At 42.6% G+C, this 121,896-nt stretch overlaps 1 protein-coding gene across 1 annotated transcript; it reads left to right on the plus strand.

Moving 5' to 3' along the window:
• Nucleotides 1-8,053: 8,053 nt before the first annotated feature.
• On the plus strand, nucleotides 8,054-121,457 carry GRHL2 (grainyhead like transcription factor 2; the record flags this gene model as incomplete). The annotated part of the gene is made up of 15 exons (XM_082858802.1): nucleotides 8,054-8,221; nucleotides 15,606-15,673; nucleotides 20,282-20,675; nucleotides 30,402-30,457; nucleotides 33,527-33,683; nucleotides 37,228-37,339; nucleotides 62,078-62,172; nucleotides 81,294-81,452; nucleotides 92,663-92,750; nucleotides 93,243-93,382; nucleotides 98,006-98,037; nucleotides 108,111-108,205; nucleotides 110,397-110,482; nucleotides 119,187-119,251; nucleotides 121,343-121,457. 15 exons carry the CDS (start codon nucleotides 8,054-8,056, stop codon nucleotides 121,455-121,457), a joined length of 1,830 nt encoding a protein of 609 aa, XP_082714928.1.
• Between the last annotated feature and the right edge of the window lie 439 nt (nucleotides 121,458-121,896).

The raw sequence follows: 121,896 nt of genomic DNA on the forward strand, positions 1-121,896 counted from the left end.
AAGCTTCAGTTCCTCGCCACAATATGGTAGTTTGCTTTCCCCAGAGAGAGAAATGAGAGAGAGAGAGGGAGGGAGGGAGGGAGGGAGAGAGAGAGAGAGAGAGAGAGGCGGGGGGGGGGGGGGGAGAGAGAGAGAGAGAGAGAGAGAGAGACTGACTTACCAAGATGGAACATTTTTATTATCTAATTCTGGGAGTGCCATACTATCATTTTTGCTATATGCTGTTGGTCATATAAACCAAGTCTGATACAATGCGGGAGGGAACTCTACAAGGGTGTGAGTTCTAGGAGGTAAGGATCAATGGGGGCCCATAGTGGAGGCTGCCAACCTCAGAGACAATTGCAATAATCCAAGTAGTAGATGATGGTGGCTTGCACCAGCATGCTTCCAGTGGAATGGTGAGAAGTGGTCAAGTTCTGGATATATTTTGAAGGCAGGATCAATAGGTAGGACTTTTTAATGAAGTGGATGTAAGAAAATGAAGACTTAATGGATGACTCTGTTATCTGCCTTTTAAAAGATAAGTGCCTAGGGTGTCTCGGTGTGTTAATTGACTCAGGGAGATGTGTGTGTGTGTGTATGTGTGTGTGTGTGTGTGATGGTGTGGGGACTGGTGCTTTTAGAAGAAAGCCAATGTAACGCTGGAGAAGAGGGGTTTGCAGATCTTTGAGTGAAGCCAGGAAGGTTGGGAATCCAAGGCAGGTAAGGGACGTGGTGCAGGACAGACTGTGGACTGTGTTTGGGGACTGCTGGGCTTTTTGATTAATGAATGCTACTTTCTTGGTGTAGTTGGTGGATCTGACAGCTGAATAACAGTTTTCTTTCCATAGTCAGTATTCTTTATGTAGTAAAAATTAAATAGTAGAATATATGTAGTAAATAATATACATACTGTAGGAGTCCTTAGTACAGGGAGGCCCTTAAGAGCCCAAATAGAAACAATCAGGGAGTATTTTCTGGAAGATGGGATCTTGCAGCTGGACTTTGATGAGAGTAGAATTTAGATGGAGAGAAGCAGGAAGGGAATTTCAGGCAGGGGAACAGTCTGCGCAAAGGCATGGACGTAGGAATGGGCTTCTTTAGGGTACTGCAAATAAATGGTTTAACTCCTTATGTTAAGTAAGTAGAAAGAAAGAAATTTTGAGAAGTATGTAGGGGCCTGATAATGGAGAATGTTAAATATCAGATGGAGGATTTTGGACTTGATATTACAGGTGGTAAAGAATCATAGTACACTCTTGAAAATGATTATCTCTGAAGATGATTCCTTAGGGCTTCAATAGGGATTGAAGAGGGGAAAGTTGAAGGATCAAGAGACCAGTTGGAGGCATGAAGAGATAAGACCAAAGCTGTGATCGTGGCTATGGTGACTGACTCCATATAAGGGACGAAGAGAACGTATAATAGCCAACACACATGAGGCTTTTATACCGTGTCAGTTTCATTTGGGGGCACATCTCAGTTTTACAGGTGAGGAAGCTGATGCCCAGAAAGGCTTACACAGCTAGTACATGGTGCAGCCAGGATTTACACCCAGGCAGACTGGCTCCAGAGTCTATATTTTAAACCAGTACATAAGATTTGGCTCTAGATGACTGGAGACAGACGATGAGGAGGTGTGCCCAATTGAGAAATGATGATTACCTTAGTTTTGGATTGAGTTAAAGGTGACGACAGGACATCTAAGGAGAAGGCAGAACTGGCTCTTAGGTGATACCCATCTATTAGTCATTAAGATAGAGGATCAGGGACTTCCCTAGTGGCGCAGTGCTTTAGAATCCACCTGCCAATGCAGGGGACACGGGTTCGATCCCTGGTCCGGGAAGATCCCACATGCCGCAGAGCAACTGAGCCCGTGTGCCACAACTACGGAGCCTTCACTCTAGAGCCCGCTAGCCACAACTACTGAGCCCGTGTGCCTAGAACCCGTGCTCTGCAACAAGAGAAGCCACAGCAATGAGAAGCCCGCGCCCTGCAACAGAGTAGCCCCCGCTCGACGCAACTAGAGAAAGCCTGTGCGCAGCAACGAAGACCCAGCACAGCCAAAAATAAAAATAAAATAAATTAAAAAAAAAAAGAGGATCAGTGAAAGCCATACGAATCAACAATGGAGAGAAAAGAGCAAAGGGCCCAGGAACGATGAGAGTTAGAGGACTAGGATGAGGTAGAGTAGAGATTAGAAAAGAGTGTTTGGCTACAGAGGAGAACCACCCGTGTACAGTATCTTAGAAGCCAAGCAAGGAAAGATTTTACAGAAGTGAGAAATGGCCAGGAAAATCCAAGGAGATTAAGAACTGAGAGCAGTCTATTGGGATTCTTTTTTTTTTTTTTTTTTTTTTGCGGTACGCGGGCCTCTCACTGTTGCGGCCTCTCCCGTTGCGGAGCACAGGCTCCGGACGCGCAGGCTCAGCGGCCATGGCTCACGGGCCCAGCCGCTCCGCGGCATGTGGGATCTTCCCGGACCGGGGCACGAAACTGCGTCCCCTGCATCGGCAGGCGGACTCAACCACTGCGCCACCAGGGAAGCCCAGTCTATTGGATTTTGATCAGAGGTCATTGATAGAATCAGTTCTAAAGAGAAGTAATACTTATAACTATTATTTATTGAAGATCTGTAATGTACCAGGCTCTTCATATGTAAATATCTGAGTTATTCCTTTAGAACAGTACCGTAAGGCTGGTATCATGATACAGAGGAAGAAACAAGCTCAAAGAAGTAAAGTACCTCATCTAAATTCAGTAATTGACAGAGCTGAGATTAAAACTGAGGTTTATTCAACTCCAAAACCATTCTCCCCCTAGATTAAGACCAAAAAAACCCCCCAAACAACCCTCCCCTCAAAGACTAATGCCCTTCTAGGAATTATTAAAAAAAAAAAAGAATGATGAGAAATGGATTGAAAGTGATAATTTGACGTGAAAACTTCACTGTCCTGGTTTTTTGTGGTCCCAAGGGAAATGGATTTATGTCTGGATTTGTTGACTATTACTACACATATTTTTAGGAGGTGAAGGCGTTATGTACTAAGTTTCACATGCTTCTCCCCAGCAAAGCATTCCCTCTGTTAGACTTCTTTTTTTTTTTTTTTTTTTTTTTTACAGTACGCGGCCTCTCCCTGTTGTGGCCTCTCCGGTTGCGGAGCAACAGGCTCCGGACGCGCAGGCTCAGCAGCCATGGCTCACGGGCCGCTCTGCGGCATGTGGGATCTTCCCGGACCGGGGCACAAACCCGCGTCCCCTACATTGGTAGGCGGACTCTCAACCACTGCGCCACCAGGGAAGCCCCTGTTAGACTCTTCTTAATGCCCCGGGGCATGTGGTAGAGCGATCTGGAGCTTTTCTTGACTTGTTGGTTATGATCTCAGCTGCATGACTGCTCCACCTCTTTCATTACTTCAGCTGATGACTCATCTCTTAATTTTTCTCCCAACATCAACAAAATGAAGTAGCGGATTAAAGAAACGAATGAAAGAAAAAAAAATATTTGTGATCTAACCCAGCCTTAGCCTTGCTGTGAAGACTCAGGTGCTAATTTAAACTTTCCACCAAGGAAGAACAGAGATCAAGTTTATAGTTGACGTGCTCTGTGTTCAAGGCAACCCAGAAAATTACATACGTAAAGCTACTGAAAGGATATTTAAAAAGCTGACCAGAGCAGGATTAGAATTGCCACTCCAAAAGAACAGTGATGAAACTCACCTTCAGAAAGTGTTCCAAACTTTGGTAAAAGCTGTTCTGTGAAACTGTCCTTCTTTACAAGTCTACATTTTTGCTCAGTGTACCAGAGAGATTGTTCTGTTTTTACTAAACCAAGCTTTATTCAACAGTGCTCTGTACCAGAGACTATAACCTATGAAAAAACAAAAAGTCCAAAGTCATTATGCAGTTAAAGGGGAGAGCATCAAAAATGTGAACAGAAACAGCTAGTAAGTATTTGCTTTCCCGGGGTATTTTTCTCCATTGATCATGTAAGGATTCATCAACCGTTTCATCATAGGGGAAAAGCTGATGAATCTAGATTTATGAGTGAACATTCGTGCTGGGAACAGATAAAATCAGCAATCCAGGAGACTCAGCAGGAGGGAGTAGGGACTTGAAGGAAGACTCAAAGAAAAATCTCTCAAGTGAATCAGGGCACTACTTAGTGTAAATCAAGAGTTGGCTTTTATCCTTCCCCCTGGCGCTTCCTGCTAAACTTTTGGAAATTAGCCAGTGTTGTAATTAACCCTCCCCCCGCCTCCCAGCTTTTCTTAAGTAAGAAAGAGAGTAAAATCTCCATCTTTTTCAGTGGTGAGGTCACTGCAGATAACTTAAAGCCCTTCTTCCCTGTAAGACTGAACGTTTTGGGAAGTATGCATGATGCCTGGGTGCTCATGCAACAATTAGGGTTCAGATTCCTCTACTTCTCCCTCTAAGTGAAGGCTGCAGACCGGGCACCCAGGGTGGCTCCTACTAAATGACTGAGAGGGGTGGTGGTGGCACTGCCGCACATGGGCCTATCACCTCTGCCTTCGTGGTCCTCCCAGAGACTTCATTTCTTCCACTTGTAGATTCTTAGGAGTCCACCAAAATTCTCTCTCTAAATCAAGCCCTATCCTCTGTGATTAGTAATTTCCACAACATGGAAATACTATTTTACTGTTAAATCAAAGTACATAAATTTCTTTTTTTACACTGAATTATAGTTGATTTACAATGTTGTGTTAATTTCTACTGAACAACAAAGTGATTTAGTTATACATATATATATATATATTCTCTTTTATATTCTTTTCCATTATGGTTTATCACAGGATATTGAATATAGTTCCCTGTGCTATACAGTAGGACCTTGTTATTTATCCATTCTGTATGTACTAGTTTGCATCTGCTAACCCCAAACTCCCAATCCAACCCTCCCCCACCTCCCCTGCCCTTGGCAACCACAAGTCTGTTCTCTGTGTCTGTTTCTGTTTTGTAGATAAGTTCATTTGTGTCATATTTTAGATTCCACATATAAGTGGTATCACATGGCATTTGTCTTTTTCTTTCTGACTTACTTCACTTAGTATGATAATCTCTAGGTCCATCCATGTTGCTGCAAATGGTATTATTTCATTCTTTTTTATGGTTGAGTAATATTCCACTGTATATAAAATACATAAATTTCTTTAGTTGACTCTCCAAAATGAATACAAATGTGCTCCTTTTGTCAGAAAATTCCATTATTGTGCATTACCAATATAGTCTTCACTTTAAAAATGTCCCCCCCCCCCCAAAAAAAAGATGTTTCCCACATCTGCCCATTTCAGCGTTGACCGGCACACTCCTGCCTTTCCTTCAGGTCTTTGTCGAAACTTTGCTTCCTCCTTGATCTTCTGGTTAGGTTAGTCCCCTCTATCATATAACCTCACTCATGACACTGTTCATTTCTCACACTCATTGCTCTTGTAACAGCGGTGCTTTCTTTTTTTCTTTCTCTTTTTTGGCTGCGTTGGATCTTCACTGCTACGTGTGGGCTTTCTCTAGTTGCAGCAAGCAGGGGCTACTCTTTGTTGCAATGCGTGGACTTCTTATTGCGGTGGCTTCTCTTGTTGCAGAGCTCGGGCTCTTGGCACATGTGCTTCAGTAGTTGCAGCATGAGGGCTCAGTAGTTGCGGCATATGGGCCCTAGAGTGCAAGCAGTAGTTGTGGCACAGGGGCTTAGCTGTTCTGCGGCATGTGGGATCTTCCTGGACCAGTGACCAACCCGTGTCCCCTGCATTGGTAGGCAGATTCTTAACCACTGCACCACCAGGGAAATCCCAACAGTGGTGTTTTCTTTCCCCCACTGGACTGCAAGCTACTTGGGCTACAGGGCAGTGCCTGTGTCATTTGCCATTGCATCCTCCACAAATAGCATGGTGTCTGGCATCTATTGGGCTCTCAATCAAAATAGCTAAATGAACAACTTCAGTCTCCCTTTAATTAATGATTATCTTTAGCACTTCTGCATTATAACCAAAAATTGCTATACCCACAAACTATGGGAATATAGAACTGTGCTGCGATAGTAATACCTGTTATTGTATAACATTGTGCAGTTTACAGACCTCTATTTTATTCATTATTTTATTCCATTCTTACAATTGCATTGTGAGGTAAGTAGGGTGGGCATTGCTGTCTTTTTTAAAAAAACTTTTTATTTCATATTGGAGTATAGCTGATTAACAATGTTGTGTTAGTTTCAGTTGTACAACAAAGTGATTCAGCTATACATATACATGTATCTATTCTTTTTCAAATTCTTTCCCCAATTAGGTCGTTACATAATACTGAGCAGAGTTCCCTGTGTTGTACAGTAGGTCCTTGTTGGTTATCCATTCACACCAGTTAGAATGGCCATCATCAAAAAATCCACAAACAATAAATGCTGGAGAGGGTGTGGAGAGAAGGGAACCCTCTTGCACTGTTGGTGGGAATGTAAATTGGTACAGCCACTATGGAGAACAGTATGGAGGTTCCTTAAGAGACTAAAAATAGTGTTGTCCTTATTTAAGGCGCGAAGACACCGAACCTCAGGCAATTTTCCTCCACTGTAAGTGGTGAACAAAGACTCACTTCCAGGGCCTGTGCTGTTCCATGTCACCAGGCTACCTAATGGTTAGGAAGGCCTTCTACCAGGGTTTTCCTGTTTACTTCCAGAAACTTGATTTTACCTTTTAATCCAATTAATTTACAGTTGGGTCATTTTCTCTTTCTTCCCAATCAGTTCCACCAAGCCCCTGGCACAAAGTTCAAACCAGGGGCCTGGAGATAGTCTGAAACTCCACTCTGCTCAGTGTGGATTTCCCACCCGACCCCCAAACATATGTTACCAATGTCAGTGTCATTTTCTGACCCTACACCGATGTGTGGCACCATGCCTCCACATAAAGGACCCTCAGCACAGCCTTTGTTGGGAGTTCATACCAGTTTTCTATCACAAAGTGAACGGGGAGACCATCTACTATCAGAAAGCCCTGTAGAAATAGCAGCAAAAAGGGACGTCTGTAACTGAATGCCCATCAGAAGGTTCTTGGTGACTGAATTTCCACTGATCGATACACATGTTGCCTTTGCAATCCTGTTACTTGTCTGTGTCATGTTACTATGCGTGGACATAGGTGTTACTGAAATACAGTGTCTCATGGTTACTTTTTGGTTTCACTTCAATGAACAAGGCTGGGGAGCTGCTGAGGACTGTCATGGTTTGTGAGTATTTAAGTTACTATCGCATCCTCCTTAAGAAATCGCTTTGATAGTCAATTGCTGCTTTACCTGAGCCTGGCTTGGGTAGGACGGACAGATGACTCCAGCCTCCTCTTTTGCCTCTACTGAAGGTTCTCCAGGTGCCCTCCTCACTCCCCATGATGATTTTTTACAACCTGTAGCTTCTCTGTCCTTTAAGTATAGTAGGATCCCATGGCAACACAGGATTCATATACAGAGTTCGTCTCGTTTCCTGTTCCTTTGTATCCCTGTTATGCAGCATATCTGCAATACGTCTTGTTTGCAAAATAGCTTCTATTGCCTTTTTAAATTAAGGGACTTGGATTGGTCTATAATTTGCTAGCAATTATGTACAAATTAAACTGGATAAAATAGTTTTTAATAACCGTTAACATGTTGATTACATTTAATGTATCGCACATATTTATACATTAGAACTCAGAGAGTTAAATGAAACCTGTTCCCTCTCAGTTTTTCATTTTATTATTCACTAATGAAGAATAATCAAAGAAAATGATTTGGCTTCTGAAGTGATTGGATGTGAAAAGCCAAGTGTGAAGGAAACCAACTTACACTACTTCTGTACTACCTTTGAAAGACCATTATTACTTCTCATGGGCAGTAGAGAAATAAAGCAGTGGCTTTATCAATGCAGTGGGGCAGTCACTTTAGTCTTAATCTGCCCTCTCTTCCATTCTGGGGAAGTACAAATTAACCAAATAATGTGTATTTTTTAGCGGATATCAAAGGAATACTTCTTTGATAATGCACCTCGTGTTTTTCTTGCTTTCACAGTAATAAACGACTGGTGGCCTTAGTGCCCATGCCCAGTGACCCTCCATTTAATACCCGAAGAGCCTACACCAGTGAGGATGAAGCCTGGAAGTCGTATTTGGAGAACCCCCTGACGGCGGCCACCAAGGCGATGATGAGCATCAATGGTGATGAGGACAGTGCTGCCGCCCTTGGCCTGCTGTATGACTATTACAAGGTAGGACCTGAAGCCCCGCCTCCCTCCACTTTCTGCCTCCAGGGCCTCCCCTCTCTAGTGGGCAGAGGGGCCAGATTCTTCATCCCAGGCCAGAGAATGAATGGCATTGCCACACTCGCTCTGGAATTCAGCCTCTTCCTGTTCTCATTGCGTCTCTGCTTTCCCATCTATAAAGCACAACTTTACCCCCCACCCCGAGGGAGTTTCCATTTTAGGATGATTATTTCTGTGCCCTCTGTTTACAAGCATACATATTACCTACGTTTAATTTCTACTTCATATCATATTGCAAATCCTTCTTTGTTGCCATTTTTACTTTATGATTTTTGGTGAATAAAGAATATTGCATTGTGTGGCTGTACCATAATTTAGTCATTGCTCCGTTTTGGGGCATTTAGGTTGCTTTTATCTTATTTTATTTTTTAATTAAGTAATGAGAACCTTTAAAAAAATTTTTTTTTCATTTAATTTTTTGGCTGTGCCACAAGCTTGCAGGATCTTAGTTCCCCGACCAGGGATTGAACCCTGGCCCTCGGCAGTGAAAACAGAAGCGAAAACACCGAGTCCTAACCACTGGACCACCAGGGAACTCTCTAGGTTGGTTTTAGATTTTCCATTTTATAAGAAACATCAGGGTTTCTAGATTTTTCGGTTTTGTAAGGAATACACCAATGAATACTTTAGTGGTAGGCTTTTGCAGCAATTCCAAAATCTGTCTCCATTTGTTTCAATATTTATTTTGAATATTTATTTTGAAAATATTTATTTTGAGAAACTCAATAATTATTTTGAAAAACCCTTAAAACAAAGTGAATGTAATTCGCTTGCATTACAAAAATACCTGCCATAGTTACTTTCAAAGCAGGAGTATTTCAGGAAATCGAACAACAAACAATGGTCTGCCTCAACTATAAAGGACTGTATCTGGTATGACCTGCTCCCTTAGAACCAATGAAGTGTAAAAAATCAACAGGTATTTACTGAAGGAGGATATTTATTGCCTGACTTGATTGTAAACACTGTGGGCTTACATGCTATTGGCACGAAGGTGAGAATGGCCGTGTTTAGTGAACTCTTTATTTTAGAATAAGAACTAAACCCCCCTCTTCCCCTCTCCCTCCATCATGAGAAAATCACCCAAGAGGAATCATTTTTCTTTCAGTAAGCACCAGTCTCAGCTTCCTGTTTCCTCCCTGCTTCCCAGTCCCTGATTCCTCCCAGTGGTCTCACTTCTGCAAGTTGTGTGGTCCCCTGGGTCTCTCCTAAACCAGGGTTTTTGTGCTTTACAACGATCTGCCACCACCATTGACTCTGGCACTGCCCCCGGGCCTATTTCTTTCACCAAAATTCTCTAAAATTACTCGTTCCTTTTCCAGCTTCTTTCCATTTTCTCTATTAAATCACTCAGGAGGGCTCCCTCCATGGGGAGAAGAATGAAAGCCAAGCCAAGTTGTGCTTATTTAAGATGAAACACGAGGTATGAGTAACTGATAGGTTGGCCCATCCAGGCTACTTTAAATGAGGATATTATTAACTCAAATAAATGCATTTTTTATGGTTGGAAAGTGCTGGAGAAATATGGGAAAGGCATTCCACTGGTCATGCCAGTCTAGGGTGATTTTTTTCCCCTTTACCAACGGAGCTGGAGTTGGCCGATTTCGACAGCTCTCTTGTGAAGCTGTACAACTCCCAACACCTCTCCTGACATAGCAAGAAAGGGCTTTAACTTTGGGAATTGGGGTCCAGATGAAAGGATATTTTAGGGTCTGACCTCCATTCCATGTAAGCAGGGCAGTTTCCTACAATGAACAGGAATCGCCTGAAAAAAAAACAGGCCTAAAAACAAAGATGGTTTCTTGGCAGGCTTTCCTTTCTTGTTTTCTTTGTTTGTGGTTGTTTTATATATTTTAATCCTTTTTGACTAAGGAGCTTATTTGAAAAACACAAGGATGAATTCTAAACGTTTTGGAGTCAGAATTTTCAGAATGTATTGAGGATGGTATAGAAACACAGAACTTAACCATGTTAGACCGCTTCATGTTATAGGCTACTTCTTGAGGGTTCAGCTCTATTGGACTTTTGTGTTAATATGTAATGTTCAGGAATGGTCTCATCCCTAGAAAGGAATCACAAAGCAATTTTCCTTTATTATAAAAAATAGTTAAAACTTGACACCTTTAAAAAAAATATCTTTATTGGAGTATAGTTGCTTTACAGTGTTGTGTTAGTTTCTGCTCTACAACAAAGTGAATCAGCTATATGTATACATCTATCCCCATATCCCCTCCCTCTTGAGCCTCCCTCCCACCCTGCCTATCCCACCCCTCAAGGTCGTCACAAAGCATCGAGCTGATCTCCCTGTGCTATGCAGCAGCTTCCCACTAGCCATCCATTTTACATTTGGTAGTGTGTATATGTCAATGCTACTCTCTCACTTCGTCCCCTCTTCTCCTTCCCCTGCTGTGAAAAATTGATACCTTTATCAATCTTTAAAATCTAGTAACATATTAAAGTGACCCTGATTTAATCACTTGGGTCATTACTACATTTTTTGGTAACTTTTATAACTGTGTTAAACAAATACGTTAGTTAATGCTTTTATAAGACTTTGAAGAAATACATTAAGATACACTTTGAAAAAATATATTTTTCTTATTTTTTAAAAGTAGATTTTACTACTGTGAAATGGGTATAATTTCAGGCATCTGTATTAGATGGCAATTCTTTTATAGTAATGAAAAAGAGAAACACACCTTGAAACAAAAATCATTAGTAATTTAGGAAAGCAATGTATTTTATTTCCCACAGGTTCAGAGGATAAAGTATTAGTAAGTATGGTACCTGGATTACCTCTCCTCTTGCACGTTTTTAAGATGTAGAGGAAAGTTGACATACTGCTTTCTGTAAATATTTTGTAATGCAGAGCAGAGAGTTTACATAAAACTCAATTTGAGGATGCAGAGAAAAAGGAACCCTTTATACTGTTGACGGGAATGTAAACTGGTGTATCCACTATGGAAGACAGCATGGCAGTTTCTCAAAAAACTAAAAATAGAACCACCATAGGACCCAGAGGTTCCACTCCCGGATATATATCTGAAAAAAAGGAAAACACTAATTTGAAAAGATACATCCACCCCAGTGTTCATAGCAGCACTATTTACAATAGCCAAGATATGGAAGCAACCCAAGTGTCCATCAGCTGACAAATGGATAAAGATGAGGTATATAAATACAATAGAGTAGTACTCAGCCATAAAAAAGAGTGAAATTTTGTCACCTGCAACATCATGGATGGACTTGGAGGGTATTATGCTAAGTGAAATGTCAGAGAAAGACAAACACTGTATGATATTACTTATATGTGGAATCTAAAAAATGAAAACAAACTAGTCAATATAACAAAACAGAAACAGACTTAAATATGTAGAGAACAAACTAGTGGCTACCAATGGAGAGAGGGGAGGGGGGGAGGGGCAAGATAGGGGGAGGGGATTAAGAGGTACAAGCTACTACGTATGAAATAAATAAGTTACAAGGATATATTGTACAATGCAGGGAATATAGCCAATATTTTATAATAACTATAAATGGAATGTAACCTATAAAAATTGGGAAACTCTATGTTGGACACCTGAATTTTTTTTTTTTTTTTTTTTTTTTTGCGGTACACGGGCCTCTCACTGTTGCGGACTCTCCCGTTGTGGAGCACAGGCTCCGGACGCGCAGGCCCAGCAGCTATGGCTCACGGGCCTAGCCGCTCCACGGCACGCGTCCCCTGCATCGGCAGGCAAAGACTTTCTCTAGTTGCGGCGAGCGGGGGCTACTCTTTGTTGCGGTGCACGGGCTTCTCATTGCTGTGGCTTCTCTTGTTGTGGAGCACGGGCTTCAGTAGTTGTGGCACGCGGGCTCAGCAGTTATGGTTCACGGGCTCTAGAGCACAGGATCAGTAGTTGTGATGCACAGGCTTAGCTGCTCTGAGGCATGCGGGATCTTCCTGGACCAGGGCTTGAACTCATGTCCCCTGCATTGGCAGATGGATTCGTAACCACTGTGCCACCAGGGAAGTCCTGTTTTTTATGTATTTTAATGATTTAAATTCACAATATCTAGATGAATGAGTGAATAAGTGATTTAATAAATATTCATAAGCTGTTGAAATATTCATAAGCTGCTGAAATCAGCTTTTTATTTTTGGCTTATACATATACATTATAGAAAATTCAGGGAAGCTTAAAGAAGAAAGTGAAATTGCCTGTAGTTTTTCTGTCATATTATTTGGCATCATTTTCTCCATCGCTGAACGATTTTGAACATAAGCCTGGTAGATTGGAGAAATGATTTATACATATTACAGCAGCAGCAGCAGGGAGGTGGGTTATGAGCAGAGAATCCAGTGAACAGTTCGTTGCAATAGTCCAGATAAAAAATGATGAAGCCCTAAAGTAAGACATGATGGTAGCTGTTCCTGGGTCAGCATTTGTGAGGTTCTCTCTGAATCAGCCGCTCTGTTTAGTCAGCCATACTGCATAGAGACAAAGCAGTATGTTCAAGAAATCACTGAGTATTTGTTTGAATAAAAGCTGGCAACTGGGGCTTCCCTGGTGGCGCAGTGGTTGAGAGTCTGCCTGCCGATGCAGGGGACGCGGGTTTGTGCCCCTGTCCGGGAAGATCCCACATGCCGCGGAGCGGCTGGGCCCGTGAGCCATGGCCGCTGAGCCTGTGCGTCCGGAGCCTGTGCTCCACAACGGGAGAGGCCACAGCAGTGAGAGGCCCGTGTACCGCAAAAAAAAAAAAAAGCTGGCAACTGATTGTGTGTGTGTGTGTGTGTGTGTGTGTGTGAGATTTGGTGGGAGAACCCTATAATTAGGGTCATAATATCTAAGCTGACTCTCAGATTAATGAAGGCGGAGTACAGAAGAAGGGCTTTGGGGAAAAGGATAATTGTATGTTGAGTTTGATGCGCTTGTAGGATGTCTAGGTAGGGATGTCTGATAGACAGTATTGTGGGTCTAGACTTGAGAACGGGGCCTGAGTTCAGAGGTCTCAGTTTCTCTAAGGACAGTCTTTGGGAAGCCAAAGGTAAACATGGTTCAGCCTGGCCCAGATGGGAGCAAACCCAAAGGTTTCCCTTTGTCACATTGTGCCCAGTACTGTAGACTGAGCAGGCTGCCCAGAGCTGGCATCAGTGCATCTTAGCAACACTAATGTTCACTTCCAGGAGTCTTTGGGAGTTACTAAAACGTTTTAGTGTTTGGAATCCCTATTTCTCCTATTTCTTTGATTCTACTTTTTGCAGGCCATTTTGATTGATTCAGTCATCCTTTCATCTTTCAACAAGAATTTAGTGAGGGCCTGCTACATTCCAGGCGCTTGGGACATAACCATGCACAAGGTGGACACTCGTGGAGATTGTAGTCTAATCTTGGATATGAACATTTAGATGGTTCTCGAAGTAAGCTCACAAGTTAGCTTAGAGAAGGCATGGGTAGGGTGGGGCAGGGGACTGTGTGATGGCTCTGCTGCAAGAAGGAGCATTGCATGGTCAGAGATGCTGTGTGGCTGTACACACAGCAGTGATGGGGGTGGCCCAAGTTGAGGCAGAAGAGTTTTTGGAGGCCATGTTCCTGAGAATAACGGGAAGCATTAAAGAGTTTTAAGTAAGAGCATAGTGGGGTCAGACTGAAAGATCACTCTGGATCTTCTTAATGGATCCCAAATGGATTTGCAGGGGTTAAGTGAAGGAGAGGAGAGACCAGTTAGGCTGGTGCCGTAGCTCAGGTAAGAGATGTCGGGGGCTGAACCAGGAGGCAGGCATCCACAGGGAAGTTGATGGATTTGAGTCACACGGGATTTAGTGTAATGTCTTCAAGCGTCATCCATATTATAGCATGTATCAGAATTTCATCTTTAAGGCTGAATAATATCCCATTGTATGTATATGTCACATTTTGTTTATCCATTCATCTGTAGATGGATGGACATTTGGGTCATTTCCACTTTTTGGCTATTGTGAATAATGCTGCTATGAACATGGGTGTGCTGGCTATTAAAATTTTATGTTTATCTGTCGTTTTCAGTAGATGATAGGAGCTATGTTTTATTTCATTTCTGTCTAGCACTTAGTAATGCCTCCTACATTGTAGACCCTCATCATTGACATGTGAGTGAAGGACAATTGATTTACTTTATTTTTATTTAACCAGTGCTTATAAATTCCCAGACACTCTAAGTGCTTTAAAAAAATTAACTCATTTAATTTTACTAAACACCCTGTGAGGTATAGGACTACCATTATGCCTGTTTGACAGCTGAGGAAACTGAGGCAGAATTAGTAAGTGGTAGAGCTGAGATTTGAACCCAAACAATCAGGTCTAGGCCTGGACTCTTAGCCACCCTGCTATGTTGCCTCCCTTGCCCAGCTAGCTGGGCTTGCATACATATTCAGGTGAGTGGGAACCATCCATGAGGATTGCTAGTCCGGAATCCAGAAGAGAGATGCTTCTCATAAACGCTCTCTTATGTCAAAATAGTGAAGGCTGTGTTTTGAGTGCAAAGGTGTTTGGCTAGAAGGAAGATCTGGAGATTTAGGAAAAAACAAAATCAAAAACGAAAACAAAAAATCCAAAACATCCAACCAGCCAAACCAATCTAAACCCACCATTCATGTGTTCGAGAACTATGGTAGAGATAGGTAAGCGATCCTTCATGCGGTAGGGCGGTCAGATGATGTTCAGGAACACAGCTGGTAGGGGGATCCCTTCTCTCAAGTAGCACTTTCTCAGTAATCTTTCAGGTAATATGTTGGCATTGTGGTTGTGAAGTCAATAATAAAAGTGCATTAGAAGAAGCAGGGTGGGAGCCCGTTCGAGAGCTAGGGAGGGTAGGTGAAGGCTGGCTCAGGTATTAGATGGTGCTCCCTCACTGGACAGTGCAGCCCCCTACCCAGTTTGCCCCCCTGCATGTCAGCACCTGGAGTCCCTCATCAGAGTGGAGGGTCAGTCCCTGTTCTTTAACGGGATACCTGTTGTAGCTCCAAGATGTTTTCTGTCTGCTCCAGAGCACAGATCCTCTTACCCTTTCCCCTCATCCACTCCCAGCCGAGGTGGGGAGGGCTCAGAAGGTGCTCAGGTCCAGCGAGAGAGAGTTGCCAGTGTCAGCAGGGCACAGCAGAATCAGGATTGCGGTGGCCCTACGTTGATCATCACCCTTTTGTATCCGGTCTACTGGCATTGCCAGTCAGGCTGGTTACCTTTAACCATCTCCTGGCCATTGCAAATTTGCCACCGTTCTCTGGAGAATGTTCCATTTCCTTTTCTTTGCTTATGCTGGTGTCAAGCTCTGCATCTACATAAGTCTGACTGATGGTTGGTGATGTTTTCAGGTTCCTCGAGACAAGAGGCTGCTGTCTGTAAGCAAAGCAAGTGACAGCCAAGAAGACCAGGATAAAAGGTATGATAATATATACAGGAATATGCCTGACTCCCCAGATAACTGTTTTTCTATGTTTTTTGAAAACAATAGTATTAAACTATAACTTTTGTTCTTGAGAGGATATGGGAGTCAAGAAGCTTCATGTCTGCTACCTGTTTTTGGAGTCTGGAACAAAACTGGATCTCTCAGGCGGGAGGGAAAATTGTATTTTTTGGTTTTGCAATTCTGCAAAGGGCATTCAGTATCTTCCAAGGAGGCTGCAGATCCCAAGAGTTAGAGGTGATATACAGGCAAGATAGCCTACTGCTGGCGTGAACTTTTCTGTCCGTCCGATGGCTGTATGACTGCGATGAGGCCCTTGAGGGAGTGAGACATTTGAAGATCATCTTTGATAAGGGGGAGAGGAAGGAGGCCAGGCTGATCTCAGTTCAGGGAGGAGCTGGTAGGGAGCCGTGGGTAGCAGAGGACACTGTTGGGGTGCAGGGGCAGGAAAGATGTTAGGAGACCATAGGTCATACTCCTTTCCTTCAATCCTGAATTAAGAACCAGTTGAAAAACAAGAAACAGATTGAAATTAAAAAGGAAAAAACCTCAATTTTACTTCTGATGAAGCTAATTAGAGAATGTGATTTTGAACCAGCAATTTGTAACATTTCAGTCCTGACTTAGATATGTCTATTCATCCAGTCCCAAGCAGGACTTCAGGCCTCCCTGAAGGGACAGGCCACTGATGGCATGGCCGCGGTGACTGGAGTGTCCCCTTTCTTTGGCCAAGATGATCCAGACATAAAGAGGGAACCACGAGGGTCTGAACCACCTTGCTCAGCTGCTTCTCCCAAACTCACCAATCAAATACATCTCTTCCCTTGCGGAGGGACGGAGAAGCCACAGTGCTTTTCTGCTGGGGGGTTTTCCACTTGGAAACATGAAGCCAGGAGAAATGAAGTCTCCTGCTAAAACACATGTCAGAATCTTTCCTGGCCTTGATAGGAACTGCTTGTGACATTGTGATCTTGTCATACGACTAGCAGTGGGGGCCACCCCGCCAATCAGTGGCCCTGTGCTGTGTATCACCTCTAAGGCACATCCCCAGCAGAAGATCAAGGCTGTCTGCATCTGATGTGTGGTTCCACAGGGATCTTCTGATGCTCTATGCTGCTTTGGGGCCCTGGGCACTAGTGAGTAGCAGTGATGACAGGGAGAAAGAGGCTGATGCTCTTCAGGTCCTATAACTTTTCCTCCATCCAGCCAGCATTTATTAGGCTAAGCAAGTGCTGTCTCCTAAGACCTATACCAGTAATCACAGAAAAGTTGGGGGAGGCGCGGGGGGTGGAGGTGGGGAGGGGAACGAATCTAAGATGTGTGCTCTGTATGTATCATAGTAGACAAAAGAGCCCATGTTTTGGTAAAGTATCTTCTAGAAGAACATTAAAGACTGATAGCCACTCATTGTATTTTAAAGGCCATTTTTGTGATATCAATGGAGTGCCTTAAAAAAAAACTGGCAGTGAGGTATAGACAAACCACCTTGTATGGACTGATTATGACTTAGTAGACTTCCGGTTGAATGTAATTTGGAAGGATATCATTTGGTCTGCAATGTACTCATGAATTAAGGTGCCATGTGCTGACATGATATCATTATAAATGTTTGCATACAGAAGTCGCCACTTTGAAAAGTAATCTCAATGTCATGACCCCCAATTTTTTAAAAGTGTATTTCAATTAACCATTCTTAGCCTTGCATTTTTTTCTCACATTATAATGTTTGGTTCAATTTTGAATTCTATTGCAGGTGAGTCAGTATAGCTCACAATAATTCTTACTTTGTTCTGATCACCCATTTTTTGGATGACTTCCAGAGTTCTCTGGCATCAGCTTTTAAAGTGGGTGCTATTCTATAGAGGCACAGTTACACATTATAGGATGGTGTTGTTCCCGTGTCTCATGGTAGTGCCGATTCAACTAGATTTGCACAACTCTATTAGTTTGCTTATTTATTTGTTGATAAGCACACCAAAAATATTTTGACGTGTGTTTCTTGTTTAGAATCCAAGTGTTTTGCATGAATTAAAGACTTAAGAAATTTGGACTGAAGTAGACTCTAACTGTAGAGGAGTTGATTAATTTTGAATATTTTGGCAAAGCCAATAAGACCGTGCTTGTGCAAAGCCCAGAAGTGCTGAAAGTGGATAATTGCTTTGGTAGCTAATGAACGTAGACCAACCGTCCTACACCCAACTTGCAGGACATTACCCACAAGTATTAGTAGTTACTCCTCCACAGAAGGGTCCCGGATAAAATGAGTTTGAGAAATTCTGGGTTACAATTAAACAAGTGGAGGAACCCTTGGGGGCCTTTACTGTGTTCACGACTGTGACCCACCAGGGTGGTCTTGTTTAGGCAATTTTTTTTTTTTAGTACTGATTTTATCATGGTCTCCTTTCTTTGAGGAACATATATTAACATTCTATGCAATGTTCTCAACAATAAGGTTTAGGGAATACTGATATAAATGGGTGGCCTGGGTTTTGGCATCATCAGCTTACTGGATTCAGATTGAACATAATTTCTAAATTTTCACTGTGTCTTAGATGCAGATTCATTGTATTGATATAGCCATGAAAGCAGGTTATTACTTAAAGCCAGAATGTTTATAGACTCACGATTTCATTCTTTAAAGCGTTTGTTTCTAGAATGATTTCTGCAGGTCTGTGACCGACTCAGAGAGGTCCAGGTATTTTTCTGTTGGCTTTGTTCATGTGGAGCCATTCTTTCCTCAAGCTTCACTTTGAAGTTTTATTTGAAAAATCAAAGCTAAAAATACCGAGTCCTGTTTGAGAGGCAAACTCAGAGGCGAGTGGATTTCCTTTACAGAGAGGAGCCGCGAGAGCCCAATTCTTGGAAGAACCAATTTTATTCAAATATTTCTCTCGATGAGAGATGGCTGTAAGCCCCAGAAAGCACATGCTAGTTTTAAAAAAACAGACATTGGGGACGGGGCTCCATGCAAAATGTACATTTTCTCTCTGTGTCATTCAGAATAATCTATAAATAAGTAAGAGGTGGCCTCAAATCTTACCGACCACAAGGACTTTGCTAGTAAAATCATTTTGCTATCAATAACGCTCTTTTCGTAAGAAGTTTCTCTTTGCTTCTGCTCTCTCCCAGAACTCTATAGTATAGATGAAAGTATTTCATCTTATACTGGCAAGAATTAATCTTCTGAATCCTTTCCTTTCTCTTTGTAGCACGGGAGGTCTGAGATCTGAGAGATCTTGTCTTACGTAAGCCCAGTTACACCACTTCCTTAAGCCCTGAAAGTAATTCAGTGCTAAGGACATCAACGAGCTGATGGTACTTCTCAATTTAGTGAAAATATTCTAATGATAAATTCTCATTATATTATTATTATTATTTTTCTTTTTGCGGTACGCGGGCCTCTCACTGTTGTGGCCTCTCCTGTTGTGGAGCACAGGCTTCGGACGCGCAGGCTCAGCGGCCATGGCTCACGGGCCCAGCCGCTCTGCGGCATGTGGGATCCTCCCGGACCGGGGCACGAACCCGTGTCCCCTGCATCGGCAGGCGGACTCCCAACCACTGCGCCAACAGGGAAGCCCTCTCATATTGTTTTTCCTGCAAGGAGTTTAGCCTGCAGAAGAGTGAAAAATATTCTTTCCACTCTCTTCCTTTAACTTATTGTCCTGCTCCCACCTTTTTTCAAAAAAGCTACTTAAAATGTTTTCTTCTGAAACTTTCAAACATACCCATAAATAAAGACGATGGTATAATGAACCCCCAGATACCCGTCCCATCCTCCGGGTTCAGCACTGATAACTTTGTGTTACACCTACTTAAACTTGACCTTTTCTTTCTTTCTTTCTTTCTTTTTAAATTTTTATTGCAATAGTATTCAAAATAAGTTCCTGGCTTACTTTATGTCATTTCACCTCTAACAACTTATGATTTGTATCTCTAAATAAAGACATTTTATTACCTAATCTCAAAATCATTATCACCTCTAGGTGAGTTAACAGTACTTCCTTCACATCAGCTACCTCTCAGTTCATATTCAGTTGTCTCAAAAATCCCACTGCCTCCTAAGTGCCTTTTTGGTTTTTTAGATCAGGATCCAGACAAGATCTGCTAATCCTATTTGATTATGTCTTTTAAGTTTCTTAACCTAGAACAAGTCTCCCACTTTTCTTTCTTTTTTCATGCCTCTGACTTATTGAAGAAACCAGGTCAGTAAGATGTGTGACATTCTGGTTTGTATGATTGTTTCTTTTCCATGTTGTTTAAATTATCCTTCCAGCTCCCATATATCCTAAGAACTGGAAGCTGGATGTAAAGGCTTGCTTGATTTAGAGTCAGCTGTTTCGGGGGGGGGGCGGGCAATAGCACTTTCTAGGTGGGGCTCATTGCATGATACCAGGAGGCACATATGTCTAGTTGTCCTCCTTCTAGTGATACAAAGATTCCTTGCATTCCATTGTAAAGTTTGCCATCAGCTTTCCCCCTAATGCATTAGCCTCCGCTGATTCTTGCTTACATCAGTTATTAGGAGTTTCAGAAGGGTGATGTTTCTAATTCTGTTCTGTTGCGGGTGTGGGTTTAAACACACAGAAACTGTCTTGGCACCAGTGGAGCCCAGAGTAGTTTGAGTGGAGGAGAAAACCGAGTGCAGGTCCTAAAGACTGTTCCAGTGAACCTTTCCCTAAATCAAGACCACCTGGAGAATTCAAAACGGGAACAGTATAGCACGAACGTCTCTGAGAGCCCAGCCGTCATCCCCATGGCGGGAATCACAGTGGTGAAGGCCGAAGATTTCACACCGGTTTTCACGGCCCCACCTGTGCACTATCCCCGGGGAGATGGTGAAGAGCAACGCGTGGTTATCTTTGAACAGACTCAGTATGGTGTGCCGTCCGTGGCCAGCCACAGCACCTACCTCAAGGATGATCAGCGCAGCACCCCGGACAGTACTTACAGCGAGAGCTTCAAAGACGGAAACACAGAGGTGAGTCCCTGGCTCTTACATCAGCAGCTGGAACTGAAACCCAAAACCACCTAACTTGTTTTCTCTGTTGGCTTTTTAAGTGGGATGAGTGAATTCAACTGTGAGTTTAAGATTTTGTTTGTTGTTTTTTTTAAACATGCCTGCATCTTTCTTCATAAACGGGTTTTATTAGACCATTGGCCTAGGTGTGTGGAGGAATATTTCCGTTTTCCTGCCTCTTAGATGACAGATTCCTTGACTGGTTTTAGTTTTAGTCTTAAAATTAACTATTTTTGAAGAACAAAGGGCTGTTTGCGTGGAAATTTCCTACTTTGTAAAGTTTTCACTTTGACCTCTTCTAGTTTGTAACTTTCCAAATGGCAGCCAAAGATGTTGCCTGCCCATCACTTTTTAAAACAATATAACTCTTTAAAGACCTTGTCCGATTGAATACTCAAGAAAGAATTGGTATTATCAATAACCAAGTGTGTACGTGTATGTGTACTTTGTACCTTACAAATAGATTCTATGTATTCTTCTCGTGTGCCCAGAGAACTTACAGAAGCAATGATCTTTGCTTGCTTGTTTGTTTTAAATTCACACGTTTGAAAATTTTGCTACTTGTTTACAATGATGTAACCAACATCAGAATCGGTGGAAAGTTTCCTCATCCTAAAAGTTTGAATTTGAAGCCCTCCCCTCTCCTCTTGCTCATGGCAGACACTAATCTGCCTTCTGTCACTATACTTCTGCTTTTTCTAAAATTTCATATAAATGGAACGGTAGAGTATAGAGTCTTGTATGTTGTCTTCTGTCATTTAGCAGAATCTTTTTGAGATTCATCTATGTTATCGCTTGTGTTAATAATTTGTTTCTAAAATTGCTGAGTAGTATTCCATGGTAAGCATGTATCACAATTTATTCACCAGTTGGTGGACTTTTGGTTGTTTCTAGGTTTTGGCTTCTAGGGTTTGGCTATTATGAATAATGCTGCTGTGGACAGATGCTTTCATTTGTCTTGTGTAAATACCTAGGACTGTACTTGCTGGGTCATGTGGTAAATGTATGTGAAACACTGCTGACAGTGTTTCAAGGTGGCTGGAACATTTTCATTCTCACCAGCAATACATGAGGGTTCCCCTTTTCCGTATCCTTGCCCAAACTTGATATTGTCCGTCTTTTTAACTGTAGTCGTTTTGGTGCATATGTGATTGTGTCTCATTGTGGTTTAAAATTGCATTTCTCTGGTGTCTAGTGATGTTGAATATTATTTCATGTGTTTATCTGACCATTCCTATAACTTCTTTTGTGAAATGTCTGTTCAAATAATTTGCCCAATTTTTAAATTGGGTTATTTGTCTTCCTTTTATTAAGTTGTAAGAGATCCTTAAATAGTGTAGCCCTTTATCAGTTATACGTTTTGCAGCTTGATAGCCACTTTATTTTCTTAACTATGTTTTTCAAACAGCAACAATATATAATCTTGATGAAGTCCAGTTAATCAATATTTTCCTCTTAGAGTTTATGCTTTTGATGTGCAGTTTAAGAAGTCTTGGCCTAACCTAATGTCACAAAGATTTCTCTTGTTTTTTTCTAGACATTTAATAGTTTTGCATCTTACGTGTAGGTTTATGATCCACTTTGAGATAATTTTTATATCTGGTGTTAGAGAAGGGTTGAGTCCCATTCCTTTCCCACACTGATATCCAGTGTTCCAGCATCATTTGTTGAAAAGACAATATTCTTTCCATTTAATTGCCTTGGGATCTTTGTAGAACAACAATTGCTGATATAATTGTGGATCACCTCTCCAGTTTTTGACCCAGAATATGTAATGCTTTTCTTCTTGTCTTTAGTTCAGGTCAGCTGCTTCAACATTTAGGAGCAGTGCCTTTACATTTGAGTCGATGGTCACTGACATCTCATTTTGCACTCCACCTGTGTCAATAAAAGACAATGGCAGAAGGAGAAAACTTGTGGTTTCTTATTTCTTAAAGAGGAGTGACTGTGGTGGCAGTATACCAAATACTTGCAGCCTGATACCCATTTAGTTGCCAATGGGACAAAATTCAGCCACCTGAGGCTGAAATTGTAACCCTAAATAATCATATTTTAAAATAATAAGTATTTGATGAGCACTTACTTTGTGCTGGGCATCATTCTAAGTGATATATACTCATCTAATCCTCACAAAAGCCCTATGAGGTACTATTATTGTCATCTGTGTTTTCCAAATGCAGATACTAAGGCACAGAAAGCATAAGAACACCCATGGTCGCACCGTAGTAAGTGGCAGAGATGGGACTTGCCACAAGCTGTCGGGCTCCAGGGCCAGTGTCCTTAGCCGTTACCTCTACACTCAGAGACACTGTGGGACCTTCCAGTTCTTAGGAGCTCCATAACTGAACATAGTGCCTTGCTTAAATGTGTTTGTTCTCTTAAATGAGAATTCTTTGTCTACGTCATTAGTTATTTCTCATCTTTCATATGAGAATAAGAGGAACAAAAGGAACCAGCTCTCTGCAGCGTTGGGAGGGCCTCACAGTAGACAAGTCACACTAGCAGCCCTTCTTTTCCTGGCCTGTCATTCCTGAGTGCCTACTGCATTCTGTGAAATTGGGGAATGAGCAGAGTGAGACACAATAAATTCCCTGCCCTTACCAGGCTTCCGTATTTCTCGGGCTCTGGTAGCTTTATATCAAACCTTCAGTGTCCTTGTAATAAAAATATTATCTTAAAGTTTGCTCCTTTAGCGTCCTGTGTGGTGTGGCTTCAAAGAGTCAACAACCTGCTGCTGCTGCTGCTGCTGCTGCTGCTTTTGTTTTCCAAACTGAGCAAGGGATCTCATAGGGTTTTTGGTATTGTTGAATATTTGATTTGCCCTCAAGCAGTCAGGGGTGCTTCTGTAGAGAAAAGCAAGTCATTCCACGTAGGAATGTGAGGTGCATACTTTTTCACTAAAGGGTTGCTACTAATGTTTTTCTCACACAGTGCAGAAATATTACATTAGTCACAGAAGAGTCCGTGGATGTGGTCCAATGTCAGCGGAACCATCATGCTACTTGGAGGATGTGTTATGAGTTGTGTTTGTGTTGTAGGTAAAGAGGCTTATGAAAGGACGCAATTGTATTTGGGGTTTTATTTTGAAGTGGATGAGAAAGCAACTTACCAGAAACTAAATGTGAAAATTATTTCCACCGAGTTTGGTTTAGCTGCTCTCCTAGTCTTGGAAATCAGTGTTTACATTGCATATTATAATTCAATCTGATGTAAATTAAATGGAATGATTTATCATGATCGTTAGCCATGGCACTGTCAACTGGTTATAAGATCAGGTGAGCTCAGAGTGATTTCACCAAGTAAATTTCACTAAGGAAAATTTGTCTAAAACCTAGCACTTCCTTTAGGCAAACTACTAAAATGTCTACTACTTGTTGAATTAGCAAGTTTCATTTGCTATTAGAGATGGCTGCTTCTCTCTCTCTCTCTCTCTCTCTCTCTCTCTCTCTCTGTGTGTGTGTGTGTGTGTGTGTGTGTGTGTGTGTGTATAGTGATACCAGGGAAGGGAGCAGTTTGGTTCAACTGAGGCTAGTAGCATTAAAAAGTTCTTTAATGAATTTATTTTAGCTAATTGGATTTATATTTTATTTTGTGTCCTCTTCATAGTAACATTTGGTAAATATTTGTTTATACTGGGTGTTAGGCACTGTGCTAGACGTGGGAGTAGAGGGCAGGAGGTGTGCCTTGGTTTCTGCGCTCTAGAAGGTTACTATCTATATAGCTGCTATTTATTGAGTACTACTGTGTGCCAGGCACTGTGGCTTACACACTTTATTTCTAATATCTACTATACCACAATTCTGCAAGGAAGGTATTACTCTTCCCACTTTACAGATGAAAAAACAGCTTCAGAGAGGTTATGAACGTGCCAAAGGTCACACAGCTAATAAGCAGAGTATAGTTGATAAATATAAAACAGGGTAGTATTAACACCTAGAATGCTTTTAGGAAACATGTAAACCTTGAGAGATGCAAGAAAGAGTTTTTATAGAAAAATCATATGTATTGTCAACATAAGAATCAAAGTAGAAGAAACAATTTGTTATTCTGTACTACAATTTTGTATGTCAGCTAACATAAGTCTAACTGTATGAATGAAGGAACACCAGATCTCAGTGATTTGATACACTAAATGTTTATTTCTTGCTAATAATAATCTTGATAGATGTCTGCAGACCCGTCTTTTGATCAGGAATCCAGGTTCCCTCCATCTTGCGACATTACCATCTCTATATGTGGCTTCAGGGTCATCCCAGCTGGGGAAGAGAGACCATGGAGATGGCACACTGAGTTGTAAATACTTTGACCTGGAAGTATTGCTATTACCCCTGTTCACACTTCATTGGCTAGAACCAGTCACATGGTCTTAACTAACTGCAAGAGGTTAAGAGAAGTCTAGTTTTCCCATGTGCTCAGGAATGAGAATGATTTATGTGTGAGCACCAGATATCTCTACCATGTATTTCATTATTTAGTCCCTGGTATGTTATTTGTCAAATTAACATAGTTTGCAGAGAATCCTGAAATAAAATCAAAGAATTGTTATTTGTTATACCCAACAGACATATGATGGTTATGTCCCTTGATGTTATATTCATCTGTAGACTGATACTGGAAGTTACCCTGGATCTAAACCCTGTCCAACATGACTAATTTTTAACTGATAGTTCATTTCCCACCACAAACTTAAAGAATAAAATCTTAAAGATGTTGATTCAAGTACTGAAATGGAACATGGCTTCACTTTTTGATCAGTGCAACCAATTTTGTTGTTTTTATTTTAAATACATGATATAGTGCATATGGTACCACTAAAACTTCTATTATTTTATTAGTTTGTTTTTGCACCAAGCAAAATTTTGGAAAATCCTTAGCATACACATTTTATACTTGGGAAGGATTTAGGTTTCTCTATACATAGTCAAATTTTGCGAGATTGGATGGCCTATTATTAGGTTCCTAGGGGCCATCTACCCAGCTCTTGAATAGAACGGCTCTGGAAATCCCCGTTCTGTTAAAGCTGTTACTTTGCAGCACCATTTGATGCTTTGATCACTGTTGTCTCTTGAAAATGCTCTTAGCTTTATGTCCACAGCTTCAGTTATCATCTATGTCCTGAATACTTTTCACATTATTTTTCTCCAGCCCAGCTCTCTCTGAGCTCCAGACCTTTATGTTCAACTGCCTGTTTGACTCTCCACCAGCTCAAAATCTGACTTACATCTTCCCTCATGTTCTCTGCTCTAGTGGAGTGGCACCACCGTCCTTCTGGTTTCTCAAGCAACGAGGATTTTTTTTCTTGATGCTTTGCTCTACGGTAATCCCCATCTAAGTCATTATCAGTTCTATCAACTTCACTTTCTTAAATCTCTCTGAAATCATTTATCTCCATTCTACTTCCACCATACTGACCCAAGCTGTCATTATCTCTGGCCTATAATACTGTCCACTTTTGTGCACTGTACCTGGGATGGTCTTTTCAGAATGCTAATCTGATCATGACACCCTCTCACTGAAATCCCATTGTTTTCAGGATTAAGATCTAAATCTTTAACGGGTTTACAAGGCCTTGCACGTTCTGTTTCTCCTCCGCCTTTCCCACCTCATCTTGCACATCTTTCCCCCTGGTGCCCTCTGCTCTGAGCATCATTCAGTTCTGTGAACCTGATATGCTCCCTCCTGCCTCAGGACCCATGTGCCTGCTACTCCCATGCTTTAGGACTGTGCTGTGCAATACTGCAGTCACTAGCCACCTGTGGCTATTAAAATTGAATAAAATTAAAAATTCAATTCCTCAGTCCCACTATCTCCATTTTAAGTGCTCAGAAGGTGCATGTGGCTAGTGACTACCATATTAGTGAAGATATAGAACACTTACATCTTTGCATAAGGTTCTATTGGACAATGCTATTCTAGAATATTCTTTACTACCTTCCACACCCTTCCTCCTGTGTGACTACCTCAAGGAAGCCTTCCCTGTCCTCCCCTTTCAGTTCCTAGTAAAGTCAGTTTTCTTTGTATCTAAGTCCACCAGCCAAAGACTACCGTGAACACATCTGTAGTCAAAGTTACATTTATTTAGCTTGCTTCTGCAAGGGGCCCTTAGGGACAACTCAGCAAGAGAGAGTTGGGAGGAGCTCTTGGTAGTGTTTGGGCTTGTTCTGGATGAGTCTAAGAAGGGATCATGGAAGTGACAACCAGCTCTGGATTTCATATGTCAAGACGTTGGGGCAGTCTAGAAACTGGGTACCTCAGTCGTCATTGTTCAGGAGATGGGATGAACAAAGCAGGGCTGAGGCTATCTTTGCCAAGAAGGCATCAGTCCCGCAGAAGGGGGGGATGTTACTCACTTTTGTACCTGTGTTATTGTCTTCTGGGTTCTGTTGGGAGCATTGCTTATCTTCTGTTGGCCTTGTCCGTGTGCTGTTGGAAGCAGTACATTCTGTTAGAAGCATCAAGGCTGATTGTCAGTGGGACTGATTTTTACTTTCTCGGTGGTGATGTGCTCTCCTAGAACTCTGTTGTTCTTCTTAGAGTGCTTGCACACAGTTTGTAAATTTTTAAATTAATGATTATTTGACTAATATTTTTCATCTACTAGGTCGGAAGCTTCATGACAGCAGGGACTGCTTCTCTTTTTGTTCACTGCGGTATCCATAGCACCTAGCATGGTGTCTGATGCAAAGTAGATGCTCAGCAAATATTTATTGAAAGAGTGGATGAATGAATAAATGAATCATAAGACCTAAAAAATTGGTGGCTGATCAAAGACGTGGAATTATTTTGCTATATCTGATTTTACCACTGTTAAGAATCATTGTCTTTTCGTAGTAGATTCTTAGTAGATGTCTCTTTCCTCCCACCCAAGGAGAAAACTAGAATTCTAATATTCAAAATTTAAATATAACATTCTAATATTCCTTGATGTCTAAAGTCCTTTAAGGATAATCTAGAAAATATATGTACCATACTTCCTTTACTACCATTTTTCTCAGGCCAAATGATTAAGAAATGTATAGATGCACTGCATCAAATCACAGCAAGGTATGGTGATGTTGGCTGTCTGCCTGCCTTTTGGCATCCTACAAATTATATTAAAATGTTTCCAAACAGTTGTGGAAACTTGGTAATTGTAGTCAGAATGGCCTGAGTGTTTTGGTTCTAATTCTTTCTTTTTTTGACCAAAATTTTTTATTTGACTAAATTCTATTTCATGCATAAGCATGACAGTCTCTCCTGTTTATTAGACTTTGGCAACAAAAAGAAAACCAAGCAGCCTTGTACAGCAACAGTGAAAATGCCAAGGGTGAGGGTAGCCTACAGTTTTACTGTAGGATAAATATATATATATATATATATATTTTAAAGGCCTCTCTCCCTTTGGCCATATCAACAATCATTTAGGGCCATCATAAAGGATTGTGATGTTTTCCAGGTAGAGTATACATTTAATATTTTTTAATTATAAAGATAATGTAACCGAATTAAGGATAAATGTTTAAACTCGGAAAAAGTAATATCCACGTCAGTAATATGTCAACTATTTTAATTTTTTCATAGTTCTTGTTTACATGCTCATATTATTGGATTAAGAGTTTTTATTTGTTAGCCCATAGTTGACAGTCTCTTTGAGTCTGAATAGTTGTAGTATATCACATCTTCTTACATCCCCTGGGACATTAGAACCCTAGAATGTATCAGTCCAATATGTTTTAGTAAGCAAGTCTATCCTCAGGCTGCGTGGTGCCATGGCATGGGCAATGAACTCATTCAGAGCCTTGCTTATTAATACTGGTTCACCATGTGTTGTTACGGGTTACCACATATTCCTTCAAAGAGGACCTTTGAAATGCATCTTCTCTGTCTTGGAGTCATTTCCTTAAATGCTCTTTTCATCATGCTACCTTCCTACTCCAAAATTTCCTAATTCTTAAATATATTAAAGGTCAAAGCAAAGTTCACAACAGCCATAAAATCTTTCCAGAATTTTGCTGATTTTCCTTTCCTGGTGATGTTCATTCTGTACTTTTCCAGTCAGGACACCTGAATAAATGAATGGATGAATGCTTTAACATAGACCTTCATATCTAGTCATTTGCTGTATTTCAGTTTCTTTTGTTGTCATTTGTCGTATGAATTTACTCACCTCCTCAACCAATTTTTATATATTTGAGGCAAAGAAAGTGCCTTATATATTTTCTCTATGTCTCTTGGCACCAGTCAGATGCTGAAGCCCCAGAATATTTCCATTTAATGCCTTGTTGATGGGTTGACTGATTGCAAAAGAAACACAAATCTGTATCTTTGAGTCTCTGTCATGATTAATAAACTAGTTAACAAATACTTGTCAGATGCTCCTGGGCTGCGTTTGGGTAAACTTTGAAGGGCAAACTGTCTTCTCGGATCCACGGAGTTTATAAGACTGTATATAAAGAAAGATCCTATGTATGTACATATAAAGTGTGAGGTGAGGGCACACTGCATTCAAGTGATGGTGGTTAGAGATTGTGAAGGAAATTTGGAAAATAGCTGTGAGTAAACCTTTCCTGAGAAGGAAATCTTTGAATTACTTGTCAAAGAATGGAAGTTTATGGCAGAGAAATGAAAGGCAAGACGGTTGTTTCTTAGAAAGAGACACTAGAAAAAAGGCCACAGTGGAAGGTCCAGATCTGTGTGGTCCACCAAGTGCTTTTTCATCAATATTCTATTCTATTTACTTTAGGATCAAGAGTTAGGGCTTTTGGTGCATCTACTTTTAAGAAGGTTCTAAAATGTAGCAAAGTGCATCCTACTTGCACTAAATATACAACAGCTGAATGTCTGTGGACCCAAGCCTTTTCACATGTAATACTAAGACTTAGAATTTCCCTCCGCAAAATTACTTTTAACACTCTTGTGATAATGAAGATCTTAGAGAAGGGCATCGAGTACGATCAAGTGATTACTATAGAACAGAATTTTTGTTGTTGTTGTTGTTGTTGGAAGAAGAAAATGTCAGTGTGAACTTCAGTTTCACAATTTTGCCTGAGTATGGAACAGAACTTAATACACATAGATAGAGCTCACCACGTTCCAGGAACTGTTTGTAGTACTTTATCTCTGCTAATGCATTTAATTCTTCTCATCACTATAAGTAGGCATTTTACAGCTGAAGAGAATACGGCACTTGCCTCAGTCTACATAGGCAGCAGGTAAAAGAGCTAGAACTTGACCCTAGAACTTGACTCTAGAAAGTCTTGCTCCAAAAACTATGCCCCAGAGCTCTAAATACTGCTTTATGGTACGCTATGTGGCTTCTCTGTAATGAGTATTCCGTTAACTCAGAATTTGTGGCTTTTGGAATAAGTGTTGGAGATAAGAAAATGGAAGAGATGTTTACATGTTTGAGGAAACAGTTTCCAGTACCTGGAGACAATTTAGGAACACCTGTGGGCATGTCAATGTGGACATGTGAATAAAAGCACAAATGCATTTTCTGTTGAATGTAATTCTCAGTGTGCAGGTGGTATGCAGGTTCTATACACAAATGGTAACTATTTTCACTGTAGTTGAAAACATAATACCAAAAAAATGTGTAATTTTCTTTTCTAAAATGAGGATAAAACAGTTTGGATACATTTGTCATTTTTTTTTTCTGCATAATGACTCACTATTTGTTTTAATTTTGATGACTTTTAAATTTTGCAGAAATTCCGGAGTGCTTCAGTTGGGGCTGAGGAGTACATGTACGACCAGACATCAAGGTAGGTTACAGGAGCTGCCCCTAGAAACTGATGAACTGATAACTGTTTAAATGTATCGTCAAGTTATACTTTTACACCTTTAAAAGAAAATTCTTTTCTCTACACAATGACTTCTAAATTACTGTTTCCAGTCTTGATCAATTTTCTGAGACCTACCTGTACCCTTCCTTTGTCCTTTTGCTGCTAGACATCCCTTCTTAGGTGTTCCTCTAAACCTCAGGCACTTGGGCCTCCAGCACAGCATGTACGTGTCTTTTCCTCTTCTTTCCTTCCTTCTTCACTTCCTTCACATCTGTTCTTCCACTTTTATTTCTTGTTGTGCCTAATGATGCCATCCTCCCAGCCACACACTCCAGAGGTGCAAGGTGCTTGCCTTCCTGCTACACATTCATGGCATTTGCCAAGTGCTGGATGTCCTATCCCCCCTGTCCTGTCTCTTCCAACTTACTCTTGTGTGTATGCTTCTGAGCTGTTGCAACATAACAGATTGCCCTGCCAGCACTTTCTTTTCCCTTCCATTCCACTTTGGACATTTCTTCCTACTAGCTGTCACAGACTTTGGTGCCTTCCATCTTCTAGCAATGAGATAGGGATTGAGGATAAGTTATAACCTGTCCTTAAAAGAGGCCCATAGACTTTTGCAGGAGACCTGTGTGATGTCATACAAATTGCAATACATTTGCAAAATGATGAGTCCTGCTCATCTGCAGAGATACATGAATAGACAGCTGAGATGACCTGCAGGCCTGGTGTGTGTGGGGTGTGAGTGGGATGGGACCAGAGGAAAGTTTTACAAGAAGCAGCATTTGAACTGGATCTTGATGGATTATCAGGAGTTTTCCAGGGAGAGAAGGAGGATTAAGAACATTCTAGGTAGAGGGGCCACATGTTCAAAGTCCCTGTTCGTGATCATGCCTGTAGACAGGAGAGAATGGCAAGGATGAATTAATCCATCCCATTTACAAAACTTATCAGTGATTTCACCATTTCAGACAGAATAAGACACCAATTCCTTATGAAGGTAGTTGGGGCCCTCTATGTGCTGCTCCCTTTTTACTGTAAACCTTGTCCCCCACTGTATTTCTTGGCCCTTTACTTTTACATGTATGGCCCTCTTCTCCTCTCTCTGTTTCCGCTTGAAGCCCTCCTGCCCCTTCAGGGTCTTGCTCCAGCCTCAGGCTCCCGAGTCACCCTCTCCAGATTCTCCCAGCCAGAATTTGGGTGTGCAGTGGTGGTGAAGGGTAGGGGAGAGGCAGAGAAGATAAAGTTCCAAATCACCTTCTAAAACGTGGAAATACATGTATAATTTGCATGCTGTCAATCCAGATAACCATGCAGCCAGCTATCAGGCCAGTGAAAAGAGCAACGACCTACCAGTCATGTGACCTGGTGTCTCTTTCTGCTGCTGTCATTGTCTCCAGGGGTGAGCAGGTTTCTCAGTCTCTCCTCAGCTGTGAAATGAGGAAAGTGGTTCTCATCTTGTGTTGTGGATGAGCTTGGGGGACGTGAATCCCTTGAAATTATATTAAAAATCATTAGTGTTCATATGTGCTTTTATCCGGGAAGAGGGTTCACGGCTTTCTCCATGTTTTTCAAGCAGTCTGTGCCCTAGACAAGTTGCACGCTCCTGGTCTAGGTGATTCCTAATATCCTGTCCAGGTCTCAAACTTTATGATTCAGTGGGTTATCTTGAAATTGCTTTTTCTAGGCAAAACGACAGTGGAATTGGTTCTGTCTTGAATGATTTATTTCCCACCTTATTCTAAGACACATATTCTGGAATTTGCTTTGTTTATCAGCTTAAGCCTAAGATTTTTATCGTGGAAGAGGAATATTATTTTGCCCTTCAAATTTCTTTCTCATTATAAAAGTTAAAAAAAAAATCAAACATTGCAGAAATAGTCAACATAGAAAGCAAGAGTCCCCCATAATCTTGTAAGTAGATCGTTTGAAGAGGCAAACTTCAGTCATTTTTGCACACAGCCTTTCACAGACTGAAATTAAAGAGCTAAAAAAATAGATGGACCCAGTGAAGAGCCTCTGATGATTCTCAGGAAACACACAAAGCACTTGTAATTGGATCATCACTGTGTGCCATCCTGCAGTGTGACAGAAATAAATATTCTGAATGAGCATCTTAAATAAAAAGATTTGACTCATATCCGTTGCTCGTTTTAAACAATGGGCATATTCTTCAAAGTTGGGAAAATCAGTGCTTTTATTTTATAAGTTAACTTATATTTGTAAAATATTAGGGAAATTATTAAGAGCAGGGATCTGCAAACTTGTTTTCTGTAATGGGCTAGATAACTAAGTATTTTAGGTTTGGCATACTACACAGTCTCTGTCACAGCTACTCAGCCCTGCTGTGGCAACACAAACAAGTGTAGCTGTGTTCTAGTAAAACTTTATTGACAAAAAACAGGCAGCTACCTGGCTTTGGCCGCCAGACCGTTGTTTGCAAGCTCCTGATTTAGAGCAGTAACCCTGTCATGAGTTCTTTTGCAGGCTTAAAAAACAAAACCCCCAAATCAAAACATACTCCCTGTTATGGAGCTAGATTCCATATAGATTTCAATAATGAATGAGTTCTAGATTTTTACATTTTGAACTATTTTAAAGTGGGATGTAGCTATTTGCAACACCTTGACTAGACAAAAGAGAGTTGGTATACGGATGAATTGAACAAAAGCATTCACATATTTGGCTTGTTGCTAGGATGAAAGTGGCAAATTTTAGCGATTCTTAAGTTCAGGCATTACCAAGGACCAACTAAAACCTAACAGAGGCTCCCCCAGCTCCGCCTGGCACAAGTAGGCGGGCACATTGTGGACTTTCTCCCCTTCTAAACCATCTGGTTTATGGGCCACTATTAGAAATGTTGTGTGCAGTGTACTAACAGTGACCTTTGGTATGGTCTCATCTCTTTTGCCATGTGCTGTGTTTTGTCTCTGAAATGGAGTAAACGTTGGTTAATATTCATACAAAACGCTATTGATGTGAAATTGATCCAGAAGCCAGAAATGTCCAGGTGAATGAATCTGAGCGCTATTTGTCTTCTGTTCACAGTGGCACATTTCAGTACACCCTGGAAGCCACCAAATCTCTCCGTCAGAAGCAGGGGGAGGGCCCCATGACCTACCTCAACAAGGGACAGTTCTATGCCATCACGCTCAGCGAGACGGGGGACAACAAGTGCTTCCGACACCCCATCAGCAAAGTCAGGGTAAGGGCCTCCTTTCTCCAGTAAAGCGCAGAGGGATCAGGTGAAAGCAGTGACTACCTGCCAGCCTTGTGGAAGGGCGTGGAAAAAATCCCAAAATAAATAATTCTGGAACACATGTCAGAGAGTTGGGGCAAGAGAACTTCCCGGCTTGCAGTTTATCATTTTAATCAGTAACTAAGAAACCCCAGGGAAGGGACGTGGTTGGAACATGCTTTCTGACTGTATCCAAGGAATTTCCCCAGCTTCGTTCATTGCCTACGTGCTACCTAGTTGTCGTCGTCGTTGTTTTCAATCAAATGATGTGCAGTTTTCAAGTAAGCAGCTGTAAGTCAGAGCGTATGTGTGGGCAGGAAAGAGCTGGGCTTTCTTCTGAAAAGGAGGGTGCAATTCATTCTGCGTCCCTGGGCCCTCCGCAGCTTTGCTAAAAGACTTCTGCAGCCTGGCACTTACTCAGGAGTCAAGAGGTGGGCATGATATGATCCCTACCAGGAGTGACTTGGAGGAATTTTCACATTCACGAGTTATTAGTTCTATTTGTGGGACATGAAACTGCCTTGGAAGCCTGCCAGCTTCTGGCATTCTCGCTACTGCCAAGAAGGGAGGGAACTGGTAATCCCTGTCGACTGAAAAGGAAAATTATAGCAGAGCTCTCAAAAGAGGCTGAAGGAGTTGCCTGCCCTGTTGTAAAATGATTTATGCTGCTGTGTGCGTGGTGTGCACTCCTAAGCTCTTTCTTCTGCGTACTGAGAAAGGAGCGCCGTGCTGTGCCGAGCCCAGCGAGTTTACCCCAACCCAGATTCCCAGGCAAAGGTAACCCCTGAGGTAGAACAGAAGAGAGTGTCCAGGCGCCTGCTGGCCCGTTTGCCTGTTACTAGCTTTTAGGTAAAATCGTTGCAGTGCTGCTTTCTTGAATCAACCCGGTTTTACGGCTTTGTTTCCATGAGAAAGACAAGGAAGAACTGCTGCTCATTTGTCCAGCAGGCCTTTCTCCCTCCGAGGCCATCCCGGTTCCAGATCAGAGTGACAGGAGGCAGGAGGCAGGGCAGTTGAGAGTGAGGGGAAAGACAGGGAGGACGTGGGGCTAGCGACCCACCTGAGGCTGAACCCGTGGCAGGTAGAAAAGTGCTGAGTGTGCCCTCCAGAGGAGCTAGTATGTTCCAACCCTGAGGTCAAGGCTACGATGGAGGTATGCCGTCAGCCGCAGCAGCATCATCGTCACCATCAATCATCATCATCCCCATCATCACAACAACCAGGGCCACAATGTAACAGCTAGTTTTTATTGAGTGTATCTTCTATGTGCTGGGCACCGTGTTAAGCACTGTACGTCTAGTAACTCGTTGAAACTAACAACAGCCCTGTGAAATAGGCATTCCTTTTATAATGTTACAGATGAAGAAACTTGGCCTTTTAGAAGCTAGCAACTGACCAAGTTTACATAGCTCAAACGTGAGGGAACTGAGTTATATCCCCAAGCAGTCAGACCCCTGAACCTACTGTCTTAACCACTAAGTGTACTATGTTGAGTGTCATGGAGGCCTGAAAGGCAGACGGATTTGAGCATGGAATCCACCTCTGGAAATATATCCTAGAATTTGTATCCTAAACCCTCACATGTGGATGTGCCTGGTAAGAAGACACTGGATACATATTCTTAAAAAAAAAAAATCTTGTAAATTACAAGTGTATAACTCATGTATACACCTTGGTAACAACACTGTTATCATCACCCTGAAAAGATAATGCATGGTTAGTAAGCTGAGGCCATGACAACAGTTTGTAGTGCAGGGACTTTTCCAAGAATTTTCTTTCATTGAAATCATGGAAATAATTACATATAGAAATTTTATTTCCTTCTGTTGCATTTTGCCTAAGACCAAGAGCCTTCCTTCTCTTAAGGACTTCAGTCTAACAGCCTTGGAGAGTAGGATGGCCCTTCTCAGAATGGATCTTTCTTACTCCTAGGCTCTGTTAGAGCCAGCAGTGTGGAGAAATGAGGGATGCACTCGGAACCTCCTAGCGCTGATTTCTGAGAACAGTGTTGCATCCCACGTCGAAGCGTAGCTGTGGTAATAGCAGTTTCAAACGGTCTTTCTCCTTACCACTGGAAAAATACATTTCCATCCCAAGAATACGCCATTTTAGTCATGTGCTAGAAAAAATTACCTGAAATGTTCTTTTTATTTTGGAACAGACAGAAAAAAACACCAGGAGGCTGGCAGTAAACTCTTACATATAAATGGAAAAGCCTGCGGAAGGGGGAGGGAGGATGGAGAGAGGCTGAGCCCAGAGTTCCACCAGCCCAGCCAGTGGATCCCTTTCTTGCCAGCTCTCCTCCATGCCTTTGAGGGTCACGCCGCTTGTGAATGCAAAGAGTAGGGATGCATATTTCTAAACTAGCTTTTCTAACAAACACCTGCTTTCTTGTGTAACAGATGTTTACATACCACTGGGAATAAGCCAGATTTTGACCTGACAGTTCAGTCGCAAACATGTATTTGGTATCTCTTATTTGTCGGGCACCAGGGTCCCCATGGTGAGTGACTCTGTCCCAGCCCTCATTGGGATAGGCATCAGTGGGAAGACATCGCCATGGACTGAATAATTGTAAATAATTAGGTAGATGACTACAAGTATGTGAAATGCTACAAAGGAGAAGTTATTAAAGAATGGGAGTCATTGAAACACTCTTCTGGAATAGCAGAAAAATGCCTAAGAAGTATTTTGCATATGGAATGACGGGGAGAGTATATTCCTGGATATGGTATTCCTCATGCTGTAATTACAGGGGTTTTGCTTTTTGTTTTTTCGGTTTGTTTATTTGTTTGTTTTGGGTACCTCCTCCATCTCATAAATGACAATGAATTAACATATATTTAGTTGAACAAGGCTGTAACTTAGAAGTGAAAGCAGTTTGGGATACTTATTTCTACAAGACATGATTAGTTTCTCATGCTCATTTTAAAAGTACATCCACATATTTTTATAAATAACATAGTTGACCTTGTAGCTTTTGGTCTATGAAATATCTGTAGCTTAGATCTTCGTTCATCAATATGAGCTCATCTTTTAGTATTTCTCTCATTATTCCCACTAATCCAGCCAGAGGCACTTAATTAGGCCAGAAACAGATGTTTGCTCCTTTACAAAAGCACCAAATTCTATGTTTAAGGATATGAAATTTCAAAAATGTTCTTGTTTCCAATACAAGAAAAAAATCTTTTTTGGTATGCCCACTCAGCTCACACAATAATAAATTTGCTGGTAAATTGGATAATCTGTTTGTTTACGATTCATGGTGAAAATGATGTAGCGTTCTTTTTCACTGTGTGCTGTTCTCGTTTCCCATTCATTTTTTTAAACTAGTCCCATTTTCAAACAAGACAAACCATACGCCTGGGCTTATTGGGTTTTTCTAAAGCAAGGAAAACAAATTTACAGAAATTACAGCAACCCACCTCTGATAGAACTTCTAGAACTGGAGAGTGTGTGAAGCAGGAGGTGCTGAACAGAAAGTAAGCTCCGTGGTTCTCCCCCTCTGCAGAGCGTGGTAATGGTGGTCTTCAGTGAAGACAAAAACCGGGACGAGCAGCTGAAATACTGGAAGTACTGGCACTCTCGACAGCACACGGCCAAGCAGAGGGTCCTCGACATCGGTAAGTTGACCTTGACCTCCCGGCACGATCTTTGGTAAACTGCCATGTTGTCATGATGCAAAGGAGAGCCCAGCCCAGAAATCACAGCTGGGACCCACGTCACTCTCATGACGTGCCAGGCACTAGTCTGTGCACCTTTCCTATGTTTTAGTACATTTAGTACAAATCAGGCTGAGAAGTCAAAATCAGGCTAAGCTGAGAGCAAAACACTTTTCGTTCCATAAAAGTCAACTGTGTCTCCTATAATAATAGATCTGGCTTTGCAACGGCCGTGCCAGTTTCTAAAATATATTTCCATGCCCTCTTGTGTTTGAGCCTAATGATTGGCAGGCAGGCCAGAGGAACTGTTATCCCCCTGTGGCGTGAATAACCTCAGCTCATTTGGTTCTAGGGTACTTGCGAAGGTCACGTGACTAGATACAGCATTCTCGTTGTCTAATTCTCCATTCCATGTTCCTTCCATCCAAACACATGTCTAGTGCAAATGATCCTAGGTGATCAGACAAATGCAATGTTTGAGAGAGCTTTCCCGGCAGCAGAGAAGGAATGGATCTGCCAAGTGCGTTTTCTGGAATCTGTACATTCCTACACATGATGTCTGTTCTTCAGAGACCTAGAGCCCTCTGGACAAGACTCAGAGTCCCGTCAGGAAAGCAGAGCCCACACCAGGTGGTTCCGTGGAGATAATTCATTGCCAGAGTTGGGAGGGCTGAAGGCACCGTGAGACAGTGCAGACAGGAGCAACAGCACGAGTCTGCTGCTCTTAGCTGGAGGGCCAGAGGATCGAAGGGAGAGGTGCTGGGTGTTGTGAGAGCTGCCCAGCAGGAACAGGCACCAGCTGGAGCTGGGACCAGCTTTCCAAGAGCAGGCAGAACCTCAGAGGAGTCGCTGCCAGAGACACCCCTCAGTGCCAAGAGGGCGGGGGGAGAGGGGCTGCCCTGGCTTCGCCCTGCCTCCCAGTCTCTCCCGGTGCTTCCCAGTGGCCACATTACCCTGAAGCAGAGGGCACGTGACCCTGGCACATGCACTTTGCAGGAATCAACCTCTGAGACACAGAGCAAAGCAGGGGAAGTCAGGGATTGCATCTCAAAGTACCTAGAAATTACTTAAAAACGCAGTAATACAGTAAGTCCCCTACCAACGAACGAAGTCCCTTCCAAGAGCGCGTTTGCAAGTCCAATTTGTTCGTAAGTCCACCAAAGTTAGCCTAGGTACCCAACTAACACAATCGGCTATATAGTGCTATAATAGGTTTATAATATCAATACTTTTTACACAAATAATACATAGAAAACAAACAGGAAAAACGAAGAAAACATTTCTAATCTTACAGTACAGTACCTTGAGAAGTACAGTAGTACAGTACAATAGCTGGCATCGAGTGAACAGGCAAGAAGAGTTACTGACTGGAGGAGGGAGAGGAGGTGGGAGATGGTAGAGCTGAAGGATCCTCAGCAATAGGAGACGGAGGGCAAGCTGCAATCTCACTCACGCCTGACGCTGATGGCACAGGTTCTGCTTCCTTGCTGGATTCAATTCTATCTACCCTCTTGAAAAAACGATCCAGTGATACTGTACTACTGTACTCTGTACTGTACTGTACAGTAAAGTACACAAAAGCACCACCACTTGCAGAGGACGCACGCAGGTGACAATGTACACCAGACACATGAGCTAACTTACGTGACTGGACACGTGAACACAGGTTCGAATCTTTGAAAGTTCACAACTTGAAGGCAGGGGACTTAATGTATATGTGTTTCTAAGTAATTTTAACACTTTATCTACTTGCTGCTTCCATGAGAAATAAATCATTTCTCATTTATAGGCTTTATTTTCACATTTTGCAGACCAACAGCGTACAGCCCCAGTGAGGATAGGCCAAGCGAAGGTTTCCACTGTGTTGGATACCAGAGGTGCTAATGAGCCATTAAAAGCATGTTCACTTTGATTTCTCTCGCGTTGTAACGAAGGATTTTTCAGACCTTCCATCTCACACTTGCTGGAGCCCCTTGACCAATGGCAGAGAAGTTAGTAACTAGGTGAGGGTTAGAGACTCACTGTAGAACATATTGAAACTAACTTGCTGTTTTTTCTTGCAAAATGGCTACACCACTCCTCCCCCTTCCCCCCTGCCACACATACACATCTGTAAACTCATCAAGCTTATTTATCTAATGAACTAGGAAGCCGAGGTCTAGAGAGGCTCACTGACCTACCTTTCCAAGTGACTTGTCCTCAGATAATTAGGGCAGGAATTAGTGCAAGAACTGGGATAAAAACAGTCTTCCTCACCCAGGTCATACCCTGAACCCCCAAAACTGACTGATTAGGGTGAAGGATTTGGGGATACTTGCCATAACCTGCTTTGCAGCCAATCTGCACAGAGCAGAGGAACAATTTTATTTTATTTGAAAAGTTTAGCCTTATAATTATTGCCCAAGAAAATGAGAGGAGCAGTTAAATAGAAATATGGACCAGGTCCAAATAAGGCAAATAATAAAAGCATTTTCCTGGCATACCTATTGGTTTAAATTTCATGTCGTTACAGGGTTTACTTTTCTTAGACTAGAATGATCTCTCAGGTCTCATACGATTTCAGATCTTACCTCTTTGCTTTATCACCTCTTGCCTGCCTTTTCTCCCTCATGTAACCCTTTACACATGCGTGTGTGCACACATGTACACACACGATTCATCATTGAGATGCGTGGCTCTTACCAAGTAGCTTCATGGCTACTTGCTCTGAATCTGAGGTGAAGACACTGAATCAACCCCTTAGCTTCAAATGGAAAATCAATTTTCAGACCACAGTCTCTACCCCTAATCTCAACCTGACAGGGTTAGGAAATATGCAAAAAATCTCATCTAATTCATTCTTGTACTAGATTAAAAAAAAAAAATCAAGCCCTTTGTTCCTCTGCCAGTGGGTGGTTAACACCATTTCCAGTAGAATGGGGAAGTTGATGCTGCCACAGCACATATGTCTGTGTGTGGTAGCCGTCACCGGTAGTCACTGTGCAGGGCCGTGTAGCGAATGTTCGTGTGGCTGTACGTTGGCTGCTGAGGGGGTAGGGAGGCCCAAGAGTGTGTATGCTATACCGTTGTCATTTGGGGTTGAGAACCTTCTAGTAGCCTGCAGAAGAAAAGGAAGAATCCCAAATTATGTAATGTGTTATCTTTCTTCACCTCCATGAACTGGAGGTTAAAGTCAGGGCTCCAAAGTTGCAGTTCCCACGCCTCCACCAGCCACTGTGGTCAGCAGGTTCAGCTGAGCCCTGCAGGTAGTGAACTTGAAGCTCATGTTAGAGACTGAGATGAGGCCCCTTTTGCTAAAACAAACATTCATAACCTTGGTCCTTGGGGTCTGTGGGTGTGGGCTACAGGGGAACCTCAAACTCCTCAAATTACGCGTAACACAATTTTGTGTGTGTGGGTGTGCGCATCCTTTCCTCTCCTTTCCGGGGGTGCCTGGGACAACCAGCCTGTCTCCAGCACGCGGCCTCCCTCCCTCCATTCCAGGAGAAGCCCGATGGAGCTCTTACCTCTCTTTGTGTCTTTCCTTCTTCAACATCCCCTCAGCACTCACACTCAAGGATTCTCCTGGCATCTCTTGCACCCTGAAATAATCATGCCTGGAGAACATTCTGCATCTTCCCTGACATAAGTCTGTCTCCCTTGGATAAGACTGTTGGCTGTTCTTTGTGGCTACTCTTCATCTCCCACATACTCTTGATGCTCTGAGTAGCCCCTGTGTGCTGGCTGCCTGGTGGGAGAGGACCCTCTGCGTCCCCGATGGAGCACGGTCTGTGGATCCGTGGAAAGGAGAGTGAGAGCCTGAGGGCCAGGGAAGGAGGCTGCCCCTCAGAGCACGTGGCGCCTCAGCTCCCAGCTTCCTGTGTGCTGAGTGGAGTTCCTGGTGAGGCCATCCCTGCCTCACACCAGTGACATCCCTCCTTGAGTGGATACTCCCATGATGCCCAGCTTGTTCCCTCACTTCTTGGAGCCTTTGCCTGTTGTCACCTTATCAGGGAGACCTTCCCTATCTCCTTACCCAAAGTCACCCCCTCATCACTCTCGAGCTCCCTTGATTTTAGTTTACTGCAGACTGCTTGTTATCACCTAACAGGTTATTATGAATATATGTTTCTATTTCTTATTGTGTGCCCCCTCCTACTAGAATAAGCCCGTAAGAGCAGGCACTTGTCTGATTTGTTCTCTGCTCCGGCCCCAATGCTTAGCACAGAGCCCAAGTCATCGTGAGTGTTCAATAAATATCTCCTGAAGGAATAAATGAGTGAATGAATGAATGAATGAACAAATGTATGTATGAAACTCTTACTACAGTGACGGGAGGCAGGCTTTTGAAGGAGTGAACTGTGTCTTAATAAAAGCTCCCATGTGTCTGTTGCCTTCTTTGTACTGGGCTCTTTCTGTGCATCAGACATAAACATTTTGTCCTTCCTCCTGAGAACAACTTACTTTGTTGTTTAAAAACTGAGATGGTGAGGGACTAAGAATTTTACCCAGGGTCAAATCCCTGGTAAGTGAAGATGGAAACCCAGGAATGCTGGAGTTTGCACCCCTTGTTTTATTTTTTATTATTCTATGTCTTTACTCCACTGTCTATTGTCTTTGTATCCTGACCTGTAGATAGTTCTTGGCCCCCATCAGGCCATGCAGAGTGACTGCACACATTCATGAATTGACCTTGCATTGAGGTCCTTCTTCTCTCCTCTACGCCTTTCTCTCCAGACATTGAGAACATCTTGCACTCTGGGTGGTAGGACTCTTGGCCGCTACTAGTTCTGATATTTCTGAAAGCCAGTTCGGAGACATGGTTCTTGTACATTAGGCCATAAACTCTGTTGGTGGGGAAGGAAGCATTAGCAATTAGCTCTTACTGGATATAAGTACAACAAACCAACCCCAGCCCAAGTGCCTTCTGCTGCTTGGCAAAGCACACAAGCAGAGTTCTCCAAGTTTCACAAGTTCTTTCTTGTGAGCTCATCGGATAACAGAATTATCCCTGGTCATAAATACGTTTACATTCTGCAGCCCAGAGATTGTCCCTGTGCCAGTTGTACCTACTGTACGGAATCACCGCTTTGACGATATCTGTCGTTTGCTCCTCTCTGAGGGTGAAAGCCCCTAAGGGGGCATGGAGTTAGTGCCGGTCCCATCTTAGTTACCACCAGCTTGCAGAAAGGCAGAGTGATTCCACATTCGCTCAGCAAATGGACCCTTTGTTAGGAACAGGCAATTCAGAGATACGTAAGTAAGGTGGAGCCCCCTCCTCGGACTGCTCAAGTCTAGAGGCATGAAGATGACCAGCTAAGATACCACGCGTGAGGGGCACTTGGGAAGAGCACTTCCCTGAGATGTTTCTAAGACCCCTCGGAAGAGGTAACAAGAGTGGCTGAGCTCGAAAAGGTGGCGGAGAGTGCTGTGAGCCAGGGAAGCAGCCCACGCGGAGGTGCAGGAATCCAGACAGAAAAACCAGAGTGAGATTGGCGCATAATTTTATAAAATCTGGTAAAACTGTTGGCAAAGATGGGAGGGGTGGAAACTCTCGTGCATGCCGGTGGGAGTGTCATCGATTCAACTTACACAGGGAGTGGGGAGAAGGAGGGAAGTCCCGCGTAAACTGGGTTGAGAAAATGAGATTGAAGGCTGTGGTGGCTGTGGAGGCGCTTGCTTTTTTAAGGGGAATCTTAGAGCACCAGGGATATGAAGTACAGATGGAATTTGCCGGTCTCAAGCTCTAAGAGGAGCCCCATTTAAAGCTGTTTCCATGACGTACGGGCTGAAGCTCCAGGTCTACCGTGGAGGCTGAACGAGCCCAGCTGGGTGTTTAAGGGTCCAAGGCCCAGAAGGTTCCAGGTATTAGAGGGCTATTGACAAATACCACATGTGTCCTGGTGGTAACGCCCAGAGCTGCAGGTGGAATGTTGGGGAAATGCTACCTCTCAGACCGTGGGGTGGGTCTTTGCAGAGGAACATCACCACACCAGATGCTGAGGGGAATTAAGCTCAGGGTTTCTCGTCCTCTGCTGCTTTGACATTAGCTTGGCTCCAGAGTCTTGGTTTGCGGTTTTGTTGGGGAGCTATTGAAAAGTGTGTGTTTATACTCTTTTATATTGAGGTGTAACATGCATACTTTGTATTTTGCTAATTCAGTTTTTCTACTGTTGAACAGAATGGGCTTTAGAGATCCAGGAATACGTAAGTGAGGGTTCATAAAAGTTGTCACTCACCCAGGTGGACGTGTTGCATTCACTTTTCAGTCCTCGCAGAACTCTGACGAGGAGGAGACTGGGAATAAATAAAGGCAAAAGGAATATGGTGACGAGGCGGTATTTCTCTTCAGTGAGTTGTAGTATTTGATTTTGGAGGCTTTGGATAACCACTGAGGATTTTTAGCAGGACTGTCATGCAGTGATATCTGTATTTCAGAGAGGTAGTTCTGGGCCAGCATGGGGGTGGGATTGAAGTGAGGGAGAGACGGTTATGGCTGGGAAAGGAGAGATGCAAAGTTAACCCAGGAATGAGAGATGAATTCTAGAACTGGTGGACTCTCCGGGACTGACTGGCTCTGGGAATAAAGGAGAAGATAAAAATCACAGAAGAAAAGCTCAGCTTTGTTAGCCGGGCGAGGCGGTGTCCCGCCCTGAGGCAGGGGGTCGGGCGGGGCAGTGTGGCCAGCTGCGGGGGAGTGGAGGCCGGCCAGTGCTGAGTCCAGCCAGGGACATGATGACACACATGGAGCAGGCTGGGAGTTACCCGGGACTCATTTGCATGGTGGAGGGATCCAGTTTTGCACGATGTAAGCCATTTTAAAAACATTTGAAATGAACCACAAATCACAAAATGAACCAGACTGCATACCAAGTCTACTCAAACCGTGAATAATTCCAAAACCACTTTCCTGGGAAGGGATATTTTTCTCTTTGTTTCCTTTCAAACAGGGAAGGAAAATTATAAGACGTTCAACAACTAATATTGATTTATAAAATGAAAAATCCGAAGCAACAGCAGATACATTGAAACTCATTCAAATATAATTTCTCTACTGAACAGAATTACTTTCTTGCTTTACAATGCACATGTTTCAAAATAATGGACATCACAGTTTTTGCGCTTTCAGAACGGGTGGTGTAGATTGTCATGTAATGAGACTTATTCCACAAGCATGTCCGAATAAGGATCATTACGTTATAGTCACGTCCAATGTGACCAGTATTGACATAATTTTGTAGTTAATTGTGAAACTAACCATTTGCTCTTTATTCAGTCTGTCTTTAATTTTGGTTCCCAGTAAGTAATCTTTCCCTGTACCAGGTTGTATTAGTTATATTGTTAATATTAATCCCATACTTTTCCATGGTAATTAGTAGGCAATTGTAGTACATCTTGGGTTATTAGCGTGTGATTATAGGATTTTCGTCTGTGCCCTAATGCAAATCTATCTCTTTATTTTTAAATCGTGTTGTTAATAGCAATCTTATATTAAGATAAAGCTTTCAGGAACACTTACGTTCCAATGAAATCAAAATATTTCTTCACGTTTAGTTCTAAATTGTTCTCTTTGAGAGTCAAAGAGAAGCCTTTCAGAAGACTTTCGAATACAGAACTTCATTGACCACTGGGACTTATTCACCTTGGCTGTCTGTCCAGGCCTGGGAGCTCTCTTCTGTCTGAAATCCTACTCCACTTTCAAATAGGAATTGCGAATAAAGTTGTCACACCTTTCCTTCCTTCGTTCCTTCATTTCTTCCTCCCTCCCTCCTTCTCTCTCTCTCTCTCTCCCCCCTTTCTTTCTTTCTTTCCTCCCTCCCTCCTTCCTCCCTTCCTTCCTTCCTTTTTGCTTTGAGCTTTCTAGAGGAGGCTGGCTTTGGATGTGCCCTACAAGTGTGCTTTCTTGCAGTTTTTATACTCAAACCTGGGTTGGGCTACTCAGAGCTGTGCAGAAAAGAGACTGGTGGGTTGGGCGAGGCAGCTGCTGCCTTTCAAGAGGTCGGGTAGCCAAGTAGTCAGAGTGAATCTGTGGCTCACATAGGCCTGGGAGACAAGTGTGCCCTGCCACTCTCTCCTTTTCCTCTGGGTCTCCCACTCCGCCCCTGAGCTGTGCTCTGTGGAGAGCCCTCCTCCCCCAGAACTGTACAAACTTGCTCTCTCCTGCAGTCGGGAAAGTGTGGGACTTCCCTCCTTTCAAAATAACTCAAGTAAATGGAATTTTGATTTTTGATGTTTCCTAGATTCTTTCCACACTTCTGAATAGATATGAAAAGGAAATTTGATTCAAAATAGAACACCACCTCTTGAGAGCCCTCAACTTAAAGAAAAAAAAGCAAAGAAACAACAAAAACCAACCAGGGCTGCCTGGAGAGTCAAGGCAGTGAGTCAGAGCTAAACTAGAGGAGCAGCCTTGAGCCTGCCCCCTGCACAGGCGGGAACAGGCTGGGGTATGGGCCAGGCTCCGCCCGACCCGCTGCTCACGTGGCGTCGTGGTTTGGCTGTTGCCACAGGTACAGGCAGTGTAGGGCGCCTCTGTTTTATAGAGAAGTACCGTAGCCACAGCTCCTGGAAAACTTTTTTCATCTTCTACTTTGGTTATACAATATTTACGTGATAAAAATGGTAGGCTATTAATGTTATATATTTAAAAGATTACAAACGGCAGATTTTTTTTAAGTTTAATCTTAGTTCAGGCGGAACAAATTAGTTTTCAATGAAAATTGAGCCACTGTGGGTTTTTATTTATTGCATGCATGTCTGTGTATGAGTCCTAGAAGCTCCTTCTGTTGGGGACGAACACCTCTGGGGAGAATCATTTCCTCCTTGGCATGTGTGCCTAGGGTGATCCGGGGCTCCCTCAGCCTTCCCCCAGGGAATGGACCAGGACAGGGGCAGAGTTGAGACCGCCCACACTTACAGGCCCTGATCCTGGCAGACTCCCTTGCAAAACACTATTGCTGGGTCTTCCTCTTTCCTTCCAATCCATGTTTCTTAAAAGAGGAGTCAATGCCTACCCCCCATCCTAAACTACTACTCATGTCTGAATCCAGCATCACCTGCCTTTTATTAAAATTTCTTCATGCCAAATCTACAGGTGTATTTTCACCCCTCACTAGTTTTCCTAGTTACTTCCAACCTCTCCTTCATTCCTTCTCTAGGGCTCTTCTCCTTTACCTGGCTGACATCTCGCCCCTAAGACCTTTCCCCCCGACCCCACTTAGGTGAGATCTTCCTCATCTTTCAGGCATAGTCAGCTGCTTCCTCCACGCGTTTTAGTTTATGTCTAGACAATAACACGTCTGCTGTGTTTCTCTTGGTTTATCAGTTTACATTCTGTCCATTCCACTAGATGCCAGGCTTCTTGAGGGGAGAGAAGATTTTTTTTTTTAACTTTTGTATAACCGGCACCTGGTATAGAGCCTGGCACAGAAAAGATGCTCAACCAGTGCTGACTAGTTGATGAACAAACTTCCATGTATGCTTCTGTGTATGTGGGTAATACCGTGGTAAGCGGGCATGTGTCTTGTTAACAGGGAGATCAGGGTGCGGTCGGGCTGTGTCCTCTTCCATGATGAAAGGATCAATTTTGGTGGTATTTTTCTGGATGCCAGCTAAATGTGCATTTGGTACTTTAATTTCTCATATTTTATATATTATTGTGTTATGCTGTAGGCTTTTTGATGCAACTTGGTTAACAACTCCAAGACTTCATTGCTAACATAGAAATATAATACCTACACTAATAAACCGAGGGGAAATTTCTCCTTTTTAACTTAACTAGAAATTATTGTTTTTCCCTGAAGCAAACAAATAGAAAGTTGTTTTAAAGCACACTTTCCCAAGAAAAGATAGCTAGATTTGGAAATTAAAAATGATACTTAATGTGGTCTTTCATTTGAGTTAATTTTTCTTCACCGCTTCCAGGAATGGTGTTTGTCTGGCTCTAGGCATTATTGTTTAATAAACCTTTTCTGGAAAAGTTCTTCCCCAGTGCTGGCAATTTGAAGCCCTGAGTGGTTAACCAGAAGGAATGTTACGCAGAGGATCAAAGCAGGGAATGGGTGCTTGAAGAGCACCCACCGAATAGATGCTCTGAGAATCTGTTTTAACAAAAGGTTAAAGCTGTCCCATAAAGAGATACTGGTTTAGGTTATGAGGTCTCAGAATTAACGTGTGCACACGTGTGCGTGCGCATGCACGCGCGCGCGCGCGCACACACACACACACACACATACACAGAGATAACTAAAACCTCTTAATAAGCACCATGCTTAATAACATAAAATGCTTTAATTTCCTGGGTTGCATCTTTTTCTTTTTCACGTTTACCGGGTACCACCACGTTGTCTACCCCTACTTGGTGGGCCGTTTTCTATATCTTTACTGATGTAATAAGACCATGTGTTCATCTCAAACATGTAATCGATGCTTTTTATTTGAGTTTATGTTTTTTGCTTGGGGCCTAATTATTTTCTTTCTTTAGAGATGCATTTAATGACACCTCAGATAACCTGATAGTCTCACATTTTTTCATATTATTTGGTTGGCTTAAAAATTAAAAAAACAAACAAAAAACCCCTGGCAATACAGTCTGATAGTTTCACGAGACTCATCTATTTACTGAACAAAACTATAGAGCTGGTCTTTTCAGCTGTCCTCCAGTGATGGCTGGAAGCCTCTCTCTCGCTCTGCCTTTCAGCAGGAACAAATGTATGTCTTCGTTGCCTCTGCAGTACCCGCAAGTGTGGAATTAGGCAAATCTAAAGGTTTTTTTTCCCCCTGTTTACAAAATCTAAAACTTGCCAAGAGAAAGTTTTTCCCCAAATTTAATTAAGCTCTTTGAGGCTGGAGAAGCCAAAATAAGGATCCAATCTTAAGAAAACTCTTTGAACTGGCTCCAGGAACGCAGAGCTGCCACTAAGTGTTTCTTCTCTTGAAAAGGCAAGTATTGAAAAAACCGAGAGCCGAATAAATGAGCATCTCATCATTGTTGAGAGATGCTGTGAGGCCAGCCCTGTATTATCTCCATTTCACAGATTGGGAAGCCAGCTTTTCTAAGGTGGCTGCTGATTCTGCTGTGCTCACACCTACAATCCCCAGATGCTGTGGTTCAGCATCACCAAAGAAAATAGTAAGAGCGGGAATTGCTTCCCTCCTTTGAGGGACACATTTACCTTCTTGAAAAAATATGTTTAAGAGAATTGGAATTTCAATTTTGAAATAACATCTAAATCCTCTAATAATTGTTGGAAAATAAGTAAACAGGAATAGCAACATGAGTAATTCAAATAGCAGTTAATGCAAAAATCCCTCATAGAACAAACACCTCCCAACCCTATCGTCTACATAACAAACTTCCCTTCCTTTATCTGTGGACCAATTTGGTAAGTGACTGGGCAGCCACGGGCTATCGGGGAGGTTGAAAATGGAGGTTAATTTTAATGGATCTTGAGCCACTGAAGGAATTGGGTTTATAATTCCCAGTTTATCAAAAGGTAATCCATCTGAGGATTTATACTTCTTGTAGTGTGTCTGTGTCCTGCACCACCGATTACCAAAAAGTTATTTCTTTTGTTTGAATCTATTCAGTCTGCAACTCAAAAGGACAATTATAGGAGCTGGAAAATTATTTCTCATCTTAAGGGCTACTAGACACTAGAATGAGTCTTTGAGAGAGACCGTGGACTGTCTTATGACACAACAGCAATTCTCAAGACTCTTGCTAATCATAAAGTATCATCATTTGAGAAAGAGTTCAGTTTTCTTTTATAAATTAGAGTTGGTTTAACTGGGAAGTGTTACAGTTTCTGGAAATAACTGGGGTGGGGAAAGTTTGGGGACTTGTGCTGGAGGGAGGGAGCCCTGAGATGATTTGGGCTGATTAACTTCTAATCCTATGTGCCTATAACATCTTGTCCCCTTCCTCACCCTAAGACTGTTAGCATATTAAGTAATGAAATGAAGAATGGAAAACTGGCATAAAACACGAGTAGTTCATGCAGTGTACAAGAATAAATTACTCACTGAAGCACCACCCATGTCTCCATTCAGTAAATTGTCAGAATATGTCAGGCACTTTTGTGTTGTTCACAAATTTAAGAGACAAATAGTTTGAAAAGACAAAATAGGTAAATTGAAGTTAAATCTCACTAAATAACAGACTGATGAGAGGAGTTAAATTTTAAGCTCATCCAAGTTGAATTAAATTCAGAGCTAGAGGCCATGGTGTGTGTATAGGCACATATGCATGTGTGTACATGTGTCTACACACAGACTATGACCTACTTTCCATTTGAAATCAACTTTATGGGTCAAGATCAGCATTCTTCTTTCCCCCCTTTTCCATTATGATGTATTACAGGATACTGAATATAGTTTCCTGTGCTATACAGTAGGACATTGTTGTTTATCCATTCTATGTATATTAGTTTGCATCTGCTAGTCCCAAACTCCCAATCCATCTCTCCCCCAATCCCCTGCCCCCCTTGACAACCACAAGTCTGTTCTCTATGTCTGTGAGTCTGTTTCTATTTTGTAGATAAGTTCATTTGTGTCAAATTTTAGATTCCACATATGTGATATCATATGGTATTTGTCCTTCTCTTTCTGACTTACTTCACTTAGTAGGATAATCTCTAGATCCATCCATGTAGCTGCAAATGGCATTATTTCATTCTTTCTTATAGCTGAGTAGTATTCCATTGTGTGTGTGTGTGTGTGTGTGTGTGTGTGTGTGTGTGTGTGTATCTCACATCTTCCTTATCCATTCATCTGTTTATGGACATTTAGGTTGTTTCCATGTCTTGGCTATTGTAAATAGTGATGCAATGAACATAAGGGTGCATGTGTCTTTTCGAGTTATAGTTTTGTCCGGATACATGCCCAGGAGTGGGATTGGTGGATCATATGGCCCTTTTCTCCACACCCTCTCCAACATTTGTTATTTGTAGACTTTTTAATGATGACCATTCAGGCTGGTGCGAGGTGGTACCTCATTGTAGTTTTGATTTGCATTTCTCTAATAATTAGCGATGTCGAGCAGCTTTTCAGGTACCTATTGGCCATCTTTGTATCTTCTTTGGAGAAACATCTGTTTAGGTCTTCAGGACCAGCATTTAAACAATGAAGTCAAATAGAGTAAAAGTACTAGCATGTCTGAATGCAGTAATGGGTTACAATGTAAAATGCTTTTTCTTCCTCTAAGTTTATGGTCAGTGCAATTGAAAGCTATCTCATGGGCCTATGTAATTCCTTCTCAAGAAATAGAAGGGTGAGTCAAACACAAAGAAAATATTAGGTTTAGCCTACTGGGAAAATTCCAAGAAAGAGTTCATCTTAAATGATGTGTGGAGAGTAAATATCAATAATATTATTAATAGCTCCAGCTTTAATAGTGCCAAAGAGTCGTTCTATGCCAATCACATTCTGTGAGTCACAACTTATGTTTTCATAATGTCAGCCCCCTTTGTCCTGGATTATGTATGGAAAGGTGCTCGTTGGAAACGTTATATATCACAGAAAGCGAAAGGCTCTGCTTTGTACGTAGACAGAACTTCTTAGGCTTCAATCCCAGCTTGGCCCTTTCAAAACTAAGTGACGGCCGGGGAGGAGAGGTACTTGACACGTTTGCCTGTTATACCAAGTAGGAATCATAAAAAAAGCTACTGATCAGAATTGCCTGAGGTTGTGTTTGTGAAGTATGTGTATTTAGCACACACTAAGCTCTCAGAAACTGGTGGCTGTTCCTACTATTTGCTCAGGGCCCAGGACCCAGTGATGGAAATACATTTAGTGCCTCTAAAAATCAGCTCAAGTGTCAACACACTTCAGGAAACCCAGGTTACCTCTGACTTGGTAAAAGTATCATAAAGGAAATCGTGGGCTCATTAGTGTTCTCGTGAGTCATTCAGATTTTAAGAAGCTGCTTCTTTGATTTTGCAAACAGAAAAAAAAAAATCTCAGAACCTACTTGGACTAAGGTTTATTTATTTTACCTATTTCAAGTCAGGGCGAATACTCCTAGAATGACCCTCAACTGGTTCCTGAATTTGAGCTGATCCCATGTGGCCATTGCAGACAGAGAAAAGCAGATGTTTGAGGACAGAAGGGTTGGGGGAAAGTGGGGAGCAACGTTGTTTCTGTCACTGACCACAGGACTAGCAGGGTCTGTTCCCTTAGACATCGCCTCTGTTTGTGGCTGAGGAAATACAAGTGCAGAGAGGTTCAGTAACTTTTCACTGGACGTCTTAGGGCTTGTGAGAGGAGGATAGAAATTAAATTCAGGTCTGGGAGTCTCCCCCACCAGTGTCCTTTCTCTCTGTGCTTTGGGCACCACTCTATAAATGGACTCCTTGTAGCATCCTGACCCCAAATACATGAACTACCCCAAGTTCTTGGCTTTTCAAGATAGGCATCTTCTTAGGCTGTGGCGTATTGCACACTGAATTGGCAGTAGCGCCCTGAGCCATTTTCAGCATTCAGCTTCATCATTACACGAGTCCAGGCAGAATCTACCCCTTTCAAAAGAGAAGCAGTTTTTACTTTAATTACAGCACTTCTTTTTATCTGCAACAATACATACAAAAAATAATTGAAAGGGGTATTTATAATTTACCAAGCACCTGAAGCTTAATTAAGGTGAAGGAATTAATAGTTCCTTTGACCGCATTCCGGAATCACACTTACACATACAATCAGTCTGAAGAAAACTCAATCTACAAAAGTCTGAATTTAAAGACCTTTTAACAGACCACTGATTCCATGCAAAACAATTTTAAAAGATAACAAAGGATTCACCGTCCTGCTTTCCATCACAATTAAAATAGAATTGAATCCCATAATTTCAACATAGAATATAACTTGCCAAAAACATACAGAAAGTATTGCACGTCCACGTGTGCCTAGCAGCCCTTTGCTGAAACACTGTCAAGTTTATCATCTTTGCCCCGACATCCCTTGCTTTCTCAGAAGGGCTAGTTTGTGAGCTCCATCTTCCTGGGGTCTGCAGGACACACCCCTGACTTTGCCCTCCTCTGTCAAGGCATTTGCAGTGGTCCAAAAATGTCCAGTCTCTCCACATCATCAAACTTACATTCCCCAGCACTTCTCTACCAGTTAGTTGCCACGTAGGCTATGCTATGATTTTTCTCTGTAAGATATTACTATCTGGTGGCCATTTAGTGTTTAATTTGCAAGATAAATATAGGCAGTGGTTAAAAGTATGGCCTTTGGCATTAAACAGACCTAGATTCAAATCACAGGTTGGTCTGTTACCAGCCACGTTATTTTTCACGAGCAGCTTAACTTCCCTGTAGGAGGATGCTGATACCTACCTCCCAGAGCGGTGGTGAGGATTAGATGAGATACGTCGGTGGAAGGCTTGGCACTCAGTAAGCTCTCAGTCTGTGGCAGTTACTACTGTCCCAGGAGCATTTGCGTTTTCATGTCAGGAGATGACAGTGTCTGTTCCTAAAGGAAAGTGAGTTCTAGGATGGGATTCCAGGCAAGAGAATAGCAAATGTTTTGGAGCAGGTGGTACCCACGTCTCACCACGTAGGTAACTGCCTGGTCCTCCGGTATGTGGTGTTGATGTCCACCCAAGAGGGGAGACCTTTGAGGAAGCAGAACAATCTGTCTCATGGACGTCATGGGTAGTTGATGTAGGACATCAAGGCATATCTAGCGCTTTCTAAGACTATATGTGGGATAAATCAAATGCACACCAAGGATTCAGTCATTTCAATTTGCCGTAGATCCATGCTACCCAGGATGGTCTCCAGAGCAGCAGCAACAGCCCTGCCTGGGCGCTGATTAGAAAGGCAGATTCTTTGCCACATCCCAGACCTGCTGAATCCAAATCTCTGGGAGTGGGCTCAGACATCTGCATTTTACCAAAGCCCTCCAGTGATTCTGATGCACCCCAGCATTTGATTATCCCTGTTACAGAACATCCACACAAGCCTATAAACGACGAGAATCCAGACACTTATCAGTCTCCGTCTTTGGAGGTCATCCTGACAGGCCCTAGAGAATCTCTATGGCTGTGCATTCCCATATGCCTCACTCTGACATGCCAAGGACACACTCAGCCTGAGAACAGACCCTGGAAAGTTTGACTCTGTCACCGGCAACATGACATTAACAGTGAGATCAACTTCACTCTTATTTCATTAGACGAACTCTCATTTCTTCTTCCCAGGGATGCGTTGTTTTTGATGGTTGGAGCTGGTTGTGTACTTTAGGGTTATTCCTTTGTGTGAATGACTAAGATTACTAAGAACTACCTTCGTAACTCAGATTCCGTTGACATACATTTTTTAGAAACTTGTTTTAGCCAATTGTAGTTTTGTGCCATCATGTCACTTTTTGGAAACATCTAAGCCATATTTCTGTTTATATCCTCGTGCTCACCAAGTAGATGCTAGCATTCTACAGATATTTACAAACCAGTGTACAAAACCTGTAGTTTTTGTGTTGCCTCGTCATTTTTTTAAAGAAATAAGGGTCCATTCGAAATGTAATATGAAGCGTTTTATTGGGCTTCACTTTATGGTGTTTAACAGATACTGCTTTTTAAAAAATTGGGTGTTTGGGGCAACCCTACATGGAGCAAGTCTATTGGCACCATTTTCCCAACAGCATTTTCTCACTGCACGTCTCTGTGTCTCATTTCGGTAATTTTCTCAATGTTTCAAACTTTTTTATTGTTACTGAATTTGTTATGGTAATCTGTGATTAGTGATCTTTGATGTTATTATTGTAATTGTTTTGGGACACCACACACCGCACCCATACAAGACGACAAACTTAATTGATAAATGTATGTGTTCTGACTGCTGCACCGACAGGCCATTCCCCCATCTCTCTCCGTCTCCTCGGGCCTCGCTGTTCCCTGAGACACAATATTGAAATTAGGCCAATTAATAACCCTACAGTGACCTGTAAGTGTTCAAGTGAAAGGACAAGTCTCACATCTCTCCCTTTAAATCAAAAGCTAGGCGTGATTAAGCTCAGTGAGGAAAGCATGTCAAAAGCCAAGACAGGCCAGCAGCTAGGCCTCTTGCTCCAAACAGTAAGGCAAGTTGCAAATGCAAAGGAAACGTTCTTGAAGGAAACTAAAAGAGCTACTCCAGGAACACACGAATGATAAGAAGGCAAAACAGTCTTATTGCTGACATGGAGAAAGTTTTACTGGTCTGGATAGAAGATCAAACCAGCCACAAGATTCCCATAAACCAAAGCCTAATCCAGAGCAAGGTCCTAACTCTCCTGCATTCTGTGAAGGCTGAGAGAGGTGTGAAAGCTAGAGAATAAGAGTTGGAAGCTAGCCGAGCTTGGTGTATGAGGTTTAAGGAAAGATGCCATCTCCGTAACATAAAAGTGCAAGGTGAAGCACAAGTGCTGATGTAGAAGCTGCAGCAAGTTACTCAAAAGATGTAGCTGAGGTCATTAATAAAGGGGACTACACTTAACAACAGATTTTCAGTGTAGACGAAACAGCCTTATATTGGAAGAAGATGCCATCTAGGACTTGCATAGCTAGAGAGGAGAAGTCAATGCCTGGCTTCAAAGCTTCATAGGACAGGCCGACTCTCTTGTTAGGGGCTAATGCAGCTGGTGCCTTGAAGTTGAAGCCAATGCTCATCTACCATTCTGAAAATCCTAGGTTTCTTAAGAAATATGCTAAATCTACTCTGACTGTGCTCTATAAGTGGAACAACAAAGCCTGGATGACAGCACATGTGTTTACTGAGTATTTTAAGCCCACTGTTGAGACCTACTGCTCAGAAAAAAAGATTCCTTTCTAAGTATTACTATTGCCCATTGACAATGCACCTGGTCACCCAAGAGCTCTGATGGAGAGGTACTATGGGATTACTGTTGTTTTCATGCCTGCTAACGCACATCCATTCTGCAGCCCATGGACCAAAGAGTAATTTCGACTTTCAAGTTTTATTATCTAAGAAATACATTTTGTAAGGCTATAGCTGCCATAGATGGTGATTCTTTTGATGGATCTGGGCAAGGTAAATTGAAAACCTTCTGGAAAGGATTCACCATTCTAGATACCATTAAGAACGTTTGTGGTTCATGGAAAGAGGTCAAAATATCAACATGAACAGGAGTTTGGAAGAAGTTGATGCCAACCTTCATAGACGACTTTGAGGGGTTCAAGATTCAGTGGAGGAAGTAACTGCAGATGTGGTGGAAATAACAACAGAACTAGAGTTAGCGACTCAGTCTGAAGATGTGACTGAATTGCTGCAATCTGATGATAAAACTTTCATGTATGCGGAGTTGCTTCTTACGGTTGAGCAAAGAAGAAAACTTAGTTGATAAAGCAGCAGAAGGGTTTGAGAGGTTTGACTCCAGTTTTGGAAGAAGTCCTGTTGTGGGTAAAATGCTATCAAACAGCATTGCATGCTACAGAGAAATCATTCTTGAAAAGAAGAGTCAATCAATTCGGCAAACTTCATTGTCGTCGTGTTTTAAGAAATTCCCACAGCCACCCCAGCCTTCAGTGACCGCCACCCTGATCAGTCAGCAGCCGTCAACATCCAGGCAGGACCCTCCACCTGCAAAAAGATTATGACTCACTGAAGGCCCAGATGATGGTTAGCATTTATAGCAATAACTCTTGTATGCGCTAGGAAACCAAAACATTTGTGTGACTCACTTTATTTCAATATTGGCATTATTGGGGTGGTCTGGAATGAAACCCACTATATATCGGAGGCATGCCTGTATGTTCACAATTAAATGCTTTAAAATTCTTTTAAAGTAGGGTGATTACTTTTTAGCTACGGTGGCTCTCATACAAGAATAAGCCATACACTCAAATCACATGACTTCCAATCATAGGAGGGAATCTCAGATGCAGGGGTTGATGGTAACTCTCAAAAATTGTATGTTCATATTCTAAGTCGCAGAACCTGTAAACATGACCTTATTTGGGAGAAAGGCCTTTGCAGATGTAATGAGTTAAGCATCTCAAGATGAGATCATCCTGGCTTAGGGTGGGCCCTAAATCCAATGACAAGTCCTTAGAAGAGAAGAAAAAGGGGGAAGAAACACAGACACACACAAGAGTACATCGCGTGCAGGCAGAGGCAGAGATTAGAGTGATATGTCTGCAAGTCCAGGGACGTCAAGCATTGCCAGCCACCAGCAGAAGCTAGGAGAGGCATGGAACCTCCAAAAGGAGCCAATACTGCCAACACCTTGATTTAGAACATCTGGCTCCAGAGCAATGAGAGAATAAATTTCTGTGGTTTTAAACTTCCAAGTTTGTAGTATTTGTTATGGCAGCTCTAGGAAACTAAGCTCATTACACCAGCTCATTACAGTACCTTTTTTTTCTTTTGGCTGCGTTGGGTCTTCGTTGCTGCGCACAGGCTTTCTTTAGTTGTGGTGAGCGGGGGCTACTCTTCGTTGAAGCGCATAGGCTTCTCATTGCGGTGGCTTCTCGTTGCGGAGCACTGGCTCTAGGCACGTGGGCTTCAGTAGTTACAGCATGCGAGCTCAGTAGTTGCGGCACGCAGACCCTAAAGCACATGGGCTTCAGTAGTTGTGGCGTGTGGGCTCAGTAGTTGCAGCGCACGGGCTCTAGGGTGAGCAGGTTTCAGTAGTTGTTGTGCTCGAGCTCAGTAGTTGTGGCTCGTGGGCTCTAGAGCACAGGCTCGCTAGTTGTGGCGCACGGGCTTAGTTGCTGCGCAGCATGTGGGATCTTCCTGGACCAGGGCTCAAACCCGTGTCCCCTGCATTGGCAGGTGGATTCTTACCACTGCACCACTGGGGAAGTCCTACAATACCTTTTACTGGTTGCAGCTATCAGCATTTACAAAATTTGGGTTTGAGAAACTTTCTTGAGGAAATAAATTCAGGAAGAGTTAACAACAGGTTTTATTCCTGGAGGTTTATTAAAACCAAGGTTTTATTCCTACACCAAGGGTCATGAACCCTTAAGCAAACAACAGTTATCAAACCACTGCACCACTGGGGAAGTCCTACAATACCTTTTACTGGTTGCAGCTATCAGCATTTACAAAATTTGGGTTTGAGAAACTTTCTTGAGGAAATAAATTCATGAAGAGTTAACAACAGGTTGTGGAGGTTTTATTCCTACACCAAGGGTCATGAACCCTTAAGCAAACAACAGTTATCAAAGGACATTAAGACAGTTTTCAGAAACAGGAGACACATCTATTAGCATTTTGTTTATTGGACTAAAATGCATGTGGACAAAGCAATATCAATGTGTGTAAGTCGTGTACAAAACTTTGACAGTCACCATATGATAGCAGAGCTGTTTCACCATCTATAGGTGAGTGGCTTAGAGACTAAAAACAAGGGGGTAGAGAAGAACAGATATGTCTTTTATAAGGTTAAAGAGGAGTGTGTGACATTAGTCTCTTAGTTATATTTTTGTTTAGACTGCTCATGGATCCATTATTCATTCTTTACTCAACAAATTTATGGAATGCATCTTATCTGGATAATGTTAAACACTGAGAAAGTAGCAGTATTTAAGTTCCTTGCCTTTACATAGCATGTCTAGCTAATGGGAAATGGCAGTGTTAAATAAATAAACAAATAAATAAAACATTGATATGTAGTATGAAGGAAATAAGCAAGGTAATGTAGCCACCCAATAAACAGTAGCCTGACCAGTCTTGTTTTTTTTGTTTTTAGCATAAAAAGCATATTAAACGTAATATGTTTTTCATTTATTTATTTGTCTAATTATTTGTATTCTGTCTCCTTCCGAACTGTAAGCGCCATTAGATCAGGGACCTAGTCTTATTTTCTGCTGTTTCTTAAGCGTGAGGATGCTGCCCAGTATATAGGGAACACACAGTAAATATTTGTTCAATACCTTTGTTGATTGAGTAAGTGAACATGATAGAGAGAAACTGACAGAGACCCTGTGCAAGACCCAGAAAGCATTTATTTGTGTTTGTATTGCATTTGTTTTTAAAATTCTTTACTTTTCTAAGCTAACATATTTTTTTAGGGGAGGAATTTTTCAGGTAGAGAAGGTGTGGAAAAATAAAAACTTAAAAAGATGTAGGTTAGGTGTTTGACCAAACCATTCTGATTTCTCTTTACTGCTAGATATGGCATTTGCTTTCTAAATTTATGATTGATTTATGATTTTAAAAATGCTTATTAAAAATTGCAAAACAAAATTGTAAGACTATCTTTTAAAACAAATAGCTATGAAGAATCAGGGAACTCAGTTCCTTTAAGTTCAGTGATCTGTTTTCTTTTCAAAATTTTAAGAAACTGGCTGGCCTGCTGAAAGCACAGTTTTGCATTTAAAATCATCTGAAATATAGTCATAAAGCCTTTTTTTAAACTTGTAGGATATAAAATCGTTTTCCTTTGCTTTCTGTTTTATCGCTTAGCTTTAAGTATCTACTTTAAATCGATAAGAAAATTTGAATTCCCTAAGAGAAAAATGAGCAAAAGACAGAACAATAAACTGTTACAATAAATGAATAAATTTTAAAAACAAAGAGAAAGAATATAAAGAAACACAAAGAGCCAGAAAGCAAATAGAAGACTTCTATCCTTTAGCAATCAAGGAATTGCAAATAAAATAATGTTAGCATGCTTTGCATACCAACTTGGAAAGAGGCAGTTTGAGGAAACAGGAAGTCACGCACTGTTATTGTGAATATAAACTGTTTTAACCTTTCTAGGAGCAATCTGACAAAGTGAAGTAGAAGCCTCAAAAATATATTTGCCTTTGACCTATTAATTTCACTTCTGAGAATATATGTTAATGAAATAATGAAGTATATATGACTATTTTGCCATAAAGATAATTAGATGAAGCGCTATTTAAGGTAGCAAAGTATTATACATCATTTAAGGGTCCAATAGGAGCAAAATAAAGTTATAGCATTTTATTTCAACCCAAGATAATAGTATTTGGACATTAAAACTATTTTCCACAATTTTATTTAGTGACATGGAAAGATGCTGAAGATGTATTAAAGGGAAAAGAAGTAAATTAAAAAATAATTGTTACAGTGTTGTGTAAAAATATTTACCTATTTTCGAGAAAGGGAGACAGAGACTGAGATAGGAAAAATGAAGTCTACACAGATGTGTTTGTAGTGGGTGAGTAGATTGTGCCTGCTTTTAAATATTTTTCTTATTTGTTCATGGTAAACAACTTCCCTGTGGTGAACACACAAGCTTCTATGTTAAAGTGTGTGTGCTTTATTTAAAATGTAAAGATCGATAGTTTTGCTTTAAAGTTTCCCTGAGGAAACCAATAAAATTATAGACAAAGGGCATGAATAGGCAGTTTGTATAAGGAGACACCTCGTTGGCTATCCTGGATGTGAAGAGATGCTTGAACTCATAGGTGATAGAAGAAATGCAGCATACCACTTTGTACCCACTGGATTGGCCACAAAAGTAGAAATTTGGTGAGAAAGAGGGGAAATAGAATTCTGGTCAGTATAGATTGACATGACCCATTATAGGAAGTGAGTCTGAGGGCCATTCTGGAGAGCACATCTCAGTAGGTTTTTCTGAATTTAACCAGCAATCCAGGTCCCAGTAATAAGGAGTTATTTTAAAAACACAAGATCAAACTGACTTTGTTGTATTATGGATTATTATGAACTTATTTTATTTATTATTATTATTGGCCATGCCACACGGCTTACACGATCTTGGTTCCTCAACCAGGGATCCACCGGGGCCCCAGCAGTGAAAGTGCTGAGTCCCAACCACTGGACCACCAGGGAATTCCCCTAAACTTATTGATATTATTACTATGGACTTTGTTTTATTATTATTTGTGTTATGGATAGAAAAATCAAATAGGAGTCCTGCTTCTCCCAGCCTAATGCACACGAACAAAATGAGTTGTATTAGGAAGAGAAGGTAATTAAAATCTTGGTAAAGGATCACATGAATTTAGATTTTGTGATAAATGAGGAGGAAATGATCTAAAAATGATCAGATATGTGAATTTTAGGAAAGCAGACTTCAAAATCTTACAGCATTAACATAGAGAACTTGCTGAAGCCTCAAGAAGCCACCAGCCCTGGAGTGATAGGGCCACTTAGAACACAGGTTGAGGAAATGCCCATTTGGCCAGAAACATGTCAAATTTTGTAGACAATGAACACTTTATACTTTATACTGGAAGTCAATCATAATAACTCATCCTAACTCAGAAACATATTCAAAAAGATTTTATAAACAAAAAGACCTCCAATATCATTAGTATTGAACCTTCCTCTGGCCCCCATTGTGGGGCTGGAGTGTGATGACACAGAAGTGTGCAGGGTCTAATTGTAAAGCATATGATGGGTCATGGTGTAAGTTTTAGCCTTAAAAAATTAATAAAAGCACATGATTAGAGTTTTCGTTTTAGAAAAATAATTATGAAAGTTTAGAAAGAAAGAACATATGTGATTAGGTGATCAAGTTGTGAATGAACCAGACCTCAAAGAAAAGCAGATGGGCCTTACCGTCATGCCAGCCAAGCAGGACATGGCCAATGTTTACTTAGTACACAAGGGATGGAGTGGAGGTAGGATGTCATATCCAAGGAGGCCAAGAGTAGAGGAAAAATCTAGATGGTAAGCATGAGCTAAAAACCTCAGGAAGTAGTGAGGATTAAGCTACTAGGAACGTCGTGTCTAGACCTGAAGACCAACTAAGGCAGTGACAGTGGAGACAGAGGAATATCACAGTGTTGTCTGTGGTACCAGAGAGCTGGAGACCACTGAAGGGTCCATCTCTGGGGAGAGGGGATAAGTAAATTGTAGTTGGCGGTCACCACTAAATTCTGTGCAACCACAGCTAGGATTTAGGCTTACAACCAGCAACGTGGACACGTCTGAAAAGGCCCATAGCGAGGGTTGCCAGATGAAATACAGGGTGCCCAGTTAAATTTGAATTTCTGTTAAACAACAAATACTTTTTTAGAGTATGATCCAAATATTTGCTAAATCTGGCAACCCTAGTCACAGTACGGCACAATTTGTGAAAATGAAAACTATGTACACAGGCAAATCAACCCAACTTATTTCATAAGGATACAGAGCAAACATGTTGATAGCTGTTGTGTTTGGGGGTGGGGGATAGAGAGAATAAAAAGGAATAAATAAATATTACATAAATAAAGAAATAAGAGAGGGCCTTGAGGGGACAGGTGGTGGTAATGAGCTGAGTACGATTGACTCAATTCTCTGTACCTGAATCCAAAAAGAAGTAAAAAAGAAGTTTTTCTGCACTCTTGGATTTCTTCACGGAAGCCCCGGAGACCCTGCCCGGCTGATAAAGAGAATATTCTGTCCTATGAAACGATCCCTATGGAATACTCTGGCACTGCCGGCCAAATTCAGTGGCAGAAAAGTGAGTAGGAGAGGGACTAGGTAGGTGGTTCCTCTGGAACCTGGTCAGGAGGAAGAAATCTATAAACCGAGTTAAAAAGGAAACTAATGAACAAATCAGGTAGGAACATTGCTTCACCTAGGTTTACTCTTGTAATAGAGGAACACGCTTACATTCTTATAGAGTAAATATTAGTAAAAGATTATCAGCAAGCACAAATCCTGGACTGTTGCCATGGAGACAGACAGAAGAATAGGCCAAGTTGCCGTTTCCCCACTGGAAAAATGATAATTCAATACATGTCGCCCAGTAACGCTGATTCTTTTACTACCTTTTTCTTTTTTCGTGTCACAGCTGATTACAAGGAGAGCTTTAATACGATCGGCAACATTGAAGAGATTGCATATAACGCCGTCTCCTTCACCTGGGACGTGAATGAAGAAGCTAAGGTGAGTGTGGAAGTAGCGCTGCTTCCTTGGTCGCACCTGTTAGACACCGTGTCCTTTCTCTGCAGAGGATCCTTTTACAGAAGCCTCTGAGTAGGGAAAGATCTGTTAACTTGAGCCAGAGAAAAGGGAAATGAACCTATGATCTTTCTCTGGAGTCGCACACGTTCAGTTACGCGCAGCTAAATTGCCTTTTGTGGAGCAAGGAGAGAGGGGGTGTCCTGTTCCCCTGTGGCCTCCCGCTGAACGGGCCAGGCCCCTTGTCCCTCCCAGATCTTCCAGGCCCCCAAGCTCCATTTTAGCACTTGGGGCTGACAGGACTGGGCCAGAAAAATCTTTTCTCCCTGCACTGCAGTTTCCCCGAACACCTCTCCAACTGCTGCCTTCTTCAGAGGCAGGAAGGTGCTCAGAGCCACTGTCTGCACAGGTAAGCTGCTGGGCGAGCCTCCCGACCCCCGGCCCCTGTGAGGCTTCATCTGGTCAAGGGAGGGTGCAGGAAGCAGGGCTGCAGGGCTCTGAACTTGACTCCCTGAGGAAGAGCCACCACCGTGACCTTGAGCCATTTCTTTCCTGTTAACCTCAAGCTTAAGCTTTTCTTATTTCTGTCTGGTGCCAGCATGGTTAAGAAGGGCAACAGTAAAATCTCTGGCCAGGTGCATCCTGAGGCTAGGTGTCCACCGTTGCATGGATTCGGGTAAAAAAGTGAGACTTGATGATACTCAGATTTGCTTTCCAGCCATGAGTCTCTGAGTTTATGAAAACTGAACTTTGCTGCTATGCCCACTCTTCTTCCTGTGTTCTGTACCTTCTGATTCTCGATCCTTATTTTGCACCAAAGGGAAGGTTCCAGGTGAACCCTAAGCTTGTTTTCTGCTTCGGTTATGTACCATCTAGGAGGGCGTCAGAAGACTTTGTCTTGGAATTAATGAAAAGGTCAATGTAAACAACTACTTTCAATGCTTCATTGTCTGTAAGCAGGGGAAGGCCAGGTGAGAAAGGAAACTGGATGGGAGTTTGTGGGCATGACTTAGAGAAGAAGATGAATTGCTCAGTGTCTCATTTCACTCAGGTATAAAACAAAGTAAATGAAATTGGCTTTAGGCCCAAGAAAGGTGACCTAAATGGGCAAGCAGAAACAGAGCTCCATAGTAGCTGGGAGAATGTTCCAGTGGGTCAGTGCATCTGAGGGAAGGCAGGAGGCCTTGTGATGTGATGGGCAGAGAAGTGCAGGAAAAGCTTCTCCTCGAGGCCCCACTCCACCTCCGTTTAAAGTTCCTCACCCAAGCCCCAGGCTTTCTCCTCGTGCCCCCTTCTCTTCTCCCAGAGGCTAGATTACTGGGCTGGGTAAGGAAAAGGCAGTGTGTGCCATGGTATCAGAGCCCAGGGTTGGAATCCTGGCAAGTCAGCTGACCTCTCTGGGCCTCAGTTCGCTCATGTAAAGCAAAACAAAACAAACTTTTCCGATTGTCCCTGCTGTACCAAGCATGTGCTGGGAGCACGATGTGTGAAACTCCAGTCTCTGAGGGAGGTAAGGGAATCATTAGCTGGACAGCAGTGTGTGTGAGGAGTGAGAGGCAGGCCCAAGCAGAGCCATCCATTGGGAAGACAATGGGATCCTATACTTGGAAGTGCCTTGTCAAGGTAAAGCAAGCTGTAACTGCAGCCCTAAATTTCCTTATCATGCAATCTGATAACACGTGCTAGAAGGTGAATGTGTTACCTGTTACCAGTCAATAAGGACCTTTTAAAGAAAATGCCTGAACCTGAAGGGACATCTTGAATGATGGCGGCTCTATGGTCAACCAGTGAGGTAGTTAATGGGCGTTGAGTTGACTTTTCTTGCATTTCCCATAGGTAAGGCTCACTTTTCTTGTTGAAATATGTATGTTTGTGCACGTGTATTGTTCCAGGCTGACACATTTAAGGTCACATCTGCTTTGACAAATGGCAGTGCTTGCTTGTTGTAGCAAAACTTGTTTCTTTAATACATATTTTCAGTAACTATTATTTGGTAGTTGTAATTGTGAGCAGTTTGGGTTAATCGATGAGTGATAAAAATAGCTCTAAATACTTCTGCCAAACTACTGGAAGAGCTTTTAAAGAAAAACCATAAAAGTTAAATCCATTTCATTAGGTAGGCTGAGAAGATTTTTTTTTCAACCTGCAGGATGTAAGGTTTTTCTTTAAAATGTCATTGATTTGGGGCTTCCCTGGTGGCACAGTGGTTGAGAGTCCGCCTGCCGATGCAAGGGACACGGGTTCGTGCCCTGGTCCGGGAAGATCCCACATGCCGCGGAGCGGCTGGGCCCGTGAGCCATGGCCGCTGAGCCTGCGCGTCCGGAGCCTGTGCTCCGCAACGGGAGAGGCCACAACGGTGAGAGGCCTGCGTACCGCAAAAAAACCCACAAAAAACATATCATTGATTTTATAATAAGCAGGCTGCAAAAAAACCCAAAATTACATGATTGGGAAAAAGGTTTTCAACAAAGCAAGGCATAAAATCCTCTCACGGTGGGATTGTTTGTGATTTTCGTACTGTGAACTTATTCTCGGGAGCAGTTGCATTTGACTTCGAGTTCCTCTTGGTAACATCCACACAGAAATCTGTTGCAGGCTTTAGGATTGCGACATTCATTCAGTGTCACATGTTGTTTTAGTTCATGTGGCCAGAGGACACACATTTGTGACCCGCAGCCTTATATATTCCACAGAACGTATATGTACGTGTGTATCCTGCATTTATGTACTTATATTCCAAGTTTTAAAATATTTTGCCCACATTTAATAATCAGGAGATTCAAGAAACAAACAAAACGAAAACCTAAGTTTCCAGATTCTTTTGGGTAATTAGAGATTCTGGCAACATGAGCCCGAGTGTTTGCAAGCCCACGAGTAGCTCTTGTGAGGTACCAGCTGTTCTCTTTAATGCTTTCTCTAGCCTTCTCCATCGTGGAACTTTCCTTGCCTGGTCCTCGTGGACACTTGAAGTTTCACGCCCCAGTCGCACCCCCTCAGACAACTGAATATGCCGTGTACATGTTTACTGGCTCTCGGTGTTGGGGAAAGCAGTGACACAAGGGAGGTTGACGCCGTGTGGCTGAGAGGAATGGGCCAGTCAGGAACCCCACCAACCTCCCCGGCTTCCTTTGGCAACGGGCCACACAGAGGCTAACTTGTGTTGGTGCCGTTACAGGGAGCTGCTGCGCCCTTCTTTGTTTGAAAGAAAGGTAGTAAATCTTGATCTTTGAGGATATTTTCTAAAAAATCAGAAACCACTTGGGTCCAAATGTGAGTGTGTACCAACAAGTTGGATAATATGACTTCAGGGGTAAAAATAATGTATAGCTTTTGGCACAAGACCAGCTTTGAAGTGGGTGATATCCCGAGAGACACTACAAATATACTTTGAGCCATGGCAGTATCATTTGAGAGATCTGTGTGTCTTCCCAAGATAGCTTCTATTTGGATATTTGGTTTTGGTGCATTTATTAAAAAATTAAAACAATCCCGTATTTGTTAGTCTTCCCACATATGCATCATCAAGGCCTGATGACAAAATTTATGGATTTTTCCGGGACACTACTCTTTTCTTTTGCTGCTGACCTATGTTCTATTCTTACCTCTCGTTTAGCAGGAACAGAAGAAAGGAAAGAACGTGAAACTCTAATCATTTAGTTTAATTTAATTACAGGAAAAGTTTGGCCAGGGAAGGTGTTAATAGAACCTAGGGGCAGGACAGGAATAAAGACGCAGACGTAGAGAATGGACTTGAGGATATGGGGAGGGGGAAGGCTAAGCTGGGACGAAGTGAGAGAGTGGCATGGACATATATACACTACCAAACATGAAATAAATAGCTAGTGGGAAGCTGCCGCATAGCACAGGGAGATCAGCTCGGTGCTTTGTGACCACCTAGAGGGGTGGGATAGGGAGGGTGGGAGGGAGGGAGACGCAAGAGGGAGGAGATATGGGGATATATGTATATGTATAGCTGATTCACTTTGTTATACAGCAGAAACTAAGACACCATTGTAAAGCAATTATACTCCAATAAAGGTGTTAAAAAAGAAAATGAGGTTACGGGATTAACTGCAGATCGCCAGTCTCAAGGGCAGCACGGTTCTGGCAGAACTACTGCAGACTTCTTCCTCCCAGAACCGGTTTTGCTGGTTGTGCTGCAGCGTCTCTGCACAATGACGCCCGCAGCAGAAAGAGTCTCCGGCAGGACATTCGTTTCCCCTCAGGGTCTGTGCAGTCTGGAAGCTCCTGTAACTTGAACCGGGGTCCCTGGGCCCCTGGGAATGACTCAGGTGGCCTCCAGGTGGGTGAGGCCCTGGGCATCCATGCTGGTGGAAGCTTGGAAGTTGATGAGGTTGGGGCACAGGGTGACAGAGAAAACAAAGCGCTGAAATGGGGCTCAGGCAACCAGGTATCGTCCCGGCGCGGGAATAGCCAGCTTTGCGTCTTCTCTCCCTTCTGAGCTTCAGTTTCTCAGCTGGAAAATGGCGGGAAGCGGAACAGGGAGGGGCTGACAAAGTATTAAGGTCCCATCCGTAAGATTCTAGTGGGAGCACCAGAGGGCTGCATTCTTTCACATAACTCCCACTTACAAGGTCGTTTCGATTTCTCTTTCTCCCCTCAGCCAAACGCAGGTACCCACAAAGCAGATCTGTTGGTCACTAATCCCCGAGATGAGAAGTTCCCAGGCAAGCCCCTATTGAATTATTGAAGGGTGGTGAGCTCAGATTCCTGGCACCGAGCGCCGGTGATGACATCACCCCCAAAGCGGGAGCACACAAACCCTAATTATAGGCTCCCCTTTCTCCCCGATTTCTAAGGAGATTCTTGAAACCAGGCCCCTTATTTGTGTCCAGAGCCTTTTTCTCTGTTCGCAGTGATTTCAAGATTAAACCAACCTCGACGTGCTACAAAGGCCTCTCTCATGTGACCACAGAGAATTACTTGAGCATTAAGATACTACTTAGCGCTCTGAGGAACGAGTTTCTTTTTTGTGTCTTTTCACTGGAACACCATACCAATTTCCCCCTATTTCTATGTCTCCCCCTTCTCGTGGTTTGTAGACTACCTGAGATGAAGGAGGCCTATTTCCATGAACCCTCTGCTGCTAAGCCTTTCGGAATGATCTTGAGTCAGTGAAATGTTCCTTTTCCCTCACTACCAGCACTGCTAAATAAGCAAGCAAACAAGTAAATCCACTCCTAACCCATTCCCCTGTCTCTATGATTTAAAAAGAAAACGTATTATAATTCAGTTATATGGGGCTCTGTCTGCCCTGTGTTACTCTTTGCTGCGGTCTAGCCCAGCACCTCTGCTTGCGGAAGCGCAGTGACTGCGCTCTGGAGGGATGCCTACCCCCCCCCCCCCCCCCCCCCCCCCCCCCGCCCAACTCTCTCTCTTGAGTTGCAGGAGGGGCTTCGAGAGAGTAGCTGTCAGGCCCTCCGCTTTGCAAGATCAGGTGGGAAACGTTCTTCCTGCATTTTGGTATTTGGGAGGAACTTTCAGACCAGAAGTTGTTGCAGTTTTAGAGAGAGTCAAGGACACAGATAAGGCATATTTTCATCCCTGTTAACAGATTTTTGTGGTGAAACTGGGGGTGGGCAGGGCTGAAAACTGGTTGGGGTGAGGTGGGAAGTAGAGAGGCTGAGAGACACCATGGATCATTTTCCTGTGCATCTCAGATTCTGATTCCACTAAATATCAACTTGCTTCATAGCAGGCTCTGCAAGATTGGGCAAGTGGAAAAGGTGGACTTTGAACCATGTCCCTCTGAGTCCAGAGTCCATGTTCTTAAACCATCCCAACAGAGGGATATCTGTAATTATTTTTAGACCAAAGAATGCTATGACTTTCCTTCTCAAAGAGATGTATAGGGTACAACCTAGGAAGCAAGAAATCAAATGAATCTCATTTCCTTGAGCAAAGCAATTCTATCAAGTCACCCTGATTTTGCCACCCATCCCCCCCATCCCCACCAACAAAGGTGGGCCCACTGACCCAACACTTCCAGCACAAAGGTCTCTTCCTATCCATGTCTTTGGTTGCCCTGGTACATTCCCGGTTGATGTCATACATATTATTGACCAGAATGCATAGGGGAGTGAGGACTGTTTGGATCCCTTGCCCTCTTCAACTGAGTGTGTGTGTGTGTGTGTGTGTGTATTAGCCTAACATTAGTGATCTCATTGGCCTAATTATGACCTCGCTCTGTGTTAATTGAAGATCAGTGCATGCTTTCTAATAGTGCAGCTCTGAGGCATAGCAGCGTTTTCTCCTCCATACCTTACACATTTATTCTCCATTTTCCCCACTTCTCTCTAGCTCCTTTTCCTGGTATCCTGAATTTCATTTTCCCACTCATTTACATTATTTCTGTACACTTTTATGCTTTGGTTTTTTCCTGTTACGAACAGTGAAGACTGTTCCTTACTCTTTTTTGCCATACCATGTAGGAAGCACAGCATGAAAAAATTCGAAGCAAGGATGACAGTTATTATTCGAGAAAATGAAGGTTGCAGAAGGTACACAATGGCTCCCTGCTTTACGTTCGCAACTTAAGAAATACAGTAAATGAAAACCCATATTTACCAAGCTGGTAAATTGGAAGTAAACATTTACACATAAGCAATATATATTTTATATTTAGATTCCTCTCACTTTGGATCCCTTTGGATGCTATAAATGAATTGCATTTACAAAAGAGATTTTCATGTAATTTTTTTTATTGAAGTATAGTTGATTTACAGTGTTTTGTTAGTTTCTGGTGTACAGCGCAGTGATTCAGTTTCCATGTAATTTTTTAAACTGAGAGAAAATGCCAGATGAGAGGATGCATGTTGATATTCCCTCTAGGCCCCATTTCCCTTAATATTTTTGCCTATTTTTGCCTCTGTGTCTGACTTTGCACTAATACCAAGGAGATGTCATTTGAGAACTGAGACCCAGTCCGAGGGATGGAAACATGGATGTGCTAAGAGGAATCAGCTGGCTGAGCAGGAAAGCAAAAGTGAAAGTTGGGAGTAAAAAGTTCTCTTCCAGATTTGCAATTCTATCCTTAAGGAAGAAAATGAAGTTGCTTGAATGCCCCAGCACTGCCCTGCAGCTGCCCTGGACATAAGGGCATTTGATGGGGCCCGTGTCATGAATTGCTTCATATTGTGAGACATAAATAAAGCTCTCACATCGGGTGACTTACTTCTGTCATGTTAAGTCCAGGTTTCTTCCTTTTCTTCCTGTGTGGTTCAGCCCGTTCTCTTCCCAGTGCTGTCTTTTCAAGGTACAACAAGTGGTCAGCAAGCCAAACCTAGCTCTTTACTCTATCATTTGCTAAGGGGTAGGAAACAGCCCCTCAGTCCTCAGATCTCAATGTTAGTAGCTTCAAAGACAGGATGGTGCAAATGGCAGTGCTTTGATCACAGCCTATGTAAAGGCAGTAAACTAGAGAAAATGTAAGTGTTCTAACCTTCTTGTACCCTGTAAATTATTCAGTCTGTCTTTGTGGAAAATATGTTAATGCTCATTGAAAGACTGTTTTGACATTTAGTACCAAATCACAGCAGAACCATTAAAATTGTCCCAAATTTATCTCACCCTCCTTCCTTTTCCCTCTCCCTCAACATTTCTTTTCGGTCTAAAAGATTTAATCAGTTTTTATGGGGCTCCACTGTGTGTGTCAAGCAAAGTGCTTTAGAAAGTTACAGTTTCGTTAGTCTTGACGAATCACGGCTTCCAAGGGGATGCTTCTAAATGGACTGTATTCTCTTTCTGCCAAACTCCAGTGTTGGTCACCAGGGAGAAGGGGAGATGTGTAAATATTGATTTTCAAGATGAAAAGAGTACCCAAAGGACCGGCCAAAGGAAGCCATACTCCTGAGTGCCCTGTGGGTTCATGACCTAGTTTGTTTCCCTGACCTCCACCTCCCATCAGCAGTCCAGGGAGTCCACTTTCTGCTTACAGGACAGTCCAGGATGCAGTGGAGTTGATGGATATTACTGATAAAGAAGAAGTTATATCCTAATGTTTTGACTAAATAGAGCCCAGGTTTCAGCAGGTCATCATATGGCAGAATAGAGGATATTATAGGGCATCTTCCATGCTCTCCAGAGTAAAGAAGGGGTGGGGAAGGCTCCTGGGAGGGGTCTTGAAAGGTTGAGATACACACCGCAAAGCAGGGCAAATGGCATTTTTATGTGTTTGCTGGGGCGTGGTGTGGGTGAAGGAAGCTTTAAAAGGGAAAGGTAAACATTTGCTGGAGTCTTTGGTATTGAACTTAAAGCCACGCCTTTGTTCCAGTTTTATAAGGTAATGGATGGCAGGAAAAGCTATAAAGCTGGAGTTAATTCATATATAGAAGGAATAATCTTTGGAAACCATCTCATCCAAGCTACCTACGGCTTGATCTTTTGTTAGAATGTGGAGTATCCATGGTTTCTGGCCTGAATTCTGCTGAGGGCTCTGTAACTCACATGTATCAACTGTTGTGTGTATACAGAGACTGAGATCGCATACTTGGATTTCATAGACTGACGTGTGTGTGTGTGGGCGCGTGTGTGTGTGTGTGTGCGTGTGTGTACCATGGCTAGTATTTATTCAGTGATTACCATATACCAGGCACTCTGCCAGGTGCTTTATATACCTTATGCAATATTCATACTTTAAGTGGATACCATTTTTCATTTAAATAATGGAGAGGTTGAAGTCCAGAGAGCTTACACAGCGAATGCACAGCAGAGCTGGGATTCCCACCCTGGGAATGTCTGTCTGAAGCATGTGCTCTTTCCATAGTGCCTTTTCGTCTTGGGAGAAGGTAGTCGTAGTATCTTCTGTATTATCTGTGGCAAAGGCGCAGTCATCCCCTCCAAGCAGCTTGCCTGCTGTACATCACGTGCTGGGCCAGGCAGTGGGAATTTACAGACACACCAGCCAAGCAGAGTGTCTGCCGCTCTCAGAGGACATTTTGGCTGGGCCGAGAACTCAGACATATCTGTAAATGACTGTAATATGAGGAAGAAAGTGACAAAGACTGTAATGAAAACAGAATTAAAGGGCCAGGAAAGTTCTGGAGAGGGAGATAGCCCTGTTTTTTATTTTATTTTAGTTTTTTAATCACAACATAAAAAGATTTATTTTCTTGAGCACAGATAAGCATCCACCTACTAGATTAGTAGCCCGGAGCTTTTTGGTAACTTTATTTTTTTAAACCATTTTTTAAATTGAAGTATAGTTGATTTACCATGTTGTGTTAGTTGCAGGTGTACAGCAAAGTGATTCAGTTATATATATATATATATATTTTTCAGATTCTTTTCCATTATAGGTTATTAGAAGATATATAACTCCCTGTGTTATACAGTAGGTCCTTGTAGGTTATCTATTTTATATATAGTAGCGTGTATATGTTAATCCCAAACTCCTAATTCATCCCTCCCCTGCCCCCCAACCCGCCCCCGCTCTGCCATCCCCTTTGGTAACCATAAGTTTGTTTTTCATGTCTGTGAGTCTATTTCGGTTTTGTAAATAAGTTCATTTTTTAATTTGTTTTTATTTTTATAAAACATTTCTATTAAGTTTTCTATTTAAAAAAATTTTCCCAATTTCTTGTGTAAAAAATTGCAAGTGAAAAGTTGAAAGAATAATACAGTTCTTACCACATACCCTTCACGTAGATTGACTCATTGTCAGTCTTTTGCCAGATTTGCTTTCTCTTCTCTCTCTCTCTCTCTCTCTCTCTCTCTCTCTCTCTCTCTCTCTCTCACACACACACACACACACACACACACACACACTTTTCTCTACTAAAGACTTCAGCACCTAGAGAGGGCGCCATTCTGTGGGATCAGGGAAGGCTCGAGGGAGGGTGTGGCACGGGAGGGAGTTGTGTCTTAAGGGTCGGGTGGAATTTAGACGAGTGTGGGTTGGAAAGGGGAGCCAGGTGGAAGGACGGGGCGCTCAAAGGTGCAGAGACTGGCCGCAGAAGAAGAGCTGGGAGTGGGGGAGCTCGGGAGAGAATTTCGAGTGGGCTGTAAGGAGGGGAGGAGAGACGCCAGGAGAAGGGGTGAGATGCCGCGGAGAGAATTGGAGGGTGGGCGAAAGAGGGTCAAGGTGGGAACTTTAGACCCACCCATTTAGGGGAGGTAGGGGAAGAGGAACCAGAGAAGGAAAGGGTGGTCGGGAAGGAGAGGACAGAAGGATGGGGAGAGGAGGAAGTGGCCAGTGAAATGGGTGTTGTAGGCAGTGGTTTCTCACAGCCTGAGCCTCCACAAACAGCAGCAGCAGCAACTTGGGAAATTGTTAGAAGCGCAGATGCTAGGACCTCCGACCTCAGACCTACTGCATTGGAAACGCCAAGGGGGCAGAGTCTTAACATGTTGTAACAGGGCCTCCTGGTTGCAAACCCCTGCTTACAAGGATGCTACTGAGAAGGCTGACCCGGAAGAAAGCAATCTCGGTAGAATAGTGAAGTCCTAAGTCAGATTCAAAATAGTCGGTGACATGGCCTTTACTTACAGCCAGTGATTTATATGTGCTCATGTTGAAAGCATGCATTGCAGCATCGTTTACAAGATGAAAAGACTAGAAACAGCCTCATGGTAAAGACATTGTTATTCCATAATCATGGTTCTTTTAAAAAAGAAAAAGAAAAAGCTGTCTTCAAAATATCTTGTCAAGTGGAAAAAGCAGGCTGCAGAACTGTGTGTTTACTGTGCTACCATTTGTACAGAAAAGAAAAGGATATGAATTTGCATAGCTTGTTTCTAGAAGGATGCACAAGAAAGCGTGAAGGATACTCAAGAAGCTGTTGGTTGGGGAACAATGCTGGCGGGGGAGGGGGTGTGGTTTCCATGTTTGCCCTTTTGAACTTTGTGCTAGATTCAGATATTACAAGCTCAAAACAAGTTTTAAGTATTAAACATGAACAGAAAAAGGTTTAAAATAATAACAAATGATCAGACATTTGAGTGAGTGTCTCTTTCAGTCTCTGCGTAAATTCTTCCTCCCACTGAGAGCTCATTATTTATGAAACAGGCCAACCCATTGTTACACAATGTCCAATATTTTCCTTGTCCTGAGGTGCTGTTTCACAAGACGTGTTCAGGTGACAGAGCTGAGTGGCAGAGACTGGCCATTGGCAGAGCAATGAAGGTTCTGCCCGAGAGAGTTCGCCCTTGTTCTCTCCGCACCAAAGCCTATGACTCTCCCCCTTGAAAGTGTCCCACAGAGATAGATTTTATGTTTTAAAAATCAATTCACCGGGCTTCCCTGGTGGCGCAGTGGTTGAGAGTCCGCCTGCCAATACAGGGGACACGGGTTCGTGCCCCGGTCCCGGAAGATCCCACATGCTGCAGAGCGGCTGGGCCCGTGAGCCATGGCCGCTGAGCCTGCGCGTCCAGAGTCTGTGCTCCAGAACGGGAGAGGCCACAACAGTGAGAGGCCTGCGTACCGCAAAAAAAAACAAAAAAAAAACAAAAGTCAATTCACCTTTATAAGATATCTCTCTATTCGAGTTCTGTGAATATAACTAATCTACTTTGGAATCATCTGGGGAGAACAGCACAAAATGCCTTGAGAGAGAGTCCGGACAGGAAGCTCTTAGAGTAGTCTGGTAGGAAGGAGAGCTGGAACTGGGGGCCAGGGGGACGCTGAGGAAGCGAGCCTCGTGGCACAGCTGGGGAGGTAATATGTATGGGGCTTTGCGGACTGTGCCGTGGGGCTGAGGAGGAGCTTGGAGTCAGAGAGTAGGGCTGGCTGGGTGACCGGGCATCTGAGAAGATGGAGATCATGGTGGGCGCAGGAAGCTGCCATAGATTTTCGTAGCACTTTACAGTTTAAAAACGTGATCTCAGGGGCTTCCCTGCTGGCGCAGTGGTTGGGAGTCCGCCTGCCGATGCAGGGGACGCGGGTTCGTGCCCCGGTCCGGGAAGATCCCACATGCCGCGGAGCGGCTGGGCCCGTGAGCCATGGCCGCTGAGCCTGCGTGTCCGGAGCCTGTGCTCCGCAACGGGAGAGGCCACAACAGTGAGAGGCCCACGTACCGCAAAAAAAACCAAACAACAAAACAAAAAACGTGATCTCATTTTAAAGTGTCACAGGAGCAAGCTAGGGATTGTTATACCTATTTCAAAGATGAGGCAAATGAGGCCCAGAAAGGTGCCATTAGTCCAAGGCCATAGTGTCAGGATTTGCACCACGGACATAATTTTGAGTCTCCTGTACCTTTTTTTTTCTTGCTGTGCTTTCTCTCATTTCGCCCTCCAGCTTCACAGAACGCTCTTTCCTCTTACAAAACTTCTCCTGTGAGTTGATCCCATTTAATCCCTGCTTCCGGGGCTCTTAGCTCCCACAGAGCCTCCTTCCGTAGCCTTACGTTCATCCTCCCTTGCTGTGTGAACACCTTGTCCATCCTGGAAGAACACCTGTGCGTGGCCCTGCTGCCCGTGTTCCTGCCCAGCCTCCTGCCTCTGCCAGACTCCCCAGCCGAGGTTCTCCCTCTCCATCTTGGTGTCCTGGCTCCCTCGCCCCAGCAGTCTAGCTTCCTGTCCTTCCCTCCAGGAGTCCGGCCTCCAGAAGGGGCGCAGACCCTCTACTTCTGATCCTGGTGGTCTTTTCTTAGTGCTCACTCTGTCCTCTTGGTAACTTGGATGTTGGATACTGGGGCCACAGTTCTATCTGCCCTTGGCCTCAGTGATACACCCTTGACCTCATCAAGTGTTCCTGACCTGGTCACAGTGATGCAAGCATCTTGGTCGGCCTCTTCTCTCCCCAACGGCCTTTTTTCAGGCCCCCTCTGAGCCTCCCACTAGGCTGGTCTCTTCCCTCTTTTGAGAGCCAGGATGCACGTTCTTCTCCTCCATCTCTCATTTTTCTAGCTCAGGACACCTATAGGAAATCTTCCCTTGTTGAGCTCTCTCCTTTTTTTCAAGTTCTTACAGTACGTACAGCCTGAGATATTCAACTTAGTTCCTACTTCTATGCACCCCACCAGTGTATTGAGAGATGTTATATCTCCCCTCTTCCTTGGTTGGGAAGGAAGGGCCCTACCATAGATTTCTATATCTCCTGTAGCATCTGTATGTAGCATCTTCAGTAGCATATGTACATGTATCAATACATACATGCATATGTACATACATACATTCATACTGATTATATAATTGGTGCTTGACTTGTGTTTGTTGATATACAGATAGATAACATTTTTTTGAGGATAAACGTGGTCAGAGCAGCTAACTCTGCTGTATTATCTTGACAACTTCAGCTACACAGAGCAGTCCTGACTCTTAGGATGTTTTGCTTATGAAAGCAAGAACATGGAAAAAGAGGGAAATGTGTATTTAGAAAAGTAATTTTCTCTTAATTCGTTGGACAGATATTTGTTGAGTATCTCCCATGGGCCTGGCACTGGGAGTAGAGTGGGCTTGAGGCAGACAAGGGCCCTCCTCTTACGTGTTTAGAGTCGCATGGAGCAGACAGATAATTAAGCACTAAACAGAGAAACAAGATAGATCGAAATAACGTTCAGTCCTATGAGGCAACCAGAAAAGAGCAGCACGGTAGGGCGTGTGCTACTCGTCACGGGCAGAGGTGGGAGAAGGAGGACGAAGACAGCTCTAGATGGCCAAGGTGGGGATTGCTGAAGAGTGGCCATTGGACTGAAACCTGAACGAGAAGAAGGAGCGGGCAGTGATGATCCTGGGGGCAGCCTTGGAGGTAGAGGGCACAGCACGTAGCAAAGACTGGCAACGGCGAACAAGCTGGGCATATTCTGCCAATGGAGAATATTGAGTACTAAAGGAATGTGGAAAATGTGGTAGAATACGTGAGTAAGCCGGAAGTGTATCTGTGCACACCCACAGTATCTGTAGGAGAAAAGGAAGAAATCTATTCTCAGGTTTTAAATCATTCCCTAAAGGAGCTCTGTCTATATAATGGAGGTGTCAGGAAATCTAGGAGTTTCTTAGATCCTCAACAAAATCACAAACTCTCTGAGGGCAGGGAATCTCAGTATTCTTGTGTCCCACCTCGTAGCATGATGCCAGGCACAGAGAGAAGATATTTGATAAATATTTGATGAATTAACGCATGGAGAAAATGAATAATTGCCCAAGACTGAGATTTCATATGTTAGTATTATTTACTTTTAGTTTGTCTTTCTGTCTCAATTTAGCTTTGCCTTTGTACCAAATGCAATCATATAAATGGGAAAAAATGCTGAAATGTGAGAAAACCATCTATAAGGTCTTTAATAATTCTAAGAACCAGAAAGAAAATAGAGTATGGAAACTGGCAAGAGCACACTTAACGTATTAATATATTGTTTGCATTTTACAGTGAAAATGCTGATTTCTTGCTATATGCCATGTCTGTAATTTGGAGGCTAATGTGTGTGCAATTTCTTGTAAATGAGCTCTTAAGAGTCTCAACCTTAGGAAATAAGTAGCTTTCTTAGTGTCTAATCAGAGGATCTTCTTGAAAATACAAATTACAATTGTTTAAAGAGGAAAATAAACAATTTCCATCAAATCATGGACCTTATGATTTTTTAAATCCCAAACTGCTTTGTAAATCAAGATTGGCCTATTTGTTTTAATGGCAAGCTCTCAGAAAAACTCTTGGGAGTTAATAATCAAGTTAATGCAGCAATTCTAAAGCCCATTAATCTGTATTTGTTTTTTTTTTTTAACATCTTTATTGGGGTATAATTGCTTTACAATGGTGTGTTAGTTTCTGCTTTATAACAAAGTGAATCAGTTATACATATACATATGTTCCCATATCTCTTCCCTCTGTGTCTCCCTGCCTCCCACCCTCCCTATCCCACCCTTCTAGCTGGTCACAAAGCACCGAGCTGATATCCCTGTGCTATGCGGCTGCTTCCCACTAGCTATCTACCTTACGTTTGGTAGTGTATATATGTCCATGCCTCCCTCTCGCTTTGTCACAGCTCACCCTTCCCCCTCCCCATATCCTCAAGTCCGTTCTCTAGTAGGTCTGTGTCTTTATTCCTGTCTTACCCCTAGGTTCTTCATGACATTTTTTTTTTCTTAAATTCCATATATATGTGTTAGCAAGAGAAAGACAAATACTGTGTTCGTTTTAATAAATCTTACTACACACATAATGCACAACTGAGAGGTATTATAACCTGGGTAAAGTCACTTTTCTTGTGTAGGAACTACAAAATGGGAATTGCAATTCACGTGTTAAAGAATGATTTTATTAAAAATTATCAGTTTTCATGAGACTGCCTCTATTTCTGGAATACAAATGCTCTTTCTATCTGAATCAGTCTTTGAACCAATGACAGAATTAAAATTGTATCTATTATCTGCCTGGATACACCTGATTCAATTAAAATTTTTCTAAAAAATAAATTATGTGCTGTAAGAATTATAGGAAAATAACATTCATAACTCTTGGTTGGCAGACCAATTGTTCATGGCATTTCTTTACATAATTAGGGCTTCTACTAAAGTTAAAAAGAACTTTCTGTGCTTGACATTTGGATGAACATTGGTGAGGGAAAGCATACCTTTTCCCTAAGTTTCTGTAATACACATTTACAAACAGCGCTTTGTAGATAAACTTCCAAGAATTGTGTTGTCACATTTGCCTGCTGGGTATAGAGCTCAGACATGGTTGGGTTTGCAAGATGAAACAAATTAATGCTTATCAGTCCCGACCCGAGGTTTTAGTTAATGTCCTTCCATGCCTTCCCAACCCCCGCAATTGCAGTTAAAGTTCAACCATTCAGGTTTTAAGTGCAGCACAGCGAGACTGTGATTGATATCATCAGGCACATAGACTGTGCTTTGCTATTGGGTCAGACAGCCAGGCAGGAAAAAAGCAGTGCCAGCCCTATTATAAAATCCCTGCTTATAGGATAAAATCCCTGCTTGTTAGGATAAAATTCCTGCTTGTTAGGATAACTCTGGGAGCTGGCAACACAGTGTAGCAGAGAAGGCGGATTCTCGTGTTGTTTACTTTCTATGGAATTAGGATGCCATGAAGCAAAGAAGGCCCACTGGATCTTCTTCTAAGGGCCTTTCTCCATTACGAGGACCTAAGTCTAAGTGTCTCCTAGTGGTAGAGTCCGGAGTGTAGACCTTGTCTACAGGATGGCTGATCGTAACAGCTCCTCCAAGGAGGATTTCGTGTATGTATTGTAGGGTATTGCCAGTAAGCATCTGTTATTTCAGTGGATCTGTCCTGCTCAAGTGACCCTTATAAAAATACATGTTCCATCAGCTAAGCTTTCTTAATTGAGACTTGGAGCTGACAAGGCCACAATTAATATTGCTTCCTGCCTGTCTGAGTGACGTATGGATGTATCAGTAAGCCCAACCATGAATCCTGTTAGCTTAGGAAATACAGAACACTTTTCTCTTCTGGCTTCTGCAGGACTAGGCAGGCTTTATGAGGGTGAGGAAAAAAAACTAGTCTGGTTGAGGGCCCTGTGGATTACAATCACCAACATGTTGGAAGATTTCTACATGAAATACGTAGCCCTGGGTAGGAACAACCACGTCATTTGATCCCAGAGTGATCATTTGATTTGCTGACATAAAGCTGTATTTATGTATAGCTTCTGGCCAAGATAACCCCATTGTCAATAATGACAATAACAATAAAAGAAGTCAAGTGTTCCCAGAAAAGTACGCTTTTATTTTTTGACCTAATGATCGGGGTTTAATGAAGCTATTGTAATCTTTAGAGCACCATCGTGTTGTCTTCCTTTCCCATCTAGCCTCCAACTTCTGTGACTGCAGGGACCATAACTGGTGCATCTGTGCTAGTAACTAGCACAGTCTCAGGGACGTGGTAGATACTTAAAAATATCTGTGGCATGAATGAATGTTCTCTGCGGTTGGGGCATCTCCAGGAGCAGTAGACAGCATTTTCTGTCGACTTTTACCCTGGAAGTTCGGTAGGAGAAACAGGCATAAGAAACATGGCGTATTCTTTCTGAGCGGTCTTCATCAGTCAGCTCTCCTAAAGCATTTGACATTTGCGTCTGTAGTTACTCTTTGTCTTTACCATTCCTAAATAATAAACAGATATTTATGGAATCCCTGGTCTTAGCCCAGTGTCTCTGTGGGTTTTGTATTTCACTTGTGTCCTCCAAGTTCAGTGCTCTGTTCTGTGTTCTCACGGCCTCTGTACTCACCTCTCTCAGGGGAGCCCTGACCACCCTGTGTTGGTCGTTGCTGGATTACTCATTGTCCTTCCCCGTGGACTGTCAGCTTCACGAGGCTGGGATCTACTTTCTTCTGTATCCCCAGTTTCTAATTGTTTGACCTACTGTGGACTTGTGTTGATATTTATAGAAGGAATGAATAAAAGAAATGAATGAATAAAATGACCGTATTCGACGTTAGATCATCTTTAGGCACTCATTTTCAGATGCAGCTGGAGAAGTGAGACCCTGTGGCATGGTGTCCATAGTTATTGTGTCACTGAAACCTGTATCTGGCCTTGACTGCTACTGATGTGGTACCTTGCTAATGTGTTTCTCGTGGCCAAGTAAGGAGCTCAAAAATTAAATGATTAAAATGATCTTTATATAGATATAGCACTAAAAATGAGAGATCTGGTTGTATAAATTACCAAAGGTCTACAGGCATAGGACTTAAAATGAATTAGGTCAGAAAGTTGAATGGCCTTTAAAAGGCAGCTCATGGCAGTGGCTCTTTGCTTTCTGCAGGGTTCTTCTCTGGGGTGTTGCTGTGATACGAAAGGCTTCAGGTCAAGGGTTTGAAGGTGAATAAAAATTCCAAGGGGATGAAATAAAACAAGAGTCAGATAATACATCCAATGAAATGGTTTTCAGTTCATGGTTTTCATGTACAGTTTTAAAACAGTGAGTTTAAAGTTTTCTGTTAAATAGAAGTAATGCACATGGTATTAAATGGAAATAGTATCAAGGATATACTATAGTATGCCTGTTTTTTCCCAGAGACTGCCTCTTACTATTCATGTAGTTACCACATAAATCTAGGTGCTGTCCTCATATCCCTAGTCCGTGATAAATCAACTTTAAATGGTATATATTGACATCTACACACTATAGAAAAGGAGGATAAATTTAGTCGTTTGTGCTTCTCCTTCTATTCCTGCCAATATTTCGTAATAAAATTATTATTTTTAGTTCTGTTGGGCAGTGCTATAATCTTTAATTATTTGCTTGAGTTTCCATTTTTTTGGATTCATGTCACTTTTGTTGTCTTTCTTGCTATCTCATGATGTAAGATGAGGATGCTGTTGACTTTGCTACCTGTCCTTCCTCCTGTTCCGTGTCTTACCTCTGCCAGCCCTGCTTTTACTTTTTCACTAACATGAAAGTATCTTAGTATTTATATTCTGTTCTTCAGGGAGGGATTTAAAAATGATTTAAAGGGAAAATTGAAAACCAAAGACAAGAAGTGACTTGCCTGAAGTCTGCTTAATATTAGAGCTGGGACTAAAACCTGGGGCTTTTCGACTCCCAATCTAGTGGGCTTTCTAGATAAACTCGTTGACCTCATTCACCAGATGTTTATTGAATGCTTATTCTCTGCCAGGCACTACATTAAGTACCAGTAATACAAAAATAATAAGAAATTGTCTCAAGTCTCATACTCTCATACAAATAGGAAAGACAGATGTGTAAACAAATAACTATGTTTCAGTGCAATAAGGTGCAAAGGAAGGTGTTGTGTAGCTTTTTTTTTTTTTTATCTCACAGGTCAGAGATTAGAGAAACTGATATAATTATTAGAAGTGACAGCTTTAATACATTGAGGAGACAGCATTTTACCCAGCTAACTTATGCATGTTTGAAAAATAAGTCAGACTTTGCTCATATAGTTAAAGAGAAGTAAATTAAATTGTCTGTTTCGAGATTAAGTCTAAAAGAAAAATTTTTATAAATTTATAACTATAAATTATATAATAAATCATGTTATATGTGTTTAATAAGTTTTTATGTGAGAATATCCAAATATTCTTCAGTTGTCCTTATAGGTTTATTTAATATTTTGACTTTAAGTCTAAGGCTTATGCATTTTTTTTAAATAGATCTTTTTCATGGTGACTTGTGAACTTTTTCCTTTCTTTCTTCCTCCCTCAGATTTTCATCACTGTGAATTGCCTGAGTACAGATTTCTCCTCCCAAAAAGGAGTGAAAGGACTTCCTTTGATGATTCAGATTGATACATACAGTTATAATAATCGTAGCAATAAACCCATTCATAGAGCTTATTGCCAGATCAAGGTCTTCTGCGACAAAGTGAGTAAAGATGACAGTTTGTCATAAAGGTATTTTTGTTATTAGATATTGCTTTAATGACATTTCCCCCTTGTCACCTTCTCTTGTCTAGTGGTGTCAAAATAATCACTTACTAATCACAGTGGGAGTGGTAATCTTTCATTCTCAGTTCCTATTAGATATCTAGGGAGTCATCAATCAACTGTATTTTTTCTTTTCAGTCAATCATTCTACCACTAATTTAATGACTGATTGACATTGCACTGTGCTATGAGTCTGATTCAGTTAGATAACTGAAATAATAGATTGTTTTTAGTGGATATATAGATCCTGTCCCAGAACATATCGATGTAACCGCTGTTAATTTATGGGTTAATTGGGGTCTCAGCTAGAGCCTTTTGGAATGGAAATGGCACCTCTAGAATAAGTTCATTAGCAAACATGCTTCAGCAGAAGATGTAGTTTTTGAATCTTTTTGAAACCCCTCATAAAAGACAGAACAATTAAAATGGCAAAGATTAAAATCCCATGATTATGTGACAAGAGACCCTTACAAAATCCCAAATGTGAATGGGACCAAGCATCAACAATTTCAAGACCTGTGTGATGTCGGCATTGTGAGAGAAAGTAGTGGGCCCACTTGATGACCAACGAACAGGGAACCTACCAAAGTGACCCATGGTACCAGAGAGAGAAATGGGCCATCAGAGGACAGTATGTGAAACTAGGGTGGGAGGGGATGGATTGTACAGACTTCAATTTACTGGTGGGTGCAAGGGGACAGAACATTGAAGTGTTCTGGGCTCTATAAACTCTGGAAAGTTATAAATTGAAGCTCCCTGGTAGGATAAAATCCTGCTCTGAGAAGAGGCTGCTGGGAGTAGAATCCAAGTTGAGTTGAACAAAAACAAAAACAATGGTTCAAAGGAAAGAGAAGTTCCAAATAAAAAGGAAGAGGGGAAAAGATACAGAGTAGGCAGATCTCGGGAAATACAGGACTATTTTCTTTTATCACTTTGTGAACACAACTGAAGCAGGAGCATGAGAGCCATGAAGCTAAAAGAATTATCCTAGTTCTCTCATTTCACTTAGAAATGACCAGCAGAAAAGAAAAACAGTTGAATCCCATACAGTCTCATGAAAAAAATAATTAAGATCAGACTGACTTCCTGTGGACAGTGGATGCGTGCCAGAAAGACATGCCCACAAAACAGGTGAAACCTATAGCCTAATTTTCCAAAAATGGGCTTAAAATTAACATAATTTTTAAATTTTGAAATTAACAAAATCATGGAAATTATAAAGAGCAACATAAATCACAGTTTGAAAAACTTAGACATGAGGTGTTTGGAGAACAGAATGATTTGAAAAGAGATATGGTAGAATTCAGGAAAGAATTTAGAAGTAAAAGATTGAAATATTTCAGAAGAAAAGACTACACTACAAGCAACACAAGAGTGAATAAGAAAAGAGAATGCCTTAATAGAAATACAAGTTGGAAAACAGCAAAATCTTAAAAATCAGAAGAAATGAAGAAACAATTAAGAGAAAATAATAGATACAGAAGAGAGGTAAAGACGATCCAAGAGACATATAATATGTATCTTTCAGGAAGAAAGCTAAAACAGTGGAACAGAAGAAATGCTAAAAATGATAAATCAGGAAAAGTTAAAATAAAAAGTATACATTTTTAATGGGCTACCATGCATCTGGGAAAGTTGACCCAGGATGACTTTAAAAATATTCTTTGAGGGCTTCCCTGGTGGCGCAGCGGTTGAGAATCTGCCTGCTAATGCAGGGGACACGGGTTCGAGCCCTGGTCTGGGAAGATCCCACATGCCGTGGAGCAACTGGGCCCGTGAGCCACAACTACTTAGCCTGTGCGTCTGGAGCCTGTACTCTGCAACAAGAGAGGCCGCGATAGTGAGAGGCCCACACACCGCGATGAAGAGTGGCCCCTGCTTGCCACAACTAGAGAAAGCCCTTGCACAGAAACGAAGACCCAACACAGCCAAAAATAAATAAATAAATTAAAAAAAAAAAAGTAACAAATGTTCAAGTACAATTGGTGTCTTTAAAAAAAAAATTCTTTGAGCATCTAAGAAAAATAAAATAGACAATGTGTCATTTATTTTTTTAAAACTAATTTTTACTGGAGTATATAGTTGATTCACAATGTTGTGTTAGTTCCAGGTGCACAGCAAAGTGAATCAGCCATACACATGCATATATCCACTCTTTTCCAGACTCTCCTCTCATATAGGCTACTACAGAGCACTGAGCAGAGTTCCCTGTGCTACACAGTAGGTCCCTATTAGCCGTCTATTTTATAGTAGATAAGGAGTCATTTATAAGGAAACTTTTTTTTTTTTTTTTTTTTTTTTTTTGCGGTACGCGGGCCTCTCACTGTTGTGGCCTCTCCCGTTGCGGAGCACAGGCTCCGGACGCACAGGCTCAGCAGCCATGGCTCATGGGCCCAGCTGCTCTGCGGCATGTGGGATCTTCCCGGACCGGGGCACAAACCCGTGTCCCCTGCATAGGCAGGCGGACTCTCAACCACTGCGCCACCAGGGAAGCCCTGTAAGGAAACTTTTATTGTCAAACTTTTCAACAGCAACACCCTGTCAGAAGACAATGACATTTAAAGTAATCAAATAAAGAAAATGTGAGCCAAGGATTTTATATCCAGCCAAGCTGACTTTCAATTATAAAGATCACAGGCAAAAGCAAAACAAAATAAAACAAAGAAATAAAGCCACCAACGAACAAACAAGCAATCAAAAAATCCAGGGAATATTTCTTCTTGAGGAATCTATTAAAGAACAAGCTTTAGACACCAGTATGACTGTAAAGACATTGACAAAAGGACTGATGGTGAGCATTATGTGTATATTTATCTTGGATCTAATTCTAAATGATGGGAAAGACAGTAATGGCAATGTGATATGTTCTGACAGTGTAGACATAGTACAATTATTTAAAAATTGGGTAGGGTGGGGAGAGAATATGAAAAATAGAATAAGCTGGCAACTGCTTATAGGTGTTAACTGTACGTAAAAGGGTGAGTTCAGATAGGTCCCAGGGAGAGGAGAGGAAGGGGAAAAAGAGGTTAGTGGCTAATTCAGAATTGCCAGCACTCTTAAAGGTGCTACAGTCAGATGTAGATCAAAGATCTACCACGCCATTAAAATGTCCGAGTTGTAGTTTAGCAGAGATAGAGAGTAGGAAGAAGTGGGCTTCTGTGAACAGAGGCAGAGATGGTCATGAGAAAAGAGAAGGAAACACATTAACTAGAACTGCACTGAGTTTAGGGACATGTGGCATAGCAGTGTCTCTAAAATCTCGATAGCCTTTCAGGTCATAATGACTTCAGTTAGTGCTACTCGTCAGAGCAGCACAGCTCTCTCGGGGACAGTTAGGCAGCCCCCACGATACAGAGGAGACACAGTTAAGTCAGTAAGACACGGTTGTTGTGTAGAAGGGAAACCTGCCAGCGAGCACAAGTAACTGGCCAGAGTCACACGGTGAAAAAGCAGAGGAGCTGGATGCAAATCCACATCTGATTCCAAACTCATACTCCTTATATCTTTAATTCAGCATATTAAACATTAAGAAAGCATTTTCAAATGACGTACAACGTGGAATTTTTAAACTACATGTGGGAGAACGTTTAAACAATTTGAATTCCTTATTTTATTCCAGAAGTTTCAAGGGGGATGGTAGAGTCCCCCTCCGTGAATCTCCTTGGAAGGGACGAGAAAGATTAGGGTCAAGGAGAAAGGGAGGGAAGGATTGAATGGAGGCCCTGGGCGATCCATTTACCTTTATGTCATAGTTGGAATTGAAAGTAGGAAAGAGAGGGCTTAAGGGATACTCATATAATTATTTTTTTTCAAGTGTTGAGGTCATAAATACTAAAAATCAAAACAAAGCAAAAATGCAGAATACATAGAGAGTTGTATTGTTGTTCACCTGTGCCCTAGAATGAGAGGGACTCTTAAGAAACTAGTGACGTAAAGAGTTTCTAGTGGGTAGTTTTTAGTTTACGTTTCCCAATGTTGAGTGTTAGGAAACTCATAAGGAAGAAATCTCATGCGACAAGCAGGGTGTATTAACCTTAACTGCTATTAATTTTTCTGATAAACTAGAAACAAAATTTTTTTGCTATAATTTGTTATCATATTTGTAGCTCTGATTTAAAAATCCAGGCAAAATCTCACTCCTGGGAAATTAAAAAGTTTAATTCTTGCACTTTTCAAATGGGTGTGTAAATGCAAATGATTAATTTGAATTATCCTCTAAAGCAAAAGAATTAAGAGCTATTCCGTTTAAAACTGTAAATTTCCCAGTCACAGTCTAGAGTTTTAAACAGATGGTATTCTGCACTATTTATAGTTCCCCAGCTTGATTTCTAATTAATGCACCTGTGAGATTGCAGATGAAGATAAAGTCCTTCTCTACCTTTTTTTGATATTATGATACTTCTATTGAAATACACATGTTTACGAATTTAAAAATTCAGGATCTGCTATATGGCTGTGCCTATATCAATACTTATGTCCACATCTTTATATCCGTATTTAATTACTTCCATTATCTTTTGAAAGACAAGAATTATATTGCTGAAGACAGTGACTATATATTGTTCAAAACTTGAGAATAAAGCCACATTCCCTTAAGAATTTTTTTCTCTTTATTAATTCTTGTTTGGAATGATCTTGGAGACAATGACTGTTGGAGATTATGAAAAGCTAAAGATATCCCTCCAAACTACCTTCTTAGCCAACTTAAATAGTTTAAGGCCACATTCTTAATTTTTTTTTAAACATCTTTATTGCAGTATAATTGCTTTACAGTGGTGTGTTAGTTTCTGCTTTATAACAAAGTGAATCAGCTATACATATACATACATCCCCATATCTCCTCCCTCTTGCGTCTCCCTCCCACCCTCCCTGTCCCACCCCTCTAGGTGGTCACCTCAGTTATCTCTTATTTTTATTTATTTTATTTATTTATTTTTAACATCTTTATTGGAGTATAATTGCTTTACAATAGTGTGTTACTTTCTGCTTTATAACAAAGTGAATCAGTTATACATATACATATGTTCCCATATCTCTTCCCTCTTGCATCTCCCTCCCTCCCACCCTCCCTATCCCACCCCTCTAGGTGGTCACAAACCACCTAGCTGATCTCCCTGTACTATGCGGCTGCTTCCCACTAGCTATCTACTTTACGTTTAGTAGTGTATATATGTCCGTGCCACTCTCTCACTTTGTCCCAGCTTACCCTTCCCCCTCCCCGTATCCTCAAGTCCATTCTCTAGTAGGTCTGCATCTTTATTCCCGTCTTGCCCCTAGGTTCTTCTGACCTTTTTTTTTTTAGATTCCATATATATGTGTTAGCATACGGTATTTGTTTTTCTCTTTCTGACTTACTTCACTCTGTATGACACTCTCTAGGTCCATCCACCTCACTACAAATAACTCAGTTTCATTCCTTTTTATGGCTGAGTAATATTCCATTGCATATATGTGCCACATCTTCTTTATCCATTCATCTGTTGATGGACACTTAGGTTGCTTCCATGTCCTGGCTATTGTAAATAGAGCTGCAATGAATATTTTGGTACATGACTCTTTTTGAATTATGGTTTTCTCAGGGTATATGCCCAGTAGTGGGATTGCTATGTCGTATGGTAGTTCTAGTTGTAGTTTTTTAAGGAACCTCCATACTGTTCTCCATAGTGGCCGTATCAATTTACATTCCCACCGACAGTGCAAGAGTGTTCCCTTTTCTCCACACCCTCTCCAGTATTTACTGTTTGTGGATTTTTTGATGATGGCCATTCTGACCGATGTGAGATGATATCTCATTGTAGTTTTGATTTGCATTTCTCTAATGATTAATGATGTTGAGCATTCATTCATGTGTTTGTTGGCAATCTGTATATCTTCTTTGGAGAAATATCTGTTTAGGTCTTCTGCCCATTTTTGGATTAGGTTGTTTGTTTTTTTTGATGTTGAGCTGCATGAGTTGCTTGTCTGTTTTGGAGATTAATCCTTTGTCAGTTGTTTCATTTGCAAATATTTTCTCCCATTCTGAGGGTTGTCTTTTCATCTTGTTTATGGTTTTCTTTGCTGTGCAAAAGCTTTGAAGTTTCATTAGGTCCCATTTGTTTATTTTTGTTTTTATTTCCATTTCTCTAGGAGGTGGGTCAAAAAGGATCTTGCTGTGATTTATGTCATAGAGTGTTCTGCCTATGTTTTCCTCTAAGAGTTTGATGGTGTCTGGCTTTACATTTAAGTCTTTAATCCATTTTGAGTTTATTTTTGTGTACGGTGTTAGGGAGTATTCTAATTTCATTCTTTTACATGTAGCTGTCCAGTTTTCCAAGCAGCACTTATTGAAGAGGCTGTCTTTTCTCCACTGTATATTCTTGCCTCCTTTTTCGAAAATAACGTGACCATATGTGCGTGGGTTTATCTCTGGGCTTTCTATCCTGTTCCATTGATCTATATTTCTGTTTCTGTGCCAGTACCATACTGTCTTGATTACTGTAGCTTTGTAGTATAGTCTGAAGTCAGGGAACCTGATTCTTCCAGCTCCGTTTTTCTTTCTCAAGAATGCTTTGGCTATTCGGGGTCTTTTGTGTTTCCATACAAATTGTGAAATTTTTTGTTCTAGTTCTGTGGAAAATGCCATTGGTAGTTTGATAGGGATTTCATTGAATGTGTAGATTGCTTTGGGTAGTAGAGTCATTTTCACAATGTTGATTCTTCCAATCCAAGAACATGGTAAATCTCTCCATCTATTTGTATCGTCTTTAATTTCTTTCATCAGTGTCTTATAATTTTCTGCATACAGGTCTTTGGTCTCCTTAGGTAGGTTTATTCCTAGATATTTTATTCTTTTTGTTGCAGTGGTAAATGGAAGTGTTTTCTTAATTTCACTTTCAGATTTTTCATCATTAGTGTGTAGGAATGCCAGAGATTTCTGTGCATTAATTTTGTATCCTGATACTTTACCAAATTCATTGATTAGCTCTAGTAGTTTTCTGGTAGCATCTTTAGGATTCTCTATGTATAGTATGATGTCATCTGCAAACAGTGACAGCTTTACTTCTTCTTTTCCAATTTGGATTCCTTTTATTTCTTTTTCTTCTCTGATTACTGTGGCTAAAACTTCCAAAACTATGTTGAATAAGAGTGGTGAGAGTGGGCAACCTTGTCTTGTTCCTGACCTTAGTGGAAATGGTTTCAGTTTTTCACCATTGAGGATGATGTTGGCTGTGGTTTGTCATATATGGCCTTTATTATGTTGAGGAAAGTTCCCTCTATACCTACTTTCTGCAGAGTTTTTATCATAAATGGGTGTTGGATTTTGTTGACAGCTTTCTCTGCATCTGTTGAGATGATCATATAGTTTTTCTCCTTCAATGTGTTAATATGGTGTATCACGTTGATTGATTTGTGTATTTTGAAGAATCCTTGCACTCCTGGAATAAACCCCACTTGATTATAGTGTATGATCCTTTTAATGTGTTGTTGGATTCTGTTTGCTAGTATTTTGTTGAGGATTTTTGCATCTGTGTTCATCAGTGTTACTTGCCTGTAGTTTTCTTTCTTTGTGACATCTTTGGTTTTGGTATCAGGGTGATGGTGGCCTTGTAGAATGAATTTGGGCATGTTCCTCCCTCTGCTATATTTTAGAAGAGTTTGAGAAGGATAAGTGTTAGCTCTTCTCTAAATGTTCAATAGAATTCGCCTGTGAAGCCATCTGGTCCTGGGCTTTTGTTTGTTGGAAGATTTTTAATCACAGTTTCAATTTCAGTGCTTGTGATTGGTCTGTTCATATTTTCTGTTTCTTCCTGGTTTAGTCTCGGAAGGTTGTGCTTTCTAAGAATTTGTCCATTTCTTCCAGGTTATCCATTTTATTGAAGTCCACATTCTTAAAATAAATTTAAGAGAAACAATTTAAGTGCCAAATAAAAAAATAAAGATAGCCATCCCCTCTCAAAAGGTGGCAAAAGTGATCACAATATAATCAGGAAATCCTCAGGCGTATTTTTTTTTTCAAATTTAACACTCCATAGTGAACATATAAGTTGGGGAATTTATTTTCAAATGATAAATTTGGTGTTTGCAGAAAATATACTATTCTGGAAGAACTAGACTTTTTTGTGCTTTAATGAGAGTGAAAAGATTATTTTCTAGAAGCTTTGGGTCACAAATAATCAAAGGAAGGAAAGGAATTCTTGGAAGGTCATGTTCAAGGATGCTTTCTCTATGTTAATTGAATGTATCAAAGCTGCCCTGGGTCATTGTGAAGTCAAAGCTTTATTTTCGATATGAGAACTGTGGCTCTCGAAGTTTGGATACTATCAGAATCGTTTTGGTGTGCTGATATCTGAGCCTTCTGGGCAGGCATTTCTTTCGTAGATGTGGTACTAGGGCTAGGCTCTATGGAGTGCTACTCTGTGTTTTATGTTAATCCTTTGGATTTGGCATATCAAAGAATACCTGTAAAATAATGAGCAGGTGATTTTATTTCCTAGTAATTGACATTGAACATATATAAATCCTGAAACAGATTAATTTCAGACCTTTTTCTCATAGCAATTGTACAAAATAAAACACCAATTTAAAAATAAAATTGCTTGACAAACCTTGGGGTGTGTCTTGGTGAGTTGTAGTTTATATAGATGAATTTCCATATTTCTACTTACATTAAATACCATATTGTACAGTCTTTCAAATACAGAGGAAAATGTCTTACTTGGACACAATAAAAATGAATAGGGGCCTTTTGCTTATATTTCACACCCATTTGAACAAAGTCATGTTTGTGCATTTAACACTTTATTTTCTGAAAATATTATACGTTATCTAGACAAAAAACTCTACAAAACCTTAGTATATGTTGAAGAGACTTGCAAAGGAAATATTTCTATATTTTTTCTCCCTCTTTCTATGAATTTCTATGGTTTATAAACCTCAGTGACAATTCAAAACTTGAAGCACTGTGAAATAGTTACTCCCTTTTGGTAGTAAGAAGTTTTTGGGCATAAAAATGCGTATTTAAAATATGTGATTAAACTATTATAACTATCCAAATCTTACCTATGTAAAGCTCTTAGAACTCACCTGCCACAGAGGCAGTGCCCCATCAGGATTAGCTGTAATCACTCATTGTTCAAGAATTAGCTCTAAAGCCATGATGGATACCTTGATTGACCATACATCCTTGTTGTGTCATGGCCTTACTTTGGCCAGAATTGGGAATCAACTTTTTTTAAAAAAGCCAATTTGATAAGCAAACTCTATATTTCAATGTTTCAATTCAAACCATTTGTGTGTCCTTTTCTGTGAATTGCCTATTTCATGGCTCTTGTCTGTTTCTTTATTGATATGTTAGTTGTTTTTTTCATTTGAATCATTATTTATATATTAATGATTTAACACTTTATATGATATATATTTTTTAATTAATTAATTAATTAATTATTTATTTTTGGCTGTGTTGGGTCTTCGTTTCTGTGCGAGGGCTTTCTCTAGTTGCGGCGAGCGGGGGCCACTCTTCATCGTGGTGCGCGGGCCTCTCACTATCGTGGCCTCTCTTGTTGCAGAGCACAGGCTCCGGACGCGCAGGCTCAGTAGTTCTGGCTCACGGGTCTAGTTGCTCCGCGGCATGTGGGATCTTCCCAGACCAGGGCTCAAACCCGTGTCCCCTGCATTAGCAGGCAGATTCTCAACCACTGCGCCACCAGGGAAACCCTGTATGATATTTTATTGCAAGTATTTTCACCAATTTGTCCTTTGCCTCTTTTTAAAATGAATTTATATATTTATTTTCAGTTTTGGCTGCGTTGGGCCTTCAGTGCTGCGCGTGGGCTTTCTCTAGTTGCGGCAAGTGGGGGCTACTCTTCATTGCGGTGTGTGGGCTTCTCATTGTGGTGGCTTCTCTTGTTGCGGAGCAGAAGCTGTAGGCGCACGGGCTCAGTAGTTGTGGCTCGCGGGCTCTAGAGCGCAGGCTCAGTAGTTGTGGCGCATGGGCTTATTTGCTCCGCGGCATGTGGGATCTTCCCTGACCAGGGCTTGAACCCGTATCCCCTGCATTGGCAGGCGGATTCTTAACCACTGCGCCACCAGGGAAGTATCCTCGTCCTTTGCTTTTTAATCGATTTGTGTGTGTGTTTAACAGAAGGAGTAAGTTGTGTACTCTCAAATCTATCTCTTTAGTGTGTGATAACTTGGGGGCAGTTTCTAGGGGTAGAGGTTGCTGGCCAGTCCTTACTTTACTATCCCTTAAATCCACAAAGGGCAGGACCAGTAAATGCAGATCTGAAATCTAGGGGAGGAGTCTAGGCTGGGAGTATGTATCTGGATGTCACCTGTCTAGAGCATCATGGAAATATGGGTGTAGATGAATTCTTCTGTCGTAAGCATGGAAAGAGAGAAGAGAAAAGGAAACTGTGTTGGAATGTCTATTTGGGGAGTGAGAAGAGGAAAACGAGTTAGCAAAGCTGACCAGAAAGAGAAGATATTCAAAGAATCATGGACGGCCAAGAAGGCAAGAGACATAAGGTGACGGTCAACTGGTTAAGTCAGATGGATTTGGCAAGAGAAGCCAATGAAAAAGTCAAAATACAAGGAACAGAGGAGCAAAAAGGAGGCAAATAGACCAGCCTGTTTTCTATTCGGTCACATGAGCACCGTCTCCAAGAGCATATGAACATATTAAGACAAAACCCCAAATCACACTTGCATGCACAAAATGATCTTAAATCCTCTGTAGTTTACTTATGCCCTCCCTCATTTCCTCTACTGTAATGACTTTTTACAGTTCCATACCAACGAGCAAAGGAAAAATTTTATAGGGAATTCGCACTCAACTTTAATGCCCCCCCTCCGTGCCCAGGAATGATGTTAACGAGCTGATGCTTCATCCTACAACATTTTATTATAATCAGTAAAATTACTTAACCGGGTTCTCTGCGATAGGGAACAGGGGGAACTCTGGGAAGAGTGGGATCGCTTGGAGGTCAACAATGCACTGTAAACGAAGGAGCGGTCTCAGCCTTCAGAGTGGAGGCCTGACCTCGCCGGAGGATGGAAACGGGGCTGCCTGGCTCACCTCCCCGCGTTTTGTTTCTTATCCCTGTGGCTTGTGTACAGACAGTTGCTCTGGTAACATGCCTAGCATTGTCTGCATTTGTTTTTCCCTGTCAGGGAGCAGAAAGAAAAATCCGAGACGAAGAGAGGAAGCAGAACAGGAAGAAGGGGAAAGGCCAGGCCTCCCAAACCCAGTGCAACAACTGTGAGTGTGGCTGCGAAGGGGTAGGCTCTGTCTGGGCCAGGTCCACTGGGGAATGGGTGAAAAGAAGTGGGTTGCGGGTAAAATATGGACATGCAAGGGATGGCTTGCTTTTCCCTAGCAGTGGAGAAGGGACGAACTGTCCCTGTGAAACGTAAATAGAATCACATGATCACAATGTTAGAACTAGGAGGGATTTTTCTAATGTCAAGGAGACCAACATCCTCCTTCTCCAGACAAGGAATCTAGGGCACAGAGAGGGACAGGAGGGCAAGAGGGGACCGGAGCTCCCCCTCAGGAATGCTCACGCCAAGTCCACTCTCTTTCTGCTGGTTTGGTGATGGGAGAGGGGAGGCTTTTAAAGTGTGTTCACATCTGTGGTGTTTGGGAATCTTCATAGGAGACAATCATGAACTTTAGCTAAGATCAGATCTTACAGGTGAGGGTTTAGTCATTCACAACCTTCTCACTTATGGGTTTTGTGATTGCGTCCAGCCTCTGATGGGAAGTTGGCGGCGATACCGTTACAGAAGAAGAGCGACATCACCTACTTCAAGACAATGCCTGATCTGCACTCCCAGCCCGTCCTCTTCATACCCGATGTTCACTTTGCAAACCTGCAGAGGACAGGACAGGTATGGCCTCCCTGCTAACATCTGCCTGCCATCCATTCACTGGGCTGGTAGAGCCTTAAGACAGCATCACGTCAGGCACTGTTGATCTTAAAAATAAAACCCATGAATTGAACAAAAAGTCAGCTCTTCCCTACAGAAAATGGAATTTTATAGAAAGGAATGTCTCAGGAGAGGAAACCAACTTACTAAGGGGAAGGTGAGAGTGAGCTGATAATCTCGAAGTTTTGACAAAGCAATGAAAGAGGAAGAAAGTAAGAAGGCTGATAACCTGTAAGAAAAGTTTTGTTTTGTTAGTTTTGTCATGTGGGATCCACCTGATGCGATGAAGCTCCATCTAATGGTGAGAAATTGAACTGCACCCATAACTTTAGAAAGTTGCCCAAGAGGAAAAATTCTTTGATTAAATAAAACTCTATCAACAATTTTTCCCTTAGTAAATTAACAGTTTCCATTGAATAGGTAAATAATTTCACACCAAGAGAAAAATGAGATTGTAGACAAGCCTTTTAAAAAAAGTTCCTGTCTTCTAGGTATATCTATAAGTGAAATTATAGAAATAATATTATATAAAGATCCAATAGTTAACTCATTATGGTAGCTCAAGTTGATGAAATGTTATGCAGCCACTAAAATTATATTTATGAAAACTATGTAGCAACATAGGAACTCATTATGATAATGTTAAGAGGGGAAAAAAGTACAATAGCCATTTGTATCTATACTGTGATTCCAAATATATACCTGAATTCGAACAAGACAAATTGTAATACTTGATGAGTAGGGCTAGGAGATGGATGACTTTTTGTAATGTCTTTAGTATTTTTTTTTTATGTTATGAATTAAAATTGTGTGAGATAATTACTTCCCCAGTGTTAGCCAGAATTGTCTTTCACCAAACCAGTTGGGTTTAGTGACTCTTGTATTGATTAGTTTTCTTTTAAACTCAGAGTCCTCTGAGGAAAGGTCTGTTGAGAAACAGGTGCATAATGACACATTCCAGTTTTTCTTCCATTCTAAGTGTTCACACACTCATTAGAATTGACCTTAGTCTAGGAGCAGAAATCATTATCAGCTTAACTTTCTCTTTCTGGAGAATATTTTGTGTATGAGACAAAGCAGTTGTACAACCAGGGCTTTTTTTAAAAGTTGCTGTTTTTGACACAACATGGCAATAAAATACCCATAGTTTTTTCTTAGAGTGCATTCCACTAAAATGTAGCATTCCCATCTTGTCTTGCTTGTTTGATAGGAAAAGGACACAAAGAAGAAAGGAAGAATATTATGATTTATTAAGCTATGAGGGCCAGCACCTATTTTTATTATTTTTTAATTCCCAAGAACATGATGGTGATTTGTGTATTTACAGTCTTCGTAAATACATGGGATTTTTGGAAGCTAGGTGTCCACACCTTCCAGGAGAGAGGGGGAAACTGAGTTAAATTGCTCTTATTATTTACTGGTGTGATTCTGGCTTCAGCCCGGTGTCAAAACTGACAGCCTGACCTGTTCTCTTGGCAAGATTTCTCTGAAATACACAAAGCTGTAAATGAATCCTAAGAGGAAAAGTGACCAAATCTGACTGCTCGTGGCTGTCAGTCCTCTGGCCTCACTTGCTCCCTCCGTGTCCTGAGCTGGGCTCCTAGCCTGTGGCTGAATCAGAAGGAAAGTGTAGCCTTTACCTTGGGTTGGTTGCAGCAATTTGCAAAGCAGCCCAGTCAGCGTCCCCTGGGGCGTTGCGAAGTTAAGTCCTGCTGTCTGGGGCTGTTCTTGAAGAGCCTCAGGCTTCCCCTGTGGCCTTGGAGTCAGAGTTAAGGGGCTCAGTTAGGGAGCCTGCCTGGGCTTCAGGCAACAAAGGAACACACTCTTCTGTGCTCTAGAACAATGGGTGAATGTCCTGTGGTTGATCGACTTGCTTGGCCGAAGGAAAGGAGCGCCTACTGTGTAGCTGGCTGGAACTTGAAAGGCTGCCTTTTCTTAGAAAAGCTGCGAGCCTTGGGAGATGGGTCCAGAGGCAGGAGGGAAGAGGGCAGTGCCGTGGCGTGAGAAGTGGGCATGGGACAGGGCTTGGCTGACTTTGACAGGCAAAATGAGAGCTAGTTGTGGCAGATCAAAAGCTGGGCCAGTTTTACCATAAGGGAGCAGGGGCGGGTAGGGGAGGAAGGGCCATGGTACCCACTGCAGGCGTGAGCCTGGTAAAATCAGCCACGCGGCAGCCCTGCGCAACTGCGGAGCAAGCAGCTGTTTAGCTTTCGTGGTCGGTGAGCGCTCCGAGCCACGCTGAAGGCGCCTCCGCTCTGGTCACGTGGCCTGGGGAGCAGGCTTTTCACTATCAGCCCACATGTCCCCTGCTCCCTCATTATCTCACTGATGCACTTGTGGGTTGGTACATTCACCAGACGGTTACCAAAACCTCATATGAGGGCATGAACCCAACGTGCAGGCTCTGTGGAGATCTTCAGTCTCCCTCTCCTCGCACTGACGTCCTGATACGCACTGTGGCTTCTGTGGGGAATGCCTTTAAAAGAGGTGACAGGGGGAGCTTGGGAGAAACTGTGGGAGGCAGAGGCATTATCCCACGGGATAACATGTACTTGGCGGGTATGAGCCTTCCTCTAGCCACCTGAACACAGGGAGGACATCATTCCTCCCTCACACCCTCAAGAACCGTCTCCCCACTTGTGGCTTGTAAACCCTCCATCCCCCAGATCAGAGGCATTCTTTTCTTTCTTTTTTTTTTTTTTTTTTGCGGTACGCGGGCCTTTCACTGCTGTGGCCTCTCCCGTTGTGGAGCACAGGCTCCGGACGCACAGGCTCAGAGGCCACGGCTCACTGGCCCAGCCGCTCCGCGGCATGTGGGATCTTCCCGGACCGGGGCACGAACCCATATCCCCTGCATCGGCAGGCGGACTCTCAGCCACTGCGCCACCAGGGAAGTATAGGCATTCTTGATAAGAATGCAGGTTCCCAGGTTCCATTCCAGGCCTTTCAAATTAAAATCTCTGAAGGGGGACTCTGGGAATTTGCATTTATGAGAAGTTCTCCAGATAGTTTTTATGCACTCTAAAGTTTGAGAAACACTGTCTAAAAATTAAATTCGTGCAATAGGCCCTACAGCCAACCAGGAAGAAACAGTGGGTCATTACATGAGAGGAGGAGAAATGACAGTGCAAGGAGGTGATAGGGACGGTGCAGCCTCAGGAGGCCAGGAGGACACTTAAGAGAAGGCTGCTTCCAGCTTTGGGTCACCAGTCACCTTTGCAGAGAGCTGTCCATTACCCTACCAGGGTGGTGCAGCAGGGTGGATGTATTATGCCACGTTTAAAGAAACCAGCAAAAGACAAGCCAACATCAGGAACTTTTCCTCCAAATCCAGATGTGTGTCCAGTGCTATGGCTCAGGCTCCCTTGCTTATGTGGGTCACTCTATATGCATCTAAATAGACAGTCCCATTACTAGCACATGTCAGTGCTCTGATGCCACACTGAAACGTGAGGTCTGGGGAGGAAACGTGTTACCTTCATTGTTCTCTGTTTAAGAAGAAACAAAGTATACAGTACAACCATAGACATTAAAAAGTTTAAGAGGAAAACGTTCCCTGTGGAAATCCGAGCTAATGTCTAGAATGACTCATTCCCAAAGAGTTCCAGGTAACCAGCTTTGTTATATAACTAAGTTTGGGTTTGGCAGCATCCCAGGAACTGCCACGAGCCTTTGAGAAAGTTTCCACGGAGAGTGTCAGTCTAGACACAGCTGTTTCTCTCCCAGGTGGCTGCAGCAGGGACAGTGAAGAAATGGATTAGATAGAACCAGAGGTGACTTTGAAGTTAATGTGTGAATGTTGGATACTAACTTGAGTTTCATCCTTCACCCAAATGGAAATGGTCCTGCAGCACATAGTTAAAGCTCACAAAAGGCCCACAATTAATTGTCATAAATAATTGGATGAAGAGGACTTAACATACATAGCGGATACCCTCTGGATTTCCGGAGTTGCATAAAATAAGGATGCTTCATAATGTCTTTAAATCTGATTCTGCCTGCTGCCATGCTGGCCACCAAAAGAAGTCTCTTTTCCTTCTGGCCAGAACACCTCCTAGAGCTAAATGACCTTTCCTGGCCTGAGGGCAGTTGACTCCTAGATTTTTGTGGTCGCGGGATGCTAGGGTAACCCAGGTCCCTTTGGGGAAAAAACAGAGGCCTGGGGTTACTGCCGTGGGGACTTCCTGTTCTGCTCTCTTCTCCAAAGCACTCTGTCTGGAGTCAGCTCTCCTGTGGACTGGATGGGATTGGTTACTCACAGGCCCTGCTCCAAGGCCTTCGTAAACAATGATTTTTAGATCTTGCTAAAATATTTCCTTAATGTCAAAAGCAAGATTTGGCTTAGGGCTATATAGGTAAACTGATTTCCAATTTTAGTTCATTAAAATCTAAGAAGTAACCCTAGGGAGACTGTGAAGAGGTTAAATTTGTATTTCCTCAGACACACATGTGCAGCATCATTAAACAGATTTGTCTTTTGTCTTTTTTGAGACAGTGTAATGCCTTAGGAAAGTCTGTGTATCATGTAATATATTTCCATTTCTTGTGTCCAAACTACAGTAAGCCTGTTGTTTTGTTCCACAGGTGTATTACAACACGGATGATGAACGAGAAGGGTAAGACACTCGGTCTTTTCACTCAAGCACCCAAAGTCAGTTCATGTCAGTAGAAATGGGTTTCCAAGCACAGGGTAATGGGGCAGGGGGTGAGAATGTCTGCTCAGCCTCCAGACTCAGAGCTAGGAAAGGCTGGACTCTGGGGATTGTCTGGAAGGAGGCTGGGGAATGCCATTCTCCTTCCAGGCAGATGTAGCACAGTATACTGCTGGGCAATGTCTTCTAGGCAATGTAGCACAATATACTGCATCCTTGATAGGTGGTCAGCCAGCTTCTGCTTGAATGTTCCCAGTGATGGGAATATTCTGATACTCATGATACTGTTGGCCAGTTCCAGCTCCAGGAAGTCTGTCTGTTGAACTGATGTCTGTCTTCTTTTGACCCATTAGCTCTATTTCTGCTCTCTGGATAAGTCTCAACCTTTCCTGCTCATTCAGACATAGTTTTACCTCTCAGCATCTTAATTCCCCCTCCAGGGGGTACCACTAGATTTGTTAATAGTCTCCTTAAAGCTGGCTCTCAGAAATACACATGTTCTGAACCACAGGAGTTGGAGGTTATATTGGGATAATTTCTTCTTATGACCTGGATACTGTTTTTCTCTTAAAGCAATCTAGAACTACGTTCATTTTTCATCTACATAACATTACTTATATACAACTAAAGTCTTGGTTTGCATTAATTACATGTGTATAACTAAACTCTCTAGATCACTGGTTTTTCAAACTATAGTCAAACCAGGGCTTCCCTATTCTTCCCTATGCAATTAACATATTTACTTGTAAAACATTTCAAAGTGAAGTAAGTGGAGCAGATATTCTTGAGCTCATTTCCTAGAGCAGAGCTCAGGGAACTATAGCCTAAGGGCCAAATCAAGGCCCAATACTTTTTGTACTGTCTGCAAACATTTTTAAATGGTTGAAAAAATCCCAAAGAAGAATAATAGTGCATGACACTTGAAAATTATGAGGTTCAAGTGCCCATAAATGAAGCTTAATTGGAATACAGCCACATTAATGCCTTCGTGTCTTGTCTCTGGCTGTCTTGGTGCTGCCACAGCAGAGCTGAGTACAGAGGCGCTGCTGTAGTTGCAGCAGAGACCGTCCATCTAGCCTGGAAAGCCTAAATATTTACTTTACAGAAGAAGTGTGCCACCCTCCAAAGGATAGAGGATCTCAGAAGAGCCGAATAATTCCCTAGTTGGTTAGGAGCAGAGCCTTGTCCAGGATTTGACCTCTAGATTCTGAGTTCCAAATTTTCTAAATACATAATTAGATTGTTCTTTTTGTCTTGGTACAGAGGCGATATATTCCAGTGGTGGGAATGAACAGAAACGCTTAGCACGAGCAATTGTAATCTGTTGTTCACATAGTTTACAAAGGACAGGTTGGTGTCACGGAAAGAACGGTGACTCTGAGCTGAGGAAGCCCGCGTTCTACTCCCGGGCTGCCGCTCACCAGTGTGAAGCCTGGGGCCACCTCCCTGACCTCTGGGCTTCGGTGTCCTCCATCGTAAACTGAGGATTTTGTATAAGACGATCTGTAAGATCTCTTGTGAGAAAATTGAGTGTTATGGATAAGAAATGCCTGGGACCTAAATGCTCTTGCACGTGCAGGCTGCGCTTGTGAATCTGCCTCAGCGTAACTGTCCTTCCCTGCAGGTCGGCAACATTTAGGTGGCGAACTGACCTACTTTTACCTCTTTTGGCCTGGCCTCTCTGTAACAGTTCCCCTCTTTTATTGCAGAATCTTGAGGCCTGAGGCCCAAGCCTCTTACTCTTAACCATCTTCTCATTAGAGTTCGACTGAGCAATATGGGCGGCCTTGGAGCCCAGCGTTAACACATAGTAGGACTTGGCTATGGTTACATGTAAAAGTGGTAATCGACATTCACTGGACACCTTGGCTAGGCACTGTCCTAAGTGCTTTCTGTGGATTTTATTGGATTCTTCCAAATTTCCCATAGGGAAGATGCTATACGTACTTCCACTTTATAATGAGGAAACTGAAACTTCAAAAGATCAGGAAACTTCTAAGCCGCACAGCTGGTGAGTGACAGAGGCAGGACTTGAACCTGGGTCTAGCTGCACTCCCATCGCCTGCCTTTAGCCATCACGCCCCATCACCTAACCCTCGTAATTCTTGATCTGTGGCTGCCAAGGAATCATCCAGAGACAGGCCCTCATCGTGATGGCTCTCTGGCCTTGGCAAAGGCACACCGTTTGGATTTTCGGACCCAGGTTGTGACAAGCCTAGGAGAGTGTACCTGGCGGAGGGGGTCAGTTCACCGAGCCCTGGGGAGAACCACCTTCATGGGCATTCGCTTAGCCTTCATCAGATCAGGACTGTCTGGCCAGTTCTTCTCTCTCCCTGCCAGGCATAAATCAGTTAGTGTTAAAGCATCTAACTGAGTGTTGGAGAGCGTCCTTCAGGCAGCCACCAGCTGGAGGACACAGCCTGCCCGGGTGCACCAGGGCCCTCTCCCGACTACTCCAAAGCCGGAGTGGTGGCCAGACACGGGCTTGTTCCTGAGGAGGAGAGCTTTTTGGCCTGAAGCGCCAGCAGTTATAGAGAGAAACTAGAGAAAACTCGGATGAGGTGGGATGGGGAGCCATCGCCAGCTAAGTACCTGAACGAAACAAAAAGAGGAGCACCTGTTCGCTCCTGCCTCCCTGTCTAGTGATAAGTATTTGGGGTGACTTCTGGTGCTGAATCTGGGGATCACAGACCCCATGCAGGCTTGTTTCCTAGGCAGGGGCTACAACAGATACAGAGGCTTTTGGACACCATCTCTGAGCAGCAGGTCTCTCGCTGCGTATCAGAATCAAGCCGGGGAGTTAAAAAAATACTCACATACAGGGACCGTCTCCGGGGATTTTGACTGAATTGGCAGATGGGTGCAACTCAGGCATGGAGACCTTTTTAAAGTCCCCAGGTGATTCTAATGCACGCAACGTTTGAGAACCACTGCTCTAGGGCCAGTCAGCCATGATTTGAGTCTTGCATTGATCTTACAAGCTGTGTAACTTAAGATAACGACCTTTTGGGGCCTCAGTTCCCTCATCTAAAAATAGCAAATATTAATACCTACCTGCTAGAATTATTAGAAGCATTAATACGTAAAATGCCCTGACACATGGAAGATGCTTTCAAAAAAACAGAGCTATTGTTGTTGCCAAGGTTCCTTTTCAGGCCCTAAATAAATGATACTTCATTGAGAAATGGAAGAGAGGAAGATGAAGAAAAATGGAAAGAAAAACCAGACAAAAAGGATTTTCTGTAGAGCTGAGCCCTTAACCGGGGATTCATGAATGGCTCTCATGGGGAAGAGGGAAGGGCCTTACGCTCCCTGAAACAGTATTTAAATTGATATTCAAATATCATGCGTGATGAGAAATTCTATTTCCATTATTTCTGGGGATCTGGTATCCATCTCCATCTGACCTCTAGTTCCTGGAAAACCATTCTTGCCTTAATCCTCTGTCCACACTGGTCCCCACAGAGGTGTCCCCCGTTCCAGTCTATTGTGAGGTCCCCTCAAGTCTAGCAGCTCTGTGGCTTCTGCACTGCATTTGGGGCACAGGGATTCTTGGCAAATTTGGGCATCCTCATGTCTGTTTTTAATCAAACCTTTTATTTCAAGATAATTATTGATTCACATGCACTTGTAAGAAGCCCAACCCCTTTTCTTTCTTTCTTTTTTTTTTTTTTTTGGCCACACTGCTCAGCATGTGGGATCTTAGTTCCCTGACCAGGGATTGAACCCAGGCCCACGGCAGTGAAAGCACCATTTTAACCACTGGACCACTGGGGAATTTCCAGGCCCACCCCCTTTTCAATTGATGTATTTTTATTTTTACTGTTAGATATTGCAGTTAAAAAATCCACCCAATAATACTCAAATCTGCATCAGATATACAAGGAAGATTTTTAGAAAATATTTAAGGAAATGAAAATCATGTTTACCATCCCTCAGAGTAGCAGATTTTTATCAGTTTCTTACATTAGTACCAGTTATTCTTGCTTGTATACTAGTTAGCCATTTTGCAAATTAGAAGATTTGAACTAAAGACTCTTAGAACTAAGCTTTGCCTTTTTTAATAAATTTAACCTACATTTGCCCTCTCTGTTGCTCTTCATTCCTTCCTTTATTTCTCTGTTTCTCTTTGGGATCCTTTTCCTATTTTTTTTTTTTTTTAATTGAAGTACAGTTGATTTACAATGTTGTGTTAGTTCCTGGTGTATAGCAAAGTGATTGTTATACATGGGATCCTTTTCCTATTGCCAGAAGAATTCTGTTTAATAATTCTTTTGTTGTGGAACTTTTGGCAAAGAATTCTCTCATATTTGTTTATTTGTTGTAAATGTTTTTATTTTGTAATCGCTTTTCTAGGGTATTTCTGTTAGGTATCAAATTCCAGGTTGGCAGTTACTTTCTTTCAGTTTTGGTTTCCATCATTTTTTGTTGAGAAGTCAACTGTCTTATTGTTGCTATTTGAAATGTAATCTTTTCTTTCTTCCCTTCCTTCCTTCCATCCTTCCTTCCTTCGTTCCTTCCTCCCTTTCTTTTTTCTTTCATTTGACAAAGACTGCTTTAAAATTTTTCTCTTTCTCTCGGGTTTTCAAATTTTTTATGATGTTTCTACATGTGGGTTTTCTTTGTACTTTCTTTTTCCCCCTGCTTGGTATTTTATACCACTCATTGAATCTGTGAGTTGATGTCTTTCATCAGTTTTGGAACATTCTTGGCTGTTACCTCTTCAAATAGTGCTCTTCCCTGTTCTCTCCCCACTCCTTTGAGACTCTAAATGTGTATTAGAGTTTTTTATTCTGTCCCTGTGTTTTTTATGTTCTTTTCTAAACTGTCCATCTTCTTTACTCACCATGCTCCAGCCTGGATATTTTCTATTGACCTCTCAAATCCTCTCTTCTGCTAGGTTCAATATACTAAACCCATCTATTGAGTTATTAATTTCAATTATTGCACTTTTTAGTTCTAGGACTCCCACTTAATTGGTTTATTTTAATGAACTTCAATTCTAAATGTCTTGTCATTTATTTTCATGAACATAATAATAACTGCTATAAGTATGTTATCTGGGTCTGTTTCTATTGTATGTTTTTCCCTTGGTCCTGTTTAATATTTGATAATCATTGAATGATGAACAATATGCATAAAAATTATGGAGGCTCTGGATGACCATATTTTTCCTTATGAAGGTTTTCCCTATCTGGTATGTAGCCTTAGTTAACAGATCACCATAACTGAGTCAGGGACAGAACTGACCCACAGCTGGGTTGCAGTTTATTTTAACCTCAGATGACCTCTAATTCATCCTAACTCCTAGATTGTACCTTTGAGGGACTTTCTATGGGTCTTTTTCCTTCATGGAGCTTGAAGTTCAATTTTTGTCTCCTTAGCATGGGGAGACTACCCAAGCCTCCTCTATGAGTTTCAAGGGCTTTCTGCTTAACTTCTTACTCTCTTATCCTGTGCAGCTTAAAAACTTGGCAAATACCTGGGAAGGAATACTGCAGTGTCTGGCTTACTTCTCTGTGCTTCTCTACTCTCTGGAAGTTTTCCTATTAGTCCTGAATAGCTTTGCAGCCCTAAACACCAATTTCTGTTTCTCTAACACCATAAGATTGCCAAAAGCTGTGCAGACTTCTTTGCCATTAAGTATGTGCCTCTGCTGTGATCACCATCCTCTACTCCCAGCTGAGAAATGGCAAATGCTTCGAGAGGAAAGTGGCCCACTGACTATCAGCTCATCTCTCGCATTTTTCTCCTCTGAGATCTCAGCTCTCAGGTTCTGGCTGACTCAACAGTAGTGTCCAATACCTTCAATAAGATTAAATATATATATATATATGTTTACAGTTACTTACATTGCTCTTGGCTGGAACATTGCTTGGTTTGCCACAAGATACAACATCTTAGCCAGAAACAGAAATATCTGTATTTCCTCTTAAAATGATCCTTCTGGGGCCTACTGACCTAGTTATTTACTACTTTCAATTGTAAGCTCTTAACTACCATAATTATAAACATATGTGGGGTTTGTTTGTTGATTTTGGTTTGTGTGTACTGAGTGTGTCAGATGAACTTCTATCAAGACCCTGAACTAGCATTGATTAAAGTCATTTGGGGATGATAGGTTCTTCCCCAGAGTGATTTATTGTTGAAAATACACTAATTGAGATTCTACTCCATAATGTGAAAGACTTTGTGAGGACTTGAACATAAGAGCACCTCCTCTTTTCTGAGGCTAACAAGGGTAAGGATGTTAATTTATTTAGGGCAGATGTGGTCATCAGCCTCCACAGGCCATAAGCAGAGTTGTGAACTAGACAAACTATGTCTCCATGGTGCCTGCACCTCCTTTCCATGCTTTGTTTTGGTACCTCCTCACCTAGGTACTGATGCCTAGTGTGGTTCAGCCTGATAGGTAGGGCTCAACATTGCCAAGTATGTCCAGAGACAGGCTTCAGATCCAAACACCTTCCCAGTTTTTCTTCTGATGAAACTTAGCCATCCTTTTTTACACCTCAGGGACTTGCTTTCCCTGACATTGACCCCGCAAAGCAATGATTTCATATGTTGCTGGAACTGGAGTCCCTCTACATGTTAACATGTTGTGCCCACGGGATGGAGACTGATGTCAGAGAAAGCACCTTCTCCTTGTTCTTGTCCTTTTGTGCTACAAGCCAGTGTAATTGAACAGGACATTAGGAGCCCTGAAATCCTTACTCTTTCTATCAATTGGGCAGTCATTACTGCCCTTTTTTTCTCACCTGGCTTTAAAAAGAAATGAAACCATTGAATTCAGACCACACAAGCTTATTGACTCCTACTGGGTTTATAGATTTGAAAGTGTGAAAAAAACATTTCTGAACTCCCAAGAGAAATGTGGTTTATCCAAGATGTTATTTTAATGGCAAAGTTTGTCATGCTCAGAATGGGGTGCTGTCAAAAGTCAACAGACCTGGAAAAATGTAAATAAATCTTTCTTGATGAGAGAAAGAAAATCCCTAGTTTAGGAACCCTAACACAACATGAAAGAGTGTCTGGTGATGTTTCAGGCTATTTACCCATCATTAACCTACTGGTCATTGACAGCAATGTCAATAGATTTTTAATCTTCTGCTCCCAGGGTCATGGTCAGTCCAGCTCCAAGACATGACAGAATAATATGACCTGCTTTTATGGTTTTAAAGAAAAGTGAGGGAAAGATAGAGGGAACAGTGCTCTAAAAACTTACTACCACCTTCAGCTGGGACTTGAGTTTGAGTTTTTCTTCTGGCTATTTCCATAGTTTGACTTACTATGGAATAAAATAGAATGCTGACTCTGAATATCATTTCTCATACCCTCACTCATCATCATCTCAGATTTATCGAGTACTTTATCATGAGGTTGTTCCTCAGAGCTGGGTTCTCTCAACAGCCTGTTTCACTGTTTTAGCTGCGTTGCCCTGCATAAGACACATAACACCCTGAGCCTTAGTTTGGTCATCACCGAAATAGGGATAAGATTGGTCTTTGCACTGCTGGCTCACAGAGTGTTCAGAAGACTTAATTGACCAAGGAGATGTAAAGTGCTTTGATGAAAAGCGTGGTCTTATTAAGGGCTCATAAACATAATTTTGGACCACCTAGAGTAGAAGATGGTACTTTAAAGCCTTGTTGGTTTAATACTTTAAACTATTAGAATTAATAGAAGTACTTTTTGGACTGTCCACAGTTTTATACCATGTGTTTTTTCTACCACTGGACCCCACCATTAGCTCCAGTTGGGAATTGATAAAAAGAACTTCTTAATGACAATGATGCCAATAGAGACTTGGCTTTGGAGCAGGGTTTTTTGTTTGTTTGTTTGCGGTACGCCGGCCTCTCACTGTTGTGGCCTCTCCTGTCGCGGAGCACAGGCTCCGGACGCGCAGGCTCAGCGGCCATGGCTCACGGGCCCAACCGCTCCGCGGCATGTGGGATCTTCCCGGACCGGGGCACGAACCCATGCCCCCTGCATTGGCAGGCGGACTCTCAACCACTGCGCCACCAGGGAAGCCCTGGAGCAGGGTTTTATATTATCTTGGAAGCTTGGGATTGATATAATGTCAGTCTCTGATGCAGGAAGCTTTTCCAACTTTAGCCCTTAAATTGGGCCAAAGTGGTAGTTTGGGCTGTTTGCTATCTGATAGTGAATGGAAACTTTGAGCTCTTTCAAATTGTCTGCCTTATGTACTCTTCCCCGTATGTCTCTTCCTCAGATCTCTCCAACTTTAATTATCATGATCATCATGACCATCATCATCTCTAACTAACACTTCTATAGTACTTAAAATGTATCAGGCAACTTTGTGAGTTTGAATTTACATTATGTTGAATTCATTTAATCCTCTCAACAGCCTCCTTTTAAAGAGGCTGTTGGCTCAGGGCAGTTGAAGAATTCGTCCATGTTTCCGTAGCTAGTAGATTGCAAAGCAGGGGTTAATTTTTTAAATTTTTAACTGAAATATAGTTGGTTTACTGTGTTGTGTTAGTTCCAAGTGTACAGCAAAGTGATTCAGTTATACATATAATTTTTCAGATTCTTTTCCATTATAGGTTATGGGTTATTACAATGGATTATTACAATAAGATATTGAGTATAGTTCTTTGTGCTATACAGTAGGTTCTTTTTGGTTATCTATATTATATAGAGTAGTGCATATATTTTAATCCCAAACTCCTAATTTATCCCTCCCACCCTTTCCCCTTTGGTAACCGTAAGTTTGTTTTCTATGTCTGTGAGTCTGCAAAGCAGGGGTTTAAACCAAGGTAGTCTGGACCCAGATCTCATGTCTTAACAATTCTGCAGAACTGCCTATCTGGCATTGCTTCATGTGCCTGGTTCCAGGAATCCCCAGAGAGATTAAAGTCTTCTAAAAACCTACACCTGCTCTCTTGAGGGCTTAAAGGACCGTAAGACTCCATGCAGGGGCATTTTCTCAGTGTTTTAGTCGGTTTGGGTTGCTATAACAAAATACCATAAACTGGGTGGCTTAAATAACAGAAATGTATTTTTCAAAGTTCTGGAGGCTGGAAGTCTGAGATCAGGGTGCCAGTATGGTCAGTGTCTGGTGAGGACCCTTTTCTGGCCTGCAGATCACCATCCTCTTGCTGTGCCCTCACGCGGCAGAAAGAGAGAGGGTGTCCCTTTCTCATAAAGACACTCCCATCATGGAGGCCCCACCCTCAGGGCCTAATTACCTCTCAATGCCCGGACCTCTGAATACCATCCTCCTGGGGGTTAGGGTTTCAGCATATGAGTTTGAGGGGACACTCAGCGGCAATGACTTCTCTTCAGTGACAATCTGTTCTTCTAATTTCCTTCCTCTGGAACAGCCCTCCCTTCCCTAGAGTGCCCAGAGAGACAGAGACTTTGGGAGGAAATGCAGAGCCACCAGAACTGGCCAGTTGGGGACCTGTGGGCCCTCAGGAAGGGGGACCGAAACCCTCTCCCATGAGGAAGGGCCGGGTCTAGGGAACCTCAGCCACTGCAGTCTCCTCTGCTCCAAGCTGATGGAGTTGTGGAACAGCAGGAACCGAGGGCAGCCTCATAACTTAGAACCAGCGAGGCAGGCCCGTGCCATTGCCAGAGGTCACGCTGTGCCCTCGGGGCTGGCGAGAAAGTGCAGGACACCCAGGCCCTAGCTAGGTGGGCTGTGTAACTTGCAGACCACACAAACACAGGGCTCAGGCCCGCATCCCCAGCCCTGGTCTTCTGAGCAGGAAGGGGGGTTAGGTGCAGAACAGAATGGGTAAAACCCAGAGGCCTCACCTCGGTGGATCCATGTTCAGCAGCAAGGAGGATGTCTCAGGGCCATGCGTGAAAGATATTGGCATGTGTGTTCTGCCCCACATGCAGACTTGGGACCCGTGAGGGGGAGGCAGGAGGTTGGTGCGTGGATCCAGTCGTGATAAGGGATGGCGTAAACAAAGGGAAGAGATAGGGACCGACACATCCATACACCTTTTTGTTGGCACCCTGGGTGCCTTCCTTAATTAACACTTTCTCCTCACCTTTTCTAGCAGCAGTGTCCTTGTGAAACGGATGTTCAGGCCCATGGAAGAGGAGTTTGGTCCAGCACCTTCTAAGCAGATGAAGGAAGAAGGGATGAAGCGAGGTACTGTTCCCGTTGAGGCCCTCCCCCGGTGTTGCTCCAATTAGGAATGGTGGTGGGGACATTTCACTGAGAAGAACCCCCGGCCTGGCCCATGTCCCCGTGGTTCCGTGCTAGCCTGGGGATGCTTTTATTGACCCAGGAAGTCCACAGTCTCCTCCTTTGCTTTAAACCTTATCTTTTTAAACACCCTAAGCAAACATTTATTCTTCCTGGGCACTGATTCTTTCCTTTACCTTGAGGGAAATGTAGTGAATATACTGACTCATCAAGCAGTGAGATACAAGGTTAAAAAGAAGCTCGTGCTGTGTTTGACAATACCCTCTCATAAGCAGCAGCAGCTGAGAATCCTTCAACAGACGCAAACGATTAATCACGGTACAAGTCAGGGAACCTGTTTTCTGTGACGTCACAACTTACTCATTTTCTCTCAGTCAGGGATCTTATCCCACTTCACCGAGAGAATAAGAAACGAAGCACAGGCCTGTCAGTGTCTTGCTCAGCATCTCGATGCTGTGCTGATTCATTGTCCCTCCTGGGAGTAAGGGGAAAGGGGAGGTGGTGGCTTTTCTCCCCGCATCCTGCTGTAGCCAACACCAAGAGCTTCCAGAGACCTTCTGCTTACAGCACTGGACTTTTAATGAGTCAGGTTACCGTGCGTCCACCATCTGCACAGGCTTGAGGTTTTTGTTACTGAGAATTTTTTTTTTCCTATTTGTTGAAATGGGATTTGCATAATGGTCGAGAGCATCCCCTGTGTGGCCCCCCTCAGCCACATCGAGTCACGTGACCTTGGGAAGGTCCTCTGCACCTTGGAGTCCTCACTTGTAAAATGGGGTGACAAGAGTACCCACGTCACAGAGGGAGGCTTGATGAATTAATGTATGTAAAACACCAAACTCGGGTGCCCAGTACGTAGTAAGCACTCCATCTTCACTAATATAGTTTTATTTTTAGACCTGGATCTAGTTAAGGAATATTATCATAATTGTGAATGAGTAATGAGCATTTCAGAATTCAAGGAGTGTAAATACCTGAGTAGTGTTAATTACAGTAGTAATATTTAAACCTATAAAGGGTTTTCCGGCTTCACAGGCTCACCATCAAATATTCGAGTGCATTTTGAGCTCCATTCCTGCATGCCTTTTATATCTCATCCTTTAGAATGAGGGCAATGTTATATGGACATCAAGGATCACACGGGCCAAAGTGATAGTAGCTTACATCCATATTTAGTACATGCTGGCTGGTCCAAAGCTTGTGTTTTTCAGATATTTTGAGGTTGTGAAGTCTGCACAAAAATTGCCATCAGGAATTGCTGTGACAAAATGCAAAGTTACGGCCTTTGAGACATCTCAGTCCTAGGGACACGTGAGGGCACTGAAACCTTCCAGCAATGGAGAACTCGTTCTCCCGGGAGTGGCTTTTCTTTGGAAAAGGACAGTGGAGTTACTGAGCCCCTCGCCTGGAGCTCCTACGCTGAGCTGGGCTTTGAGAGGCACAAGGAGTCAGGGTCAGTGACAGTGCCCGTTGTTTGTTAAAAGTCCTCCAGGACAGAGAATGACTGTAATTATCACCAATGCCGTTGTTTTGCCTTTGTAGCCACTTCTCAGGGTGGCTCTCTCAAAGTCATGGGAGTCGGTTGCCTTTGTCTGTACAAGCTCTGGGATGCCTGGTAATGGTTACTGCTATGTTAGCGGAGTGATTGCTATCCACAGATACACAGTTAATGAGAGCTGCCTCTCTGGGCAGGCCCTGGGGGCGAGCTGTAAGCCCAGCATGCAGGTGTGGCTATCGGACAAGCCCAGCAGGAGATGGCGGCACTGCAGCGCATCAACCCGCTGCCATGCCCCCTTTAACCCATTCCAGGGGCTCCTACAGCAGAAGTAGCAGCCACACTATTTTAAAGACAATGATTTTCCAAGAAGAGGTCTGTAAATCCAATGGAGAGGCCCTCATTTAAATATTGGGCTGGCCAAAAAGTTCATTCGGGTGGGTCGAACTTTTTGGCTAACCCAATAGACTATGGTTTGGGGTTTCCTTAGGGTCAGCCTGCTGGAAATTACATTTTTCTGTTGGGGGTTACAGGAAGAAGTTACAGAATGTTCATCTGTAACAGCCACTGGTAGGAAGCAGTCTCCTGGGGCAGCTGTGTGGGCTTCGCAGTCACGGCTTCCCGTCCCTTCTCTTTCAGTGCTTTTGTACGTGAGGAAGGAGACAGACGATGTGTTTGATGCCTTGATGTTGAAATCCCCCACCGTGAGGGGCCTGATGGAAGCGGTAAGCAATGAACCCCCTTCAGCCTCCGAGAAACCGGCATGTAGTCTCCTGAGCTGAAATCCATTTATTAAAATGCAGCCTTCGAGATGGCCCTGGAATGAGCTTTCTCAAGGAAAAAGAAAAAGTAGAGATTCATGGGGACACTGATTTCCACCCTGTCTGGCTTATTATTAGCATCTTAAGGAGAAGGAAACTTCGTAAAACTGCCAATTCCCTGTCAGTTTAAAGGCTAATCAGAGTAAGATGCCACAGAGAAGGTTTAAACTGTGAGTTTCCATTTGTCTCTGCATGAAACCAAATTAGATACGTTTAACTTCCAAATCTATACAGAACAAAAACGATTAGGAAGTGTCTTGCCAGCTGCGATAGTGTAATCCGAAATAAAATATGACCTCTTTTGGTTAAGAAAAAAATATAAATTGCAGAGTTATAAAATGATTTAAGTAAGATTCTGAAATCGCTCCTTCCCTCTTCATCCCCTGTTTAGTCTAGCATTACCCAACCTGGGCTCAGGAAGTTATTTTATGTTTTATCCATGTATTATCCATCTGAATATGACTCTACATTGAAAATGATATCTGACTCCCCTGTACAACCATGTTGTAGAAGATCCAGGGTTTTTGTGGTGATGAAGACAGCAGAACTGCCAAGGGACAGTCTAGAATTTTTGTTGGTCTGGAAAACTGCTGCATTGAAACAGCATATCGGGCTATGGAGTAATATGTGAAAATGTGTAGGACAGTGATTATAAGTGGAATCATACACTATGTTGTCTTTTGTGGATGATTTCTTTCACTTTGCGTAATGTTTTTGAGGTTCATCTATGTTGTAGTATAAATCAGTACTTCATTCTTTTCTATGGCTGAATAATATTCCATTGTATGGATATACCACATTTCGTTTTTCCATTCACCAGTTGATGGACATTTGGATTTTCCCCCCTCACCTTTTGGCTATTGTGAATAGTGCTGCAAAGAACATCCAGGTACAGGTGTTTGTTTGAATACTTGTTTTCAATTCTTTGGGGTGTATACTGAGGAGTGGAATTGCTAGCCAGACACGTAAGGTCACATTGTATAATCATACAATTTATAGGAAATATCAAGAGCAGGCAAATCCATTGAGACAGAAAGCAGATTAGTTGTTGCCAGGAGTTGGGTGAAAAGTGAATGAGAAAAGTCTACTTAGTGAGTTTCCTTTTGGGGTGATGAATTGTTCTGGAACTACATAGTCCTGACGTTTGCAGAACATTGTGAATGTACTAAATGCTACTGAATTGTACACTTTAAATGGTTTAAGTGGGGAATTTATATGATATGTAAAAAAATGATTTGTTCACCTGAAATTTTTTTTAAAAAGCACAAGAATGTTACCAATGTGGTTGGCATTGTTAGGCAATTCAGAGCAGGGCATGGAGGACCACCCTCTAAGAAACACCTGGCTGGAGGGTTTGGTAATCTCTTCTGTTCTCAGGATCTGTCATTGGCATGGAGTTTGTTGTTACTGAATCTGCCCCCCACCCCATAAAGGGAAAACAAAACCAGAAATGAACACAACAAAAAGTATCATCTATCTCTCTTCAAATGAACTAGGATTTTTTTAAATGACCCTAAAATGACTGGAAGATTGATTTATGAGCTACGGAAGCCCTTTGAACAAATTTCATACCTTTAATCTGGCCTTTAAGATCATATTACTGAAACTGACTTACCTAGGATGGTGGTGAAGCTGAAAATTACTTTAGCAGCTGTTTGGAATGCATATTCCCAGTCCTCAACCCCAGATTCCCTTTCTGCTGAAGTGGAGGTGGGGGAGGGCGGTGGAGCAGCAGGAATCCGCATTTTTTTTTTTTGCGGTACGCGGGCCTCTCACCATTGTGGCCTCTCCCGTTGCGGAGCACAGGCTCCGGACGCGCAGGCCTAGCGGCCATGGCTCACAGGCCCAGCCGCTCCGCGGCATGTGGGATCCTCCCGGACCGGGGCACGAACCCGTGTCCCCTGCATCGGCAGGCGGACTCTCAACCACTGCGCCACCAGGGAAGGCCAGGAATCTGTATTTTTAACAGTTCTTCAGGGTATTCTGAGATCAGCCAGGTGTGAGAACCACTGACCTAGACCAATTCTGAACTGATTCATTACGCCTTCTTCCTTGGTGTCTTCCTTTCCTGTTTGTGACATCTGGCTAGTTCTACAAGTGTTCTGTAGCTGTGGTCTCGCTGGATCACAGCGGGGTTAAATGCCACCTTCACTTCCACCCAAACAATCCCTGAGTTAACTCTGCTGTTTTGTTTCTCTCTTCCCCGATAGAATGTAAAGTTCATGAGAACAGGGGCTTTGTCTCTCGCTGTCTTCTGTGTATCCCCAGGTGTTTGAGCATATATATTTGTTGACTGAATTGAGCATCCACTGTGTATGTACCACCATGCCAAGTGCTATGGGTGGCACGTATTTCACATGCATTGCTTCACTTGAGCTTCACTATAGCCCTGTGAACTTGGCAGGTCAGATGTCATCACCGTCATTTACAGATGTGGGGTTTCCTGAGCTCCACAGAGAGGCAGAGCCAGCTTAAGCCCTTGAGCAACTTAAGTCCACTTAGGGAGACGTCCACACATGAAAAGTTATTACAAGAAGAATAACCATTCCAAGTCACAGCTCACAACAACTAAAGGAAGGAAGCTTAGGCAATAGTAAGCCATCCGGCAAGAAGTAGTGTGTATGACGGTTGATCCCACACAGTCAGGGTTCAAATCCTAGCTCTGACACTTCAGAGTAGTGTGACCCTGGGCAAGTTACTCAACCTCTCTGTACCCCAGGTTCATCGTTTCTGAAATGAGAGTAATAATAATATGGGATATTATTATGAAGATAGATACTGATAAAATGAGATGTAGTGTTGTTTCGAGGATTAAATGAGTTCCTATACAAGGTGTTTAAAGTAGCACATAGAAACACTGTATATAGGGAGTTCCCTGGCGGTGCAGTGGTTGAGAATTCACCTGCCAGTGCAGGGGACACAGGTTCGATCCCTAGTCCGGGAAGATCCCACATGCCGCGGAGCAACTAAGCCCATGCGCCACAACTACCGAGCCTGCGCTCTAGAGTCCGCGAGCCACAACTGCTGAGCCCACGCGCCACAACTACTGAAGCCCATGTGCTCTAGGGCCCATGTGCCACAGCTACTGAGCCCATGTGTTGCAACTACTGAAGCCCACACACCTAGAGCCTGTGCTTCACAACAAGAGAGGCCACCACAATGAGAAGCCTGCGCACCGCAACGAAGAGTAGCCGCCCCTCGCCGCAACTAGAGAAAGCCCTCATGCAGCAACGAAGACCCAATGCAGCCAGAAAAATAAATAAAATTTTAAATACAGAAACACTGTATAAATGAATATATATATATATATGTATGTAGTAGACGGCTGTAAGTGCTATGGGGTGGAGAGGCAGATTGAGATTCCCTCAAGCCAAAGGGGCTAGAGAAGGGTGTTCTCCCCTGGTGAAGCTGGCTGGGTGCACAGGGAAAAGGTGGCTCGTGGCCCCGGTAGCACCCCCTCCTATGCAGCTGAGTCATTCATGCATGGAGATGCAGGCCTGTCCTCCCCAATTCTATTGACAGGTCAAATGTAGCCACCTAGGAAGTATTTATAAGCAAGAGCCACCCCTTTTCCAAAAGTGCACCTTAGGGGCTTCCCTGGTGGCACAGTGGCTGAGAGTCCGCCTGCCGATGCAGGGGACACGGGTTCGTGCCCCGGTCCGGGAGGATCCCACATGCCGCGGAGCGGCTGGGCCTGCGAGCCATGGCCGCTGGGCCTGCGCGTCCGGAGCCTGTGCTCCGCAACGGGAGAGGCCACAACAGTGAGAGGCCCGCGTACCGCAAAAAAAAAAAAAAAGTCATCTGCCTCCAGAGCTGGCAGTTGTGTTGGATGCCTCTAGACCAGGCAGACAGAGTCCTACATTGGTGAAAACCAATGGAAATCTCTAGTTCTGCCTGTCACATATCTGAGGTTTCTGGGCAAAGAGAACTCTCCACAAAGTAAAAGTCCAAGAGTTCCAGATCATCAGCTAGCCAGTAACACACTGATGAGATATGTCCAAGACCTAGGATCCTCTTGGGCATCAAGGAAGTCTTAGGGGGTCCTTAAAAATATTGATCATGAGCTTTTAAAGATGATGGACATATACGAGCAGTTCAGACTACTTGAAAAACACAAAGAAAAAACTAAGCAGTCCTAACGCCCCCGCTCTGAGAACTATCAGGAAGCGTGTGCTTGCCATGCTCACCGAAGGGGAGTGTTGTGGTGACACCATCCAGCTCCTGGGCAGAAGGATTCCTTCCGTAATCTCCCGACAGATGGCCAGCTTCCTCCACATGCTATCCTGCACGGTCTCACTTCTTTCCAGGCTTCTGGATTTGGCAAAGCCCACTTCCTTGCCTGGCGTGGAGGCAGAGGACGCTGTGTTAGGGTGGCATTTTATCCAGCTGCCTCTGCCTTTGCCTTTGACAACTGCACAGAGGGCAGGGCTTTGTCCTCCTGGAGACTGTTGCCCTCGCCAGCCTGATGCCTGTGTCAACTCTGCCAGTTGCTTCTTGGTACTGGATGGGGTCCATGAGCCCTGCTTCAAACAGGCCCATCATATGCCCCTTTTCTCTATGAGCTTAGAATCTGAAACCAGACTGCCAGACTGTTACCTTTTAAATCCTGTCTCTGCCACTTCCTAGCTGAGGGACCCTGATTACTTACTGAGTGTTAAGCCTGAGTTTCCTTGCCCGAGAAACGGGTCTCCTAAAAACACCTATTGTGTTGCAATGATGTGAGAATTGAGCGAGTTAACAGATGCAGAGCTCCCTGTGCTGATATGCTAAGCACTTAGTAAGCACTCAGTGAATGCTGGCTGCTGCCGCTACTTCCCGCAGATGTGCAGGGTTATGCAAATTTCCTGACTGTTATCAACTGAACTGTGAGCTGAGGTATATGCGTTCATGCTTTGGGAAAAACTGGGAGTCAAACCCCTGAAAAGAGAAGATCCAAGAATCAGATTCACCTCTCTTTCAGAAAAGGGGGACTAAGAGATACGAACTTGCTGATGTTGAGTCAAAAAAGGAACGCACTTTATTTTTCCATTTCATTTTAAAAAGAAGTTCCAAATGACACCAACCAAAGTTCAAAACCCAACGCTTGCAGGCCAAGCAACTCACAACGATAAATGTTTTGGTTTTTATTTATTTTACTTTGCAGTTTCCTCTTTCTCTTTAGTTTTGCAGTTGGATTAAGTCATTGTTTTTCATCTTTTCTTGAAAGTTATTCTTTCCCTAAATTGTTTCAGTCTCTTCTCCTTATTGCTCTGATTCCATTATGTTCTTTTTACTTCAAGAATCCTTATTTAACACTTATTTCACATTCCCAGTCCATTTAACTACATATAGGTAGTTATACATACCTATAATTCTATATACGGACCATATATATCTATATGTATATACATTATGTATGGATATATAAGTACAGATCTATAGTTATATAGAGTATATATAGTCTGTCTTTGCGCGCGCGCGCGCGTGTGTGTGTACACGTATATATATATTTATGGTACAACACTGATTGCTTGTTTTCTTCCCCCTTTGCTGAAGTCTTTGTTTTGATGCATATGCTAGAGTTCTGTTGTGAGTATTTTCCTCAAATGGGATATTTGGGTGAAATGCATTTCTTACATGCCATTCTTTAACCTGAGAAGTGAGGGAGAGCTTGTTGGTGTACAGAATTCTTGGGGTAAAGTCCCTTTTTTCAGTAGTCTGTAGGGGTTATTCCGGTTTGGTTTCTAGTGCTACAGATGAGAAGACTGAAGCCAGGTTCATTCTTTCTCTCTTCTTTTTTTGGTAACTTGTGCTTTCTGTCTGGGAGGTTCCAGGATGTTGTATTTGCATTGCCCTTGGCGATCTGGCGCGTGGCCAGATGCATGGGTCTTTCCTCATTGCTCCTTCCTGGGATTCAGGATACCCCTCCTATCTAAAAACATGGGTCTTTCCTCTGTTATTTGTCTAATTGTTTTCTCTTCTCCATTTGCTCCTTTTTCTCTGTCTGGGACTTTGGATATAGTCACATCAGGTATGGCTGTCTCTATTCTTCAAACCTCTCTTTTTTTTCCCTTCATGATTTCCATCTATGCTGTGTGTCTTTGCTCTGCACTTGAAATGGTTTTTCTAATCGATCTTTCCTAACGCCGATTGGTTTGCTGGATCGACCACCTGGCCTTCAACTCATTTATTGACCTTTACAGATTTTTTAGTTCAATAATCATATATTTAGATCAGAATTTTATACTTGTGTGCTGTACAGCGGTCTTCATAGGTGCTCTTTTATGTTCTGTTCACACAGATGCCGTCCACATTAAGTTCTGTCCATTTTCTTTGCTGCCCACAGGCCGTGTTATTTTGTGTGCTGGGCTCATTTGGGCTCCAGTATGGCCATGAGGCAGTTCCATCAGTGACGGAGCAGTGATGTGCGACAGGCAGGCCACTTGTTTCCCAGTCTACCTTTGCTGTCTCAGTCCTCGGCCCACCTGTTCTGCTCCTTTGGGGCTTGGGGGAGGGGGTGGGAGTTCTTCCTGTGCAGTGTAAGGGATGGATGGGTGGGAATCCGATTCTCTGGAGAATAAACTCTTCCCAGGAGCCAAACCTATCCCACCTTTGTCCCAGGGCTCTTTGGCTTCTTTTCCTAGGCCCTGCTAGACTGCCCAGTAGTCCAAGTCCCAAACCTCACCTGCCCTAGCTGTTTGTGAGCCCTGCCAGCCACTGGGCTCACAAGAGGTGGGTGGATTGGATTTGGGAGAGAAAAAGCATTTTGGGTAGGTGTCTCCAGAATCCATCTCTAAACTATTATTATATTACTTTATAGTTCTGTATTTATAAAACTGAATCATGGTCACTGTAAAAATAAATAGCACAGAATTGTACAATGTGAAAAGAAGAAGAATCTCCTTGTTTCTGTCCATTCTTCCAGGGTAGCCACTGTTACTAGATTGGTGGGTCTTTCAGATATTTTCTATTTACTTACATATATTTTTTAAAAAAAAATACAAGTGGGATTACACTATATACAGTGTTTTGCAATTTGTGTTTTTTCACTTAGTATGTTAAGGACATTATTTTCATATAGGCGTCCTGCATTTCTTTTAATGGTTGCATGACGGCGTGGTTTTCAACTGTGCAAATACCAAAATGTGCTTAATGAATGTGCGTTACACACAGTTACCTGTGTTATGAACAGTGATGCTTTGAAGAGCTTTGCATACATCTGAGTGTATTTCTGTGCACCAGATTACTAGATGTGGATTATTTGGGTCAAAAGATATATGCCTTTTAAATTTCAATAGCTTCTGCCAGATTTCCCTCCAGAAAGGTTGAGCTTGTTGTTCTCCTATCTATGGGCTATGAGAGTTGCTGTTTCTTAGCCTTTGGCTGGCACTGTATTATCAATTCTTCAGTTTTTGTTAGTCTCATAGATTAAAGGTAGTATCCTGCTGTTGTTTTAATTTGAATTTTTAAATTAATAGTGAGGTGGTGCATTTTCTTATTTGCTTATTGTCCTATTGTATTTTTTCTGTGAATTACTTCTTTATGTTGTTGCCCTCCTTTTCCCATTGAATTGTTAGTCTTTTTCCTTCTCTTAATTGAAGCATGGTTGATTTACAATATTATGTTAGTTTCAGGTGTACAGCAAAGTGATTCAGTTATACGTATATATTTTTTCAGATTATCTTCCATTATAGGTTATTTGTAAGGTATTGAATATAGTTCCCTGTGCTATACAGGGTCCTATTGATTATCTATTTGATATACAGTAGTGTGTATCTGTTAATCCCAGACTCCTAATTTATCCCTCCCTCCACCCCTTCCCCTTTGGTAACCTAAGTTTGTTTTCTATGTCTGTTTGAGTCTGTTTCTGTTTTGTAAATACATTCATTTGTATTAAAGAATATGGACCAATTCACGAACTTGCACATATCCACGTGCAGGGTCCATGCTCATCTTCTCTATATCGTTCCAATTTTAGTATATGTGCTGCCAGAGGGAGCACGTTAGTCCTTTTTTTTTAATTTGGAGGTGTTCTAACTTAAGAAAGTTTAGTTCCATGTCTGTCATTTGTGTTGCAAAAATGTTTCCCAGTGTATTGTCTGTCCTCAGCTTTCTGGGTGGTTTTGCCTGTACTGGTATTTTTCATTTTATGCTGCTTTATCTACATTTTGGCCTTTTTTCTTCAGGTTTCATAGCTGGCTTGGCATCTTCCTTACTTAAAGATGATATCTGTACAAAGAATTGATTCATGGTTTCTTCTTGCATGGTTTCATCTTTTCCCTGTAAATCTTTGGTGATATTTATTTTGATGGAAGTCGTGGAGAAGGGATCTGACTTGTTAACTTTTTTCTATATGGCTACCTATTTAATCCAACATCATGATTAGAGTCCATCTTTTTCTGACTGACCTGAAATGACACCTTCATCATAGATGAAATTCTCCTGTGGGTGAATTTGTTGTTGACTGATTTATGGTTTGTCCAAAGAAATGAGCCCTTTTGAGAGTCTGACTCATGAGTGAAGACCACTGGCGCCCAGAAACATCTCCAGGACAGTGAAGTTGGAATTTTCTCTCGTCTCCGCTTGGCTCCCCTTCCACACTCACCTGCCTTTTTGTTATTGGTTGCAGATATCTGAGAAATACGGGCTGCCCGTGGAAAAGATAACAAAGCTTTACAAGAAAAGCAAAAAAGGGTAAGAAAGAAACGGAACTTAAACTGATTTCCCAGTCAATCAGATATGTCTATACAGTGCCTTAAAAAACCAGATGGTGCCCGTCTTTCGTTAGCTCTGTTGTCTGCCTTTTATAAAAATCTGTCATCCTTCCAAAGGTGTGCTGAGCAGCTTACGTGTGCCACGCATTTTGAAGACCTTTAATGAGAGAGAGCGGGGGGGGGGGGGTGAGAGTGCATTGTCATGACGTCAGCTGAGATGCCCCCCTCCAATGGCAGGATTAGTGGGTAGAATAGAGGGGTCTGGAAGTGGTGAGAGTGGCCCTGGGGACAGTGGCAAGGTCGCCCTTCTGCAGAGAGCAGAGTTTATAGGGAATCACGTGCGCTGCTCTTGGGGCTGGTTTCAGGGCAGCACGGTAGGAATACAAAGGATTCAGGGCATAGAGGATTCTTCTGAGGTCATTACTAACATAATGATCGAAATGATTACTGGACCTGCTTGTTCTCACTGTTAAGAACAACAGCTCTCATTTGTCTGGTGCTCAGTAGGTCCTGGGTCCCCTGCTAAGTGCTTTATGTGTATTGTTCTGTTGTTCCTCACCACTCAGTGAGGTAGATTCTTATCCATAATTTATTGCTGATGGAGGCTAAGCAACTTGCCCAAAGTCTCATGTTCAGTAGGTGAGGCGCAGATGTAACCCAGGTCCGTGGCCCCAAAGCCCTAGTGTTTAGCTCGCACATGTGCTGTCTCCAGCCCTCCCAGGGCCTCCGGTGTATGAGGCTCCAAGTTTAGTTGCCACGGAGCTGGATTCAGTGCCAGGAGAGGGTCTCCATTAGAGTCAGCTTCTGGAGCTATCTTCTTACAAAAAGCAGAAAATAGGTCTTTAAACTCTTCTCTGGGCCTCTTTCATAAAGGAAATTGATTATCTGGGATACTCAGGCTTTTTGAGTGATGTGGTCTCTCGGTTAATTTGGAGCCAAGCAGGATACCCTTTCCACTTGAGCCCTGGTTGAAAAGCCCACTAAAATGCATGTTACAGTTCTTTCCAAAGTCAGTGCAAGAGGCTGAGTGTACTCCTTCGCTGGTGAGATTTGAGCGGTGTCTCAAGGTCTCACGTTGAGCAGAAACCCTCAGTGTCGACGCACGTGCCGATGGTAACATTTCACTTCCACTGAGCCCTGTCTCAGGCCCTGGGCTACATACTTTAATCCTAACAACCACCGTCTAAAGCAGGGTTGTTATTCTTATTTCTGCGGAAAGGCTAAACAACTTGCCTGATGACACATAGCTGTAAAATGAGAGTCAGTTCTCAAACCAAGATCTGTCTGACTTCAGAGAAGGGGATTGGTTAAAGGACTTCTAAATCACAGACAGGCCCTGGAAGTTGTTGGTTTTCTTAAAACCAAACCCAACACAGATGGTTAACCAAGGAGTAGGTCACGTGGTAAAAGTATGAACTTCAGAGTGAGGCAAAGCCAGTTTCAAAACCTAGCTCAGCAGTGAGGCAGCTGAGTGAACCTGGGGACACGATCTCACCTTGCTGAGCTCAGGTTTCCCATTTGCAACGTGGTGATGACCGCACCTGCCTTCAGGGTTGCCCTGAGGACTGAACACAAGGTCTCCAAAACACTGGAACACACTACATGCTTGAGGAAGGGTACCTGCAGCTCTTGTTTATTTTCCTCTTCTCCTAAGTGTGGAGTACTTTTTTAAAATGCATTTTCAAGAGGCAATACGGTTTAATGAAAATAGTTCGGGGACCTGGCCCTGTCAATAGCTAACTTTGTGATTTCAGGCTCTGTTAACTTCTGGGCTGTACTTTACCAATCTAGAAAGCAAAAGGTTTGGGTTGAATGAGCTCTGAAATCCTGTTTCGTAAGGAGTTAGTTCTGAGAAAGCGAGGTTTTGCTTTCCTCAAAGTGGCTTCTGGGGGCCAGTTTGGGGGGCCGCTGCAGAGTGGGAGCCTCTCTCCCTGCCTGTCTCCTCTCCCCTCCAGCCCCCGCCCCCCTCCCTGGCCTCCCTAAAAGCATGGCTGAGGGAGCCCCCAGCCGGGAGCCTGCCTTTGCACCGAGCGCCTTGGTCACGGCATCTCTGTTCCCCCATCCCCGGCAGCATCCTGGTGAACATGGACGACAACATCATCGAGCACTACTCGAATGAGGACACCTTCATCCTCAACATGGAGAGCACGGTGGAGGGCTTCAAGATCACGCTCATGGAGATCTGAGCCCTGCTCCGGGCAGCAGCCCTCAGGGCCTTTCTCCCCGGGGCGGCCGGAAGCCCGGGCCCTGCAGACCCACCCAGCCCATCTCACAACTGCTGTTACACGACCGCGCTGGGGAGCGGGCCGAGGCCCGAAGCCCCGTGTTTGGTCCGCCCGCCGGCTCCTGCCGTGGAGCCGCAGCCCAAGCGCCTCGGGAAAGGGCCTTGCGCCTGTTGGATCCTTATTTATTGTCCACCTTTCTCTGGAGCCCAGGGCCCAGGCCCACCAGGGCCCTGCAGGTCACTGCTGGCTCCAGGTGCCACCGTCCAGAGCCCTCCCCTTCAATGCATTCATCCCGAAGGGCCTGAGGATGCTCGCCCCTGCCGTCTCACCTCCTTACGTCTCCTGAGTGGACGGACAGAACGAGCCATTTCCTTCATCAGAGGTCGGGGGAGAGGCGGAC

This window comes from Leucopleurus acutus, assembly GCF_964270905.1.
Source record: "Leucopleurus acutus genome assembly, chromosome: 17".
Taxonomy (NCBI): domain Eukaryota; kingdom Metazoa; phylum Chordata; class Mammalia; order Artiodactyla; family Delphinidae; genus Leucopleurus; species Leucopleurus acutus.